Source organism: Corvus hawaiiensis, chromosome Z (genome assembly GCF_020740725.1).
Source record: "Corvus hawaiiensis isolate bCorHaw1 chromosome Z, bCorHaw1.pri.cur, whole genome shotgun sequence".
Taxonomy (NCBI): Eukaryota; Metazoa; Chordata; class Aves; order Passeriformes; family Corvidae; genus Corvus; species Corvus hawaiiensis.
The window spans coordinates 22,700,483-22,824,312 of NC_063255.1; the positions used below are offsets into that span (position 1 = coordinate 22,700,483).

At 44.3% G+C, this 123,830-nt stretch overlaps 4 protein-coding genes across 27 annotated transcripts; 1 reads left to right on the forward strand and 3 right to left on the reverse strand.

Annotated features, from left to right (window-relative positions):
- Nucleotides 1–15,811: 15,811 nt before the first annotated feature.
- On the reverse strand, nt 15,812–43,744 carry PIAS2 (protein inhibitor of activated STAT 2). 12 transcript variants are annotated; one of them, XR_007201165.1, is made up of 16 exons: nt 43,645–43,744; nt 34,315–34,789; nt 31,970–32,054; nt 31,324–31,374; nt 31,139–31,229; nt 27,694–27,828; nt 25,645–25,750; nt 25,004–25,077; nt 23,997–24,157; nt 23,261–23,394; nt 22,666–22,837; nt 20,345–20,484; nt 19,776–19,834; nt 18,839–19,000; nt 18,472–18,509; nt 17,733–17,786 (listed from the first exon to the last, which is right to left on the reverse strand). XR_007201165.1 is itself a non-coding variant. In XM_048292912.1 (14 exons), the coding sequence occupies exons 1-14, from the start codon at nt 43,666–43,668 to the stop codon at nt 17,680–17,682; spliced, it is 1,767 nt and encodes a 588-aa protein (XP_048148869.1). In that variant the 5' UTR covers nt 43,669–43,744; the 3' UTR covers nt 15,812–17,679. The 12 variants fall into 12 exon arrangements, 3 of the variants coding, with proteins under 3 accessions (XP_048148869.1, XP_048148868.1, XP_048148867.1); XR_007201164.1 differs by lacking the exon at nt 18,839–19,000 and having other exon boundaries at nt 17,732–17,786; XR_007201162.1 differs by lacking the exon at nt 19,776–19,834.
- A 5,796-nt stretch (nt 43,745–49,540) lies between these two features.
- Nucleotides 49,541–78,414, forward strand: KATNAL2 (katanin catalytic subunit A1 like 2). Of its 10 annotated transcripts, XM_048292914.1 has the most exons (17): nt 49,541–49,677; nt 56,011–56,156; nt 56,541–56,707; nt 58,736–58,778; nt 59,188–59,311; nt 59,595–59,642; nt 60,290–60,385; nt 60,896–60,994; nt 61,781–61,858; nt 65,040–65,138; nt 65,700–65,763; nt 66,991–67,109; nt 69,198–69,289; nt 70,809–70,919; nt 76,309–76,471; nt 77,555–77,657; nt 77,976–78,414. In XM_048292914.1, the coding sequence occupies exons 1-17, from the start codon at nt 49,627–49,629 to the stop codon at nt 78,113–78,115; spliced, it is 1,743 nt and encodes a 580-aa protein (XP_048148871.1). In that variant the 5' UTR covers nt 49,541–49,626; the 3' UTR covers nt 78,116–78,414. The 10 variants fall into 10 exon arrangements, with proteins under 10 accessions (XP_048148871.1, XP_048148870.1, XP_048148874.1 ...); XM_048292913.1 differs by lacking the exon at nt 59,595–59,642 and having other exon boundaries at nt 76,231–76,471; XM_048292917.1 differs by lacking the exon at nt 59,595–59,642.
- Nucleotides 78,415–79,761: 1,347 nt separating this feature from the next.
- Nucleotides 79,762–93,376, reverse strand: HDHD2 (haloacid dehalogenase like hydrolase domain containing 2). 4 transcript variants are annotated; one of them, XM_048292934.1, is made up of 8 exons: nt 93,292–93,376; nt 92,928–93,002; nt 91,022–91,128; nt 88,649–88,857; nt 86,294–86,378; nt 82,928–83,144; nt 82,118–82,181; nt 79,762–80,902 (listed from the first exon to the last, which is right to left on the reverse strand). In XM_048292934.1, exons 3-8 carry the CDS (start codon nt 91,120–91,122, stop codon nt 80,799–80,801), a joined length of 780 nt encoding a protein of 259 aa, XP_048148891.1. In that variant the 5' UTR covers nt 91,123–91,128; nt 92,928–93,002; nt 93,292–93,376; the 3' UTR covers nt 79,762–80,798. The 4 variants fall into 4 exon arrangements, with proteins under 4 accessions (XP_048148891.1, XP_048148888.1, XP_048148889.1 ...); XM_048292931.1 differs by having other exon boundaries at nt 92,928–93,000; nt 93,199–93,358; XM_048292932.1 differs by having other exon boundaries at nt 92,928–93,000; nt 93,337–93,355.
- An 11,213-nt stretch (nt 93,377–104,589) lies between these two features.
- IER3IP1 (immediate early response 3 interacting protein 1) lies at nt 104,590–108,812 on the reverse strand. Its single transcript, XM_048292936.1, has 3 exons — nt 108,618–108,812; nt 106,961–107,062; nt 104,590–106,091 (listed from the first exon to the last, which is right to left on the reverse strand). Exons 1-3 carry the CDS (start codon nt 108,706–108,708, stop codon nt 106,036–106,038), a joined length of 249 nt encoding a protein of 82 aa, XP_048148893.1. The 5' UTR covers nt 108,709–108,812; the 3' UTR covers nt 104,590–106,035.
- Between the last annotated feature and the right edge of the window lie 15,018 nt (nt 108,813–123,830).

Sequence of the window (123,830 nt, forward strand, 5' to 3'; positions counted from 1 at the left end):
CTTAAAAGTGCATAGAACAGTAACAAAACAACAGTGCAAAATATAATTGTAATCTATCGTCCCTACAACTCGACAGTACCTAGGATGCCTTTAAACTAGTTCCCCAGTCAAAACTCAGGGGTTTAGTCAGGACATCTATGGTATGGAGTATCAGGACAAAGATTTACAAAATACAGTGCAAAAACCTGAGTGCAAAACAGTGCAACTTAACTTAAGGGATTAACATAAAGATCTGCAGTAGGGGGTTTACATGAAGGTGCTAAATCAGGATTCTTTTTACGGCGTCTCTTCCAGGAGGCAGTTTTAACCTCCTTAACTTTTGAGGAAGTGACATAAGGTTTTACCCACTTCCCTGGGATCCATCTCAGTCCTTGAGGGGTAGATACACTGGCATACCCACGTCCCCAAGTCACAAGTTTGTACAGTCCTTGGATTTTTTGAGTCTCTGGGTCCCGGATCAGGACTTCTGGATTTTCCTGCAGTTTCTGTCTCCTGGTGTTCTGGAAATGACGATAGATGGGAGGGTTTGGATCCTCAAAGGTGCCATTCAGGAAGTTTATGGTAAACAGTGCTTTGCTGAGTCTGAGGACAGGTGAGTTGAGTTTGGTGGTCCCTGATTGTTGTAGCAGCATTCGCTTGAGGGTTTGCTGGGCACGTTCAACAATGCCTTGTCCAGTTGGGGAGTGAGGAATACCTGTAACATGTCGAAATCCCCACTGCTGACGAAAGTTTTTAAACTCCTGGGAGGTGTAGGCAGGTCCATTATCAGTTTTTATCTCCTCAGGTATACCGAGCACAGCAAAAGCTTGGACAAGATGTTTTTCAACATCCTTAGCCTTTTCACCTGCATGTGCAGAGGCATACATAGCACCAGAGAAGGTATCAATAGAAACATGAACGTATTTTAATCTCCCAAATTCAGGGAAATGTGTGACGTCCATTTGCCACACTTCACCGCTATTAATACCTCTGGGATTGACCCCCATGCCCAGTGATGGAAGCTGTAGCTTCTGGCAGTTGGGACATGTTGCCACTATTGCTTTTGCCTGTGTCTGCGACAGATGGAACATGCGGATAAGAGCAGGAATATTTTGATGATACATGGCATGGCTCAATTTTGCTTGTTCAAAAACTTGGGGGAGCTTTGGTGAGTCGGCTGATAAAACTATGTCTGCTGGCATAGCCAGAGCATCAGCTCTACGATTACCTTCCGCAATAAATCCTGGCAGGTTTGTATGTGACCTCACATGCATGACAAAATAGGGATGCTCTCTGTGGGAAACCAGATAAATTAATTTTGAGAGTAAATCATAAATTTTCTTGTTTGAGATTTCTTTTAGGAGAGCATGCTCAGCTCTAACAGTTACTCCAGCTACATATGCTGAGTCTGTGACCAAATTAAAGGGTTCTTTGAACCTCTCAAATGCTCTAACAACAGCTGCTAATTCAGCTACTTGTGGTGATCCCTGGATTACCTCGATGTCAGATTCCCACTTTTGCGTCTTTGGATTTTTCCATGTGACCACAGACTTTTTACTTTTTCCTGAGGCATCAGTAAAAACGGTAATCGCATCGAGGGGTTTTCTACTTTGAATCTCTCGAGGGATGAAAGAGAATGGCAGATTAAACATGTCATGTTTTGGGTAATGATTTGAGATTTGGCCTGAGTAACTATCTAATGCAAATTGTAAATTTATATTATTTTGGAGCAGGTGATCTAATGCGTCAGTTGTTACAGGTAAGTAGATGCATGCAAAGTCACATCCTGCCAGGGTGCGGAGCCTTGCTCTACCCTTCATGATAATTTTTGCCATTAGTTCTTGTGGCTGTGTGATGGTTTTAGGAGGTTGGAGTGGAAGGAATACCCATTCAATTATGATGAGGGGTTCCTTCTGCTCTTTGTCCCACTGAAATATGAGGCCATGAAAGCGTGGTACCTTCCCTAGAATGACAAGCTTAAAGGGTAGGGGGGGCTGATACCTGTGTGCTTGTCTGGTGGAAATGAGCTCTTGTATCTTTCTGAGAGACTGCCTTGCCTCTTCTGTCAGGGATCTAGGGGATGCTGGACCGCCTTCCCCTTTTACTAGGTTTGCAATAGGAGCTACATCCTCTGTGGTGAGTCCTAACCAGGACCTTAAATACTTCAGTGTCCCACAGATCTGTTGCACTTCCTCTAATGTTTTTGGGTTATTATTAATGGTGACAGGTGTTGGGGTGATAGAGGTTTCTGTGATTTTGAGTCCGAGGTATTTCCAAGGGCTTGTTCTCTGCATTTTTTCAGGTTGTAATTCAAAGCCCTTGGCCTCTAGGGCCTCAACCACCATGTTAAGTGTCTGCTCGAGATACTGATTATTGGGAGCACACACCAGCACATCATCCATGTAATGCAGGATGATGGCTTTCTCTGCTTTGGCACGGATGGGAGATAGAATTTTAGCAATATACTCTTGGCAGAGAGTTGGGGAATTTTTCATACCTTGGGGAAGCACAAGCCAATGATAACGTTCCATGGGAGTTTCATGATTAAGAGATGGTACAGAAAATGCAAATCGAGGGGCATCTGCAGGGTGGAGTGGAATATGAAAGAAGCAATCCTTGATGTCAAGAACAGCTAAATGCCAATGTTGTGGGAGCATTGAGGGTGATGGCATACCTGGTTGAAGGGGTCCCATGTCTTCAATAACCTTATTAACTTCTCTAAGATCTTGGAGTAGCCTATATTTGTTCTTTCCCGGTTTTTGTATTACAAACACGGGTGTGTTCCATGGGCTGTTAGTTGGAACTATATTTCCTTTAGCCAATTGTTCAGCCACTAATGTTTTGAGTGCCTCTAAGTTTTCTTTTTTTAACGACCACTGGTTAACCCACACGGGTTCATCTGTTTTCCAAGTTAATTTATGTGGATGGCACTCTGCTTCAGTGGCCTGCAAGGGAAAATTTTGATGTCTAGGCGTGATATCAATTTTTGTTCCCCACTGAGACATGGCATCCTTTCCCCACAGGGTGAATTTGGTGTCCAGGACATACGGACGAAGTGTCGCTATTTGTCCTTCAGGACCTTCAATTTGGATGGTGTGTTTGGACTGCTTTGCAATTTGGGTACCTCCAATCCCTTGTATGATGCCCTGAGATTGCAATTCCCATTGCGTAGGCCACTTATCAAATGGGATGACAGACACATCAGCACCTGTGTCTAACATTCCCATGATACTGATTTTATGTGATTTGTAACGGAGCTTACATTCTATTACAGGTTTGTCATTTCCCAAAACCTCAGTCCAACAGATGGCTGGGATATGACCATCTGTGGGCAGGTATTTGGGCAGTGGAAAGGCCTGCGCAATGACTTGACCCTTTGGCATAAAGTATGGTGGATATATACATTGTACCATTAGGTTAGAACACCCGTTCTGATCCATTTTCATGAGTGTGGGTGTAACCTCTATCCCAGCAGGTGTCCCCAATAACAAAAAGGGATGTAAGGTCTGGCATGTGGTCCACATTCTGGAATGAAATGGGTATCACAGTCTGTTTGTTGTTGTTGAAATGGTGTGCTTTATCACAGGTTACCTTAAACCTGAGTCCAGAAGTCCAAGTTGCTTTGTCTGCAGCCCTATTTATGTCTGAACGCGGAGCTGTTAGGACGCGTTGAGTCGCTAGTTTCCCTGCTGTTGACCTGGGGAAACAGTCTTTGGAGAGTTTTTATCAGCAGTTATAATTGCTCTGCAATTGCGAGCTACATGTCCCTTTTTCTGACAACGATAGCATACAAAGTTACCGCGCGATTGAGTTTCTCCTGTACCTGTAACATTCTCCACAACCTCCCCAACCATCCCCACTTTTTTCAAAAGGGGAGCAGCTGTGTTCAGCTGCACCTTCTTCGTACAGACTTCAAGGATGGATTCAACAGTAGGAGGAGGATACAGCGGGAGAGTGAGAATGACTTGTTTGCAAGCATCATTTGTATTAACTTGGAGAAGTTCGAGTAGGAGTGCTTGTTGGAGGTCAGGATTAGGGACCTGGGAAGAGACAGCTTCGTACAAACGGTTATAAAAGTGAATAATATTTTCATTTGGCGATTGCTTGATGGTGGTATAATGAGAATTAGGAGTTTGAGATGGTAATAATGTTAAGGCCTTTTCAGCAGCACGTGTGATTTCAGTAAGAACTGGACGAGGGATAAGCATTGCTTGTTTTTGAGGATTTGCCATATTATTGTCACCAGATAAAAGGTCTAATGTGATATAATTGTTTTCAAAATCCAGGTAATTATCTGGAGTTTGCAACAAAATTTTCAATAAATCAGATAAAATTATTTTCCATTGCTTTTTCCACACCATAAAATCACCAGGTGTGAGAAGAGTTTGCATTAATGTAAGTAAATCATGAGGTACAAGTAAGTGAGTTGCAAAAGTAGCACTTAAAAGGCTCTTAAAATAATTACTATGCATTCCAAACTCCTTAATTGCCTTGCACAAATCCTTAATATCAGAATAAGAAAGGGGTTTCCAGTCAGGGTTAGCTCCATTGCTAGTACAAGAGAGTGTAGTAGAAGCAGTTGGAGTTACTTCCTGGTAGCCATGGGTTCTCGGATTCAGAGGGGCAGTCACATGACTGTGGGGACCTGGGGCGGGACAATGGGAAGCAGGGGCGGGGAGTGGAGGGGCAGGGGCGGGGAGTGGAGGGGCAGGGGCGGGGAGTGGAGGCGGGGACACGGCCGGCGGAGGGGAGGGGTCGGGGGCGGGGTTGTGGGAGGCAGGGGCGGCACTTGAGCCATGGGCGGGAACAGAGGGAGGGGTGAAACACGACGCTGTGGGGACGGGGTTGGGGGCGGGGTCAGGGTGTGACGCAGGAGTGGGAGGGGATGGGGACAAGAAGGGATTTGTGGGATGGGGAGAAAGGGATTGTGGGAGGTGTAGTTTGGAGAGGAAGGACCATTGCGTCCGCCATTACTGGAGACAAACAAACTGGGAGAAAAGCGGTTGGGGAGAGGGGTTTTATCCCGGGCTGCGAGCACTTGGCAATGGCTGACCCTGGGAACAAAAAGATCAGGGGAGAAGGGGTTTTTACGCGCGCTTGAAACATGAGGGCTAGAAACTGGGGACAAAGGAGTGGAGAAAAGGGGTTGGGAAGGTCCTGGGATGGGCTCCGGATTCCCATCCAAGGCAGGGTGCTGAGGAAACACGGGTGAGCCAGGAGGACGATGGCCCTCCTGTGCTGAGAAGCAGTCTGCTCTAGCTGTGTTTTCCAGCGTAGGGGAAGAGGGGTCCGGGATACAGGGGTTGGAAGAGGGTATAAGGGAATTAACAGGGGGGTTTTGCAGTGGCTTTTCATGTACTGCCTTTTTCTCCGGCAAAGCATAACTTAGTAACAGGAGAGGAAAGAATTTTGAAACTGTTTCATCTCCTGCACGCCTCAGAGAGGAGAGTTTTCTCCCCACCTTATCCCAAAATTCAGCAGATCTTATGTCTTCGGAGGTCAGATTAGGAAAGTACTGAAAAAGCCATTGTACAAAAGATTGAACTAGATTTTTAGGGTATTTATGCCCAGTTAAAGAAAGGTAACTTTGAACTTGGTGGTATATTTCTCTATGGTGTGCAGAAACTTCAGATCCCATTATGAATGCACACGAAACCTCAACCCCTTACTCATGAAAAAGGAGGAAGAAAAAGAGAAAGTTTACACCGGCACCAGCTTAAGACAGGAGCCCCTAAACCAGCAGGGAAATACTCACCAGAATTCTGGATTTATCACAGGAAAGCAGGTCCGGAGAAAAAAAAAAACGCGAGAAGGGTCTTCTGCTTTCCAGCCGTTCCCTCGCCACGTGGCGTGGGGGAGAGTACAGGCTGAGGCTCTGGGCTCGATGTTACACAAAAAGTAACACCTCGCCACACAGAGCTGGCACAGCAGGACGTGCAGAGCTAACTCCAGCAGACACACAGCTGCCGGGACACCCTGAAAGTCTCTCAGAACCGGAGTTCAGAGATAGCACGCTGGGCGCCAAATGTGGAAGGTATCTTTTCAGCTTTATACCGGCTAGCGCTTGTATTTCAATGCCTTAGAAAGCCTCGAGCAGCCTTGAGAGGTAGCACGGGCGATCTAGCACTTTAGTAGCTCTAAAATCGGTACCTGAATCAGCTGCAGAGCAAATACCATCAGCAGAAGCAAAGAGGGAGAAATATAGCTCCCTGCTCGCTCAATTCCTGCAGTTAGAAGCCTTCAAATGAGACAGACGACCAGAGATGTTTACAGGAAGGTAGCTGAGCTGAGAGAGGGCGTTTGCCTCCCCTCGACCATCTTTTATTCGGAGAAGGGGAAAGGGGATGACTGGGGGCGGACCCGGGGTGAGCGGCCAATCAGACACTGCTGAAGAGTCTGAGTTACATTTGGTTTTGCCCGCGCTTGGAACAAAGGAACTCGGAGCACATGTCTTTGGGAGGGGGGAGGGGAAGCTCAGAACAGGCAGCAACATCTGCTGAAATAGTCTTAAATTTCAATGTGTATTTTGAGTTCTTATATCGTGCATGGTGTGCTGATGGCTCCCTGCTGGACGTGCCTTGCTTCAGATGACCACCATTCACCTATCTTACCCTGTACCAGCAAAAAAAATACCACTGTGCTCTCCTCTATGAGGGACAACCTGAGAATGAAGCTGTTTTGGGCAAAAAAAAAATATTCCCACAATACCAAGGGCTGTCAAAAATACAGCACTCCTAGTGCACACATGAGCAAAACTGCCTAAAATGCATTTAGATTTTCTGTGTTATAATTAATAATTTGGTACTGTTTAACAGGGTATTACAAAGAGAGAACAAGCAACAAAAAAGCCTTGGGCTACCACACATAAAATTTGTATTATGTCTTTATATGCTGGATGCTGATGTGTGGGACACTACACTGTATTTATTTTAGACTCAGGGAACGTGTGTGGTTGAGATCAACAGGGATATGATGGAGAAATGTTAGGATTAAATTCTAGCCCACTTAATTTTTTTGTAAAGAAGCAAGAGCTCTCCTCTAATCCCAGAGTGGTTTGGATTGAAAGGGACCTTAAAGCCCATCCAGTCCCACCCCCTGCCACGGGCAGGGACACCTTCCACTATCCCAGGGTTGCTCCAAGCCCTGTCCAGCCTGGCCTTGGACACTGCCAGGGATCCAGGGGCAGCCACAGCTGCTCTGGGCACCCTGTGCCAGGGCCTGCCCACCCTCACAGACAGCAATTCCTTCCCAATATCCCATCCAGCCCTGCCCTCTGGCACTGGGAAGCCATTCCCTGTGTCCTGTCCCTCCATGCCTTGGCCCCAGTCCCTCTGCAGCTCTCCTGGAGCCCCTTTAGGCCCTGCCAGGGGCTCTGAGCTCTCCCTGGAGCCTTCTCTTGTGCAGCTGAACACCCCCAGCTGTCCCAGGCTGGCTGCAGAGCAGAGGGGCTCCAGCCCTGGAGCATCTCGGTGGCCTCCTCTGGACCCATTCCAATAGGTCCAGGTCTTTCTTGGTTTGGGTGCCAGAGAGGTGAACATAGGACTCTCAGTGGGAATACTGAGTCTTTGCATTACTGATCTAAACAACATTAGAACAGAGCTATTGTGGTTTCCTGGAACTGAATGTGAAAACACACTTAGGTGATTGCCTGTTGCACCTCTGGTTTTGTCACAGTTAGTTTTATAGCTGGATTTGATGATCTTAAGGGTCTTTTCCACCTCAAATGATCCAATGATTGGGCAATTGCAAGCACAAGTACAGACTGGCTGGAGAAAGGGCTGGGACCAGCCCTGGGAGAAGGACCTGGGGGTGCTGTAGGGGAGAGCTGGACCTGCCCTGCCCCTGAACCCCCGTGCCCTGGGCTGATCCCCAGCGTGGGCAGCAGGACAGGGGGGATTCTGCCCCTCTGCCCCGCTCAGGGGAGACCCCACCTGCAGAGCTGCCCCAGCCCTGGGGAACAACAGCACAAGGACCTGGAGCTGCTGCAGCCAGTCCAGAGGAGGCCACCGAGATGCTCCAGGGCTGGAGCCCCTCTGCTCTGCAGCCAGCCTGGGACAGCTGGGGGTGTTCAGCTGCACAAGAGAAGGCTCCAGGGAGAGCTCAGAGCCCCTGGCAGGGCCTAAAGGGGCTCCAGGAGAGCTGCAGAGGGACTGGGGCCAAGGCATGGAGGGACAGGACACAGGGAATGGCTTCCCAGTGCCAGAGGGCAGGGCTGGATGGGATATTGGGAAGGAATTGCTGTCTGTGAGGGTGGGCAGGCCCTGGCACAGGGTGCCCAGAGCAGCTGTGGCTGCCCCTGGATCCCTGGCAGTGTCCAAGGCCAGGCTGGACAGGGCTGGACAGTGTCCAAGGCCAGGCTGGACAGCCTGGGATAGTGGAAGGTGTCCCTGCCCATGGCAGGGGTGGCACCGGATGAGCTTGAAGGTCCCTTCCAAGCCAAGAATTCTGTGATTCTAGGAGGCTTTTTATTCTAAAGTTATGAAAAGGTTGAATGGAAATAGCAAAATGTAAGTGGGTAGGTAAATTATATCATTCTTTATAAATTACCTTTCTTCTGGGAAAGTTATCATTTGGGGTTTTTTTTCTGCTCTCCTTTCCGTTGCTGTAAACCTTTGGGATAACAAGCAATGGGTATCCTAAATAACCAGAAAAAGCAGAAAGAATTGAGTTTTCTAAATAAACTCTTTTAGAACTGTTTAAACATTAACTTCTGGCCTTCGAATAACCGGATTTTCTTAGTAAATTAAAATTTTCCATGAAAAGCCTGGAAAATACATGCTATCCTAAAAGTATTTGTTTATCACTAAGCCCAGCTATTCACATACCAATTTGTCTTAACTATCTTAAAAGCAATCAGAAGATTTAAAGCCTACTTTAAAAATTAATTCCAGACCACAGTGCTGGGTGGTGGGCAGGAAATACACCAGCCCAGCTGCTTAGAAAATGTCTTGGCCATCAGGACTGAAGGATGTGAGCACAAGGACAAAAGAGCAAAATGGAGAATTTTTTCACCTCTGTGACTTGTGAGACCTATCCTGGCAAAGCAGGGGAGTTTTGCAGCTGTAGCCATGTTTCTAAGCCAAATTGATGGGTTTTTAGGTACGATACTTATCAGATTGCTTGTCAGCCTGTTGTCCTGCACATCTTCAGTTCAGAACATCTACAGTTCAGATAATTTACTCCTTTTTTCCTGGCAGCCAGCTCCTCTAGGCTTTGGTGCCAGCAGAGGGTGCCAGAAAGATGTGGCAGCTCCTGCACATTCAGACTTTTCCTTTTCAGGTTGGGTTTCTATCATTTAAAGTAAAGATTTTCCTTTGCAGCAAGACTGGGAGGAAGAATTGGTCACCAGCAGCAGCAGGGTAGAAAATTTAGTAGCAATTTGAAGCTTTAAAAGGACACAGTGCCAGGCCAAGGAGCTTCAGTGGCAGGACATCACCTTGTGAATCCTTAGGCTGCCTTTAAAATAATTAAATAATCCTTCTTATGCTGCCCCTGGAACTTCAGCTTTCCAGCATGGTACAGAGCCCTTCCTCGGGTACTGGGGTTTGTTTGTGTGTCCCATTTCACTCCTTCCTGTTTAAAAATGCACTTCAGGAGTATCCTGTGACATCGGGAGGCTTCACGGGGTACATTTGGAACTCCCCACATGGAAAAACTGCAGGAAATGTCATGTTTTATTTTGGAGGTGGCTCCTTTTGAAGCATCACTGCGGTACCTGCTCAAGTAATCAGTGATGAGATAAGAGATGCTCAACTTTTAAAGTCTGAACTGGCAATCTGACTTCTTAAAAGAATAATTTACATACTTGTGTGGCTGGGTTTGAGTATTTAGGGTTTTTTTTCCATGTTTAATTTTTAGCCCTCTGTATGTGTCCTACTGCACTGCTGCCTTTCCCACGCTGGAGGGCCCAGGGTGCCTGAGTGTGTTCAGGGCTTTGTTCTTGTTCCCCTTCTGGAACATTGTCTGTGGTAACTGCTTTGGTGATTGTTCCAGTTTGGCCAAATTTAGAAATACATCCTCTGAGAGAAGGCACAACCACGCCTCCTCCACCAGGTTTGGGAAAAATAAATTTTCCTCAAAGGAAAGTGAAAGAGATAAAAGCTATTTATTTAACAAACACATGGGAAAAGGAAAATAATGCTAAATAATAAAATGTCTTGCTGTGGAGAAAACACCTGGGAAAGTGTCAGAGTCCTCCCTTTGGTCTCCTCGGAGCTGGGGCTTGGCCCGGGGCCAGGCCCTCTGTGCCCGATGGAAAGTCCTCCCGATGTGCTCTGATGTTAAAGCAATCAAGCAGTCCAGTAGAAAAGGGAGAAAATCTGAAATTCCAGGGGAGGAAAAATTCAGCTCTCAGTCTCTCTCTGGAGAAAAAGCAGCTGAACCCCTGGCCAAAAAACTGTCCTCGGGAAAACAGCAAGCCAGGTACTTCCTCCCTCCCCTGCCACAGCTGGGAAAAACAAATTGCTTCTGCTTTGAAGAAGTTTTGCTCAGTTTTTCCTTCCCCCTCTCAGGCTCAGTTTAGAGGCATAGAAAGGCACAGGAATTAATTTCTGGGCATAGGCAGCGATAAGGGATACACATCATAAGGTCACCCCAAGACAGTGATAATAGAGCTACACTGCACAGGTTCATAATAAAGGACAGGCTGTCACTGTACATAATGTTTTGTGTCCTGTTCCTTTCCTAACAGGTGCAAGCACTCCATTTCTCACCTTGACTGCTTCTGAACATTGAATTAACACTTCTGAGTGCTTATAATAGCCCAAGGAGCTCAAGCTGACCAGGTCAGTTCCTGTGACATGTGAAACACCTTTTTCTCCGTGTCCTTTTCTGTCTATCTGAATTGAATTTTCCCTTTTTCATTGCCAATTAACTTGGTCACATGAGATCTTTCTGCAATTGGGAGTTGGCTTCACTTTTACCTGCTTTAAAGAATTAATTGGAAAGCAGCAGTTTCCTAGCTACCATTAAAGTGTTCAAGGGTTTTGTCTAGGCAGAAACTCACAATAAGCCAGTTCTATTTTTTCCTGTAGCTGGCTCATCCCTTTTTAATTTTTTTTTTTTTCCTTCCCACTAGGTTTTACTGACAGTTTGAGATCCAACACTGGCAGCCAGGTTTTTCCAATGCATCTTTGATCATTGCCAGATTTTGCCTGGAGATCCTTGGCAAGTTGTGTCTGCAACAGGTAAAGGCAAAGGCTTCAAGGAGTTTGTTCCACCTCTGGACAACTTCCTAGGTAAGTTGTAATCACTTCTGTTTTATGGTGTGTGATGCACTGCCCAGTTTTGTCCTAATAGTTCCCTCTCAAAGCCAGGAAGGAAATGGAAATTTTTTAGAGTGTCACACTGAATACACACAGAGTGTTAACAAAGGGTGGTGATGGCACGATCACCTAATTAAAAAAAATAAAAATTGCATCCTAATTTGCCTTACGTGGTTGTTGTTGCCTGTGTGTTTTCTGTGATCACTCCTGGCTGTGTCAAAAACATTGACACATTAAAAAAAAGCCACCTAGGGACTAATGGTGTTCTTCTATAGTTTGCCTAGACCACAATTGTTTCTAACCTAGAAAATGCCTCCCTTCACTGTTGCTCTTGCAAGAATTCTTGCTGAATGGCCAAGTTTTGTCCTCTCAGACAGAATATGTGTTCCTTGATTTCCTAACAGGAATCCTCTGTGCTCTGGGAGACAGATGGCAAAAGGCTGGCAGCTCAGAAACACAGAATCAATTAGGTCAGAAAAGACCTCTGAGGTCATCGAGCCCAACCTGTGACCCCAACACCACCTTATCAATCAGACTTTGGCACTGAGTGCCATGTCCAGTCTTTTCTTAAACACCTCCAGGGACAGTGACTGACCATGTCCCTGGGCAGCCCCTGCCAATGCCCAATCACTTTTTCTGTAAAGAATTTCTTCCTAGCCCTCCCCTTGTGCAGCTTAAGACTCTCTTCTTGTCTTGTCCCTTGTTCCCTGGGAGCAGAGCCCAACACCCTCCAGCTGCCCCCTCGTGTCAGGGAGTTGTGCAGAGCCACAAGGTCCCCCCTGAACCTCCTTTGCTCCAGCCTGAGCCCCTCTCCCAGCTCCCTCAGCCACTCTTCCCAGGGCTTGTATTCCACACCCTTCACTAGCCCTGTTGCCCTTCTCAGGACACGCTTCAGCCCCTCAATGTCCTTCCTAATGTGGGGGGCCCAGAACTGGACACAGCACTCAAGGTGTGGCCTCACCAGTGCTGAGGACCAGGGAAGAATGACCTCCCTGGTCCTGCTGGCCGCTCCATTCCTGATCCAGGCCAGGTGCCATTGGCCTTCTTGGCCATCTGAGCCCACTGCTGGCTCATGTCCAGTTGGCTGTGGACCAGCACCCCCAGGTGTCTTTCTGCCTGGGCACTTTCTCTCCAGCCACTCTGTCCCCAGCCTGTAGCACTGCAGGGCATTATTGTGGCCAAAGTGCAGGACCTGGCACTTGGATTTGTTAAAGCTCATATTTTTTGATTCAGCCCCTGGATCCAGCCTGTCCGGGTCCTTCTGCAGAGCCTTCCTGCCCTCCAGCAGATCCACACTCCCAGCTTGGTGTCATCTGCAAATTTGCTGATGGTAGACTCAATCCCCTCATCCAGATCATCAGTAAAGAGATTAAACAGGGCCCAACACTGATCCCTGGGGACACCATGGTGACTGGCTTCCAGCTGAATGTGGCACCATCCGCACCACTCTCTGGGCCTGGCCATGCAGTCAGTTCTTAATCCAGCAAAGAGGGCATCTGTCCAGGCCCTGGGCTGCAGCTTTCCCAGAAGAATGCTGTAGGAGATGGTGATGAAGGCTTTGCTGAAGTCCAGATAGACACATCCTCAGCCTTTCCCGCATCCACCAGGCAGGTCACCTGGTCATAGAAAGAGATCCGGTTGGTCAAGCACGACCTACTCCTCCTAAATCCACACTGGCTGGGTCTGATCCCCTGGCCATTCTGTAGATGCCATGTGATGGCACTCAGGATGATCTGTTCCATGACCTTGCCAGGCACTGAGGTCAGGCTGACAGGCCTGGAGTGTTCCGGATCCTCCTTCCAGCCCTTCTTGTGAATGGGCATCACTGTGGCACCTCCAGTCATCTGGGACCTCCCCTGTGAGCCAGGACTGATGGTAAACGATGGGGAATGGCTGGATGAGCTCCTTGCCCAGCTCCCTCATCCCTCTGGGATGGATCCCATCTGGTCCCATAGATTGATGAGCATCTAAGTGGCTCAGCAGGTCACCAACTGCTTCTTCCTGGATAACAGTGGTGCTGTTCTGCTCCCTGACTCCATCTACCAGTCCAGGAGGCCAACTGTCCCAAGGACAACCTGTCTTTCTGTTGAAAACTGAGGCAAAGAAGGTGTTAAGTACCTCACCCTTTTCTTCATCTTCAGTTACTATATTCCCTGCCCCCGCAACCAATAAAGAATGGAGGTTGTCCTTGCCCCTCCTTTTGCCATTAACATATTTATAAAAACATTTTTTATTAGCTTTCACAGAAGTGGACAGATTAAGTTCTAATTGGGCTTTCTCATCTCCAGTTCTCTTTCTGTATGACCTAGCAACATCCTTGAGCACTTCCTGAGTTGCCTGCCCCTCTTTCCAAAGGTGATACACCCTCTTTTTTTTCCCCCCGAGTTCCTTGCCTCCTACAACTTAAAGTCTCCTACAAGAGACTACCTAGACCTAGAAATTCCAGGCAAGCCTTCCAGCACCCACCCCACCACCTAGATTTAAAGCAGATACAGAAAATACCTGCTAACATTGGAATCACAGACTCTCTGAATCATTTAGACTGGAAAAGACCTCCAAGATCATCAAGTCCAGCTTGTGACCAATTCCCACCTCGTCAACAAGCCCAGAGCACTGAGTGGCACATCCAGTCATTCCCTGGACACCTCCATGGACAGGAACTCCCAACACCTCCCTGGGCAGCCCCTTCCAGTGCCCGACAGCCTTTCTGTGAAGAAATTTTCCCTATTTTCCAATCTAAACTTCCTCTGGCACAACTTGAGGCCATTTGCTCTTGCTTAGTAGTTTAGGAATGGTATTCACTACTAATCATTCTCTCCCCCTCACACCATCCCCACCACTGTGGTGGCTGGAGAGAACTGGAGGCACAAAAGGTAAAGATCAGGGGCTGAGATAAGAACAATTTACTGGAAACAGCAATGAGATAAGAAAATGAACAGTAACAGCAACAGTACTGATAAAGGTGTACAAAAGGGAGAGATTCACGTGAAAAGTGGTCACCACGGAGCACAGCGAACTGCAACCACTCCACCCCGACTGAGAGACTCACCTTCCTCCCTGGCAGTGTGAGGTGGTACAGAATAACCTCCAGGTCCTGGCCATGCCCCTGCCAGCCACTGCAAAAAACCCTGTCCTGGCTGGAACCAAGAGATTCCCTGGGAGCAGAGCCCGACCTCCCCGGCTGCCCCCTCCTGTCAGGGACTTGTGCAGAGCCACAAGGTCCCCCCTGAGCCTCCTTTGCTCCAGCCTGAGCCCCTTTCCCAGCTCCCTCAGCCGCTCCTGGGGCTCCAGCCCCTTCCCAGCTCCGTTCCCTTCCCTGGACACGCTCCAGCCCCTCCATGTCTCTCTTGTCCTGAGGGGCCCAGAGCTGTCCCCAGCACTGGAGGTGCCTCAGCAGTGCCAGCACAGGGGACGGGCCCTGCCCTGGGGCTGTGTCACACTATTTTCTGATTTAGGAAATGCCTCAGTTCCTGCTGCTGGACAGGTGCAGAATCTCCTGGGGCCGGTGTGGTGGTGTTAGGCAGCAAAGTCCTGCCTCCATAGCTCTGTGACAGCGGAGTATACAGAGTATGAAAACCAGAAGCCACCTCAGGCTGAGACCCTTGGGGAGGGAGGGTAGAAGCTGTCACTAGAATTTTAGCAGCTAGTTCACTTCCAGAAACAGCAGAAAAAAATCACAGCAAATGAATGGGTGAGGAAAAGAGGCCAGTTGGTGCAGCAAGGCTTTCACTGCATGCTACTACCTGTGCAGTAGGGAGGACTTTGTGTGTCAACCTCATCTGCTTTAGTTCCCTTCTGCAGCTGGCTCGAAGGTGTGCTTGATACAGCTCACTAAAGCAGCAACCATAAACTCCCACAGTGCAAACAAAGACGCAAGAAGTCATCTAACCTTTTCTCCAAGATTTTTCTCGTGTTAGAAGTTCTTGGATAGACATTCTGATGCGTTTTAGGATGTGTTGAAAGAAAAATAAACTAAAGCCACACCAAGCTACACTGGCTAGTTTTGCTTAGCAGGGCAGCAGTAGTGCAGGCCCCACCTCAGCTGCAGCCTCTGTCCCCCTCCCCACCCATCCCAACAAAGTCCTTGTTCTCTTGTGGAAGCAAGAGGACGGAAGGGGTACTGCACTGCTCAGACCCCTTGGTACGCCCTCACCCTCAGCAGAGTTAAAGGATTTAGGGGTTACACAAGCCTTATAATTACTGGCACTGCAGGAAAAGCACTCTTCTCAACACCTGCTTCACACTGGGGCCCGTGACAATCCAGGCTCACGTCTGCAGCTCGCACTGCTGCTGTCAGGGGTCTGGAAGGTTTGAAGCTAAATGCACACAACAGCTGAAGAACACAATCCTACCTCGGCCCCAATTACTGCCTACTACACAGGGCACAGTAATTTACAAAATTGCAGCCATACTTTATTATACCCTGAGTGGTTTAGAGCACATCCTAAGATGGACACCTGTCCTTGCTTCACTTTTCTAATGTACCTGGGAGATGTTCTCATCCCCTCAGCCCGTTCAGCCACACTTGAGTTTGACATTAAGAGCACAAACAGCATCTGCACCAGAGACCAGTTTTAAATCTTTTATTCAGAATTACTTTGGAACCTCTTTCCACACTCTACTTATAGGTCAAGTCGACGTGCAATGGTGATGCAGAAAGTACTGATCTGCTGCAGGCCATCAGGAAAAACTTCATGAAAAGCATGGTTTTATTGGAAATAAATCATGCTAGAAACTGATCCTTAACAGATACAAAATATTAAACAGATAAGAAAAAAGAAAAGAAAGATTGGATGCACTGTTAAGACCAACATGTGAACTCAAGACTGCTGTGAAAAATCATACAAAAAAGGCAATAACAAACAGTAATGCAGCATTAAAGGTAGGGGTACAGGGCAGACAAGAGTTACAAAACATCCTGTTTCAATATTTCTCATCCATGTACTTGGTTCAAATACTGTAACAGTACTGGAAGGCAAAAAGCACCAGACATCCAACTAAAGAGATAAGAAAAAAGGAACATAAAATTAGCAAAAAAAGTAAGATCTGGTCATTAGCGAAGGAATAATCTCAAATACAGTTACTTAACAGAAACACAACACTTGGAAAAGCTGTTATTTCAGCATACATAGACAATACCATTATTCCAGCTCTATGGAAATGACTTGGTTTTCCTAGTCTGTAACCTCTTCCACATACAGTACTGCTGAGGTTATCCCCAGAGGTGTGTGTGGGCAGACACTGCATACACACAAACAAAGCAGCACGGTCATCACAGGAGTAAAACAGGGGGAAGTTGTTCCCTTTGAAGTAGAAAAGCAACAATCAGGAGGCCAGGAAATATGGGGCAAAGCATCATTAAGCCCTAAACACACAATTCAAAATTAGGTGGGGACACTGCGCAGCTATGGCTTCTATCTCCTAAAAAGCCAAGCCTCCCTCACAGTCCACATGGAATACAGAAGCTACTGAAGAGACAGAAACCATAATCAAGAGATCCTAGAAAATACTCCTGCACTGGAGAATGCAATTCCTATTTTGTCTCCTTAGAGCTGCCACAGAAAGCAGCTGCACACTCAACTGTATACTGGGAGTTTTTGGTGGTGGCGAGGTGTCCCAATTATAACATGGGGGCACAGAGACTGTGTGATGCAGGGTTTGCATAGATAGTCTGTCCCCTTCCTAGCTCAAAGAACATAAAGAGGAAGAGGTCACAGCTTAGGCTCTAGTTGCATTTGTGAAAAACATGGAACTAGAAAAAAATAACAACCCCAAACAACTCCATTTATAGAGGCTTCCTGTACGTCCCCAGGTGAGGGGGAGGTGGGGAACAAGACATATAACACATGTCATGGCTATTTCAAAGCTTCATTCTCTTAATGAAGTTTATTACAGGCCCCAGTGAAAATCTTAAAAATTCACTAATTCTTACACTTCTGCACCTTTGTCCTAATTGCTGTCCTAGAGTGATTAAGTGCTTTCCTTTATTAAAAAAAAACTCAGTTTGTTTTTACATTATTGCTGTGTTTTACAACAAAATTAAAAATCACTTATGGAATCCACGCAGCAACAGAAAGTCAATATCCCCAGAACAAACCAAAAGCATGAACACGTGTTCTCAAAAGGGCCTTTTCTATACCAGCTATTCAATGAGGGGGGAGGGTGGGGGAGAAAAAACAACCAAAAATCATCCTATCGCTTCTCCTCCTAGCATCAACAAATTCACCCCACTTTCCCAGGAGGCAAATCCTTTCAATAAATATCAGCGTGAGCTCCGAGGTGCTGGAATTCCAGGGGGTAAGGAGGAGCAGCAGCAGCTGTGTGCAATGCCTGCAGGGTCCCGTGCTGCCCCGAGGGTCAGTCCAGGGAGATGATGTCGGGCGCACTGCCGCCGCCGCTGCTGGTGATGACGCCGGCCTTGGCCTGGCCCGAGGAGCTAACGTGCGTGCTGCTCTCGTGGTGGCTGGTGGAGGTGATGATGCTGCCAGGCGTGCTGCTTGTTAAGGTTGAGGTGAGACTATCCAAAAACATAGGAGGACAGTACTGCTTGAAACAAACAATGAAGAGTGAAGAGACTCACTGCATGAGGGAAATGTATGCTCTGAAGATACATCTTCCCCACACAACAAGCCCCGGACATGTTCCCAGTGGGACCTCGGTAAGGCACACAGAGCAAGAACCAGAGTTCTGCAAGTCAGTGACAGACCAAGAGGGGACAGCAGCCACAAGCCCTCCTCCCTCAATCCCCCCCTTTTTGTTCTCCAGAATGGTTTGGGTTGGAAGGGACCTTAAAGCTCAGCTCATCTCATCCTATCCCCTTGCCATGGGCAGGGACATCTTCCACTATCCCAGATTGCTCCAGGCCCCATCCAACCTGGACGCTTCCAGGGATGGGGCAGCGACAGCTTCACTGGGCAACCTGTGCCAGGGCCTCACCACCCTGGGGCTAATTCAAGTTAGGGGTGAGCATGTGTTTGCTTTAGAAGGCAAATTATCAGTAAAGAAAGTTTCCAGGCCTGGATTCATCATAGAAAGGCTAAACTGTATCCTCCTTAATGCATCTTCATTACCAGTTCTTGCTAGGAAAACAGGTTTTCCAAGTCTGTGGTTAGGTCTAAGCAAGTGAACTGCAAACACAGTTTGGATGACGGCATCCTGATAGTTACTGAAGCACAACACCACAAAAATCAGCCTCGAAAATTAACCCCACAAAAGATCAGAAACATACCTGTGAATCAACTGGGATTAGCGAAAGAAAATCCAGACCTAGGAAGAAGAGAAGGGTAATAAATTAACATGTCTCTCTTTTATGCATGCACAAAAAATTTAAGGATTTGTTTTGGTGGTTGTAGAACAGATTTTGCAATTCATACAGAGTTTCTAAATGGAATATACCACTGTGACACCACTCTCAACGACTACTTCAGGCAGCAGCAAAACGAGTTATCTAGTACAAGTGGCTCTTTTTAAGAATGAGGATGACATAATGATGTATTATTCACTGGATATTGCAGGGTGGTTCAATGTGGTTGCTTAGATGGAGGTTGCCATTTGGAGCTGTTGGTTCATAATGCAAGTTTCACTGCATATTGTACCTGACTTGGCCAAACTGGGACATGAAGAGTGTCATCACATTAAAGATGCTGGAATGAAGTAAAGTCACAACATGCACAAGTCCAAAAACAAGCAGCAGGTCTCTTCCTCCACCCACGGGCAGCCAATAAGGAAACATTTCTAATATCATCCCCGTTTTGTGTCTAGACAAATAAAAGGAACGAAGAAGAGGAAACTACAAGTAGTTCAAGGTATATCCTCTAAGAGCAGTGACAACTAGTGTCCATCTTAAACACCATTAGCATGTAAGCACTTAGGGCAAGATGTTTAGAATTATGAAACCAATGAAATTACCGCATTTTTTGGTTGTTTTTTTTTTTTTTTTCTAAATATTGGCCTTGTGTTTGCTATGTCAACAGAAAGAAATGGTATACTCCCTCCCTCTCCCCTCACCTCCAAATCTCTTCTGGCCTGTGACATCTCTCCTCCTCTTCTCCATTAGAGAAAAATTTTGAAGGAGATTTTAAAGTTCAGCTGCATTTACAGAACTTCTTTTGTCCGTGCAAGTTCTAGAACTTCAGTTGATAAGAGCTGGACAACAGTTCTAGACTTCTATTCTCTCAGCACATTCTCCTATCCAATTTGGGAAGACAACTGATTTCTTAACAAGGGAGAAGTGGAGGGAGGGAGCAGTAAGGGAGCCAAAATGGAGAGAGAAACAAGGGGAATGATATCCATCTCATTGCCAAACTGGTGCTGAAAGAAGAGGAAAAAACCCAGAGATGTTGCAGGGGAGGAATGGAGACAGGCAATGGAGCAGGGAAAGGGGAAGTACAGGAGGCCAAAGTGACACCTGTCACCACAAGTCACCACTTCCTGGGCTCTGGGTTTGTTACAGCCGGCCAAGAGAACCCCCAGAGTCCCTATATACAGTGTTCTTTTCAAGGAGCCAGGATAGAAAACAATCAGTATCCCCACCTTTTGTCTGATATTTAGCAGCAGTGTTGAAGAATACATCATAGGCATTTAGGGTATGTCTAGGTAAAGAAAGTCAATAGAGGTCAGCTCACAGATTGTAGCTCACCTTAACCTTTTTCATACAGTCTAGACAGAGCACCACTACAATCAGCTAGCAGAGTAACTACACTGAGGGCTGGGATGAGTCAGCACCCTCACACCTCTAGTAACTAAAACAAGCAACTACTCTCACTTGCATCTACAACACATAACCACCAGATGTTTACACAAAGTCTGGCTGAGCATGGCAAGAGCAGTTTCCGGCTGCCGTGCCCAAGTGCCAATTTGTACCCCAAAAGCAGTGTTTGTCACATCACTGTTGCAAAATGCAACCTGCAAATGGGCAGAAAGCCTGTACTAGGCTTGTCTAGACATCACATCAGTGCAATACTGCATATAGACTTGTTCCATTAAAAAAAAAAAACAAAAAACAAAAGCAACCAAAGAGTTAATCCATTCTTCCAATTTTTACCCACCCCATAAATTAATACTGCTGTCAGAACACCCATGAAAAACACTCAGCACCTTACCTGGCAAGTCTGATGAAATACTGGATATTGGTGGATGATGGAATGGTACTGGGTAGTCTGTTAATGAAGGAGGAATAGCAGCAGCATCGACCGTCGTCACACTGGGCACTCTGGCAGTAGATGGCTGATACATGAGAACCCTGTTTCAAACAGCATGGGAAATTACAAACAACCTGGCCGTTAGTTGCAGAAGGGAAACCATGCACTGCTGTGCACTCTCATTCACAAGTCACCGTGTGACAACACAACTATAGCGTGGCTACTCACTACCAGTACTCCACTCTAATTTCCTTTTTCATAACAGTCTTCATAATAACATGACCGTATCTTGGCTCTCAACAGCAGCTGTGACATAAGAGCAAGTTGGCATTAAAACAAAGTACAGTGCTGGAGTCATTGGCAACAGTCAAAGATAGAAATGGGTGTCTGTGAGCAACCACAGAGGGATGTGCAGGTGACCAGAGCCAGGAGGAGAGTGCTCCATTCAATTTCTCCACAGAACTGCTGCTCGGTGCCCACCTGTTACACCAAGGGCATGACTGACTGTTATCCTGCCCCACAGGATGACACAGATAACACATGTGGGAATTAAATATCAGCCTGTCTTTACTCACAGCCTCCAGTTCAGCTCTCTAGGAGCATGCCACACCCTCCTGGCAGCGTAGTTACAAACACCACCACAGGTGCTCAGGCACCAGCCACGTACATAAAACAGTTCATGAACTCCGTATCAGGTGGAAACAAGCAGAATTCTGCTCCCAGATGCTTCGCATCACTTCCTCCAGCCATCAGTGCTATACACTCATCTTCCTTCCCAGACTCCTACCTGTTAAGCTACTTTTGACATCAGAAGCTTGAATTTCAGACCCTCCCTTCTCAGGCGCCTCTCATACTTCAGCCTACACTGTTGCTGCCTCTAAGAAGACACCCCAGTTTTCCCAAAACTAGCATTCAGACAACACTGTTTAAAGCAGGTAAGATATACCCCAAAAGCCTGGCTTTGATTTGGATTTGAAGAACGAAAATATGCCATATCCATACCCAAAAAGCAAGGAAAATACATGGGTCACAGAGAGACAAGAAAAGTCAGTCCTCCTACAATTACAGTTGCAGGTAGCCATCTCAAACACAGGAGCACAGAAGTAGTCTTGGCGCCTTCTGAAACTTCATTAAGAGATGTATTTGTAGCTACATTTTCTTGTAAAAGTAAGGAAGAGTCTCTTGCAGAAGGACTCCTCCACAATCCTCACAAAAAAGCAACAGCATTTCAGTCTCACTGCTGAAAAAGGTTGAAGATGACCAACTATTTGCTCACCAAGGACCACACACACATTCCTGTGGACTAGAGACTCAGCACACCTGCTCATTACTTTTGAAACAGAAGGGGAACCTTCAAAACAGAAGGGGATTTGGTTTATTATTATTATTTTAGTACAAGACATAAGCCACTACACAGAGAGACACAGACACACACCTCATGCAGGCAGCAACACTAACTGATGAGCCATTGTTAAAAGCTGAGCTTGGAGCAGTGAGTGCTGGTGAGCCTGACCAGTGGCCCCCACTCCCTGCAGGTCTGGGCTGCCCCAGGGGCCAAGAGCAGGAACATTATAGAAGCTACAAGCAGCACCTGAGTCGAGGTGCACAGATCAGAACAGACAGAAGGTGGCACAGCAGGAGAGAAGCTGGTCAAGCCTGGTGCTAAAGTCAGGCCAGACTACAAAGATGGAGCAGTTGCCAGAGGACTTGGGAAGTCGTCAGTTATGCTAATCAAGGTGCAGGACTGACTGATGACCACAGCCAACAACAGCATCCAAGACGTTCCAGAATTTAACAGAGAGATGAAGGAAAAGCTTATCTTGACTCAAAACAGCAAAGTGGCTCCCTTCCAAGGCTGACAGGATGGATGAAACACAAAACACAGCCTCGTCCCCTGGGCACTGGAGCAAATTAGATAGAGAGTACAGCAGACAGCAAGAGAAAAGCCTTTAAGATGACACTAACTCAGCAAGAATGCATAAAGTTCCTCCACTTGGCATAATCTACTTTCTCAGAACACTGCCCATTAGCTTAGTCAGCTTCCTTTTCTATGCAGAAATGTCCCTGCAAACACAGCAACAGTCAGCGCAAGTCTTTTGTGAGGTGTAAAACTATTTAATAGTGTTTTGCCTGTACAAAGTTACTGTATCAATACAACCTTCTACAGGAGAGGCCTAGACATTCTCCTCTGCAAGTGTAGAGCTGGATTCCAAGTCCATTTCTCTACAGATCAGTTTAGCTGAGACATTACAGAATAACAACTAACTTTAAAATTGACAAACCCTTTGGTTGGGCTTCCGTGTATTTCAGACATAAATATGCACTTCCGTTTGGCTGGAGGATCTTCCTCTTCATCAGAAGAGCTTTCTATTGTCAAGTCGATAACATCAACTTTCTTCTTGTTTACCTCACTGGCCACTGTCACGGAACATGGTTTGCTAACAACACTGGAACCTGAAGAAGAAAATAAAAATCATTGTTCTCCAAAAGCTGGTGATGTCAGCAGTTTCTATTTGCAAGAGAACCAGGAACTCAGATCCTGTGTAATAGATCACCTTTGTGGCCATTACAAAGAATGTTATGCCCCAGTACCTGCTTTATGACTCTTCTGTATCAGACTATTAAAGAACAAACTTTTGTTTTCACTTATCATTTTAAGAATGTAAAACAAAAGGAACCTTTCATTTCCTTAACTGCTATTATAAAGAGCAAAGACAAAGACAAAAAATGCACTCTTAGAGACACAACCCTTTCTTTTCTAGTTTAAATTAGAAGAAGGTTAGAAGTAGTAAGCCCTACACAAAACAAACACCAACAGCCACACGCATTATCCAAGCACCTTGTGCTGGTTTGCAACCAGTACCCAGATGTACATACTTTCTATTTTGGTGCATTGTGGACTTGACACTTTCACAGCTTCCTTCTTTGGCCTCATGGGGCACCAGGAGCCATCTTCCTGGAATTTGATCTCATCCACATCTGAACATTCATTAAGGATTTCCATAAAGAGGCTGAAAAAATAAAGTTTCACTTTTGATTCTAAGTGACATTTTTATTCTAAGTGAAAAAGAGACACAGAGAAAAATCTAATTATGATCACCTTCTACCCACTGTGTCTACTCTCTCCCTAGTTCCTCTTACCCGAAAACCTGTAATTACAGCCATTGCAGATATCAGAAAATATTATCCCAACCTATCCATAGTTCACTCCAACACTATTGCAATGCACAGATTTACATACTGAAGCAGAAATCATCATCCCTTGAACCAAGTTAGACCACTGTTATCAGTTAGAAGTTACATTTTGAAGTTAACACCTTTCAGGGATGGAGACATGTTTAAAGGAAGATCTACCCCCAGGTGTCACATTTACATTTCTCCAGAGGAAATATCCTGAGACTCAAGAGTTTGATGGTGCAGTTAGGAGAAAAACTTATATAGTTCATTACATGGGAAGAGAAACTGTTTAACAGAGTTTAATGGTTCCTCCAGTCTGAAGTATTTTGACAAAAAGAAAGTATGAAGTGGCTAAAAGTCAAGTCACATAAGAAGCTACTGAGTACATAATGAAAAATTTTAAGTAACTGTGTAATCTACAAAGCCAGTCTCTTACCCATCTAGTATTAGGCTCTCGTAAGCTGCCTTTTTGTCACAGACAGGACAGATCCAGGTAGGCTTCTTTTCATTCATTTGAAGATAAAGAGCAGCATCAAAACATTGCAGGTGTGTGCAAGTCACAGCCCGGCATGGGATTGTCAGTCTCATTTTTCCCAGCTGCAGCAGATGCATTTCAAGGGTGTCAGAACAGAAGACAGACAAACAGGCCTGAATGGTTAAGAGTGAATCCAGAGGCATTTGGTGAAACAACTCTTCCTGCTCACTACAGAGGTGCCCAGGGCTAAGGGTGCTGCAAGCAAATCCACCCCATCACAGCACCCACAGTGCTCTTAAAAGAAAAATTAATCCCTGCCCCAAGGCTTCACCACGCTGAGAACAGTCAGGAACACTTTTAATGGACTTGAAACAATGTTATTTACAGGATTTCATTTTTATTAAACAACCTACTGAAGCACCCACTTCTACAATTTTCTTATAACCCAGTATTTCAGGTGTTTTCCTGAGCTCTGTGTACTTGTTACACTCAGAATGACCAATTTCTTCTTGGAGAAGAGAATCCCCAAGGCAGCATTACCTTATTGTAAGGTGATCAACTTTTTTTAGTTTGCTACTGTAGCTACAGTATAAGCAAAGCCACCAAGATGAGGAGATAAGAGGTTGTAATTGTCACTGTATCCTTTAATTACTCTGTCAGCCTGCCAGATTACCCTCAGCACCTCAATATAGGAGATTAATCCTTCTACAGGCCTCACTGTGCACAAGCAGCAACATGACTCAGTGCATCACAGCTGAGGCATTCACAGTCCTAAACCACAGCTGGGTGACTGCTGCTACAATCAGGTGCTTGTAGATGCACCCTTCTCCCCACTATTTTATCTTGACTTGTTAATATAAAATACAAAGCCAGTGAGGTTTCTACAGCAAAGCCTTTGAAAAGCAGCCCAATTCTGCACTACAGATGAAAATATGAATCTGTATCTGGAAGTTTCCAGCCATACTTACAGGACACATCAGAGAGACCCGCAGACTGGTTGTGGCAATCTCACTATCAGGATCTGCAGTTAGTTTTTCTTTAACTATTAAAATAAATAAAGAAGTTATACACAGAGATCATTATTTCAAATGCTAACCTTGATTCAGCAGTACATGCACTTTTCTTCCAGCTATCTAAAAAAATTAAGCATCTAGGAAACTAGTTCATAAACAACAAAAGTTTCACTGTTTATAAGCAACTGGCAAACTCCATCACAACATTATCTGATGTTGTTTGACTGCAGATGCAGTAACAGCCATACAGAGCAAACTCAACCCAACATGTGAAGAGATAAATAAAACAATCAGGACTGAGTGAGGTGCAAGTGAAGAGAACTCAGGACATCTAGCTGCACCTCACAGCCCAGCACAGTAAGAGGTGCTCATGGCATTCCCATAAGCACATTTCAGATGAGACCTCTGGGTATGCTCCCTAAAAACTCTCACTGAAAAAGAGTGTGATGCCTCACCAGCAGCCAAAGGAACCTGTGAAACCCTGGGCATGGACTTTCTTTAAAAAATACAGCAAGTCTCTTCTGTATTACCAATTCTAGTTTTAAAGAGCCACTGACCACCCTCTGAAAGTACAGACAGGCAAGTTTATTACTTACTTAGTGCTCTGGAATGATCAGGGTTTCTGATACCTTTCATTTTCAACCTCTGCAAAAGCATAGCTGAGGTGAGCTGGCGAACCAGATACACAGACATGGAGTAATTCTACAAAAAGAAGGATTAAAGATTAAATGCTGATTTCATACACTACTCCCCCTATGACAATAGCTCACTATTTACTCTAGTTGTAGCATACAGTAAAAACAAATGTTTCTTTTTGCTTAATCATTATTAAGAGCATTGACAGACAATTTGAATTCTGGGGAGGTCCAACATTCTGCCAGAATTCTCTGGCCAATCAGGTCTAATTATCCTGCTCCAGTTATAACTGAACTAAAAAGTAATTCCACAACTAAGAGACAATCTGGGCTCTTCTCCTGGAAAGATAATTTATATGTGACACATTTCATACATGTAGTCTTTTAAGAACTTCTCACATTGTGTCTCCTTAATCTTCCCCTTTTTTCCAGTGTCAGTGGGGAGCTCAAAGGATCACATGACAAAAGATAAACAGTCTTTATGGTATAAACAACACCTTCAGAAGGTACAGAGCTGCCCCAGTTTCTTTGTACCCTTTCTTTAGCTTGTTCTGTACTTCTAAGCCCAGCCTTGTTACACCATGTCCATTCCACTGAGCCTGGCCCCGTTTCCCAGCATTTTCTACTCCTCCCTAACTCACACCACTTGTCAGCTTCTTTTGTTCAGTGTTCACTCCCTCTTCTAGGTCACTAATGAAAAGTCTGCAAGCCCCAGTGCTGCAGGATAATAATAGTGGTTTCATCCATGTAACAAGAACAACCTGTGACCTCTTATTTCCACTCCCTGCCAGCCACCTTCCTATAGCTCCTACGCCGCCTGGATACTGCACAGGAACTTCAAACAACTCCTACAAGCCCTGCTCCTCCTTTACCACCTATAGGAAAATCAGCTCTTACCTAGAGAAGCAGATAAAGTGTTCTAATTGCACATGAAACCACTAAGAAACCCAGATTTTTGGGTTTTCCTTAACAAATGGCCACCTGTTGCCTACAGAGAAGATTCTATAGGCTCAAGTCTGCCCAGCTCTGAGGGGTTTACGACCCCTTGGCTCAGCAGCCCTCCTGTATCAGCCCAGTCCATGCCAACAAGCCCTTACATGACACCCTGTGCTGTTCCCCAGGGTCTCACTTTGAGGATGAAAAGCAGCAAATTCTGGCACCAGCATTAAACCACAGAACTTGCTTCACCTCTCAAGGCAAGGGGAGGATGTCCAAGCATTCCAAGTCATCTGCTTCCATCAGAGTATATTTTGGCAATACAGGGAGGAAAGCTAGCAGGCATCAGCACAAGAGGCCAAGACCACCCACAGGACTGCAGCCATTTTAAGATTCTGTGCTTTGACTGGGAAGCAATGGCTCAGATCTTTCTCTCCATCCCTGTTCTAGAAAATTGTCTTTTGATGTCAGCATTGCCCTTCACTAACTTTTTCAACATTAGCTTTCAATCCAATTTCTTTTTAAAATTTTAATATAAAAGCTTATACTGAAGTCTCTTTGAAACATGTGGTATCTCTAGTCCAGAGCATTTGATTTTGAAGAAAAACTCAAAGAGAAAACTACTCTGATAACTGAATCCAGATTTTACACACCTGCTCACAGATAAAGCAATCAATAGTTCTTGACTTGCCAACAGCTGGAAAGGTGCTGCAACAGTTATTTAAACCTATGATGAAGTCAGAAATTCCTTGCACTCTCTTCTTCTTTCCTTAATAAATCTACAGGGAGATTTACTATTCACACCACAAATAGTTTGTTATCTTTGATATGAAATTCAGGAAAACCTAAAAGCAGACCTTCTAATGTGAATCCTCTAAGAAAATCTTCCCATCTGTATGTGTATCTCACACACATGTTACTGGAAACTACCACAGTTACAGTTGTTTGCTGGCACTGATAGTAAGTTCAGCCACCTAACACAAAACACTTGCCAGCCACATCAGGCAGTAGGGGAGCACGAATGCTCAAACAGATTTAGATGACTTCCCACATCCTACAGAACATGCAGGTTACCTTTCCAATTTCAGAAGCCCAGGAAATGGAAATCTGATTTGGCACTGCTGACGACAGCCTAACTAGAGATGTGATGTTCAAGGGGCGCCCAGGTCGCTTCTGTTCAATTCCATTTTTTGGTGGTGGAGCATATCCCTGTGGAAAAAAAGGACAATTGATGTGTTACCCAGTCTTCCCACTGTACTCTGAAACTGCTGACACAGATTTGTTAAACAAATCTATGAGAAGCAGGTAAACTTCAGAGGCTCTCTACTCTGGAGAGCAATGCCAGCATTTATTCTGAGAAATATCAGACTTTCACAATGTAACACCGTAACTCAAACATAGTTATAAGGCATTTGTTGTTTTAACTGGGTTTTACAGAAGTACTGAAAAGGTGAAAGAGAACAGTTTGGGTCCAGCTAAGTTCACTGGAAGAGTAAAAGGTCACATGGATGTTTTGTCCCTTTCCTCCCCATGCCCTACTGGAACAGAGTGAAACATCACAAGGTCATAGCCTTAGTGACAGAGTAAGTAATGAAGACTTTACTCAGTGTTTCACACACTGAAAACACTTTACTGATTAAGAAACTATTACGTCTTGTTCCAAGAGCTCCACATCTCCTCAGTGACTGCTTTGCCTCGTATCAATTACACCTGGCTCCATTAGCAACAGGTGTCACCTGTCCTCTGCCAAGGCCCCTGAAGAAGGACTGTACATGGAGTACCAGCTGTATTTAAGAGATCATAGAATCAGAGTGGTTTGGGTTGGAAGTGATCTTAAAGATCATCCAGTTCCAATGCCCTCACCATGCAGTAAGCCTGCAGATTATTGCTCTCGCCCTGCATCTGTCACGATGAAAACAAGCCAGTCTGCCACAGCTACCCTGAGAATCCCTGCTCTGAGCTCACAGTCAGCCCGCAGTCACTAGTCTCAAACTCATCCTGCACCTGAAGGACGCCAACAAGATGCAGCTCTGCATCTTGCACAGACCTTACTGATGCATTTCATTTAGTTCAAGACAGTGTTGTTTTATACTAAAAACTCACCCAGAAAGGATATGCTGGGAAAAAAAATACGTGGTTTTTTAACCAGAGAAACACATACATTCACAACCTAGTGCTTGGGAAAGCAGGTACTTTGAAAGATGCTAAGTCTGGAAATAAAAACAAAAATAATTTTTAAAAAATTAAATATAAGCAGCCTCTTCCACTCACTAGCCCAGTGTGCCATGAGTGCTTTACCCCAGAACACACAGGCAGCAGACATATGGGAACTGCTGACAACTTCATATTTAAAAGACAGAATGATTTCAAAAGAGACTGAATGCAAGTTCTCTTACATTTCCAATTTTTTTCTTTTAGAGACAGACTCTGCAGTGCACATGCCTCGTTTCAGTGAAGCTTTCAGTGTTTTCTTCCACAGAGCCTGTTCCTGAGAACAGATTCACTCTCGTACTCCTACAATTTGGAACCTTCCCTTCCTATCCTTCTAGGAGCACTCTGCTTGCCTCCCAACCAGCATTGCCAGGCAATGTTTAGTCAGGCTGCCAACTCTAGTGGCAAAGCACTGCCAACATTACTTGGGCCTTCAAGTCTTCCATGGCTCATCAAAGAACCGCACCACTCAAGGCGGGTATCATCTGCTACAGCAAGGAAATTCATCAAGAGAAAGCATAACTGCTCATTTATTTGGCTTTTCTCAGTGACACAGATGCAGGAATACAAGGAAACATGGTGTTAACATGAGCAAGACCTGGAGGAGTACTGGCACATGGGCAGCATTTCTCTGAAGCTTCTGGTAAGGACTGCAGGCAAGGAGATGACCAAGAATAATTTACAGACATCTGCACAGGCATGAACTGCCCTACCAGGCAAAGACAGAAGTTCACTTATGAACTGTGCAAGGGGGCAATAGAAGCTGGCATCACTGGTTAATTACCTAACACTACTGCGATGGACAACAGTGGTCTTTGAGGCAATGAAGTTATCTTACATTTGCTGCAACAGAAAGGAAGTGCCAGATGATGCAGAGAGACCAAATCAACAAAAAAAGTCTGCAGAAGCCTTCAAATGACTATTTGTCATTCAGCTCATAGTGAAAGAGGAGGGGAAGGGAAGTTGTCAAGACAATAGTGATTTATTCACTTTCTCACCTAAAGTTTGGCTGAACAGATTAATGAATCATCTTACCATGTGCAGGAAGAACCTAGAGGATTTGGGTCTAAAGCAAAGTAATAATCCAAGATTAATATTAGTTTCTGCTACAACTGTGACATGTTACACACAAAATGGAGAGAACAGCAGGGTGTAAACTATATTAACAAGACTGAGAATCGGCTGACACTGATGTCCACAAGATAACATCAGACCAAATTCTTTTTGGTTGGTTGCTGAAAGACAATCTGCAGAAGAGAAAACCCACAGTTACCCCATAGAATGTAACTGGCATTCACAGAAAATACTGACAATAAAACACAAGAAAGAAACCCTCTTATAACCTAAAGACTGAAGTAGGAGGAAGAGAACCTAAGGAGTCTCATTTAAGCTGAGTAGAGGCAAAAATAAAAAGCAGTCACAGTTGCATATGGGAGGAGGGAAGGTACAGAACAATACAATGTGACACACCAAGGTGGTTACAAACATTCTGAGAAAGAGGTTTCACACATTCTCTCTCCACAGAGCATCTTTCCAAACCCCACTACTGAAAAACCCCTCTGTACTACGACTTTTTCCATCCTTTACAGCCTCAAGAACTATTTCTGAATGGGTTATGTAAGAGTTTCTCTGTTCTATTGAAATAAAAAAGAGAAACCCATTTGTGAGATATTTTGAGAATGAGAGAGCTTTTCCCTTTGTGTCTATTCCCAAGCCTTGAGATGACGCTGTGACTATGTACTAATTTTTGCAACATCAGACACCCCTGAAGTGTGACTGCCAACAGTGTTCTGTTCAGTACCAGCACATGCTAGGAACCCTAAAACATGTCTGTTCTTCATCCACACAACATATTGTGCTCTAACCAGACAGATGTAGAGCAGTGTACAAGTTGCACACAAGAGGCTGGTGTTGGTCCCTCAGAACAAGAAGGAACTCAAGCCTATCACAAATATAGGCTGCCCACACAGTGAGGGCTACCACCCTGAAATAAACTCAGCCTGAGGACCTGTGAGGAGGATTTCTCCATGCAGACACTGGGTTGTTTTTAACATATTTAGCTATGTTAACAGCAAAAGACAAGGTTTGCTATAGAGGGCTTAATCACATTTAGTCCATGCAGTGGCTGTAATATGGTTAACAGCAGTAATGGTTATCTCACATAGCAAACGGACAAACTCCATACCTAACAGAGAAATCTGAGTGATAACAAACAACTTGACTGTTTCTGCAAGCTAACATTACAGAAAAACACATACACACTTCACAAGTCACTAAGAAGCCACAAATATGTACACAACATACTTACCGGCAATGGGAACAGCTTCCCATTTACTTTAATGCACAAACTATTAGGATAATTATCCTCTTGAGGGCAGCTTGTCTCTGCTAGGCATAACCTGTATCCATAGAAAGAGAAATTATCATTTTCAAGTGTCCCCACAAACACCCATTAGCCAATTAAGTTTTCAGAGAACACTATACAAAATGTACCTTAGCTGAACTTGGACTGTGTAATCTCTCCTGCCTCCAGGCAAGAAGTCCCTGCGACAAAGAAAAAGAGAAGTACCGACTTAGCAGGACTCATATTGCAGCCATACACAGAAACAACTGACACACCTGCCCCAGCATCACTAAACTTTGCTCTTGTTTTTCTTTTATTGAGCTATGAACACCTTAAAAGTGACATTTCTGTTTAACTACTGCCAAGTTACATAGGACTTCAGGATCAGCATCCTCTATCAAAAGATCATAGCAACAATAAAGTAGGACGCTGCCAGGGATGAAAAAGCACCTATGAATTCTCATCGTTTACAACATCAACACTGGGAAAAAATAGCAAAGCAGGCTTCCATTCCTGCAGCCAGGAAAAACACAGGGAAGCTTCCCACCTCTCTAAACTGTGACAATTCTTTGTAACCGAGTAATTGTTAACTCTTTAATGGGGTAGGATTTACACAAAACGCACACAAATTCTGTGCACAGTTGGTCCTGAAGAAAACAGAACAGATATAAACTCAAGAGTAACTTCAGTGAAGATTAACACTCTGCATCTGCAGAGTAAGTGATGCATATAATGAACCAAAACCTCCTGAAATTTTGTAGTTTACCTACACTATACCACACACTTACTTCTTACCTGGAAATACAGATTTCTCTGACCTGTTGAGGTGTTAAAGCAAAGATAAAAAACTTCTCCTGGAACCTCTGAATACTGCTCTGTACTAGAAAAAGAAAGACACAAAAGAAGTTGAACCATGGTGATTATAACCGTTGATTAAAACAGGATCTGCAGTTGAGCTTTTCCTGGAACAAGGCATAAGTCACTGAATATTCTCGAATGGTGGCTGAACTGCGTGTAACTGTTAACAAAAAAAGCAATGGAACAAATCTTTCATTAAACTACATTCAGATGGTTTAGTATCACATTACACCTCAGTACTAAAGCAGCCTGGCTTTTTTGTTTTGTTATAAACCTTCCTCCCAAATGAGGAAGGTTCAAACAAACACACAACAAAATATTACATTCAATACCTCACAAAAGGAATACCACGGAGATGCTGGCAATTCCTGTAAGGTACTACAGGAAGAGCATGTGCACCAGAAGTTATTAATGGACAGCTGGAAAATTCAGAAACAGCTATAAGTAACTAAACCTTTGGGGAGGAAGGGAAGGAGCACAACCCTTCACGGCAAAGAAGCCAGATAGACTTCATGTCCGGAATTACCCTTCAGTGGCATATGACAAAAAAAGAAAAATATAATGTTCACATCAGAATCCAACTTGTCTGTCAGTGAGGGGAATTGGCAATATTTTAGTATTTAATGTCCATAGAACACACATGTCACTGTCCTACTTTCTTTAAACTTGAGAAGTTAAAAATCTTGACCTGAAATAAAAGTAAATTAGACATGTCCAAGTTAAAATAAGCAGCAGGGAGGACAAATACAAAAACAGCACAACTAAACCAGGCAAATTTTGAAGAGTTGGACTGCCTTGTGCACGGTGACATTTGGGGGAGATTGTTTCTATGCCCAGAAAAAAACACACGAAAAGGAGGCAAACATGAAATGGAACCCAGACGGAGCAAACACACACCAAGTTCCTCAAACAATTCCAAATAGCTACAGAGTGCATGTATGCACACACACACACAGAGCACATCTGGTATTTTAGAATAATACTTGAGCACATGTAAAAAAGACAGTGGAAGTATTTTGTTACTTAATTCAGTGTGGGTTAAAACCAAACCCCACACTTCCATTTGTGCTCTCATATTAGTGGAAAGGAATACCACACTCATTCTTTCTAAAGCATGAAGCAGTGAGGGGGACTCCTAGCTCTCTGACTTACCTGTTATTTCAATACAACTCCCAAATGCACAAAAAATGTGAGCATCACTATGCACAAAGAGAAGTGACAACAGGCACTGTAATTAATGTTTGTTAGTAAAGTTTTCTGCTCTAGGTACTGGAGGATGGCAGATGATCAGTACATGCCTCACTGACGTACAAGTCACAGCCTAAAAGGCTATATGATCAGTTAAGAAACTAAAATGTTTAAGAGGATGCAAACTATTTTATAAGCATACTACTAAATAGTTAGGGAACATTTTTTGCCAGTAAGGTAAGCCAGACTGAATTTCAAGACATAAGCTGTAGTTCCAAATAATTAAAAATGTTCACGACTGAGGCACTTGGGGAAGATAAACCCAGTTTAACGTTATCTGAGAGACAAATGTTCGCTCCATATTATAACATACAGTACTGCAACAACTTGCAGGCTGAGAAACTTCACTACTCTGAGCACAACACTGAACATCGCAGCACAAAGTATCTATTTCAGCGCCAGATCTCAGAGCCTGCAGAACTGTTGGGAGTGAGATAAGGGTAAAGTAACAAACCAATGAACTTTTTCTCTTTACCCTGTTGCAACTTGTAAATTACTGATCCTGAAATCCTTTTTGTGTTACTCCTGACAAAACTGCTCCTCATTTATACTAGACAGAAAATTCAGGTCCAAATCTTTCAGCCAAAAAGTGGAGGTTCAGACTAGGTACTAGGAAACATTTTGTTACCAAGAGAGTGGTCAAACGGGGTTCTTGGAAAAGCAGTTAATACTGTAAGCTGCCAGTGTTTAAAAGGGACTTGGACAATGCCATAACTATTACTCTCTAACTTTCGGTCAGGCAGTTGGATGATCACTGTAGGTACCTTTAAATTGAATTACCCTGCTCTATTATTCAATATTCAAAAGACAAAGGTCTTTAATCATATTACTTTTATAACAGAGAACACTATTTTCTTAAGTGTGGCTTTGCACTTTTGGGGAAAATGATAAAGAAAGGGAAAGGTAAAGATATAAAAGGAAAGGAGTTTCCACTTGTCCCAGCAGCAAAAACCCACTTAAGCCTGGGCTCAGTATTGTCAGAAGCAAAGCTTATTTAATGAATTAAGCAAGCTGCAGAGGTATTAAACACTTACCTAGACTCGTGGGTTTAATGAGCACATCAAGCACATCATAAAAAGGTAAGCTTTTCAGCTGAACATCAGGATGAACAGGCGGAATTGGAGGGGATGGCTGCTGCATCTCGAAGTGGGGCTTAGTGTCTTGGAGGAGCACGGAACTGACGGGCGAGGACGGAGACTGAGGCGTGACTGAAGTTGAAGGGAGTGGGTGAATGCCTGCAACAGCCAGGTCAGGCTCGACTGGAGAGGAACTGCTGTCCAAGTTGAAAACCGCAGGTTTTATAGCCGACAAATCCGACAGTCCTTCAATCGTCCTTGGGTACCGACGCCTATAGAGTTCTCGGATTTTGATCTGAACTGCTGGGCTGCAGCCGCTCTTCAGTAAGTGCAGTGCCCTCATCAGGAGGTCATGTTTGCGCCCACTTTTATTACGTCCAGCAAATCCCAGCAGCACTTGCAGTTCAGAAACACGAAAACTTGATACCATATTCTAGAAAGAAAGAAAAGCACAGGTGAGCCAATAGCAGCAAGGAGGCCTTTCCAAGCAGCATGGTGCGGCATCTTTCATCATCTAATCTGACAGCTTGTTACTTGGTTATGGCTACTGCCCACACCTTTACAGAACACAAGAGCACAGTTAGTTTAAAATGAAGAAACAGAGCGTCCAGGATGCAGGTTCAGTTTGCCCATGTTAATGAAAGATTTGTTTCCACGCTCAAACAATAGTAACAACAAAATCTTAAATTCACAGCACAAGCACAGGCTGTACCACAAAGAATCTGTCTCACTTTGTGGAACAAAATACAAAAAAAAAAAAAAAAAAAAAAATCAAGTGAATCAGTATTATCACCTGTTTTTCAACACATTTTAAGCACTTCCTCACTTTATTTCTTAATTTCTGTATAGTTTATTGTGAAACTCCCTTTATTTTGGACACTGTGTTAAAGGCATGCATAAAGCAAGATAGGCACATCAGGTTTAATTGCTGGAAGAAATGCACAGCAAAGCAGACAGTTCTTAAAAAGCTACTTTATCTATTGTATACTGTGGAATACAAACAACATAATTGATTCTTCAAATGTCTCCTTTTCAGATCACATTCTGGTATCAAGTGTCACAAAGACAGCTTCCAAACAAGTAATAATGTTTACTTGGTTATCTGCGTCAGTTTTGGAAGACTGAGGATTGAACTGCAAAGTTACAACATTAGAATCCTTCTGTTTATGAAAACAAAAATAAAAAAATTTAAAATCCCACTATGCTTTAAAAGGAAACAACCTTCTGCCCCGCTACTACTAACAATTAACTTTGCACAGGTGCTTCATCTCACATTTTTGTGAGCATTTATACCTCCATTTCAGAGGTATAAAGTTATCCAGAATACTTCTCACCAACTTCCTTCCTATTTCTGTGGGACTCTTCCACCATAGCAAGGAGATAAAGTTTTTAAAGGCGAAAGAACACTTGCCTTCAATCTGTGCTGCTGCATCATGACAACTCCAGACTCGAGGACTGGAGATGAAGGTGCTAACAGAAGGTATGAAACACCAGACATCTGGGATCATAACACATTTTTAAAAACAGTTCAGAAGTGCATTTGGACGTTTAATAAAGCTTTGGGCATTGATTTCAGAAGGGATACAACTCAAAACACAATGTTTTGACTTTACCTTCCAAGTCTTTACTACACAGAGTTAACATACATGTTTTAATACATCTGACCTCAGCTGAAATTTTAATGACTTTTGCCCAAACACTGAGTCAGTCACCAAAAAAGTCAAAACCGCCCCTGTGTCCCTGGCTTGTTCCCTGTTTTCTCTTTAATATTGTGAAAAATCTTTTGGCAGTAAGACCAGTGAATTGTGTCAGATGAAAACTGAAGTTAAAATCACAGAATCATTTAGGTTGGAAAAGACCTCCAAGATAGTCAAGCCCACCCATTCCTCCAGCACTGCCAAGGCCACCACTAACCCATGCCCCCAAGTGTCACATCCACATGGTTTTTGTATGCCTCCATCCACAGGGTTTAAATCCCTCCAACACTGCCCTGGGCAACTTTTGCCAGGACCGGACAACCTCCTTGGTCAAGAAATTTTTCCCAGTATCAAATCTAGACCTCCTCTGGAACAACTTGAGGCCATTTCATCTTGTCCTCTCCCTTGTTCCCTGAGACCTGAGCCCAACCCCCACTTGCCTCCCTCAGCCGCTCCTGGGGCTCCAGCCCCTTCCCAGCTCTGTTCCCTTCCCTGGACACGCTCCAGCCCCTCCATGTCTCTCTTGTCCTGAGGGGCCCAGAGCTGTCCCCAGCACTGGAGGTGCCTCAGCAGTGCCGGCACAGGGGACGGGCCCTGCCCTGGGGCTGTGGCCACACCATGGCTGGGACACCATGGGCACCTTGTCCACCTGAGCATGTGCTGACCCAAGTCCGGGTACATGCTGTCCCAAGTCCAACTCAATGGCTGTTTCGTGTGCCATTAGAACACAGCAGGAGTAAGTAGCCAGGATCTGCCTTTTCAAGGGCCACATTATTTATGCACATCAAAAAGACCACCTAAAACACTATGGCAGAAACCTCATCTGGCACACCCTTTCCTTATCACTGATGAGACAAGATTATCATATTTCAGACCCTGATTTTCGACATTTCCAGACAGCCCATTTGGATCCAGTGACACTTCTATCAAGAAGCTGTTCTGATCACAGCTAACACAGCAGCCTTCACACAGTTATTCCCCCAACACTCTGTCTAGAAATGCACCATGGACACAGCAGCCAGAAAAAACAGTCACAAGAAGCACTGAGTGGCTCACCCAAACTTCTGAAGAGGCCAACAGCAGATCTCACCTTAATTTCATCCCAGCAACTTCTTTCAACAATGAAACAATACAAGATGAAGAATGTTACTTTCCACCTGGCATTCCCCTTCTACTCTTCCTTACTCTCAAATAGAGTGAGGAAAACAAAGTGTTTCAACATTCATAAGAAACGGCTTGAAATACTGTAACAGCTTTATAGTTATGACATAAAAGAGAACCTGTGTTAAAAGATAATACTGGTATTCATGAATTTACAGAAAACTTCACGTTACATGCTTCTGTAGATAGCTGCATAAGCTTGATAGCAATGCCAGCTCCTTTATTTCAGATGCAGGCAGTAAGCATGATGCTGGATTCCATAATCACAATGCAAATGAGTAAAATAATCCTTTACACTGAGATTAAGGAAACAGCATGTATTGCAAAATACTATCTATTACCCTGCCTGCTGCCTTCTATGCATTCCTGCAAGTTAATCAAGGTGAAATGCGCAGTCCGTCATGCCTCGACACAGCTAACATTTTAGACAAAAATTCCACAAACTAGCACTTTGTTACTAGATGGATTTCATCTTACTACAAGACATAGCCTGGCTTCAATACCATAGTCATCAAAATTTTAAATTAACACCCACATTAAAAATGCTTGCAAGTATAAAAATATACATAGTTTTGCCCACCAATGCAAAAATCTTACACAGGCTTTATAAAAAAGACTTGCAAAGAGCGAGGTTTACAGAAGTATTTAAACAATACCTTTTACAGCATTTTCCCTCTAAAGCTGATTCTACTTTCCCTTTAAGGTAACAACAACCACGTGTATGAAAAAAAACCTTCCAGTGCCTAAAGGGGCTCCAGGAGAGCTGGAGAGGAACTTGGGACAATGGCCTGGAGGGACAGGACACAGGAAATGGCTTCCCAGTGCCAGAGGGCAGGGGCAGATGGGATACCGGGAAGGAGTTGTTCCCTGTGAGAATGGTGAGGCCTGGGCACAGGGTCCCCAGAGCAGCTGTGGCTGCCCCATCTCTGGAAGTGTCCAAGGCCAGGTTGGACGGGGGCTTGGAGCAACCTGGGATAGTGGAAGGTGTCCCTGCTCATAGGAGTGAAGCTTTAAGGTCCCTTCCAAACCAAACCTACGATTCTGTACTGATCTTCCTACTCAATTTACAAATATAAAGTGGACATTCATTATCATCAACAAACTTTTATGGAGACATACGTCTGAAAACACTTATAATCATGGTGCAAGGCATATACTGCTTCCAACAAACCCTTATCAAGTTATTTTCTTTTGGTTTTCCAGCACACTGCAGAAGACTGCAGCCTCGTTATTAATATGCTTTTCACATCACTCAATTAAGATTAGACATTCAAGTTGTGTCATGTAGATGCCATTTTCTCTTAAAAGAGGTTCTTTACAGCTGCACAGCCCAGTAAAAAAGCTTCAAAAAACCAAAGCCATTTTAGTTTTAACATTATTCCATGAACACAAAGAGTAGTCTGACAGAACTCTAAGGAAGGAAATCAGACTGGATAATTCAAGCACTTTTATATTCCAGAAATATTTTTTCTGCTGAAATTCGTACTTGAAGCTCCTAAGAAGTTTCATAGGTTATTTTGTTTCTTACAGTTGAACTTTAGCAACCATGATTCATCAGCAGAAACACTGTTTTAAAGCATTAAGCCGTAGGTGTATCTGGAATGGCATTAATTTCCCAGCAAGGATGACGTTAAGGAGCCCAGGAAATGCTGACATGCCGCTGAAACTAAGGGGCAGGCATGTTTCAAAGCAAAGTAAGGGATCAAACATCTCTCCAAACAAGAGCTGTGTCATTCCCCACACTCCCCTGCAATATTAACAGTCACTCTACATCTCTCTCTATCAATGCAAGGAAACTGAAAATGCCTGTTTAATTCTTGATATATGTCTACAATAAGCACCAACAACTGTGGCTTTCAGGTCAAGTACTGCTCAAGCAGCGAACCGGATACTTGCACTGCAGAAGCAATCCAGCCTACTCAGAAGTACTGGTCAGCTTGCCCCTAAGAGCTCTGCTTCAGCCCCACTGGCTTCCAGACAATTTCCGAAGTGTCTGAATGCTCTGTACAGAAGGAACACACCAAGGACAGGTTCCACAAATCCTCTCTCCTGACTTTAAGCCCTTTCATGGACATTCAGCAACAAAGTACATTTGTGACATCTTTTGCAGTAAATCTGCATCCATGCTGACTTACAGCAGGCTAGAAATGGGTAATGCTGGTAAAGAAAAACAACCAGTGTCCTGGGATGGTTGACGATCTCTCCGCTGAATGAAAATATGTTCTCAAACTGATATAACCATGGAAAAAGACATGCAAGGCACAGGGAAAAATGAAGATGCCGTTATTGAAACCTGTGTCAGTAGTACAGGACAGCAAAAGCAGCTCCAAAGAAAACCACAGTCAATGTAAATCATAACCACCAGATCCTAAGTATTATGGAGATTTTCCTTTGCACTGCCTCTAGCCTGGCTCCACAATTAGGAATTAGCTCCAAAGTTGCATGCACTTAATAACAGCAAAAATCTAAAGTCAAACAAACACAAATATTTAAGACATTCAAAACAAAGTATGGCCATTTCATTGCAGCCTCCTTTTTAGAGTACCCTAAACTCCATTATCTCCTTCCTCTCCCCATCACTATATCTCAGCACAATCAGTTAACTGTTAATGATTTTACATACAACAAACTTTTAAAGTGCCCCGATAAACCTCAGTGATCTAGAATAGTGACTATGAACCTATGGACAACACAGGAATTTTGTGCAGATACAAGGTAACAGCACATTATCACAGGTTATTAAGAGTATTTTATCTGCACTTATGTTATTTAATACACTCAATTTAACTGCAGCCTACGGATCATTACAGAACCAGCAGCAACTTGTCGATATGTATTCAGTCCACCATCTTAAGTTTAACCCAGGTCATCATGTGGAATTTCATTTCTACATCAAATACATAAACTGGTCAGCATATACAATACAATGATATTAACACAGATAAAATAAAACAGTGTTTGGCAGTGAGCTTGAGGAAGACACATGAAAACAGTTTTCAGCATTTTCTTGTTAGCAATTTAGCACTAAGCACTGCTTCACCTGGTAAATGTGAGGCAGTCATTTACGCTGTCATTCCAGACTGGAAAAATAAAGCAAGAGGAGTGGAAAGACACCAAGTCTGGCATGAACAAGAGATCCAATATATAAAAGAGTGAGAATTCTGTATTCTAATATGGTATCCAAACCACACTGTTCTTCCCAGTTTGAATCATGTGACTTCAATACCTAGGTGTGCAACAGCAAACAGTAAAAGTGGGACCTACTTCCAGCATTTATAAACCTGATTTTCCAGTAAATTTTGTGCAATCTCTCCTGCCAAAAAGGATATATTAGCACAATTCCATCTCTTCTCAATCAAACGAGTTTTTACACAATGGCTCTGAAACTAGTGTCACAAATTAGTTTTGGCACAGGCATAGCCACTTGCCTATAAAGAGCCCTCTTTTTTGCCCTACAAAGATGACACTAACAAATGACTTCAAAACCTGATTAAACACAAACTATGTGACTGATGCTTCACCTTCTAAACTACTGATCTGTTTCAAAGACTGCATGCACTCCACATTATTTGTTTCCAATTTAGACTCAGGACACCAGCAGAAACACAGAGGACCCAAAAATACTCTTTCAGTAATATGTAACTGATCCCCTTATCTGCAGTACTTTGTTGAGATTCAACAAGCTTCAAGCCAAGTCTTGGCTAGCTCAGAATCTGTTGGGAGCTGGAATCGTTTTCTCACAGATTGCTCTCAGAAGGAGCTGTAGTTCCCCACTTCTGGGCCAATTCTGTTCAAAAATGTCTTTACTCGTCATCTCTGGCCTCCACACCAGACTGATGATTCTGTTCCACATCCGCCTCTGCCTGTGTAATACCTTCAACATCTACTGGGCTGCTCTGGAGAGGGGATCATGGATAAAGGTATGAGTCAGGTTTAAAAACACATATGGGAACAGCAGCTCTGGAAATGGTATCTCAAAACTAACTGTATCTCACAACTAGACACAGGTGTGCTCTCCACAGCTTCTCAGCCACTTCCTAATACTCCAGAAAACAGTGATCTACAGAAATTAATAAACATTACTAGTTAATAAAAAAGCTTAATCATGATGGTCCGGAAGGGTAAAGCTTTGACCAGGCATTTTCAGCGATATCTTGAAAAGTAGCAACTGTGGTTAGTTGCATCCAAGTCCTTTGACAAAACTGAAGAATTGCAAAAGGTCTGATGTAACAAGGCTTCTTTCAGTCTGGTTTATTTCACTACAGCCTCTCAGTTATAATGCTTGGATCTCAGCTCCACAGAATTTTTACTGTGAACATCCAGAGGATGCCAGGGATAGTCCTAACAAATATTAAAATGCTCCTTTGCCCTGAGAAGAAAAAAAAAATGCTGTTCCTGCACGTTTCCCTCAAGAAACAGGGTTTAAGAAAGAACTCTGACCTCCTGCCTTTAGTCAGTCCTCAACAAATTACCAAAATGAATTCCACTCTCAAAATGAGCCCAAGTGGCCTTTCATAAAGCAGGTAGAGATGACATACTACAGGAAACTGCAGTCAACAAGAGAGCAGCAAACAATACTGCCATAAAAACATTCAGTATGTTAATCTATAAAACAGCCATTTCAGATCACACCTAAAGGTAAATTCACAAAATCCGCTGGGGGTGGGGAAACCTCTCTCATCTTTGGTCAAAAGCAGGAAGATTTGGTTGTCTGAAAAAAAATTTAAGCCTCAAAACCAAGTGCCTGGTATTCAAGCAGGCACATTCAAATGCATCTTCAAATGCAAAAAGAAGAAAAGAAAAATTCAGCCAGGGCCTTGCAGACATGAAGCAGACAATTACATTCTCTTCCAAAAAAATACATAGACCTTTCCCAAAACAGGTCACGAATTATTATCAGATGGATGCTGAACATTTAGAGAAGCTCCAGGCTAAGAGATTAATCTCACAGGCACTCCAGTTTACAATTAAGATGAATGGGAACATCAAAAGATATGCCTTCAGACTTTTTTCTTTAACTAGTGGCATCTCTTCTTTTGAGTGATGAAAGGGCAGCCCAGCAGTTGGCCTGAAACACAGTTCCCTTTTCCCTCCATATTTCCTGTATTACTTCTATCTATGCACCTCAGTTGCTTGTCAATTTCAAAGGTATTTATGTACCTTATTCCCTGGGGGAAACTATCAATACTTAGGGATATACAGATAAGCGATTACAGGGCTTTGGGAGAGACAGACCACAACTCCAGCTCAAGATTGTAGAGGAAGAGATAAAGAAAGAAGAGTCACCCCTGGCACAAAGTTTACACTGGGACTTTAGCCAAACCCTTTGAGACACCTTGGAATGAGGGTTACGAATGGGTGAGAACACCGAGCAAGGAAACGTGTAAACACAAACACATCTAAAAGGGAAAAAACCCCCAACAACACAAGCACAAAAAAATAAGCCAACAGTTCCTAAACCTGAGACAGAGCACTGCTGTCCTCAGACAAAGAAACTCAGTTCTTTCCACTATATTTTTATAAGTGAGCTCCTCAGCTGCACTACCAGTGCTAGTGGTGGAAGAAGCCTCAGCATAGGGAAATTCTCTGGCGATTGCAGCACACTTCCCACTGCAGGTCACACCAACACCAGCTCTTCCTCTCCACTGAAGGCCAGCTCACAGTGGTTCCTATTTAACCGGCTTTTATCCCTCCTGTAACAAAGTCTGGAGGGGGGGGCGGGGAGCGGCCTGCACGCGGAATTCCCACGAAGAATTCCACTTCTGCAGGTGTGGATGCTGCTGAAGGATAACCTCCTCCTTCTACACAAAGGTACCAGCAGATTGTTCAGGAAATAGGAGGAAAGGCACAAACTATTCAGTCAGCTCTTTGTGTACACACCTTAGCAAAATGAAAGGACACACGCAGCACACACCCACTCCGACAAATCTGCTAGAGAGAGTCCACCACCACAACATGAAAGATAATGAACCGAAGATAAAACACGTCTGAAAAGGAGCACTGGGTTTCACGCTGGGCAGGCATAGCTTTCCCGATTGGAAAGCGGTCCACGGATTTCCAGAGATTCCACAGCTATCAGCATTTTTAACAGCCCCGTGGTTATTCACCGCCCTCCCTTCAGCTGCACGGGGCGCGGGGCCCAGCAGGAGCCGTGCGAGCCCGGGGGCCGCTCGGCAGCGCCGAGACGGCTTTAAAATGTCCGAAGGAGCGGGAAGAACCCCCCCGGCGGCAGCAGCAGCACAACCCACACGGCTGTGTGGACAACCGGACACTGACAGGGAGGGTCTCCCTGGGAAGACCCCACCGACTCCCGGGAAGTCGGGGCGGCCCCGCTCCTTCCCTCCCTCCCCTCTCACCCCGGGGATGGCGCGGGCCCCCCAGCACCGACATCTTGCCCCCGCCGGGACCTCTCTCCCTCCTTCCTCCTCACCCGCAGCTCCTCGAAATCCGCCATTTTCTACCCGCCGCCGCCGGGCGCCGCCGCCACCATCATCGTGCACCCGGAGCGCGCTCCCGCCACGTGACGGGGAGGGCGGTCGGGCGGGAAGGACGGCAGGGAGGGGCGGGGGACCTGAGGGGAAACCCGTCCGGGGTGGCATAGACACACCGGGAACCCTCAGGGGAGACCGGCCAAGGGTGGCACGGACACAGCGGGAACCCTCAGGGGAGACCGGCCAAGGGTGGCACGGACACACCGGGAACCCTCAGGGGAGACCAGTCCATCTGCACACACGCACTCCTGTAGGTACCGCCGCAGTTCCACGGGGCTCCTGCAGCAGCTCCGGGCTGTGAAGAACTCAGGTGGTCCTGGAAATTATCCCGGAGGGATCACAAAATAAAGATGATCTCTCGAGATCACCCAGACCAAACTCCTGACAATGCAGGGTCACACAGGAACTCGTCCAGGTGGGTTTGGAATGTCTCACAGAGGGAGACTCCCCGACCTCCCTGGACCCCCTCTACCAGAGCTGTGCCATCTTCAACGTAAAGAAGTTCTTCCTCATGCTGAGGTGAAACTTCCTGTGTTTTAGTTGTGTCCATTGCTCCTCATTCGGTCGCTGGACACCACTGAAAAGAGTCCTGCGCCATTCTCTGGACACCTGCCTTTGAGACGTTTAGCTGCATTAATGAGATCCTATCTCAGTCTCCTCTAGGCTAAACATGCCCAAGTCTTGTAGTCACTCATCATAAGACATGCTCCAGACCCCTCATAATCCTTGTGCCCTCCACTGGACCTCTCCATTAGCTCCTTGTCTGTCCTTTACTGAGGAGCCCAGAACTGGACACACATGCCATGTTTCCTCCCCTCCAGGATTAACACTCTGCTTTTTAACTGAATTGTTCTATTAAAAAACAAACCAAACAAACAAAAATAAAACAGAAAAACCAACCAAACCAGCAAATCATAGGATAAATAAAACATAATCCAGTTTGCAATTGAAGTGGATTAAATAGAAAGCTTGCAGTTTTACAGCCGAGTTTATCCACCCAATCAAGAGCACTCATAATTTGTGTTATAATGATGATGCAACACATTTTATTAATAAAAAATGAAGGGAAAATGTCACCAGCAGTAAGCTTCAAAAACTGGATAATGAGTTTCCCGCTGCAAGGGAAATGTTGAGACATTTACAGAAAAATAAACATCGAGATGCAGCCGAGAATATTGTTTTCAAAAGCAGCCAGAGATCATTACCTAGTCACAATAATTACCTACTCACAATATTCAGTTTCATCGGCAACTTGGCTGTAAAACCAAACAACCGATTTATTGCAATAAAAAATAGCAAAGACTCAGCCAACAAACAGGCAAGCAGCCAACACAACCCTAACAAGAAGATGAAGAGACACTGGAGAAGAAAAGAGGCCTGAAATGCAAAACATATTTGCTCGTATTAACTGAAAGGCAGCTAGTTTTGCACGATCGACACATCCAGAGCAGCAACTAGAAGAGTAACTTATGGGCCAAGGGACACGCCACTTTGGCAGCAGGCTCTGCAAGGAGGGATGCTGGCAGGCAGTTTTGGGAACAAATAGCTGAGCTTTTCTAGAGGATACTGATCCCTGCCATACACACTAGCTATGGGCACTTAATACTGCTACAAGATCAAGGAACTCCACAATTAACATCATTAGCTGCAATTCTGCAACAGCTTTCTGAGACAGGCTTTCCTTTTTATTTACTGTTTCCTCCAAAATAAACCCTTTGTTGTGCCAAAGTTTTTCACTATAGGCACAGATACCTAGTCCTCGGCACAAACAGCTTCTTTGCTTGGTCTTAAGACACCCTGGAGATTTAAGCATAAGGACTTCATTAATTTCAAACCCCTTCTGTTAGTCAAAACCAGGAATCAACAGGCTAATAAAACATGCCATCTGCCACACCACTGCATGAGTTCAACTCCTAAGTCCATCAAATGCTCATTTTTCCCTCCAATGCAATACCAGGCTAAATGGGCAAGCTGCAGGTTAGACTCTCTTAGATCATTAAAGCATGACCAGACCAAAGCATTCTCTTTTGTTCTTTTAGCAAACCCTCAAGTGTTCCTTCCTTCAAACACACAGGGAAGGACATCAATGTTCAAGCTCACATCAGAGCCAGGCACGTCTTTTCTAGAGTACAATCACCTTTCACTTCATAACCACATCTTTCAACCTTTCCATTCTTCTCATCCTCAGTATCTGCGAGGATAAGGGCAAACATTATTTTTATACACCTCACATGCGTAGGATAACAAGAGTTTACATATTAGCTTTCCCTAATATTTTTACTGAAGTGTTCCTTCATCGTATGTTGTTTTTCTCCCTCCTTCCCTCACAGCCTTTCTATTACACATCTCTGGGGCCCTAGCCTCACAAAAAGAAAAAAAAAAAAAAAAGCCCTTTTTACTTTTGGTCCTCCTCATTTTTTTTCTTAGAGCACAGGCATTTCCTCTCCCATTCCATTATCTCCACAGAAAAATTTCTTTCAAATCTCCCTCTTCTGTTTTTCCAGTAACTAGAATTAATCCCCCCTTTTGCTCTAGTTCTTCAAAATCCTGCTGTTTCATGAAAACTTCTCACACACACACATCAACTCCAGGCTTACACTCCACGGCTACCAAGTCATCTTAGATAAATTTCAACATTTCCAATATTTCTCTTTCCACCATACTTTTAAGAAACCGACCTCAAATGTCAGAGATTCTTCTGGGATCTGAAACCTTTGCTTCTTCTTGCACCTCCATCTCCGATACCCCTTTCTTCTTCTTCTCCTCCTTCTTCTCTCTAAACCTGCTGCTGCATTTCCTAAATCATTTCCCAAGCTCTTCCTTTGAGTATTTTCCGAATTTTCAGTGAAAGCCTTAAAACTCGGCCCAGCATCAGCCATTGGAGGAGACCTTCCCCAAGACAGCCAGTGGATACTCCTATCTCCCAGGATATCACCAAAGCAGTACCTGGGGTTTTTGTCTTCCCCAATAGGCTCTAATTAGGGTGAGGAACGAGCCTATAGGTGCTAAGCAACCTGCCCCCTAAATTGAGGCTTGTTAGGGGAAAAAAAATAGTCTGGTTTCAACCTTTTCTAGTAATATTTCTAGTGCTATGCACCGTATGTCCATACAAGCACTGCCTGTTCCCACAGCTGCGTTAGCTACGGAAAGACATCTGAACATCCAAATAAACCCTCCCAGCCTTCCACAGACGCTGCAAAAAAAACCAAACCAAACCAAAACAAAAAACAAACCCCAAAACAACAAACAAAACAACCCTACAGCTGCTCACAGGATTGCAACAAGTGCTCTTATCAGCATTATACCTCATCAAACCCCTCCTGTGCTGCTTAACCAGCTGCTAATAGACAACAGAGTGTGAACTGCAAGCAGGGATGGGGCTGGGGTGACTGGGTGGAAAGTGGATTTGTTTTGTGTGTGCTGTGTTTAAAGGAAAGAATTTTATGAGGTCAGCCTTAGGCTCCTCCATCATCTCTGATATCCCACAGACATGTACTTTTTAAGGTAACATTATAAGGGAATGGCAAAAATATTTAAGTGGTAGTCAGTGCCTAAAACCTCTTAGTGCGAGGTCTAGAGCTGTGAAAGCACAGAGGCTTAAAGACACCCTTAATCGTGCTGCTGACATTACAAATGTGGGCTCTGGCTATAAGATAAGACACTGTTGAGCTGGGTACTCAGGTTGGACGGGGCTTGGAGTAACCTGGTCTAGTGGAAGATGTCTCTGTCCCAGGCAGGGCATTGGAACTGGATGTCTTTAAGGCCCCTTAACAACCCAAACTATCCTGTGATTCTCTGATTCTGCTTATTGGAAAGAAATCATTTATGTAGCTGCATTGTATCTGCACTTTCAATGCAGCTGTTTGGCGAAACAGAGTTTGGATGGGACATAATCTTCTGTCAAGGCATATGATGAATATAGTTATATGTAACTACATTGATGTCAGACTTAATAGACATACTAAAGTTTAGAAAAATCCAAATTATAAACCTAATGTGTTCTTTTATATATAGATATACACATTTATATATTCAGTTTTGATGAGGAAATATTAATTTTGCCTGGCCATCCTAACATACCAGGGTGATACACCTATATTTTGGTTATAAGCCCAAAAGCAAAATAGTTAAATTTTGCTATGAAGTTGCTTACTTGATCATTATTATTTTTATCAAATTATGCCTATTGACATAGGCCTAGATTTCACAGTCTTGAACACAGCCTCCTTTACTGTGGGTGAGCATTTGCTTCCATGGACAGTTTTTGTAAAAATTACCCTCAATTTTTGTTCAAAGGATTTGAAGTGTCTCTTTTTCCATCAAAACTATAGAAAGCCACATATGAGGGTACCACTAGCCCTTGAACAGTAATGATGGAAAACTCTCCAGTCAAGCACAGTCCTGAACCCAGGCTATTTTCCCAACAATGATGAACTTGGGATGGCTTGAATCCTAACTTCGATTACAGGAACTTCTCTTTCAGAGCCATAAAAAAAGATGCCCACAATCATGGAAAAAAAAGATGTGTTACCCACTGTACTGCTACATTAAGGCCAAAAAATTAAGCACAAGTTCTAGTAGGTGGGGACCTAAGTTAGTTAGAGGGACATCGATCCACTTGGAAAAAACTCCATGTTTTATGGAACAAATGTAATAAAAAAATATTTGTGTTAAACTACATCCTTGGCAGGATGAAAGTATGTTGCATTTGCAGCACAACTGCGTGAGCTGTGAGCACACACTCAAGCCTGTGTTGGCAGGTATCAGATTGGGAAAGTCTTAGAAAAGGGCTGGGGAAACATTCCAGAGTGGGAACAGAGTGACACCAAAAGGACAAGGCCGTATGGGGTACTGACGGTTATACTGAGGAATATGTTTGGAGGAAGATCTGGATATCTGAAAAAAACCAGGATATCTGTTTTTGAGGATGAGATGCTAAGCAAGTGTGGTATAGAATCCCAGAATGTTTTGGGTTGGAAGGGACCTTAAAACTCATCCAGTTCCATGCCCCCTTCCACTAGACCAGGTCGTGTTGCAGGGATGTGAGAACCTGCCCGAGACCTGAGCAGCTGTTGGATTTGGGAACAGGGCTGATAAAAGCCCTTCCCACCAAGCTGTTGGGTGCTGTGCATGTATCCACCAATCCCTCTTCCCATTGTGCAGGAAAAGCACAGGATTCCTCACAAAAGAGGAGTCTGGGGAGGGGTCCTGAGACTGAGTTTTAGGTTTCGTCTTGCAGGATCATAGATTCTCCTCCAGCTGGACTGAAGCTGGACCATGTCCAAAAGGCACAGTTCACCCCTCCAGTAATTCACACGCTGAACCCAGGAGGCTGCAGCAACCAGGCAGCTGAGTTGTACTCCAAAAAGAGCGCTTCTCACAGCCCTGTGTTCCCTCACAGTGGTGGTCTCCACTTTAATGCCCACTGGCACATCCTTGATGTGAGGGGTAGACTGCACTCTGTTGCTTCTCAGGCACAGCTTAGCTGTGTGGGAGAGCTGGGCTGTGCCGATTCGGGTTATTGTGGCTTGATTTGGCTTGCTTGGGGTGGGGTTGGGTTGGATTGGCATGGTTTGGGTTGGCTTGGCTTGTTTGGGGTTAGTTCGGGTCGTTCTGGATTGTTTCGGGGCCAGACCACTGAATCCCCTCAGCCCGAGCCCCCTACCCAACCGCCCCCCACTCCGCGCCACCCAGGCGAGCCCGGCGCCCATTGGCCAGCGCCGCCTTCCGCCCACCCTGCTCTACTCGTCATTGGGCAGATCGTCAGTCAATCTTTCACCTTCCGACGTTCCGATTGGCTGCGCCGGGGAGGCGAGGCGCGCCTGTCCCCCGCGGGGGTCGGCGGGGTGCGGGTCCGGGCGCTCGGTGTGTTATTCCGGGCGGCGTTCCCGGTAGCATTCCCGGTGGTATCCCCTGCCGCCATGGAGCTCTTCTGCCAGGCGCTGAGAACCACCCGCCAGGCGAGGGAAGCGGTGAGAACCGGCGGGGCGGGCGGCTCCGCGTCGCGGTTGCGCGTCGCGGTTGCCATGTCAACGGGGGGGCGGGGCGCTCTCATGCGCGTTGGGGTTGGGATTGTCATGGCGGCGGGGATGGGGCTGGGCATGATGGGGAGGGACGGGGGTGGATCCCGCACAGCCCCTTTCTGAATGGTTCTGGAGCAGCAGGCACGGCCAAAGGAGACAGTCCGTATTCCTTCCTCCCCTGGTTCTTGTTTCAAAAAGCCACAGCTATACTGCCCCATCCCTGGAAGTGTTCCAGTCAACGCTGGACGGGGCTTGGAGCAACCTGGGCTAGTGGAAGGTGTCCCCGCCCATGGCAGGGGCTTGGAACTGGATGGTCTTAAAGTCAATTCCAACCCAAACCATCGTGTGATTCGATGATTCTATGGTTCTTGTCCAGAAAGCCCAAAACCCGCAGGATTTTGAATTTCGTAACCTGTTCTTTTGCTTCCATCTGCTGGTTAAATTATACCGGAGTGAGAGAGGCTGCAGGGATGCTAAAAGCCTTTCCCGTAAGGCTGTGGGGGCTGTGCATGCATACGTACACCAATCCCTCTTCCCACTTGAGAATGAAAAGTACAGGATTCTCCACAAAAGGGGAGTTTTGGGAGGAGTCCTGAGACTGAGCTTTAGGTATTATATCAACCTCTTGTAGAATCGTAGAATGTGCTGGGCTGGAAGGTACCCACAAGGATCATCATGTCGTAACTCTTGGCCTTGCACAGCATAGCCTTGAAACTCATACCATGCTTTTGAGGGCATTGTCAAAACACTTCTTGAACTCTTGCAGCCTTGGGGCCATGCCCACTGCTCATTCCCTGGGGAGCCTGTTGAGTGCCTGACCACCCTCTGGGGGAAGAACCTTTTCTTGATGACCAGCCTAAACCTCCCCTGACCCAGTTCCATGAAGTTGCCTTAGGTCCTGTCACTGGTCACCAGAGAGAGAAGAGACTGGTGCCTGTCCCTGAGTTTTCTCTCCTCAGAAAGTGTTAGTAGGATAGCTATATTTACCTAGGAGCGGGATCCTCCAGCACAGTCTCTTTCTGAGCTCTAAAATGGATTCAGATCTCAGCCATTGAGAATGGAGCCTGAAGGCGTAGTATTGAAACATTATTAACATGCAGGAGGAGGAGAGGAGAAAAGGGGACCTGATTTTTAACCTCACCAGTGGGGATTTGCATGGCCCTCATCCCAAGGATGGTGCTGGCTACTAAATGCAAAAACATTTGTGGGATTGGGAACTAGAGGGCAAGAGCTCTTCCCTGTTAGCTGTGTCACAGGGTTTGGTTTGATGTGCTTTTGGTAAACTGGCTTCTCCATAGCCTTTTGGCAGGATGGATTTGAAGATAACAGTCTATATTTTGGGTATAGAGAAGAAGCAGTAATTTGTGTTTCACAGAGGAGCAGAAGTTTGGAGACTTTTCTTAAAACTAGTGACTTGAAGAACCACCTGAAGCTGCCAAGAGGGTTTTTGGATTCTTGTTCCCAGTCATAAGTTCTATGGTGAGCTTGCTGTATGTCTTTAATTATGAAAGCTCATTATAAGCATTGAAAAACTTTGGCAACTTTATTGTTTGTAGCAGCCTTGTATAATCTGGAAGAGAGAAGAGGGCAAAGCGCCCTTTCTTTGTCCTGGGAAATTCTATTCAATGCAGCCAAGTTATACATTGTTTAAAACTCACCAGTTCCATTCTCTGCTTGTGTTTCTCAAAAAGTACGGTCAGCAAGCCAGACAAGAACTGAACATTCAGCCTTCTGAAAAGCCTGTCAAGGCTGCAAATATCCAAAGGGCTATGGGGAAGTGAAAGCTGTGGGAATACAGGGTGGTGGAGGGAGGAGGAAAACTAGGTGAGCCCATCAAGCCTATCTGTCCTGGCACATGGTGCCAGCTTCATCTTGAGGAACCCCATACTGTCAGCATCCTGTGATCCCAGAGACAAAGAGGGAGAGGGTTCTGCATGTGTATTACAATCAGTGCTTTCCCTGTGTGATTTTACAGCTCTCTGGTTGCCTCTTGTCTGAATTCCTAATCTGAGATCCGTCTGAATGCATCCTGGCTGCCCCAGTTGGATGTACTTAGAGTGCCTACACTAAAGCAGAATAGCTCTTATTCCCAAGCTCCTCAGACCATGATTTACTCTTGAAACTCTATTTCTCATCCTAACAAACATATTCATGCAGAATATATAGGGTCAAATGATAATGAAATGTTACTGCGTTAAATTAATCTTTTATTAGGTCCATTAATTTCAGGAAATTACACAAGAGGCTTGGTTGATTTATAGTATAAATGCATTTTAGTAAAAGGTGTGGAAATGACTAAACAAACAATTGCACCTAAAGATGCAAACTCTATTAGAGCTTAATTTAAAATGACTCAAAGAAAAGGAATATGTGCCACTCTTTTGTTAGGCTAGAAATAAATAAAATAACACTATAAGTGTTGAAGCTAATTAGTTAAGCGCCCAACTGTTTCGTTTTTAAAACAAGATCACATTTAAGTGCCTTAAGGTTTTATTAATTTCATGGACACCAAAATCCCCTATAGTAATTGAAAATTTAATTACCTACATTTTTCTGTTCTTTTAAGAATGGAAGCTTATTAAACTTTAAACATTTAAACATCTATTGAAATACCAGTGGCTATAAACAACATGCAATTCTAAATACTAATTAAACAGGAAGGCTAAATCACTATAAAGCTAAACTGAATTTTAAGTAACTTTGCACTAGTAAGTACTCCTGGTTTTTTTCATGCTGTGTAAGATTTGCCATTTCGTCTATAAGCACAGCAGAAGCCCTGGGCAGTGTTAGTATCTGCCTGTACTGTGGCAGGCACAATTTTGTGGACATAAGTGCAGTGGGTCAGTCCCTAGAGGATAAACTGGAGTTCAGGACAGCAGACAAGGGTGGGCAGAGAGCTGTTTTAAGGGAACAGATAAAGCTGCTGGTGGCACTTGTACAGACAGAGGTTCATCTGCCTCATGGAAGGAGTATGTGCTAAAATCAGACTGGTGAAATGCAGGAAAGGGATTGGTGGGACTGGTCAGGCAATGATCCGTGTGCCGCTGGTTCACCAGATTCATACCTTGGTAAAAGTTGCATGTTAAAAGAGCCTTGATTTTTCTTTGTTTTATAGAAACCTCACAGAACTGGGCTACCAGAGATACCTTTGTTTTGTTTTTCAGGTCCAACCTAATGCAAGTCGTTGTCAGTGGGTCAACTGATTTACAGCTTTGTTAATTTTCTTTGGACACATGTCTGACTTTTCAAAATCAGCCATTGCTGTTTGCATTCTTATTAACATACATTAAAGACAGAATTAACCTCTCAGTCTAAATTCTCCTCATTTTTAGATGGGACTCTTTTGGGATGTAAAGGTTAATTTTTCCTTCTGCTTGGTCAGCACAACCAGAAGAATACTGGCATGTCAAGGTTGAAGTAGGTGGCTCACATGCAGACACAATGTTATCCTACATCCGAATCAAGTCTGTACTTAAATCATTTGAGATGCTGCCAATCACTGTATCACTATTTATACTAGAACTTAAAATGCTTTAGGGATAGCAGAAATAACCCAGGGGGATGAACAGCAGCAGATGACATGCCAGAACACAAATTCTTTTCAAGGAAAGTTCCAAGGATGGATCATGAACCCTGTCAGTCCATCAGGAAGAGGCAATTCCTCTCTTGTCAGAATATCCATGCTTATTACATGAAACACTTGGTGTGTTTGTCTTCTGGGGCAGCCACTGTGTTTGCATACTGTGTTTTAAATATTCAGTGGTAGCTGTAACCTTGCCCTTTGATATGTTAGCAAACACAACAGTTAATCTTCCTCAGCATAAACCTTAGGAGCAGTTGCATTTTGAAGGATGTACAGGTGGGATTCTCAGAAAGTGATGACTCCAGCTTCCTTCTTGCACGTCCAGATGTGTTTTGGAAGATTCAGGTCATCCAGGAGAAATGGTAAAAGGGCCACAATTCAAAATCTTTTTTTCAACCACCAGCACCTCAAAAAATTTAGAAGGAAAAGACCCTTTCATCTCAGGGTGTGTGTGTTCTCTCTTTGCTCATAGCAGTTCTCAGAATTGGTTCATTTCTTGTAGCACCTCCCAGGAACCAGTCTGCTTCATTCAGGAGTTACTGATCTATGAAACATTTAAACAGCACTCTTTTCTCCCCAAAATGGTTCAGAAAAACTGTCTTTGTACTGCCACTGAAATGGTACTGTAACTTCCTTTTGGAAGTACTCTCAAGAAGGTATCTAGGGTAGTAAAGGTAGAAAGGGGTTATGGTTTCTTCACTTTTCCCCAGCCAGGTTTAGCCTTCATTCTAGAAGGCCAGAATGAAGATTCTACGAATCTTTTTTGCAATATGTGAATTGCAAATACGCTTTGACTCTGCTGGAGACGTTAAGAGCAAATCCCAGCTCTTCCTTAGTCGTGACACTAGATGGCCCCACGACTGAAGCAAACGTCCCAGGAAATACCTGCTGTACTGCAATACCTTTTCTCTGATCTACACGGTACTTTTTACAGGCTGGCAGGTTTTATTTTAAAATAAAACAGTAGCTGATGGTCCTATAACAAGTGTTGAAATTAGCAGGGGAAATACCATGTGATACCCAGTGCTGTGGACAGAGCAGACACAGCAGATAGGTCTAACCTAGTGAAGGAATAGTTCATAAAGAGGTAAATTGGTTTTGCACCACCCAAAAAACACCTTTGATTTTTGGAATAAATGATTCTCTAGTATCAACAGTTTGCTGTAATGATTGCTCTCTCTTCCAAGTGACTGGAAAGAATAGAAAAATAGTCTTTCTGTGTGTATATTTCTTTTGCACATCTTTTGGGATTTAAAAACATCAGCCTTGGTCAGTAGTAGTTCCTTGGCATCTCCGTGTGCCAGGCACAGGCAGAGAGCAGCACAAGCCTTTGGATACAGATGGTGGGGCTCTGTTGGCAGTATGAAAAGGACAGAGATCCGTGTGTTTCTTACCTACAGGCAGCACTCTTGGGCTGGGCTTTTTCTTGGGGGTGGATGCAGGCTCTGCTCCACTGGGATGGAAGGGAGGGAAACTGGGGGAATCAAGAATGCATCAAGAAGTAGCAGCCTGTGTAGCTTTACTGTGCAGTGTGATCAGGGATATTTGTGTGTTGTGCAAGCAACAGAAATTGCTGCTCTTTCCCTGTTCATTGAGTAAGTGCCACTTTTTCATGTTCACACTGGGTCCTCATAAGTAATCACAGAATCATAGGAAAGACAGAATATCTCAAGCTGGAGAGGACCCATGAGGATCATCAAGTCCAACTCCCAATGCCTCCCAGCCTGAAAGAGAAGGGAAATCATTAATTTGCCTAAGTGTGTGTTTGGCCATACGTGCCTTTTCTGTGGTCACAATTTCGAGTCCCAGTGAGGCAGACCAAAGGCAACATGCTGATTTCCAGAGCTCTCATTGTAGCAACTTCTGTTATGACCCTAAAATCTCGGGAGTTTTCTGCAGACACTGAGCGTATATGGCATATTTCATCAGAGTAAGGCTTTATTCCAGCATCTTGCATGATTTCTGTTCCCACTGCCCCTGTTCCTCTGCTTGATATTGCATCTGATACTCTCTCAGATGAAGCTTCACTGAATGAAGACAAAAATGTTTTATGCTGCCTTGTTTTTATTGCTGAACCATTTGTGAATGAATTTGGCTTCTCCAGTCTGTGCCAAGAAGTCCATGGGACTGACTCCATATTGAAATTTCTATGTGTTGAGACCTGATTTTGGTCACTCCTGTGTTAAAATTGTGCAAGTTTCGTGTTATCCCAATCCACTAATATTTCCAGTGTCTGCGTTTTATTTGTTGTGTTTATATATCAAGGCCTTTGAAATGGGAGGTGTCAGCAAGTGTTACAGCTGGTCTTTGTAGTAGAGTCATGCAGATCCCAGACCTGTTCTCCAGCCCTCCTTCTCCAGGCACTCAGAGAACAGGTTTCTGGTTGCAAGGGAAGGACACAGCCAGGATGGAGCACGAGGTTTCCTTGTACAGCCCGTGAAGCATTGAGGTCTGCAAGAGTCCCACCCTGAAATTCACAGCAGCCTGAACATGTTGGGAGCCATAACCATAGCAAGGGAAGTAAGTTATTTGTTCAGCCTTAAAGTAATTTTCTCTTCTCTAGCAAAAGGTTTCTACCCATCCAGTAGCCCTGATAATGTGTAAGAAAAATTAGATTGAAAACCACTTTCCTTGTGTTTATTAACAGTGAGTTGTTTTACAGTTCTTACATGCTGTTGTCTTAATTTGTTTGTTTCCAGAGGCTACATTTAGATGCTGTTTACAGCAATAAAGAGAATATTACATTTGATCTAGAGTTCTGTCTTAATTCACAGGAGGAGATGCGAACAGAAGCTCGTCGGAAAAATCTCCTCATTCTAATTTTGCATTATTTAATTGAGGAAGGGTATGTTTTTTAAATAATAGTGCTTCACCCTTGTGGGATTGTGTGTATCTGACCTGCTGTACTGCATCTTTCTGTCCTCTGTTGGCTGAAAGGGACAGTGTGGGTCTTTGGGTTGATGTGAGAAAGTGGTAAACGACTATTACATATCCTCACAGTTTGCTTTGCTAAATTGTTTCAGTTTCTGGAACAAAAATGCCCTGTATAGTTTAAAAATACCTTAGATCAACCAGCAAAGTTTTTTTTAAAATAGAGTTTATACTTTTATAAAAATAGGATTGTGGACAGGTTAAAGATACCATAAACTTACTAGTGCCATTGTTTGCTTCTTCTGTCCGAAATCAGAGTTTTTTATCTTTGTTTGTTTTGGTTTTTTTTAATTACCAGATATGTTGATGCTGCAAATGCCCTGGAGCAAGAGACAAAATTGGGTTTACGTGGCTTTGAAGTTTGTGACAACATTGATCTTGAGACAATTTTGATGGAATATGAAAGCTACTATTTTGTAAAATTTCAAAAGTATCCTAAAATTACCAAAAAGGTCCTGGACACCGGTATGTGGCTCTGTTCCAAAAAGAAAGCTTTGGTTTCCGAAGTCTAAAGCATGTATTTCCCTGCTGTGCTTACAGCCCTTGTCATGTATATCAGCATTTAATGTTCCAGCTCTTACAATTACAGATCTGTAGTTCTAGCACATAAGGCACCAGAATTGAGAGATGTGGCTTTGAGACCTTCTGCTTTTCCTTCTTTCTTTATATAAAGGAAACTAGAAGGTGGCATTTTTCTGTCTTTTAAAAGCTACATTGGTATTGGAAAATGTCAGCTAAGCACGAAGCATTATGGCAAAGATATATTTATCCACTTTCCTCTCATGGGGAGAGAATAGTAAGTGAATGATACAGAATAAGGCAAATCAGAATATGAGCATACTGTTATGACCCTGAGAGCCTGAAGGGGTTTGCACTTGAGCACAAAATGTAACTTGGAGAAGCCATAAGAACAACTATGTGAGAATAACTGATTAAGAGCTTGAAGGATATAGGTTTGGATTAGACATTAGGAAAAATTTCTTCATGGAAAGGGTTGTCAAACCCTGGCACAGGCTGCCCAAGGAAGTGGTGGAGGAACATCCCTGAAAGTGTTCAAAAAATATTTGGATGTGGCACTCAGAGATGTGGGTCAGTGGTGGCCATTTCAGGCCTAGGGGAGTGATCGGACTCGATGGTCTTAGAGGTGTCTTCCAACTTACAGGGTTTAGTGATTATTTGCATGAAAAAGGGCATGTACATCTACAACATATGGATTGGTTTTAACACAAAGAGGAAGAACAGCCCTGCAGGACAAAACAAAAAGGACTTGTTATGAATCAAGAATGAAAATGTATTACAAAGAATTTTTTCACATCATAGTCAAACTGAGCAGTAGTCAAGACTGAATCCATGACCTGAGTGAAAAAAAAAACCCCAGAAGTCACTCTTGGACACTTGAAAGCTCTCATTATTCTTTTTTTTGGCAGTAAAGCTTCTCAGGCATGGAGTACTCTGCTATTACCTAAGCTCAGATTTGTGACCATGCTGACAGGGAGGCATCATCCTTTTTCCCTGAAGCATAAGCCTCTTCTCCTGCGTGAAGTTTTCCCTAAATTGTGTGCATGGCCAGACTCATATATCTAAACAAAATCCTTGGTGTGGTGCTCCTTCCTACTGAATTCTTTGCAACACTCTTGGCAAGTCCTACAGAAACAAGCTGGTCGTTTCCATGCTGAATTCCAGTTGGAAGCATTGTAGATACACCCACAATATTACAGGCTTCTCCATGAGCTCTGCTGCCCCTAAAGACAGCATGCTCCCAAGCTCCTTCAGGGAAAGAGCTGTTTGGGAAGGATTATTTTAGGCAAGTGTGTGAGAATCATGAGTGGAAGAGCATTTTACAGAGAACACTGAAAGGGGACGTGTTTTGGAACAACCAGGGGCATGCTGGTAGCATACAAACCCTTGGCTTTATGAGTTCACATCTGGGCTTTGAGAGTTTGACATTTTGTGAAAAAAAGCTATATTTTGACAGAAATTGTTTCAAATCGTATAAATGCAAAAGATAATGTAGTTTGACAACCAGCATTGCAATGTGGCATTTATTCTGTCTTGTTATGTTGAACATGATTCCTCTTCAGAGGAGCAAGGCAAATTCATATTTCCCAATTCAGCAATGAAAAAAATTATTAGCATTAAATAAGCATTCTGTGTGATATATTAAATTATTGTACTTAATCTAATTTTGGGTAGCGTCCATTTTACCATGAACATGATACTGGTTTTAAAATGTAAGCAGAGAAACCAAAGACTGAATGAGCTAAAATGTAACATGCTTAAAGCAAAACTACTCTCACCAACACCAGTTTGTTTTCAATAAGTTTTTTGCAAGCTTGCAGTGCTTTTACTCACACTGTTCCCGTTTATGTGTTATTATTTCCAAGGTCATTAATGTGTGCTTAAAAATATTTTTAAAGGGGGAAAAAAAAGGTTCAAATTGCCCTTTTTTTATATCCTTAATTATTTTCCATTTTAATATTAATTTTGCCACAGCAGAAAATAAACAACAGCTGAGAAGTGGGGGAAGAGCAAAAAGGTAAGAGAAATGTGTGGGCTATTTTTATGGGCAAAAAATTTTCCCAGTAAAAGCAATATGCACAATGGTTAAAATAATGTTGTAATACCAGGGGAGTAGCAAAGCCTAGAGCCATGCTTCTGACTGTGTGGAGCATTTCTTCTGTATGTGTTAGAGGAAACTAGAGACTCATTTCTCAAATGGAGAAGCAGACAATTTACAGAGCTTCTGCAGTGTGGATAAAGCGGTGGGGCGTGTTTGAAAAAAGCAAGCATTGAACTCTGCTGTGATTGAAATTAATGCCATAACTTCAGTGGAAGCAAAGTTAGCCCAGAATTGCTTTATTTGACAGCTCTGGTTTTTAATCTTTTGGTATTTTGAAGAAAAAGGAGAAATTTTGGAAGTCTTGCATTGTTTTTCTTAATTCTAGGACAGCAAGTTCTTCTCAGAATGTACCAAGGGTCAAACAACAGACAGTGCAACGAGCAGTGTCAAAAACTTCACCTGGGAGTACAACAGAACCTAAATCCTCCACCAAAGGGAGCCCCAGACAGGTTTAAACAAGTTTTATCTTGGCAGCAGTACAGCTGAAATTAATGTGATTTTATCTGGGGAGTCTATAGGCAGCAGGAGGATGGGAGTAACACGATTAATATTTGTGCAACTAATGGGTTTTACTGATTATGTCATTTAAGGGTGCAAGACTTCAAGAGAATTTCTGGCTGTGAGTTGGGGGGCAGTCACAGGCAAAAATTAGAGGGAAAGGAGGTATATAATTCAACGTACACTGAAAGCAATCAGGGTTTTTCCATTAATACCAATATATTCATCCTTTAGTGCCAGAAAGCCAAACAAAGAAGTAAAGAAGAAAGCCTGGTATCAGTTGTAAGCATCTTCACAGTGCATAAGTTGTTTGAGACTGGGGGAGTGATTTGGCTCTGTAATGCTCGTGTCTGAGAGTCTCATTTTGGTAAGATTGCTGTGAAATCTACTTTATTATCATCCCTTTACAGAGGGTGAAGCAGGAACAGCAGGTTGGTTGGTGGGCAAGCACTGGGTCTACTGCAGATTTTTTTTATGAGCTTGGCTATAATTCTGCACCAAGAGGAACTCATCTCTGACCTGTTGTTACCCCTAAAAATACCCCAAAACATTACCTTTTGGATTTTACAGCAGTAACTGCTGTGAAGTGAATACATAATCCTAAAATAGCTCCTCATTTCTGAGTTGACATGCTGTGCCTTGTACTTGGCCTGTCATTTCCACTGTTCATAAGTATTGCTTCTTATGTAAAATGCAGTTTTCTGCTCTGTACATGGAATAACTTCTCTGCTGAGCTCCAGAGCCGTGGCTTTCACTGCTGTCACCAGTCAGGTGAAGTCTAACTAAATGTACAGTGGTGTTTGAATGATCGGTATTACTCTTGGAACTTCATCTAGGCCTATATGAAGAGATGGGATGATACCTATCATGTAATATCTTCAATTCATCTACTTAGCAACACATCTGTTTTAAAATGCATTTTTCTTTAGAATAGTGATGGTGCAGATACTCTAGATCAATCTGACTTTGGTTTAAGCATCTCAGGAATCAGCAAAACTGGAGTGGACAGCTCTCACCCAAGAAAGGTTGGTGGAAACCTGGTGTGTGGTTTATCAGAGAAATATGAATGTAGGAAAAAACCCACAAAGGTTTTCAAAAATATCAAATGGTAGGGTTTTCTGTCTATTTTTATATAAAATGTTTCTGTATAGTCAGCTGAAGGGTCAGTTTTATAATTTGGGTAATAATTCTTTGCATATGAGGCACTTTTTGCATGAAATACTATTTAAAACATACTCAGGGAGGAATATTTCTTTTTTAAAAACCCAGTGGTAAATAACTATGGTTGAAGATAAATTTTGAATTCCTGAATGAGGTGATGAAAGGCTCTACAGTTAAATTGTTGAATTGACTGAGTTGTGTGTTCTGTCCCCATTGCTACCATGGGTTTTGTGTCAATTTTTGCCACAATTAGGACTGAATATGCAGTAAGGAATCCCACTGCTGTAATTGAAAGCAAAATTTAGTCCAGTGTATTTTTAAGAGTAGTGGTACCATTGTGGTAAAGTCTACTGTACCATTTTTTTCTCCTTTAGGGCCAAATAATTGACTTCCACAAGATGATTCAGGATGCTGTCAGAGTGTCACCAGATGGAATTCCCTTGAACAGCCTTAATTATGATCCAGACCCATCAGTAAGTTTTCTGTTCATATTTCCATCCAATCAGTATGAACTTGAGTTTTACATAGCCAGGAACAAAATAAAATACTACAACAATGTTGGTTTTGTTCCCAAGTGCTAAAAAAGGGCTTAGATTTCTGAGAGGTATATTTCCTCCTTGAAGGGACAGTCACACTTGATAGTGGTCTAATTTGATGACAGTTGTTTACTCTGATCGTGAAAGCAGGCAACAAATAAAAAGGATACCTTATGATGAAAAAAAAAATAAAAATAATTGCAGACACCTGCAGAACTTCTGGGGGTGAAATTCTGGTTCCTTTCAAATCAGTATGTCTCTAGCATTCGCCTCAGCTGAGACAACACCAGAGTTTAGATGGTTGAGATAAATTCTGTGTTAATGCTCCAGACACAAGCCAGAACTTCTCAGAGAGTGCATCCAGCGTACATGGTGCTCATCTGCCTGGCAGCTGCTACACTGGAAGAAACTATCCAAAAAGAAAATGTCACAAATCTGTGACCTACAGTTACATTTTTCCCTGCTCTTAATGTATGTCGGGCATATTTAGGACTATAAGTGCAATAAGAAAGCTGCTCATTTTAATGTTGATTCAAGTTAGATTCTGTCAGAGGAAAAGATGACTTACTGCAAATATTGTTTACTTCAAAATTTTTATTATTACCCATATTTCTGCAGCTTTAAAAGTTGATATTACTATGATGTATCAGTTTTTAAAAAAATATTTAATAGTTTTCTAAAAATCCTTGCAGTCTGACAAAAACTTATGTTTTTCTCTTTCAGGAACGATTATTGAAACCACTTAGTGCTTTTATTGGCATGACTGGTGAGATGAGGGAACTTGCAATGGTTGTAAGCAAAGTAAGAGCAGATCTCCACGTCATTTGTAAAGAGATGTTGATTATCTTTATCAACTGGGAATGCTATTTGTTTCTTTCTGCTGTCACTGATAGTGCTTATTCCTGAATATGCAAGTTATTTTTTTCTCCACGTAGCTCCCCAACAAGTAATTTCTTTACATGTAGTGATGTTTCTTTCTGATACACAATGGGAGGAAATAATTAAGGCCATTCCTTTCTAATGGGGAATAGGTAATTTAATCATGCTGGGGAGACTGTCATGGCTTTCCTCTTTGCTCTTAGTGCTACAAAAAATGTACAATACTTCACTGAAAAGAGAGATTTAAATATGTTAGCTAATACCAACTATTATCTAATGTTTTATCTAGCTGTGATCAGATGGTGGGAGAAACCTTGATTCCACCCTTTGGTTGAAGTTTCCATTCAAGGCCTAGGGCTGTAGTCAGTGTGGATGGTGTGCCAGTATCACAGCAGTATCTGGATTCTGAATGTATCTACTAGATGGCATCTACCAAAATTATTATTAAACCCTGATATTCCAGCTTGGTTTAGAATCAGAGAATCATTTAGGTTGGAAAAGCCACCTAAGGTCATCAGGTCAAACCATTCCCCCAGCACTGCCAAGGCCACCACTGACCCATGTCCCCAGGTGCCACATCCACACGGCTTTTAAACCCCTTCAGGGATGGGGACTCCAACACTGCCCTGGGCAGCTGGGACAGGGCTGGACAGCTCCTTGAGTGAAGAAATTTTCCTTAATATCCAACCTAAACTTCCCCTGGCCCAGCCTGAGGCCGTTCCCTCTCCTCCTGTCCCTGTTCCCTGCGAGCAGAGCCCGACCCCCCCGGCTGCCCCCTCCTGTCAGGGACTTGTGCAGAGCCACGAGGTCCCCCCTGAGCCTCCTTTGCTCCAGCCTGAGCCCCTTTCCCAGCTCCCTCAGCTGCTCCTGGGGCTCCAGCCCCTTCCCAGCTCCGTTCCCTTCCCTGGACACGCTCCAGCCCCTCCATGTCTCTCTTGTCCTGAGGGGCCCAGAGCTGTCCCCAGCACTGGAGGTGCCTCAGCAGTGCCAGCACAGGGGACGGGCCCTGCCCTGGGGCTGTGGCCACACCCTGGCTGGGACAGCCCAGGGGCCACTGGCCTAATACTTGTCCTGTGCCTTGCTTTGTGCTGCCTGCACGATTTGCACTCCCTGTGCATTCTCACGTGGTGCAGTTGAGAGATGCTGCAATTGTAGGCTCTGCAAGCAGTGCCCACATACCAGCACTGCTGGAGCAGCATCAATGATAGACCATATCCCAGGGCAGGCTTGGGGATTCTTCCAGGATGTACAGCTTGACCCCTGGAGGGAACCACAGCATTGTCAGCAGCATTTTGTTTCACTCCTGGGCTGAGGTGCAGTCTAACAAAGAGGGTCTGGGCTGCTGGGGATCTGTGGGTACAGCACAGGTAGATGCTTAGCATCCACCACCTGTGGATGAGTCACTCATCCCAAAGGATTCATGGCACCATGAATGTGTTGGTAATGTTGTGACTTTCTGCATATAAACATCACAAGTGGTATCAGCTTGGGTAAACCTGCTTCTAATCATCTTTCTAAAAAGCCTGGAAGATTTTCGCTTACAGATTTTTATAGCTGTGTATGGCCCAAATTCTTGGTCTGCAAGTCTTGCATTTGTTGTTTAGTAGAACTTAAGAAATGTCTTAGGAAATTTCCAGCCTTAAAGTAAGAAAATTCTCATCTGTTTCAGTTCCTGTCTGGTCTTTAATTTATGGTAGACCTTTAAAATAATGCTGTTCTTGCTGCTACACTAACAAAAAAAGCAATAAAAAATTGCTTTCCCTTTGTTATGGTATGTTTTTTGAATTGTGCTCCATTATGGTATGTTCCTAGTTGCTATGGTAATCAACACTGTATAAATCAATAAAAATAAATAGCATGTGATATCTATTTCATAACACAATCTAATTTAATTTGGAAACAACTATGGAAGTCTCTACTTAATAGCAGAAGTCTGGTTCATCTTAATTCACTGTTAATAGAAAGGGAACGTGTAATCTACTCTATATAAATAATTTTTTCTAATTGTATTAAATTATCTTTTCCCCTTGGATACAACCACGTAATTTTTCTTCCGTCTGTATGCACTATTTTTGTTGGAGAGCAGAATTTATCCCAATTATTTGTACTGAGGATATGATATGTTTTGCAGAACAATTAGCCCCTGGAACACAGAGCCACAAAATATTATGAAGGCAAATGGAAAGATTCATAGAAGATTTGGAAAGTTTGATGAATTAAATGAAATTAATTTATTGAGTGCTTCAGGGCATAGACTAATTACCGTCTATTGTTTGATAGATGCTTAGGGGAAAAATTTCTTCCTGTTGCAGTTTCTCACAGCTTTTCTTGCAGCATGTAAAATCTTGCTTAGTGTGCAGTAAATAGCAATTTTTCACTGTTACTTACAACACAAGTAATAATATAAGTAATAGGTAATAACATTATAATAGGTAATAAGTGGTAGGTGCAACCATAAAGTTACTGAGCATCAAGTTTAAAAAAAACCAAAGTATTTTCATGTTGCACATGAGTGAGCTGTGGAACTTGTGACTACAGAATAAACATGTTTAAAAAAGAGAAAAGAGAAATTCACTGAAGAGTGAATGTCAAAAGGTGTTTCAACTCAAAGACTAAGATGTAATTTGAATTATTGAAGTCCATGGATGGGTGTAAACTTGAACCAACACATCCCTATTATTCCTTTTACTTCTTTTTTTAAACATCCAGTACTTGCAGCAATAGATACAAAATATTAGGGTTGGCAAACCTTCGTATCACGATCGCTCTTGATATGTTTGTTGGTTACTAAATCGAACTCACAGGAAACAGATCTGAGGAAGATACACATTTATGTTATCATATATTTTTATATGCTGAGCTCAGCATGTACATTTGGCAGGAATACATCAGGGAAACTGGGGCCTGGAGGGGAAGTGGAGGGGAAGTGATTGCTGTGTATGCCTCCCTCCTGGGAGATCCCTGGTACCTAAGGTTAAATAATACAGCCTGTATCACTTAACAGCACTCTTATTTTATCACTGAGTCGATCCTTTTACTTTGCCAGAGGTCATTATCCTAGTGCAGAAGGAGTTTTGCTAACAAGATGTGATGTGTGTTGCAGGACATTTATCTCCATAAGCCGAACGTGAAGTGGGATGATATTATAGGATTGGATGCAGCTAAAAGGCTGGTCAAGGAAGCAGTTGTTTACCCCATAAAGGTAAGGTGCTAAACAGGTTTGAGAAACCCAGTGCTGGGCTTGCTAGCTTGTTTCCTTGTAATTAGAGTGGTGTTTTAGAGTTCTCACTATTTCTGTGCTTTTGTAGGCCATTCATGTTAGAACTGTTGGTGTTCCTGTTTCCTGTCAGAACTACTCCTGTTCCATCTAGAGCAGCACAGGCATTCTCCTATAGGAAAATTACCTTCCACTATTAAAATTGTAAGAGTTAGGTACAATTCTTTGGCACCTTTGGCATTGTAAGGAGTGCTGGATTTGGCCTACATTAATTCCATGAAAAATGACTTACAGAAGAGAATATCACATCAATTTCATTTGAAAAAAAAAAAAAAAGAAAAACCACTGGAAACAGATTTCAAATGTTAAATAGTGTTTTATCTCAGTACTCAGATTGTACATGTCACATTGTTTTGGTGCAGTTTTATGTCTCTCTTCAAATTTCTTATGTTTCTTGAATGTGGTAGGAGCAGTGAAGGTACAATCCTTGCAGTTTGTTTTAGATGATACATTTTTAATCCTTGAATTACTTTTCTGTTTCTACAGTATCCAGAGCTGTTTACTGGCATTCTGTCCCCTTGGAAAGGTTTATTGCTGTATGGACCACCAGGTATGGAGGGCTTTTTACCACATCTTTGTGTTTGTCACTGCTTCTTGTTTTGTCCCACGGATAAATCATTGCTGTTAATTAGATGAGATTGAAAAAAAAGGACGTGTTCTGTACATAAATTAAAAGGAGAGACTGTTGGATGGTTATGTCCATCTCTGACACTCAAACCTGGCCCTTGTCCTGAGCTTTGGCTATTTTTGTACTCAAATCTTCCAGACACAGTACTTCCACTAACAATTCAGGGGAGTGAAAACTCAGACCTTTGTTTTCACTCAGCTTGGACCATTTTAATCAAGTTTGGCATGAACCTAATCCTATGATACGTCAATAAATCTGCCATGGACTTATCTCCTTAGTGAAAAATGTCCTTCCTTTCTTCTGCTTTTAGGGGTTGTTTTGGGAATGGGATGGAAGCTTTGCCTTCTGCCAGCTGGGTGTTTTCCTTGTCAGTGCAGCTTCCCTGCTCCTTCTGCCCCACTTTGACACAGAGGTGTGGCTGGAAGGGGACAGAGGGCACAAGAACCACCCGAGTCAAGTTGCAAAGCCTGTCTCTGCAGTGTTCCTTTTGTTCCTTTGAATGTTTAGATGTTCCTGCCACAGAAGGCATCTGACCACTTCAGCATGCACTACTTCAGGATTTGGAGAATGCAATTTGCAGTTCTGTATTACCTGAGTTTCTCCAGACAATCCTGAAAGGGCCACAATATATTCTGAGGGCTGGAGTCCCTCTGCTCTGCAGCCAGGCTGGGGGTGTTCAGCTGCACAAGAGAAGGCTCCAGGGAGAGCTCAGAGCCCCTGGCAGGGCCTAAAGGGGCTCCAGGAGAGCTGCAGAGGGACTGGGGCCAAGGCATGGAGGGACAGGACACAGGGAATGGCTTCCCAGTGCCAGAGGGCAGGGCTGGATGGGATATTGGGAAGGAATTGCTGTCTGTGAGGGTAGGGAGGCCCTGGCACAGGGTGCCCAGAGAAGCTGTGGCTACCCCTGGATCTCTAGGAGTGTCCCAGGCCAGGTTGGACAGGGTTCTGAGCAATGTGGGATGGTGGAAGGTGTCCCTGCCCATGGCAGGGTATTGGACTCAATGCCATTTAAAGGTCCCTTTCAATCCAAACCATTCTATGTGGTTTTTACTGTTTTTTCCCAACTGGTAGCAGAATGAGGGGAATTTATTCAAATGTTTGCGTTGCATTCCTTTGGAGAGTGAATTTCTCAAACACTGTTGTTTGTAGGTACTGGAAAAACTCTGCTTGCTAAGGCTGTTGCCACAGAATGCAATACAACCTTTTTCAACATATCGGCATCCACCATTGTCAGCAAATGGAGGGGTGACTCAGAAAAACTTGTCCGGGTAAGAATTATTCTCTTGTTCATTATATTTTAACATCATGTTCCCACTTAAAGAACTGGGGCTCAGCACAGAACTGGAAACAAGTGTTCGTCTGATACTCATAATCTTTCCTGATTTAGACAGAACATGACTTTTTTTATACTAGTTCTGAAAGCAGGAATAACATCACTTCTGCAGAAGTCTCATAATGGATTCTTGCTGTGGGACTTCAGTTCTGTAATGTAAGATGGAGTAGATGTTCTGAAGGCAGCAGAGATCTTTGAGTGCCTGATTAGGAGTCAGACAGTCAGAGTTCCAAATCTGTGTGCTTAGTGACCCATTCAGAGCACTTCACATCCATTTTGCAGGGGTTGGCTCGTAGGCGCCCTGCAAAATATTATTTAGATTCCCAAATTCTCTATTGTTCTTCATGGCACTAAATGGGCAAAGAACTCCCAGTCACAGAGATCTTCCAGTCAAATACAGATGTAATGTTGTTTCAAGGAAGGTAGTTTGGTGGTAAATGGGTAAATCCATTTTTGTATATACCCTAGTGAGAAGTGTGCATGGCTCAGCTGTGGTACAAAAATATTCAGGGGTTCAGGTGTAGCATCCTTACCCATCTGAATCTCTCTATAATATCTACCAGCTCAGTGGAAATCCACAAGCCCTTAGCCTGCCTTACCCTCATCTCTTGAGCTGCACTTTAAGTAAATGCAGAGCTCTTGGAAACAACCACAGCAAACTGTTCTCTGCAAATGGCATTCCAGGCATTATTATTCTCTCTTGAAATGTAGGCAATGGCTACAGCACACTCACTAGTCCTGCCTCCTTTGTCCTTTAAAATAGCGTATTTTTCTTCTGACATTGCCTCCCTCTTTTACTGATCCTCTTGACATCTGTCCTGACTAGCTTCCTGGAATTTTCTTTTCTGGCAGGAGTATGTGGGGACAGTCTGGTTTCTGCCACCATCATCCAAATGGTTTTTGAACATGCCACAGCATTTACGTTGATATTGAATTTGTGGCATTTTACCCTTAATTAAACTAATGGCAGAATCAAAAAATGAAGTAAGATTGTGGATTGGGAGAGCTCTGAGAAAAGTATTGTGTGAATTTATATCCTAAAATCACATGAGGCTGGCAATGGAGTTTTCTGAAGTTGGGGGAAGGATATATGGGGTTTGTGGTCATTTGGGGGCATATCCACTCATCCTGTTTTCCTCAGTTCTACACTGTATTTGTGTGATTTTATATATTTTATATATTATATGTTATATATTATATTTTTAGTAAAATTGTATACTGGTCATGGTCTACTTGTTACTCTGGGCACATAATTTAAACCCTGTGTTTCATGCTTACAGTGAAGAAAATAATACGTATCTTTTAATATTTTATTTTTTTAAGTATTCAGATTTAAAAGTGCTGGACTAATATATATTGTTAGTGATACTTACCTAAAAAGCCAAAAAAGCATTTTACTGAAGAAGAACTGACAGTGTGTTCTTACTCCTAACACAGGCCTCCCATGTCTACAGAAAATTAGACGAAACTTTGTTCTCCAAAGAGCAGATCCACATTTTTTGTTTCAGCTTAATAAGTCCATTTTTTAAAATCTTGATTGTTCAAGCAATTTATATTTGTTTTGTTCAGGAAAAAAAATGAGCGTTTGATTCTTATCAAAAGAATCAGTCCTTTTTCTTTCATTGTGCTTCAGCTGACCTGCAATTTTTTTTCCTCAAATCCTTATTTTAAAAAAACGTACAAATGGAGCAACAACAAAAGGCACATGTTTAGTCTCAATAACAATTTAGGAGTTCCCTGAATCCTCTGTTGGATCATTTTCTTCTATCCCATTATTTTCAGAGGACTCTGATAGGATTTAGACAGAAAGATTTACACATAAAGACAGGATTACAAGGCTGTGTTCTTTATATCTCCTTTACAAACCTCTCAGAATCTGAGAGGACTCAGGGACCCTCAGCCTACTCAGAGCCTTTTGCCAGCAGATATCCTTTGGGATGTGGGTGCTGTTAATTTATCTTCCATGCCTTTGGTGTCTTCTTGTGTTAGTTTCTCTTTCACATTTACTCTTCTCTCCGAACAGGTGTTGTTTGAGCTCGCCCGGTACCATGCTCCTTCCACAATTTTCTTGGATGAGCTGGAGTCAGTTATGAGTCAAAGAGGCACTGCTCCTGGGTAACTGGTGGGACCACTTTGGGGATTAAAAGAGAGAGGTGTAGTGGTTGTGTCAGTCACAGCAGCCAGACAGGTTGTGTGAGGATTAGCAAGGGGCAACAAGAAGGAGGGAGGGGCAGGAGTTTACAACCAGTTGTGCTGTGCTTTAAAGGGATTTGAAATGGAAATAAAGGCAGTGGTGGTGGGGAAACAACAGGTGAACTGTTAGAGGTAAGTTAGAAGCAGCTTATTTTGTGACACTTTGAACATAGGCATAGCAGAGTAATAGGGAGTGTACACAGTGGACTGGCATTTTCGTTGGTGACAGATTTTGGTGGCATTGTCAGGACTTCCCATTGCAGGAGTGGGAGGATGTTGTTACTTTCATCCAAGATGTAGACAGTTTTTAGTTAAAAACACATTTAGAAGATTTGGAATGGGAAAGAAGCAGGAGAAATATAAAAATACTGTTATAACCATTAGGAACCCATTACAGTGGATTTTACATGCAGTGAATTACATGATCACTTTATTTATATTGTATTGTATGTTTATATTACATGCCTGCTGCTTATAAATAGAATATGCCCTATTGTAAAGATACTACTTGTAGTCATTCTCACTCAATAGATGCAAATAATGTGCCAAATTTCTCCTTCATATGTACTTTTAAAAGCTCTCATTAACATCACTGGGTTATATATTCTAATAAGGGTTTTTATCCTAGATGTTGTACTTATTTTTACATGTACTTATTAAATACTGACTTGGCATTGATGTTTGAATGCCTTTGCAGAAATAAGTCATTAAACCTGAAATTCAGCCCTTACCATCTAAGGTCCTGATGTTTTTCCTGGGTTTGATCCAGGACTTTCCAAGAGCTTCACATCTGGAACCAAGAGTTCCAGCTGGTTTTCTGCAAAACAGATTACCTGTATCAGGGCCAGAATTCTTAGCACTTTGCTTAAGTTCTCCTTTCTTGAAGAAGGATCCTTTCTGTGTCGTTTCTGCTCCATTTCTAAACTCGTATCAGTATGGCATATTTTTCTGTTTTCTTTTGATAGAACATTTTGCAAAATGTTGAATTCAGTAGTAGGTTTTTCTTCTTGTGGTCACTTCACATTCACTCACAGAAAAATGCTACCCTGAAGAGGTAGGTGTACAAGTTATTTGATGGCAACTATCACATTTTAAGAATTCCCTACTATAGATCAATCAATCAATCAATTGGAGCCTTAGCTCTTTTCCAGTAAATATTGGTCTTGCATGGAGATTAACATGAAGAAAAAAATAAAAATAAATATTTTCTTTGGATCCAGTGATAATGAATTCTCCTCACTTTAATGCACTGAAAAGAGTCAATTTAAGTAATCATTAGAAAGCTTGATTTTAATGCCTAGATGTTAGCTAATGGAGCTTAATCATGCTTTGAACTGGGGCAAAACTGTGACAAGGGCTCAGTTGCTGTGAATGACGCTGTATAAATAAAGATGATTACTTTAATGCACTGAGCAAATAATATTTCTCTGAATCTTGGTAGTGGTGAACATGAAGGAAGTCGGCGGATGAAAACAGAATTACTGGTGCAGATGGATGGCTTGGCCCAATCTGATGATCTTGTATTTGTTTTAGCAGCTTCCAATCTGCCATGGTAAGAGATCCAGAGAGTACATTTTGAATACATTTTCATGAGCTTCTAAGCACAGATAAAGATTTTATTTAGACTTCTGCAGAAAAAGCCTTGATATTTGGTTAAAGCATTTAAAGATTAATTTGGAGCTTTTACTTTAAACTCTTCAATTCTTGCTATTTGTGTCACATGAGAATAATCCATAATAAAGTCAACATATGCTGGTTGTACCAGCTGCTAATATTTAAAATGGAGTATTTGACTTTATAGGCAAGTTATTTACTATGTTTAAGCTAAGAAGGGTTTTCAGCCTGGAACTATAAGGTGCTTAAAACATCTGGTGCTTTGAAAGATACTCCATAAATAGGAATGTTGGATTTTACTGGTATCAAATGTGACTCTGAAAAGTTGAGGGACGAAATTCTTCAGGTTTTTTAGCACAATTTAGTATAGAAGGAAAAACAATTTAAAATTGCAACCGGGGAATTTAATCATGTTGGTTCTCAAACTGGGCAGGACATGTATTGGGAACAAGGCAAGCTGGAGAGCATGAGGAAGGGAAGTAACATTTGTAGTGTAACAGCTGTGGATGCTCAGGAGAGGAGTTGCTGATCCTCATAGCACTGAGATCTTTCTGGATACCCCTGTTCCTAAAGGCACATGGACCTAAGTGTGTCTGTTCCCTTCTCGCATGTAGAGGAGCACAAGTCTGGAGTCAGAAAAGCAGAAGACAGCAGTCCTGTTTCCAGGGAACTTCAAGCCATGGTCTGGGAGTCGTTTGCTGGAGCCCAGTGGGAGGTGTTCCCAGGAGTGACCTTGTGTGAGCAGCATTTCAGCTGCATTTCAAGTGGCAAAACTTGAAATTTGACTTGAAGGTGCTTCGTTTAGTGAGGTGACACTTGCCCAGCCCTGCAGTGTGACAGCCACAGAGCAGGGCACCCAAAACCAGCTGGGAGTCAGAGAGGGCTCTGTACCCACAGAACCGCAGGCTTCATTCGTGGATTGCTTTTCAAGATTAGTGATTTTTGGCTGAATCTTACAAAGTTGCCATGGGGTCAAATGTTGGAAAAGCCTCTCTGTGTGACCGGAGGGCCCTGGGTTGTGATCAGCAGGCTGTTGGGAGTGTCTGAGTCTGAATGCCACTGGGTGTGTAACCACAGCTGCTTGCTTTTAAGTACTTATAAAAAAGTCCTAAGTCCTAGAGCATATGTTATTTTGAACATACAAATGCACATTTGTGCATATCACCAAATGTTCTCTCACAAAGTCTGTGGTAATGTTTATTCCTCTTGTCAGCTGATCCTCTCCTTGGCAGGCCTGGCTAAAAAGGTCCAGGGAGCAGGCAGATAGAATTAAACAAGAGGGGTGGAGTTTTTGCCTGAGAACTGAGGCTCAAAGGTAGTATTTTCAATCAGTCCCATGTGGCAGGTAAGCCCAGCTTGTCTTGTCCAGGGCTTCCAAGCTTTTTAACTGAGAGAATGGCTGTGTGAACACCTAGAATTTGTGTAGAAGTTAGCTGTACAAATTAGGCTGGTCCCTGCCCTGGGCCAAAAGTGTGAGTACAGAGCCACCACAGCCTTTTTTTTATAACCATAATAGCAAAGTTTCTGTGTTGGTTTGGGGGAATTTATGTCTTGGACAAGCTCATGAATTTAAATCAGTGCAAAATCCACCCCATTTTGGTACAGTATCTATATAAAAGGAACTGCACTGGATTAAATTTAATTATGTTCCAATTGTGTAAGAAAATGCTGAAAAAAATAACTGCTCTCTGTGTGGACAGTTAAGTTTGAAAGAGAATTAATACAGTATTAATACATTTTTCTCTGTTAGTAATACACTGCAAATGTTTATGTCATTGCAACATCATTGCCCTTTGAGAAGAAGAAGAAGCTCTGTGCAGTGCATTGCACCTTTCTGTGGTCTCTTAAATTGTTCTGTGAGATAATTATCCATGCAGAGAGATTTCTGCATGTGTTTTGTTATCCCGTGTCTGCCTTACACAATCAGTAAGCTTTCTGGGAAGTTGTGTAAAATATACAGAATTCAGTTTTGAATATTTTACATATTTGATTTTTGACCATTTTGTAATAGTGAAGTTCTAATTTCTGCAAAATTGCTTCTTTGAAACATCAAAAATGACAGCCTTTTTTTTAAGGTTGATGCACCATGACAAGGCTTCTGTTTTGAGGGACCTGCCCTGAAACAAAGCTGTGTTGGGACCAGGGTGGCAGCTGAGCTGTTCACTTCTGAGTTTTGTATCTGAGACTTTAGAACCTCCTTTTGGACTTTCCTTCTTGTGGGCAGGTTGGATTTTGCTCTTTCTTAAGCAAACCTAACCCATGAGTGTACTGACTAGAGTGTCCGGCAGAAATGTGCCTACCACAGAGAAAATGCACTAAGAAGTGGCTGAGCAAATGTTTAGAAAGATGTTTGAGGGAAAAGCCTGAGCTTTCACGTCATTGAGGTTCTCCAGCCTCGAGGAGTTTGGGATTATCTGCCTCCAGAGAGGTCAGCAGGTTTTGAACCTTTTTTAGGATCCCAACTATACATTTACAGATTATTTTTATGAGCATTAGGTGACATTTAGCCCCACTGTCAGACCCAGACTTCATCTCCACAGGAATATTTCATAACAAAATTTCAAAATACCTACTGCTATCTAAGTTGTGGCTTCACAGCACAGCCCTGTGCTCTTGCAAACATTTGTTATTAAGCTGGATTTCAAGAGATTTGTTTAACATGGATATTTATTGATCAGGGGAAAAAAAATAGTACCAAGCTGCTTTTAGAAGAAGGAAAAGAAGCCTAAACAAAGCTCTTTACACTGTCCTAAGCTCCACTGCAGCTATTGATCTTCCTCTTCAGCCTGTGCTTGTTGCCCAGCCCTGCTTCCTGCTGCTCATCTGCAAGATGTTTCTAGACAAATTACTTGTTGAAATGATTGAATGTAATTAAATAAAATAAAGGCCTCGTTAGTGAAGGAATAAAGAGATCCTTAATCATGTAGTGAATGTTTCTTAATGTATCAGGACATTTAATTCAGTTTTCATTGTAGTGCTGTTTTCTTCTCATCCTTACCCTCAGGGTGGGTGAAGTTTTGGTGCAGGCCAATAGATCCAACCCAAACCATTCTGTGATTCTGTGGTGCCTCCTAACGTTAATTACAAAAATTCATCCATCTTATGGATCTGTCGAGCTTTGTTTATCTTTTCATGAGCATCTCTCAGTACTCCCATTGGCTATTGTTTCAGAGAATATTTAGGTTGGCTCAGGGCTTTGTATTCTGCTCTGGTTAATGTCACTTAACCTTGCATTTGATCACTGACAAAAAACAATTCAGCAAACAACCTAAACACTTCAGATAACAAAAACATTGTTTCTGTATTTCCCTCTTCAGCCAGCAGGTCACTGTAACCTTCTGGATAAACAGAATCATAGAACCACAGAATCACAGAATGGTTTGGGTTGGCAGGGACTTTAGAGCACATCTAGTTCCACTCTCCTGCCACGGGCAGGGACACCTTTCACTAGACCAGGTTGTTCAAGCAACCTGTTCTTGAATACTTCAGGTATGGAGCAGCCATGGAGCAACTGTGGCAGGGCTTCTCTGGGCAGAGCAGAGAGACTTCTTTGGAGACTTACTTACAGAACATGGCTAAGGAGGCTTATGAAACTGTGACCTTGGGGGGACCTGAAGCAGAAGGAGTGATGGAAAATGTCATCATTTGGAGGATTTCCAGGCTATTTGCAAAGACTGGCTGTGATTGTCCTTCTGCAAAGGTTTTTTAGAGTACCTGTGTGGGCACCTCTAAAACCCTGAGAACTTCTGCCCTCTTTACACAGATGATGTTAATATGGGTATTAATAACAGCAAAGTGTTGTCAGCCAGAGTAATTCTTTCCAGCCAAGCAAGGTGATTTTAAGAACTTGAGCTGAAAAATACATTTGGAAGGTGAAAGGAGACTGGTGTGGTTCTTTGTCTGTTCTGGGTGGGACCCTGTGCAGGAGGTGTTGCACTTAACACTGGACAGCACCTGAAACAGCCTAAAAATATCAATAATAATAATAATAATAATAATATCACTATAGCGACAGCTGTTGCTTAACAAATTCTGGTATTTACTTCTGAGGCCTTGCTAAGAAGCACAAGGATTGATCTGAGTGCATTCCTGTTGTCCTCTGGATTCCTGGTTTTCTGATTTTTGTGTTCATTGCTTGGATTAGTGCATGTGGAACAAGGTTTCCCAAGCCAAGATATTGTTTCTGGGGAGAAGGACACTTCTGTTCCTGCTGAGCTGACAGCCAGGCATGCTGAGGTCTGGCAGGCACCTGTATGAGGGTTTGGGAGCCCATTTTTGGGGGTTTTTTTATCATGTGCTATGCCATAGAAAGCATTTGGTATTAAAAAAAGTAAGGACAAGTCACCAAAGTTCAGCTCTAGTGTTGTGCTACAAATCCATCTTGAGCTGGCTTTGAGCTCTCTGTAAACTAAAAGGGGTTTCATACGAGCACTCTATTTGTTGCTTTAATGTTGACTTTTCTGGGAAAAATATTTCACCCAGGGAATTGGGAAAGATAGGGGCAGGTTTATCTAAGTGTCTCTGCAGTCCCAGGTTGCTGATAGAACCCTCCAGCAGCTGATTCCTTGTACTCAGCCAGCACAGGTAGAAGTAGTGCTTAGGGCTTCTGTTCTTCTGCCTGCACAAGAAACTTTGAAGTGGGTTTCCCCTAGGTGAGAGTTTCTTGCCAGGTATGAGGACTAAATAATATTTTAAACTGGAATAAGGAGTCTGTGACTGAGTGGGGCCAGTAAAGAAAGATTGGTACAGGACCCTTTTCTTATCATTTTTTAGACAAAAGATCATAACCAGCGTTGACATTGACAGAATCAAGGTTTTTGTTCACTGACACGTTTATCCAGCCTGTTCACCTTTCACATGATCCTTTTTATAAGGATAATGTCTTTTGTGGCTGTATTATTTATAATTTGTATTGCAGGTGCAGTCTCAGTTCAGCGTCCTGTTCTGCCATAATACATGGCCTCACATCCAAGACCTTCAGTCTGGATTTTACACCTACTGAACATCCCTTATTAAGTAGCAATTAATTAGTCCTTAGAGTGCCCCAGATAGGCAATTTGTAGTGACTCCTTAATAGCACAGGGGGAAAGGGAGAGGTTGTTGCTGATGAGACATGCTGCAGATGAGTACCAGGGTGAGGGATGGAAACTGCAACTTCTGGTTGTTTTTGTTAGCCTCGGTGTCACAAGCCAGCATATCACTGAACAGGAATACATTGGATATTTAACCCTTTTTGTTTTTTGGCACAGCTACAGGCAAGGATCTTGCTGTCAAAGCCACGTCTCCACTCCGAGATGCGCTGAGACACTCTCCTCCTCTGCTTGCAGGGAGCTAGACTCTGCCATGCTGCGGCGGCTGGAGAAGAGGATTCTGGTTGACCTGCCCAGTGAAGAGGCACGGCGAGTGATGATCCAGCACTGGCTGCCCCCTCTGAGCAACAGCGGCGGGGTGAAGCTGAGGACGGATCTGGACTACAGCCTGCTGAGCCAGGTGGGCGGCACCGTGGCAGGGACAGCGGTGCTGCAGCTGTTCCTGGGCCACAGCACTGACCGAGGGCTGGGACAGCACCTCGGGCTGCAGCCACTGCCACACACACAGCTGGGAAAGCGCCTCAGCTCACCTGGCTCCAGCCAGAGGGACACTGGTGGGACACGGGGCTGAGCATGGCACAGGCACGGGGAAATCGCCGGCTTCACTCAGCTCTGCCTGCAAAATGGTGTGTCCTGGTTCTCTCTGCTGGGCAAGCTTTTCAGCCTTAAATACAGGGAGACTTCCAGCAACAGCAGATTTTATCACTGTTCTCACCAAGCTGGGAGCACTCCAATTCTTGAGGGTAATGAACAGTTAATTGTGTAGGGAAGGTTTGCCACAGCTCCGCTGCTGCAGCAGAGAAGAACATTTGACAGTGAAGAGATTCACTAGATACCCAGGCTTCCTTCATTTAGCCCTTTGTCACATCCTGAATTCTTTGGAAACAGAATCCTTTAATGGTTTGGGTTGCAAGTGACTTCAAAAATCATCTTGTTCCAACCTCCAGCTGTAAGCAGGAGCACCTTCAATTAGCCCAGGTTGCTCAAGGCCTCAGCCCCTAAATATTTTAGTTTACCCAGCTGAGATTTTTTACATCTGTTTACAGAGACAATACTGCTCATTTCTGGGTTCATAAGTGTTAATAAGGAAATACAGTTATTTCATTAACAAGGAAGTTGAGGATGGACTCAGAAAGTCTGATTTGACCTACAGAAAGTCTTTATTTGACCTACAGAAAACTGACATTTAGAAAGAAAATGTCCAGTATTTTCCTTGGTCCTACAATGTATTGTAGACATTCAAAAGAATATTGAGGTACATCATTTTGAGGGGAGGATACACATAAAAATAGATTCATGTGTGTGTGTCTGTGTGTATATAAATGTGTATTTCAGACAACAACAGACCTCACAAGTATATATAAAAATACATATACAATATATATACAATATACCTGTAAATTCCATTTCGGTCTGATTGATTTGTGAGTTGTAATTCATGTATGTGAGTTGTAATTCATGTATCATTCTGATTCTGTCACAGGAAACGAATGGATACTCTGGCTCAGACATAAAACTCGTGTGCAAGGAGGCAGCCATGAGACCAGTGAGGAAAATCTTCGATGCTCTTGAAAATCATCAGCCAGGTACCTCAGCTCTGAGCAGAGAATCCGGCCTGGGAAATGCTGTAACTCTGGGAACGATCATTTTAACTCCAGCAGGTGGAGCTCTGATATCTGCCTGGAAAAGTTTTAAACTCTACAGTTTCTAACCCACTAAATTTCTAAAAATCGGGGCTTCTTTTAAAGCTGTCATTATCTGTGCTCCCAGCATAAATGCAATTTTTAATTTATCTCACTACATTTATTCTGTTGTTTTCCTATATTAAGTGTTGGATTAGGCAGGGACATAAAAGAGTGTATTTTGGTAATAGTAACAGTATTTATTAATTCTCTTCTCTTTAGGTAACAGTAACTTGCCCATGATCCAACTGGATACAATCACAACAGCCGATTTCCTGGATGTGATCACCCACACCAAGCCATCAGCAAAGAATCTAAGCCAGAAGTACACGGCTTGGCAGAGAGAATTTGAGTCAGTCTGACAGAAAAAAACAAACCAACCCCAAAATCGAAAACCTCCCAAGCCTTTTGCTATCCAAAGTGGCCTCCAAAGGATCAAATGGCGATGGGGAAGGAAGTGATGTTGTTTCAAGGAACACAAAACGCAGTGACAAGTGTCAGAGGGAAATCTTTACTTTCAAAATGCAAGGGTGGGTGAAGGGGTGGTGGTTATTCTTTATTAATGACCATTCAAAAAGTGTTCTTGGAATTCATGTGATGGCAGCTCCTATGCATCAAAGCCTCTAGCCTTAATTTTATGTATAAAGACTTAAAAGATTGATTGGTTCTCAGTCTTTATTCATGACAGATTTTGAGTAGAACTGGAGCAAAGTTTAAAAGCAGATAGGAAATTATTGCAGTTCTTCATTTCTGACACTCACTAGAGCATCACAGTCAGCATAGCTTTACCAGCAGAGACCTGCACCCTTCTTAATGAAATACAAAACAGGAGTTTTCAGTGAAATTCAGGACCTTAGCAGGGACATGTAAATTTGGCTGGTTTGTCACTGATTTCAGTTGAGTTCAAAGCCTTGAAGTGTGTTATTTTCCTGTTAGTTTGCTGTATTTCCAAGGTGGGGAAAAAAAGGAATTAGAGGAAAACTGCAGAAAATCAGCAGATTTAGGGTAATTAACTAGAAACTTACTGGTTTGCAACTAGAAACCCACTGGTTTGCAGCCAGCCATAAAACAGAATGCCAGAATGGGTCAGGCTGGAATGGACCACAGGGGATCACATCTGGTGTCACCTCCCTGCTCCAGCAGGGCCATCCCAGAGCAGAGGGCACAGGATTGTGTCCAGAGGGCTCTGGAATATCCCCAGGGAGGAGTCTCCACATCCTCTCTGTCTCTGTTCAGGGCTCAGGCCCTGCCCAGGGCAGCAGTTCTGCCTCCTCTGCAGGGGAATTGCTGGGCTCAGGCCCTGCCCGTTCCTCTGGTGCCACTGCCAGGCCCCGGAGCAGAGCCTGGGCCCTGAAGGTCCCTTTTAGTTCCAGCATCAGTCACACATTATTGGAAGTCTCCAAGGGAAGTACCTTCACAGGATTTTGCTGATATGTCACCCACCTCCTGCACCTGACTGACCCCAGGCCACTGACCTCCCTTACATCCTTCCAGCAGGTTCAGAACTGCTGGCACAAAAACCAGGTGTGTGAATTTATGCAGAACTGAAGCTGACAGTAGAAGGGCACAGAGACACTATGTAAAGATGGCTTCTGTTCCTCAGAGGTCTCTTCTCCAGGGCAGAAAGTGACATGATGAGAGGAAACAACCTCAAGTTGCACCAGAGGAGGTTCAGCTTAAGATATTTGGAATTATTTCTTCCTGGAAAAGGTTGTCCATCCCTGTCCCAGCTGCCCAGGGCAGTGGTGGTGTCCCCATCCCTGAAGGGGTTTAGAAGCCGTGTGGATGTGGCACCTGGGGACATGGGGCAGTGGTGGCCTGGGCAGTGCTGGGGGAATGGTAGGACTCCATGATCTTAGACAACTTTTCCAGCCTAAATGATTCTGTGATTCTGTGATTTATTCTTGTGTTTCTACTGCAAAATCTCCTCCATCCGCCCATTGTGTTCCTGACAGAGACTGAATCTGAACGTCACAACCACCCACCAAGTGAGGCTGCAGAGACACTGTCACATGCAAGGAATTCATTCATCACCATGGTTTTGTTTAACAGGAACGAGCATGGCTCATTAACACAAAACTGTATTTTCAATAAGGTTAATACTCCAGTAATGCATAATTACAACCTAATAATTTAACACACAGGAGCACTGTAAAACAACTGTAAAGGACTTTGATTATTACAGTTTGCAAATGGACCAGAAAAGCCATTTACCATCATTACAAAGTTGGTTCATATTGGGGGATGTAGTGCATAGGGAAAGCATTGCACACTACAGAATTAAATTTCCTTTTACAGCTCTGCTAACCAACTGTAAAAACTGGAATCTGTCCCCATGGCTTGTGAAGGATTTTTTCCATAACATTAAAAAGAAACAAAAAAATCCCCAACAACAGTGGAATTTTGCAACTGTAGCATTAATAGGACCCTGCTGAAGCCTAATTTTAAAAAGTCACAGTCTCTAAGGCATTTAATACCAGAGTTTTGTTTCTGTATCATTCTTTTTAATAACAGCATCTAATTAAAACATCTGTAAAATGCTGACAGTTTTTAATTTTATGTAAAATTTGAAAAGCAAATAACAGGATCTGCTCTAGTGAAAGACAGCCACAGTAGTTATTATTAAGCAATGGTGATATTTCCATTTAAGAGTCACTTCTAAAAGTGGATAATCTCTACCTTTAAGGTAGAGCAGAGCAGAGACACTCTGAAATCACTACAGGCCCACTGAGGCTCTCTTGGTGTTTGAGTTTTATTTACTTGAATGTTTTCAGTGCATGTTTTCAGTTCAACTGATTCTGCAGAAGGTGACACTTTCCAGACGGGGCTTTTCATCAGGTATTCTTTGAAAAGTGAAAATAAGAAAAACACTGCCACACCGTGTGTGTGACTGTGCCAGGCCCATACAGATCCCCTGCCCCTGACAGCCTGGGCAGGTTTCTGATGGATGCCACGCATGCATTGATCTTGGGACCTTAATTTTTGAAGCAAGAATGAGGAAAATGGTGTGAAACAGATGTTTCTTCAAGCTGGCTGTTCCCTTTCTCACAGCATCTGCTTCAGGATATGTTCCACTGCCTCTGGGAAATTCTCACAGGTTAAGTAGGGAGCTGGGTTGATTTTGTCTTCATCTGCTGGCCGATATTTACCTGTAACAGATTAACACAAAGATCCCTTTACCAAACTCCTCTGAGTAGCCTTCTTTTTTCTCCCTAAAAATTACAGCCTTGTTACAGCAGTACCAACCAGGAAAATGCCCATCTGGGCTTCTCCTGCAACAAACATCCCACAAGGCTTCCCTAACAAACCCTGAGCCCTACTGGAGATTCCTTCAGGGGCAGCTCTGGATCAAAACTAGTGTTACTTGCACTGGTTTACTCTGCAGTACTGGCAAATGTCCACATTGTAGGTTCTTAAAATGTCATTTTCACTTATACCTGGAATCACAGAATCCCAGAATGGTTTGGTTTGGAAGAGACCCTAAAGCTCATCCAGTTCCACCCCCTGCCATGGGCAGGAACACCTTCCACTATCCCAGGTTGCTTCAAGCCCTGTCCAGCCTAGCCTTGGACACTGCCAGGGATCCAGGGGCAGACACAGCTGCTCTGGGCACCCTGTGCCAGGGCCTCCCCACCCTCACAGAAAGAATTTCTTCCTGAAATCTCTAACCCGAATTTCCCATCTTTGATTTTGAACCAAATACTCCCTGTTCTATCACTACAGTTCCTGATGAAGAGTGCATCTCCAAAGACTATTCTGAGGAGGAGAAGGATTACTTCCCTCAATTTTCAGCATATCACGGCTGCATGAGCATGAGCAGCTGCCACCTCAAAGAGACCTTACCCAGTCCACGGGGCCATCAGCAACACTGAAAATACCTGCCAATCCCTCCAGGTTCCACTTTTATGCAAATCAAAACTAGATTTATAACAACCAGTGTAATTACTGAGGAATGTCACCAAACTCCTGTACAATCAGAGGTTACATTGCTGTGACTGATTTTGGCAATCTGAAGTGTGACAGTAACAGTTCTCTCTGCTCTGTGATTACTGCTCAGGATTTTTTGAGTCAGAGCAAAAATTCACACCTACAAGAGCAGCTGTCCCCAGCTACAACTTTGGTCACCCTGCCATCATCTGGGGGTCTGTGCTGTGCTCTAGCCCTGTTGTGACAATGTCCTGCTTGACAGGCTGCCTCTGCATCACCCCAGCAGGGATGTGGAAGGAGTGTCACACAGCACCAGGGCTGTCACACAGCACCAGGGATGGCCCCAGGGCTCAGAGTGTACCTTGACTTTTGGGCACAGGGTGAGATCACTGAAGGCACCACTGTCTCCTGAAACGACCGATCCATCGCATACTTACCCGTCCTTACCAAAATCCCACGCATGCCTGCCTGCTGGGCACCACCAACATCATCCCTGCAGTCCTGGGACACAGCAGGAGAGCAGTGGGTTAGCAGGCACAGACACTTCCATAACCTTTTCTGTTTTCCACATCACTTAAAAGCAGCAACACAGAGTCAGATCTTCCAGCTACTCGTTGGTCACACTGTCACAGGAGTGGTTTTCTATGTGCTCTCTGCCTGATCAAATAGCGACTGAAGAGAGGTAACCCCATAGATCACACACTAAATCCTGTGAACTTTCATGGAATCATTTAGGCTGGAAAGCCTATCTAAGATCATGGGAGTCCAACCATTCCCCCAGCACTGCCCAGGCCACTACTAGCCCATATCACCAGGGACCACATCCACACAGCTTTTAAACCCCTGCAGGCATGGGGACTCCAACACTGCCCTGGGCAGCCTGTGCCAGTGCTCAAACTCCTATTAAGAATTTTTCTCTAATATCCTATCTAAACCTCCCCTGGCACAGCTTGAGGCCGTTTCCTCTCCTCCTGTCCCTGTTCCCTGAGGGCAGAGCCCGACCCCCCCGGCTGCCCCCTCCTGTCAGGGACTTGTGCAGAGCCACAAGGTCCCCCCTGAGCCTCCTTTGCTCCAGCCTGAGCCCCTCAGCCCCCTCCTGGCGCTCCAGACCCTTCCCCAGCTCTGTTTTCTCTCTAGAAATGACAGTCCCATCCTTTGGAACCCTGCTGTGCAGGCCATGCACACCATGCAGGGCAGCACTGCACTGCCAGGCAGGTGAGGGCAGGGGGGTTTTTGTGCCCACATACATCTCCGATCATGACGGCCTCCTCGGGGGCACAGTCCGTGCCCCGCAGAGCCTCCAGGAAGAAGGTCTTCTCTGGCTTCCCCACCACGGTGGCTTTGGTGTCCGTCGCGTACTCCAGCCCTGTCACAAAAGGTCCAGGTCCCAGACACAGCCCCTCCTTCTTCTTGAAATACCTGGCTTTATGGATCGCTATGAGAGGTGCCCCGTCCAAAATCAACCTATAGAATGAATGAAGAAGAGAGTACAAAAATTATGTTAAAGAAATTATATTTACAGCTGAAGGCCTCACAGAATCCCAGAATGGTTTGGTTTGGAAGAGACCCTAAAGCTCATCCAGTTCCACCCCCTGCCATGGGCAGGGACACCTTCCACTGTCCCAGGTTGCTCCAAGCCCCGTCCAGCCTGGCCTTGGACACATCCAAGGGCAGCCACAGCTGCTCTGGGAAACCTGTGCCAGGGGCTCCCCACCCTCACAGGGAACAATTTTTTACAGGTAGAGGATGAATCATTTGGCCTTAACTTTGTATTTTAGCACTGAAGGAATTACAGTAACAGGTAACATAAAAAACCCCACAAAGCTATTTGATGCATTCCGGTCCCTCTGAATTCCCCAGTTGACCGTGGGAGTTTGAGCGGGCTCGCTTCCACAGAACCTGCACCTCATCTCGGATTCTCATATTTCTGTTATGTGCCCTGCAGATTTTCCTTACAGCAGACACAGCATCCCCCTGTCCTGCAGCAAAGGGAAGCTGTGTAGGTGCTGCACTAGAGGAACGCTCCTGGTCCACCAAGCACAGCAATATTATTGCTGTCCTCCCCTCCCAACAAGAGCCCTCCAGACAGCATCTGGGCTGCCAAAGCTTTTCCCTCTGATTTTACACTTTCTCCAGGTAATGCAGGTCATTCCAATCTTTATCACAACAGTGTAAAACACTGGCTGTTATTCTCAGAGCAGAAAGGAGGATTCATTTCCCCCTTAACCCCTGGTTAACAAAACCAAACCAAACCAAACCAAAGCCTTTAAGAAAAGAAACAAAGTCTTGCTTTGCCCCTGTTGTAAGAGGCTGGCTGAGGTGAGCTGGATTCTCCCTGGAGGATGTCTGCAGAGCAGCCTGGAAGCTCTGAGCAGGACATAAATGATATTTCATTTCACTTAATTATCACAAAACACTCCTATTGAATCAATGCATTCCAAAGCAAGCTGAACAAGAAGAGAGCTGGGTTGTGCTTCTGTGAGCAGCCAGACACGTTCATGATGGGAGGATGCCTCTAGGACACAGAAAAAATTAATCTGACAGCATCACCACAACCACTATGTTCAGCAGTTTGCAGGAGAGATCTCACCTGAGAGAATTCTTTTAAATGTGGCATCAAAATCCCACATATACAGAAAGAGAAATTTAGTCTCAGTCATCTCAAGTGGTGCCTGGAGAACGGCCAGACTCTGTGTATCTCATTTTGGGACTCGTGTTGGGTTAGATTTACCCAAGTTAATGTTGGGTGTCAATGGAATACTTGCCTACGAGGTAATTAGTCAGCCTGGGCTCCTCACAGTCAGTGCAGAGGAAAAGGCACTCCTAGGGCACAGTTCAACTGTCCTATTTTAAGCACTATTGGGTAAAAAATGCTGTAAAGTGCCTCCCTTATCCCTCCAGAGCCCAGATCACCAGCACAGACACAGGAATCTGCACTGCAGATACCTGCATTTAATCAGATTCACCTCAAAGTTCTGCAATCCCGATGCAACTCCATTTTCAAGGCAAATCCCAAGTGACTTAATTATCTGAGTAATAAAGGAGAAGGAATAGGGTGAGGCTTGACAAGAAGAGAATGTGCCAGTGGTCAGTATTTCCATCGGGCCTAACAGAACCGATGCCAGCAAAAGTTTATCCCCTACAGAGGCCTGGGGGAAACACCCAGAACAAATCAGTGAGGTGTTACAGATCAGACAGAGCTCATCCTGGGTTTTTTTAAGTGTCCTGGTCTTCAGCCTGAAGCAAACAATGGGTATTATTCACCAACTAATATATTCAGGACAGAAATACCAGTCAATAAATGATGCAAGCACTGGGATACTCAATAGGTTAAGCACATGCAGTTGTGAAATTAAGAATCCCCTCATGATCCAAATCAAAACTCCAAAATCAATGCCTTTGGCATGGTGCACTAACAAGGCGGACAGGCTCAGTTTGGGTCAACACCTGTTGCTATAACACAGAACTGGCAGCAGATGAGGACTGCATCGGCCTCCTACTCCAAGAAACCCCCCCAAGACACTGGTGGGCAGTAATTGATACTCCCTCTTCCAATGTTATGGGTATAAAGACAGACTAAGGTGTTTGAAATCAGGGTTTTCATCAGATTTCAAGGTGCAAAACTGTGTGGTAGCCACACCCTGTGAGCCAAGAGGAGGAAGGGCTAATCACACACATCACCAGGGCTACACTTAGCAAAAGGCTCACAGCCAGTGTCTTCAAACTGAAGGCTTTTCAAGTTAAAATCAAGAGTGTGGAGTCAAGCCAGAACCAGAGAGAAGGACACATGGCTCTGCACACACTGCTGCAGCCTGGCTCATGGATGGTCACAGATGGAATTTATCTGATCTACCCCTTAGTGTAGAGACAAAAAAAGCTTTAGAAATAAAACAGTAGAGATCAGCTCCATAGTCCACCTGGTCCAACAGGTTGTGCTGGCCACTCCTGAACAAAAGATGCTTCAGAAGATATTGCTGGACATCCTGCATTAGGTAGGTAAGGAAAAATCCACCCTAAATACTGGATTTCCTTCCCTATAGCACTCAGGCTCTGAAGGCTGGGTTTTGAACACAGAATCTGCCTCTCCTCTTGGAGAAGAGGAAATGACCTCAAGCTGTGCCAGGGCAGGTTCAGGTTCAACATGAGGAGGAATTTCTCCATGGAAAGGGTGGTCAGGCATTGAAAGGAGTTTCCCAGGGAAGTGTTGGAGTCTCCATCCCTGGAGGTGTCCAAGGAAGGCCTGGATGTGCTCTGGAGTGGTGACAAGGTAGGGATCAGGTCTTGGAGGGCTTTTCCAACCCAAATAATTCTGTGATTTTGAGAATGCATCCCCACATCCCTGTTTTTGTGTATTTCCCCTGGATGCACTGCTAAATTTTCCCCCTCAGTGACAGCTGCGACTGTACTTCTGCAGTTTACTTAGACTGAAAGCTGTAAAAATGAGGTCTGGACTGCCTGAAGTTCATAGTGAAGAACCCAAATCCAATCAAGATTAGTGGCTGCCTCATACACTGCGTAATGTGTGACATTCCTACCACCCTTTCCTTCCCAGAAAGAGGAGAGAGCCCAGCACAAGCCAGCCCCCACTCAACCCCTGCCAGGGGCTGCCTTACCGAAAGGCTCTGTTCATCATCTCGTAGTGGAAGTGCTCAGGAGCCAGTCCCACCACCACTGCATTGGGGTTATCCGTGCCAATCCCTGGGAAAACAGAACAAGACTCTGAGCAAACAGGATTTAATTCACACTGAGCAGCACACAGTCAGCAAAGTGTATTTAGTCAGTTTCAGTCAAAAACGAGCATTTTCCAACACAGACATGTCACAGAGACTGCTTTTGTGTCTTTTATAGATTAAGAAAGCATCTGTGGAGAAGCTTCTGGTCTATCCAGACTGTTCCATCCTCCAGTGTGAACAGGACTCTGGAGCTGGACAGTCTTAACAGCAGCTGTGGGATGATTCTGTCACTGCTCCCACTGAAATGCAGCAGGATACAAAAATCCCTCTTTTCGTTGAATGACTGCTTCCCAACTGAGAATCCTTCTCCACATATATTTATGTGCTTTGTAAGACAGTAAAGCAGGAATTCAAGTGAATCCCATGCAGCTTTTCTATTCCCTCTAACCACAGGAAACTCTGTTGTTCCACGCATCAGTCTGATTCCGACAACAAAGATGATATTGCAGCATGGCCCAGAAGCTGTTACCCTAGATTAATCTGGGCTTTTCTGGAAGGTCTTTTTACAGTGAGGATTAGTGCCCTTGGGAACAGCTCCACTGCAGTCCCACCCTGGGACAGAACCAGGAGTGGAAGCAGAGTAGCACCAACAGGAGGGTTTTATTAATGACACGTTATCAGCTGCAGCCTGCACTCACTGGGGATTTTGTTCCACGTTCAAACACACCCTCTCCACCTTCCCCAGGACAACCAGAGCTCCTGGCTGGCTCTGCTGGCTGAGGTCTCCTGCTGCACATCCCTCAGCTGGCTCAGCCAGCAAAGCATCCACCCAAAGATGCCACAGTGTATTTGTGTCACCACCTAGAAGCATCCGAGTCCTTTAACCAGGAAAGGATTCCATTCATCCATCCCTGACCAACTTTAATAGAGAGATTAGCCAAGAACAGCTCAATAGCAGCCATTAACAGGAATTTAAAGCACTCTCCACTGTACTTAAATGTTCCAAGAGCAGCACTGAGGAAATGTGAGCCAAGCCCCTTGTAGCAAAAACAAAACAAACAACCCACTCCAGACCCAAGCAATACAGATAATGCACAGATGTGCCATCTCTTACAAAATTAGCAGCAGCTCCTGCAAAACTGATGAAAAGATCCCAAAACCATAGAGATTAAGCTGACTTAAATGTTCTCAGCAAATGAGCTGCTGCCTCTGCTGTTTCTCACCCAGGAAAGCCTTCCTGGGAGCACAAATACAGAATGTGGCTGGGGGCGCATTTCACTGGATACGATGTTAGGCAGAACAGATTATCAGGTTCCACTGCTCTCACAGAGGCTTTTTTCCTGAACACTGACCTCCCTGAAGACTTCTGACCAGACTATGGCACCAAAATTTAACAGGAAATTCCTGGATCCTGGCAAGATTAGAACCTTCTTAAATTACGCAGCCAGAATATTTCAGTTTGTAAGGCAAGGGGCAGGGACGAGTGGCAGGTCACCCATACTGCTGCTGCCTTGACTTTCAATAAAAAATTTTGAGTATATGATACACAGTTTTCAACTCTGAGTATGTTAAAAACGTGGGTATCTTTGCTATTCTTAATGTCCAAGTGAGAACACATCATTTTCTACTCCCCTTGTTGCTGAGGGAGGGAAATGGGAGCATCTGAAAGCAAAGCAGGTTTTAACCAGGCCTTTAGGGATGACAATTTAGAGGAGCCAGGGTGATGATGAACCTTCTGTCACCAGTGAAAGTATCCAAGTTCGTGGGGTGAAACGTAAACGTTCAATATAAGATAAGCAACAATAACAGCCTGGAGATTTTGCATTTAATAATAATCTATTAAGAGAGAAACAGCCTGCTGTGTGTGCCTATACACTGTTTTTTCAGCTCTTTATGAGTAAAATTTCTGTCTGAAGTCAGGAATTGCACAAATTGACACATCTTTACTATAAAAAAAAAAAAAATCAGCACTGGTAGGTCCAGTAAAGCTCCAGTGACCTGGTGATAACTATTACTTCCTTTTTCACACTGGAAATTAGTGGCAAGTATTGAGTTTTACATGAATTCCTGACTATTTGAAGGCCTTGGCTGCCATTTCCACTGCTCCTCAAGAAGATGTAATTTCAAGCTGTTGGATCTTTGATTTAAAATGAAGGAAGGACCTTTATGACCCTGCAGAATTCCACATTTCAGGCTCCACCATGGCTAGCGGTCTGTCTGTGACCGAGAGCACAACGTTTCCTCAGCTGTTCATTAGCTGTTGTTCGCTAATTAGTTGTCTCCTGAGCAGCTCACCTGTGAAATCAGGCAGGGCCTTATCGTCCACCAGGAGCAGGGGCCGCACCTGGTGCTGCTCCAGGAGGTTCCTGGCTGCTGTCAGGGAGGTGAAGATCTCGTGTTCCGCAATGTCGAACCCCAGCCCCGTCAGCCTCTCCAGCAGGTCCCTCTTGCTCTCCTTGGTGGTGTTGGTCACAAACCGGACGGTCACCGGGGCACTGCGCAGCCTGGCGTGGACAGAGGGGGAAACTGGACACAGGCTCCTCCTGTTCTCACATCTGTGCTTCTCTCTGGGACTAAAAACTGACCTAAAGGCTGCAGGTGACCACACAGAACACTGGCACCACACAAAAATTTCTGTGATGTGGAACAGACAGCAAGAATTACACCTGCCAGACCAAGGCAAGTCATCCTTCCCTCCTCTCCCCCATCTACCACAAAGATTCCTGAGGAAAACATGATTCCCACTCCCTCTTCACAGCAGCAGCAAGCACATCTATGATAACTAATTTGAAAAGTGTTTTTATTCAAAATGCACAATAAATAAGGCCAGTCCCGCCTTCTGGATCAACATAAGCAAACAAAAGAAGCTTGTTGCTGAATTAATATACTGAACTCCACTGCTGGGTAAGTTTCCCAGCAGCTGTGGTTCGTTCAGGATGCTCCAGGAGCCTGTGTTACCTTGGTGGTGGTTTTATATCAGCTTCTGCAGCCATTTCCCCCTTTCCTGAGGAGCACCAGTATCACATAAAACCACGTTATTGCCCTGTGCTGACAGAAAATGCTATCAAACAATCAAATAATTTTAAGTGACAGTTTCAACAGCATTCCCTTTAATTATTCCCCCACCATCACTTTCTCTGTTGCTATAGAAACAAACACTGGCATCAGGACTGTGTGGAGAACATCAGAATAAAGTTGGAGACTTGCTTGCACCTGCCACTTCCTTCTCCTGTTTATCTCTTGTTTTACACTGACCCTCCACAGGTATGAGCTGGTAAAAAAGCCCCCTGGTTGATAATAAAATAAAAATTAATATGCTTTTTCCCTATGGGCCTCAATAGGGATCTATGAATGCAGTAACCCTAAAATAGGCATCACTCCATTTGTTCCCTAAGTAAGCTGCATGCCAACCATTCCAGCTTCTTTTCAGGAAGGACAGGGACATGGATTGGCAGTAAAAGCACAGGATAATAATTTTTTTCAAACCTCTGAGCTAAAAGACCTGGCTGCTCTCTGACACCTGCCCTCCATACCTGTGACAACACACAGATATTATATGGATTTTCAAGAGCGTTGACTCTCACCTGGCACAAGCTGTCCCTGCAGCAGGAAACACAGTGCAGTGAGTGGAAGGGCAATGAGTGAGAACCCAATGTTTCAGCAGTTTTTACTTCCTTGCAATTTTACATCTTTAGGATATAATCATTTCCACAGCATTACCTGTGCAAAATGCAGCTTCCTAATCCCTCTGTGAGCTTTTCCTTTGAGCAACAGTCCAGCTGTATGAAACCCCTTAGCAGCCCACACAGCTCCAGTAGAGAGTTCAGTTCTGCTCCTATATCCTGATTAATCTTTAGTGTCCCAGAATCTCAAGGTGTCCTCCTTCATTCACACCACGATAATATGATCTATCACTTTGGGATTTTTCTTTGTCCATTGCAAGGTATCTTCTCAGGAAAACACTACAAATATTCCTGGGGTTGTGTGTCCTATTTCACCACTGACTTGGTTGGAATAAATCACTTTGCTGTGCCTTGGTCTCTTTAGGCACCCTTTCACCACAAGAGAAAGCGTTAACTGCCCTGTTTATTAATGTGCCAAAGTTCCTACAAAAGATGGGCTGTATTACCAAATGCTTCTCAAACTAAAAAAAAAATAAGGTTTACCTAGCAGAAAGAAACTTTGAAAACAGTAATAACAAAGAAAAGCTTTGTCTGAAGGAAACGAGAACTCTGCAGAGGTTGCCTTGCCCACTAGACCAAGCTTTTCTGTTATCCCGTTTTTATCTCAGCACAGATCTAAAAGCCCTGACAGACGATCAGGCTCCTGTAGTTAAACAAAGACCCAAGGACCAGCTCAGCTGAACTGATTTTGAGGTAATTCACCCGAACTCAACTTCGGCTGTCTCACATGTGAACCAGTGAAGACACTTTGAATATTGGTGGTTTTATGTCTAGAAAAGGCTTAGAAAACACAGAAAGAGGCACTGAGGAAAGCAGCAGAACTCAGGTGACACCAATAGCTGCACTCTTCGCTGCGTTCTCCTGGCATAAACACAGGTTAAAGGATTTGGCAGCGTGTTTGCTCCAGGCCTGCTCACCCAACCCCTTTGTGCAAACAGCACCGACACAATCTCCCAGAGGAAACCTAAAAAAGAGGGAAACTTGCCTTTTGAGGGCCTCCTGCGCACCCGGCACGGCCGAGTCCTCGACGTGGAGGGTGCCACTGAGATCCACCAGCACGGCCTTCAGTGCGCGCCGCGCTGACATCGCGCCCTGGGACAAGCAAAGGGGACTCAGGGACAACACCCAGGGGCTCCCAAAGCACCTTGCAGGTGCCAAGCACCACTCACAGTATGAAATGGGCCCCTCTAGATGGGGGGATAATAGGCAGCATTTAAAAAAAAGAAAAATACGTAATTAATGGGGTGGTGTTTTTTCCCCTAAAGACTCTGTCTGTGGAAATCAGGTGCTGTTTGTTCTTTAAGTGCATCAAAACAAACAAATAAAAAATTCTCTGAGTGACTCAAGGGTGTTGGGGAGAGGGTCATTAGGTCTGGGATTGCTGGCTCAAGGGCTCAGCAAGAATATTTCAGCAAGTGCCATCAACACCAACAGTGAAAATAAAGACACTGTGGTCTGGTGTAAAGCTCAAAATGCTCTGCCAAAGTGGGTATTGTTGATTTTATTTTTGTAAGCAAGACCTGGGGTGATCCAGCCCCCACCAAAGCCACTCTGAGGCTACTCAGTGGTGACACTGAGGAAATTGAAGATTTTTAGCCTGGAAGCTCTCAGGGCTCACAGATATCCAGCACCTCGAAGGGGACAGCCTGGCAGTTCTTCTGGGTCCACAAGACTCAACCCAAAATAAAAGCCAGCATTTGAAAGGTGAAGGCACCAGGGAAGGAACAGAGAGGTGATGTTTGAGTCACCTGGCTGAAGATCTGTCTCCAGAAACAAACACTTCCCCTCACATGTGCCACAAGTGCTGCATTTTGCTCCACGAGCAAGTCTGAGGAGCTGTTTCTCAGAAAATGTCCAATACAGCTTCAATACAGCAAGATTTTCTCCTGTTCATTGGACACCAATCATCTGAAAAGGCTGAGAGAATTTGGATTGTTCAGCCTGGAAAAGATTTGGGGTGACCTAACTGTGGCCTGCCAGTACCTGAAGGAGCTGTTAGGAGCGATGGAGAGGGACTTGGAACAAGGCATGGAGGGACAGGACAAGGAGGAATGGCTTCCCAGTGCCAGAGGGCAGGGAAGGAATTGCTGTCTGTGAGGGTAGGCAGGCCCTGGCACAGGGTGCCCAGAGCAGCTGTGGCTGCCCCTGGATCCCTGGCAGTGTCCAAGGCCAGACTGCATGAGGCTTGGAGCAGCCTGGGATAGTGGAAGGTGTTGCTGCCCATGGTAGGGGGTGGAACGGGATGGGCTTTAAGGTCCCTTTCAATCCAAACCATTCCAGGATCTGCCAACCCTACAAGTGACCACAATTTTGTGTTCAGCTGGTTTGGTTACAGGCAACACGTAGCACGCTTGTACTTTTAAAAAGCAAACAGAGGAGTCAACAGCACGACTAGAATCTGCCCTAATAAATTTATGTCAGTTTTATAAATGGTCACATGAGCTTGATGTCTCAGGTACGTGACACACACACACAAAAGGAAACTCTGAGATTCCACTACCATTATTCCTGCTGGTTCTCTGCAATAAGAAAATAAATTAAAATGCTTATTTTACCATATGTCTGTTGATGCAAAAGCCAAAGTTAAATGTTAATGATACACAGCTGAAAACAGAACTCCTAAATGAGCTTCATCAATTCCAATAGAAATTATTATTATTATTATTATTATTACTACTACTACTACTAGTGTTACTGTTATTTTATTTTTACCCTACATTTCCATCGGTTCTCCTGTTCACAATGCCTTTATCTGGGAAATACTGAAGTCATCTGCAGAGCCAGTTTTCAGCACAGCCTAATTTTAATTTTAAGGATAAAGCTCTGCCAAGGAAGTCCTAAAAACCCCCTAGAACCTCAGGTTTCATAATCACATCCCAACGAAAATTCACCTCGTCAGGAAAACGGGACCCCCCCAACTCCGGTCTCTGGGACAAGGACACGAGGAACACAACAAGACACAACCTAAGGGAAAGAGGGATATATTCTATAACAATATATATAGTTACATATGTCCCTCGATGGAAGGATGCTGATGGCACAGGTGCGTTATCGCCGTGCCGTCCCGTTCCAGAAAAACCCCGTCCGCACCCCCGCCCGCGGGGATGGTACCGCCTCTTCCCCCCAGCTCACAACGGGCGCGCGGGCTGGCCCATTCCCTACCGGGGGAGTCCCGAGCGCGGCGAGCTCCCCTTTCCCTGACGCGGATGGTTCCGCCCGCCCGTTCGCGGCCGAAGGCGGCGGACGGGCCCACGCGGACGAGAGGGGGGAGCAGCAAGCGCGGCTCCGCCGGGCCCTGACCTGCTCCCGCCGCCGCCACCGCCCCTGCGCTCTGCCCGCCGCCCGCGGGGTCCTGGCGGGGCGCGGCCGCCCAGCCCCGCGCAGGGCCGCCCGCCGCCGGCACGGCAAATAAAAAATACAACGTAATGAGCGTTGTCATAAATAAACACCGACCTCAGCCCTCAGCCGTCCTGGCGCCGGTCGGCGTCCGGCAGTCGCGACAGGCAGCGCGGGGAGGCAGCCCCTGGGGCCCTGAGGGCACGGGGCGGATCGTAACATGGGTGTGGTTATAAATCGTATAAATTACACCCGTTCTATCCTTTATGTGCCCGTTATTATACCTGGTTTAGCCTCTTTATCCTATATACCCGGTTTATAATCACGTGCTATGTGGATATGATCATCAACCATATAAATTATATCCCTTATATCCTACATGGACATGTTTATGTCCATAGCCATACATTATGGATCTCCGTAAGTCATATATCATTAATGTATCAATAATCTGTATACTATGGATATATTGCATCCTCTACTGATATTGTATTTAATAATGTATCCATATATCGATATTATGATTTTAGATGTATTTATACATTTTATATATATATATATAAATTATATAGAAAATACGTTATCATATCCATATATAGATATACCCATAAGACACCTATAATAACTAGTATCTATTTATATATATAAAAAACATACCTAGGATATCGGGAAGAAATTCTTCCTATTACATGTCTACTATTAAATTACACCCATAATACATCCATAGCGACTAATCCACTTATTATCTCCATATATATGGATATAGTGATATTTATAATTCTACACTTATGCGTTTATATATTTATACATTTTTGTAATATGAATTTTAATCTATGAATGTATGACTTTTATATATAATTTTATAAATTATTACTAATGTGTGTGTGTGTATATATACATAGAGTAACTTTATTTTGCATGTTCCCTGTTTTTGCAGAACCCAGCCAATTTTAGCCGCAGAGTTGTTCCAGAACGGCTGGAAGCCACGTGAGGGGACAGCAGCAGCGTGGTTATTCCCCGGAGTGTCTCTGCACTCCCCTTGCCCTCTCCCTGCTCATTACCTGTGAATCAGGGGGATGGGAAGCAGGAGACTTAGTTTGTCAGGAACAATGCATCCAGCTCGGTCAGCATACCAGGGCAGGAAGAAAAGATAAGAGAACTCTGATAAAACCAGGGGGGTCTCAGACAGACGTCCTGCAAACTAGCTCAAACCAGTCTCAAAGGCCAGGGATACAAAAGAGCATGCGCGGGGAAGAAAGGTTAAAAGTTCAGGACGAGGAAGAGCGTCAGCCTTCCTCCAAAAGACCCCCGGAGACCCCTACCAAGAAAACACCAGACCACACTGCGCAAGCGCAACGCGGATGTAAATGACTTTTGGGTTCATTATAATACGAAGCGAGGCTGGGCGGGGCTAGGTGATGAATATGTATAGTCATGTTGCGAAACTTAATGAATATGGAACTTGTAACCCGGTAAATACCGAGCTCAATGCAGCTGTCGGCACGCATGGCTTTGGAGGAGCGATCCCCCGTGCGTCCCAGCTGGAAATAAACGTACCTACTTTACTACTTCTTTAGTAGTGGAGTTCTGTCCGCTCTTCATTTGGCGAGCAGCCAGGAGAAACTCTGTCCGGCTGCAGGATCGGCTGAGGAGCGGACATCCTAGGCGCGCCCCAGGGCTTTCCTGGAGGATCTCCGCCCCTCGGCTCGCTCACTGCGGCGGACAGACAACGACCTGGAACTGCGGATAAACGGTGTGTTTTGCATTTAGGGTGCCTGTAAGTCGTACGCGTGGCCAGGGCTGCTGGTAAGCCGCGAGGAGACGTCCCGCGTTCAGCGCAGTCCCTGTGAGGGTAAAGGTGGGGCTTGCAAGCAATTGGCTACCGCAGCTGGCAAGGGGGAATCGCCGACCGATAGGGCGGCCGCTAGCGATCCTGAGAGCGGATCGGGTGATTCCAAGGGGGGGGTCCCACCGGAACTTGTTACTGTGTCGGAAAATACAAGAGGGACCCTGAAACTGTTACAAGCGAGTGTTGCGAACATTTTTGCTACTAGTAGCTAGTTTGAATGTTGTGTTGCTTATATGTCTATGTGGATATTGGTTGTTGTCGGACTGCTTTTATGTGTGTAGATGTGTATTAGGTCGCCTATTCGTTTGTAAAACGGGAGCGTGCGTGTTGCCGTGTGTCGTTTGAGAGTGTGATACTGAGACATTTGTTTGGGGGAGTGCTTGCTTGTTGAATTTAGAATCGTGGCTGGGAGAACCTCTGCAGAAGGATTAGTGGCAGAGAATTTAGAGTTTGAAAGAGTACGTGGAATAACTTGTTTTTGTGGATGTGTCAGAACCTTTTATTCAACGGGAGGATGGCAGGTTGCATGGGTATTAATACAGTGTAAAGTTTGTACGAGGAGATGATACTGTTCTTCTGCCAGACGGCAGAGCCTGTGTTCTCAGTGCTATTAAGCTGATTTTGAGCCTGAGATTTTAAAGGTTGTGTGTGGGAAGTCGCATTTGGTACCTGAGATTTAGGAATTTCGGGAAGAAATTGGGAAAGAACTGAGAGAGAGTGTGGAAAGAGGGGATTTCAAGCAGCAGCAAAGCAGGCTTGGCAGAAGGCACAAGAGAATTTATAAAGAGTGACTTATACACTACACAGGTGACCCGAAGGGGGTGGCACAGTATGGGAACCAGACAAAGTAAGGAAATCCCCAGAGCAAGCCCGCTGGGCTGTATTCTGGTACATTGGAAGGAGATAGTAGGAGCTGGAGGCACAGAAAATAAAAGAACCCTTATAAAATATTGTACCCAGTGGTGGCCACTGTATAAATTAGAAAATGAAGCCAAGCGGCCATCTAATGGAACTTTAGATTTTAATACCTTGCTTCAATTAATGCTGTTTCTGAGGTGGGAAGGTAAATGGGAAGAAGTTTCCTACGCTGACGCATTTTTTTCTCTCTGAAAACACCCTGAATGGCAGAGAGATTGTGGAATCAAACCCCCCAGTGATCCTATGGTGTTAGCTCTGGAAAAAGAAAATAATAAGGGCCGAAGAAGAATCAAACGATGCTGCTCGTCATGCAGCATAGGCCAGAGATGCACAAGGTCAGACAAAGTCTATCAAGCAGCAGCTCAGGGACAAGATGATGATGAATTAACCGATTTGCTTAAGCCTCCCCTTAGGAGACAGGAAGAGGATGCGGACTCGTAAGGAACACCAACGCCAACCTCCTCTCCCCCGGGCAGTCCTGTCTCATCCCGAACCAGGAAACAGGTACTGATGGCACCTCTGAGAGAGGCAGTGGCACCTGATGGGGATACAATGTTAATTAGAGTACCTTTCTCTACTGCTGACCTAGATGCATGGTATAACGTTGCCAAAAATTACCGAAGTGATCCAGTAGGTACTGCTGAGCGCTTGCAACTTATAATTAAACAGCATAATCCAGATTGGGCTGATATACAATTACTATTGGGTGGACTAACAGACAGAAAGACAGCCACTTTTGAAAACAGCTCAAGACTTGGCAGAGGACTATTACAAAACACAACAGTTAGATGTAAAAGATTACTTCCCACTCCAGGAACCACACTGGAACCCGAATAGAACAGCTGAATTAAAGAAATTAAAAGGTCATCAAGAATGGATAGCAAAAGGGGTGGAAAGGGCTATTCCCAAGACCCTAAACTGGTCAGCTTTGTACGCAATAAGACAGGGTCCTTCCGAGTCACCATCCAAATTCCTGGATCGTCTGAGGGATGCAATGCGCCGTAACACATCGCTGGATCCTGAGACCGAGGTAGGGGTACAACAGCTGGTATCTTTGTTTCTAGGACAATCCACAGGAGATATCAGACGTAAATTGCAGAAACTTCAGGGGCCAGAAGGGAGGAACCTGGAAACTCTATTGGATGCAGCTTGGAGGGTATTCAGTAATCGAGAAGAAGGTTACAAGCAAGGGATGAGGAAATTAGTGGCAGTAGTAAAAGAAGGGAATAGAGAAAAGCTTAGACAAGGACCCCCCAGACGAGGACCTCCCAGACAAGGCCCACCCCAGCTAGGTAGAGACCAATGCGCGATTTGTGGGAGGTTTGGTCATTGGAAAAACGAGTGCCCAGAAAGAAGACAAGAAGACCACCAGAACAAGGGAAACCGAGGAAGGGAGAGGGTGGTTGCACATGTGAAAGAAGATTGAAGAGGACCGGGGGATTCCACCCTAGCAGATCCACTGGTTATAATGAAGCTAGGGGACAAGGAAAAAGAAATAGAATTTTTGGTGGATTCAGGGGCAACATATTCAGTTTTAAATAAAGCTTTAATGCCTGTGGGGGATGACTACATTGTGGTACATGGAGCAACTGGCCAATCTGAAAAAGCTTATTTTTTTAAACCATTGAAATATAAAATTGGGAAACAATGGGGTATTCACAAGTTTTTATATTTACCCAATTCTCCAAAGGCTCTCTTGGGAAGAGATTTATTAGAACAATTACAAGCAACCATTATTTTTAGGAATGGGGAAGTTATTCTGGAGGTAAATGACCAACGGTATGTAGAAATACTGAGCCTAATATTAACAACCAAAGACCCTCCAAAGAGGAAATCAGGGAAGAGATAATGGAGCAAGTGTTCCCAGGAGTCTGGGCCACAGATGTACCTGGAAGAGCCAAAAATGCAACCCCAATACAGATCAAACTCAAAGAAGGGAGACAACCAGTTAGAATTAAACAGCACCCCCTTAAAAGGGAAGACAGGGAAGGAATTGGCCCAATAATTGAAAAATTCTTGCAGTTGGGATTACTAAAAGAGTGCCAGTCTGATTTCAATACTCCTATCCTGCCTGTCCGCAAACCTGATGGGTCTTACCGGGTGGTACAGGACTTACAGGCTGTTAACAAGATAACTGAGGACCTCTATCCTGTGGTGGCAAACCCTTACACTCTGCTAACATGTTTAACACCAGAGCTAACTTGGTTTACCGTTTTAGATCTAAAGGATGCCTTCTTTTGCCTCCCTCTCCATGAAGCCAGCCAGAAAATTTTTGCATTCGAATGGGAAAGCCCTAAGAGTGGGCGCAAAACCCAGCTCACATGGACGATGTTGCCTCAGGGATTTAAGAACAGCCCCACCCTGTTTGGAGAACAGCTCGCAAAAGACATAGAGTCCTAGGAAGCCCCACCAGGAGAAGGGAAGCTATTGCAGTACGTGGATGATCTCCTAATAGCTACCCGAACAGAGGAAGCTTGCACAGCCTGGACGGTAAGCCTCTTAAACTTCCTGGGACTCCAAGGGTACAGGGTATCCAAGAAAAAGGCTCAGGTGGTGAAACAAAAAGTGATCTATCTGGGCTATGAAGTCAGTGCTGGGCAACGAACTTTGGGGCAAGATCGCAAAGAAGCGATATGCCAAACCTCGAAACCCCAGACAGTGAAAGAGTTACGGACTTTTCTGGGGATGACAGGATGGTGCAGACTGTGGATTTACAATTATGGGCTGCTCGTGAAACCACTATGTGAACTCATTACAAAAGAAAGCAGAGATCTCCAGTGGGCAAAGGAGGCCACACGGGCCTTCAGCCAGCTAAAGAATGCCCTCATGTCAGCTCCAGCTCTAGGACTTCCAGACGTGAGTAAGCCATTCTTTCTATTTTCCCATGAGAAGCAAGGGATCGCCCTGGGAATACTAGCACAGGACCTGGGCCCATACCGACGGGCAGCTGCCTATTTCTCTAAGCAGCTAGATGCAGCAGCCAAAGGATGGCCTGGGTGCCTCAGAGCTGTTGCAGCAGTCGTGCTAAACATCCAGGAAGCACGCAAATTCACCTTGGGCCAGAGAACGACTGTGCTGGTGTCCCACACGGTGTCCACAGTGCTGGAAGTGAAAGGTGGGCACTGGCTCTCCCCACAACAGTTCCTGAAATATCAAGCTATCATGGTAGAACAAGATGATGTAGAAATAGTGGTAACTAACATTGTCAACCCAGCTTCCTTTCTCAGTGGAAATCAAGGGGAACCGGTACGCCATGATTGCCTGGAGACTATCGAAGCTACCTACTCCAGCCGCCCGGATCTAAAGGATACCCCTTTAGACAACACAGAGACCTGGTTTACTGATGGAAGCAGCTACATCATCAGTGGAAAGCGGCATGCTGGGTATGCAGTTACCACCTGCCGCGAGGTGATAGAATCTGGAGCCCTGCCAACAAACACCTCTGCGCAGAAGGCTGAAATAATCGCCCTAACCCGTGCCTTAGAGATGGCAAAAGGAAAGAAAATAAACATCTATACCGACTCAAGGTATGCCTTTGGAGTTGTACACGCACACGGGGCCATTTGGAAAGAAAGAGGACTGTTAAATTCACATGGAAAGAACATCAAACATGCACAAGAAATAATGCAGCTGTTAGAAGCAGTCCAGCTACCTGAGAAGGTAGCAATCATGCACATAAGGGCGCATCAAAAGGTGAGCTCAGAATTGGAAGAAGGAAATGAACTGGCGGACAGAGAGGCAAAAGAGGCAGCAAAAGGTGAGGTAACAATAACTGGAGCCTTGTTCCCAGATGGACAACTTTCCCTAGAGGGTAAGCCAACATATAATAAAAAAGACAGGAAATTGATTAAAGGTGAAAGGGGAACATTTAACCAAGAGGGATGGGCTATCAATGAAGAAGGAAAAGTAGTTATTCCCTCTCATTTGCTATGGGCCGTAGTTAGAGAGGAACACCAGAAAACACTGGGGAACAAATGCCTTATATAACTACTTAATTGGGAAAATTATCGCTAGAAACTTATACGAAACTGTTGTGCAAGTAACTCGACAGTGCAACCTTTGCCTCCAGACTAACCCCAGAAACACCCCCAAACCAAAAATGGGCCAGATTGGGAGAGGCCATGGGCCTGGACAGCAGTGGCAAATTGATTTCACAGAACTTCCAAGAAAAGGGGGGTACCGATATTTATTAGTGCTAACAGATACTTTTTCAGGATGGCCAGAAGCTTTTCCTACCAGGACCGCTAAGGCTCGAGAAGTAACCAAGGTGTTACTACAAGAAATAATACCGCGCTTCGGAGTTCCAGCCACAATGTCCTCAGATAGGGGACCACATTTTATTTCAAGGGTGGTACAACAAACCAGCCAACATTTAGGCATAGACTGGGAACTCCACACTCCATACCATCCCCAGTCAAGTGGCCAAGTAGAGAAAATGAATCATTTGATTAAACAGCAAATTGTGAGATTAGGGCAAGAAGCTAACCTACCCTGGCCCCAATCTCTTCCACTTGCGTTGTTACGAATTCGGACCAAGCCCAGAATTAAGGAAAAGTTAAGTCCCTTTGAAATACTCTATGGGAGACCATATGGGGTACAGAAAGGCATATCTACCCAAATAGGGGAAGAGACACTAACCACCTACATGATTGCCTTAGATAAACAGCTTAGAGAAATTGGAAAACATGTGGCTGGAACTCGAAGTCGAGGTTTGGACGGTCCTGTACATGACATTCAGCCTGGAGATTATGTATATGTTAAGTCTCTTACAGAAAAGACTCTGGAACCACAGTGGGAAGGACCATTCCAGGTGCTTCTCACCACTTACACCGCGATTAAGATCAGAGAACAGAGTGCCTGGATTCACCACACCTGAGTAAAGAAGGCTCCAGAGACCCCTTGGAAAGTGACCCCTGGGGATGATGAACTGAAATTGAAGTTCACCCGAACAAAATGAAAATGTCAGGGTGGCACGCAAGTATAACCCAGAAAATTGTTTTTCTCACAGTTACAATTGTAACCTCCAGTTGGGAAGTTATTCATAAGAGAGAGGACATATGGTCCCAAGCCTTTATGCGGGTTACTGGACTCATGGGGAGATATTCTGATATAAAAGATTTAAACCTGTTGACTGTAGTCATGCACGGAAACCAAATGTATACAAAGCAAGAATGGAAAAAACAAAGAACTTGGCAGCTCCAAGGGACTGTAGGAGAAAAAATCAAGATAGGATGCCAAAAGGTTAGCGGGACTACTCATAGAAAAGCAACCCAAATCAGTGTCTCAACTACTCCTACAGACAAACACCGTGAGATCTGTAGTTATTCAAGTGAAGCAGATTGTTGGTATAATTTTACACTAGTACAGACTGTGGAAGTGGTTTGTCTTTGGGGCCAAGACAGCAATGGACTCTCATTCAAATTCCAGATAAATGCCATGGCTAGGCCTACTACCCACTCTGACGATCAGATCCAAACCCAGGTCACATTACTTAAGTCTGAGCCAAAAGTTTATGAGATTGGCCCTTATGTAGTGAGGAACACAGGCCAGCAATTACTGCTGTTTAATCCAGAATGGTCTCTTAAGCGTGTAGAACTACTAATGCAAATTAACATTTCTGAAATCCAACCAGCCTGCTCCCCTTTAATTCAAACATCCCTTGAAGAATGGACAGCCTGGCTGCAGAAGCAAACACCCCTCAGAGGCAGAATGCGGAGAGACCTGACTGGCATGCTAGGAACAGGACTGGGAGTCATAAATGGGATTGATTCAGAGATACTGATGAACAAACTGGCCACAGCGACCAGTGATCTGACCAAATTAAAACAGCCCCTACAATCCTCCCTCTTAGCATTAGGAAACAGCCAGTGGCAAGTCTCAAAAATACTCCCAGACCTAGCAAAACTCAGCAACCTGGACCACGAACTGATATTAAACACACTTGGCACAGCTCAAGACAACGTCTCATTAGCCCTTAGCTGCATACAAGCTCAATTATGGATGCAGTCCACAGCTTCCTTAATCATAAGAGAAGGTAATGAAGGTGTATTTCCTATTGAAATCCGAGAGGCTGTTTGGAACAATGCTACTAAATTAGAAAGAAAGCTCCAATCCTGGTGGACCTTGGTAAATGTCACTTATGACCCAATGACTAACATAGCTACTGCCTTCATGCTTACGATACGGAATGCCACAGTTGATGTAATTCATCCTATTGTCGCATTGGGACTAAACCATAAAGGGACAGTTTTTTACCCCTCTGAACATAGAGTATGGGCTCGGATAGTAGGAGAAAAATGGCAAACAGTGAATTTAGAATCTTGCATCACACGGGAACAACAAGGATTTATCTGTGAAAGTAATACACTTGATGCCAGAGACATATGTCTTGATGCAGAACAAGGCATTTGTCACTTTGAGATCCACCCAGACACTTCACCAAAAACTGTACTTGTATATATTGGTCAAAGCTGTGTATGCTTAAGAACTATCTGCACTTCTATGATAATAGATGACAATGTTATTAATGTAACTGCCATGAATCACTCTAATTTTTGTATTTGTAATTTTGCCAAAATTGTTGGGTGTGACTTCGTATTTAGCACCAGTTGTGTCTCATCAATTAATAAGGTCCAACTACACCATTTACCAAAAATTGCTACCCACACCTATTGGGATGGACCTAACATTAGTAAAGCAATTAGTGAAACATCAGGACCTAATGGAGATTTTGAGAGAAATCCAAAGAAATGGGGAAAAGACCTTAATCACCGTCGATTATGACACACAAGAAATCAGCAGAATCTTGCAAAGAGTAAAACAAGACACAAGCCATAACTGGTGGGACTCACTTTTCGGGTGGTCACCTACCGCAACAGGCATCCTAAATACATTATGTCACCCCATCATTGTCTTACTAACCTTGGTTAGTGTCTGCCTCATGCTGTCTATCACGTTACTTATTTGGAACTATAGAGTACTCAAAAGGTTATCAGTTCTAACTACTTTGACAAACGCACACAGAAAAACATTAAGAGATGCCCACCAAAAAAATTCATTAGAAAAGGAATTTAAGTATTAGTAAAAGAATTTACTAACTCTTTAGAAAAGGGGGGACGGAATCAGGGGGATGGGAAGCAGGAGACTTAGTTTGTCAGGAACAATGCATCCAGCTCGGTCAGCATACCAGGGCAGGAAGAAAAGATAAGAGAACTCTGATAAAACCAGGGGGGTCTCAGACAGACGTCCTGCAAACTAGCTCAAACCAGTCTCAAAGGCCAGGGATACAAAAGAGCATGCGCGGGGAAGAAAGGTTAAAAGTTCAGGACGAGGAAGAGCGTCAGCCTTCCTCCAAAAGACCCCCGGAGACCCCTACCAAGAAAACACCAGACCACACTGCGCAAGCGCAACGCGGATGTAAATGACTTTTGGGTTCATTATAATACGAAGCGAGGCTGGGCGGGGCTAGGTGATGAATATGTATAGTCATGTTGCGAAACTTAATGAATATGGAACTTGTAACCCGGTAAATACCGAGCTCAATGCAGCTGTCGGCACGCATGGCTTTGGAGGAGCGATCCCCCGTGCGTCCCAGCTGGAAATAAACGTACCTACTTTACTACTTCTTTAGTAGTGGAGTTCTGTCCGCTCTTCACCTGCAGACCTGATCCTCGGCTGCTGCCCCACTTGGAATTGCTATTTTTCATCTGTCAGGTGAACCTCGTCCCAGTTTTGCCTCCAGCGTGGGGTTCCTGCTGCTCCTTCTCCCTGCACTGCCCCTGTGTTGAGCCACGCTGGGCCCGCAGCCCCTCTGAAAGCACAGCAAGAGGGGGGAAATCACTCTTCACCCGTTTTATTTTAAAGCTGCTGCTTGCAATCTTTAGTACTGGCTTTTATTTCAGTGAGAAGGAATTGTTTTGACAGTCAAGAGAAGCGAAAATGGAATTAACAGACACGCCATGCTTCAACTCGTTCGGTACTCCCAGCGCCACAGCCACAGAAACATCAACCACTGCTTTTCCTTCCAAAAAAATTTCACGGGAATACAGAATGTTCCACACACGCACTGCCTGGTTTCCATGAAAGACAGATCTGTGAAAACAACTGAGCCAGGCTGTACACTCATCACCTCTGATTTACACGAAGATCATAATAAAAAAATTACTTCTAACAGATCCACACGTTTTAAAACTTAAAGATCCTGTTCTGCCTCAGGACAGCGTTACCACGTCTCATTGGGTTTGCTACATAAACCAAAACACAGCTCCACAGCAGAGAGATGATACCAAAACACAGCTCCACTGCAGATGAGACTTGCGAGTGCCACAGGGATGACGAAAAAAATACATATTTCATGTAAGGGCAGCTACTCTGGTATCTGGAATGGGATGAAGCTGAGTTTTGAGATATCCCCACTGTACACAGAGAGAGAGAGTTAGGAAAGAGAGTGCTAAACTTGGAAATTCAGGATTTATTTGCAAAAATCACTAAGAAAAAAGGAAACAACATAAAACTCTCTCCTGGATACACTTTACTCTGTGAAAAAATGTGATTGAAGATCATTAAATGCATTTACTTGTTTTACAGATTCTTATTCATATCCAACAGCGTATGCTTTAGTCATCAAGACATCAGGAGAAGAGATGATCAACTAAGCTGCTTTAAATTAATGAAACTGCCAGCTTTCCCTTGGCCTCCCCCCTTTAAAATTAGGGTAGAACACTCTAGCAGAGGAACAGACAAAGAATTCTAACTTTTCTAAAAAGATACATGAGAATCACCTTTTCCAATTCAGACCTAGCTCAGCAGTCTTAATTGAGACGAGACGGCTACCAAAGCCATTAGGAACATTCTTTGCAGCAGAACTGCAAAGTTTCAGCAGAACAGACAGTTTCACTTTCAAAGTTGTTAATTTAACAAGTGATGAGGAGGAGGAGGGCAGGGGAAGGAGCAGTGACAGAAAGAGGCTGCAAATCCACGGGTTTTTTACAAAGAAGTGCATTTGAAAAGCGCATGGTATTCACCTCCCATGGTATTCCCCTCCCACGTTTCCCGGGAAGCTCAGAATACAAATGGATCCCCACTTCGACCACAGTAATCACCACGCAGAAGTTTAATACATATTTTAAAAAGTGTAATAACAATCCTTGACAGAAGAGTAACAAATGCTAGTCACTAATATCCCCAAAGTTAACACAGAGTTGCCCAGCTTCTGGTACAGCTTTTTTTTTTAAATTCGTTTTTTTTAAATTTTGCACTGCAATTGCACCCATTTTCAACTGACTTTGCCATCAGTATGAAATACTGATTTGAAGACAAAAATCCCCAATCAAAGCAGGAAAATTCAGCTTTCAATGCTAACCTGAATCAGGACTTTACCCAGCTGGTTTTATCTCCCTTGATATCACAGCTGGACTTCAATCCTTTATAACAAGTATTCTTTATAACAGGTTTTCAGAGCCTAATTCATATTCTCTTAAACAGTTCTGAAATGAAAACAAACACATTGTTGTTTCCTCAATTTAAAAACAAATTGGAGAGTGTACTGAAGGAAATTCATCCCTGAGTAACGAGACATTTAAAAGCTGCATCCCATTGCCAGTCACTGCAACATCCTATGACATTTACTCTAATAATTAATCAACACTATGAACAGGCAGCAACAGAACTGGTCACAGTCCAATGTGTTTGCAGCATTGTTGCATTGATCCTGTGATCCTGCTTAATGAAACTGCAAGGGAACATTAGGAAATGGGATAAATAGAAACAGTGTCTTTTATTATTTTAAGTTGAATGTCAGATTGACAGCTAAACTGTGCTGGATCCCAGGAAACTCAGAGCAGTGGTGGTCAGGAACTGGCTTCTTTGGATGTCCAAAGGATTTTTACCGGGTGTCTTCAACCAAACAACAGGAGGAGAATGATTGTGATGGAGTTCAGGGCTATTAATGGCACTGCAGAGGGGAAAAAATAGAAATTAATAGTGAAAATCTTCCTTTCTACATCACAAAATGACAGAGCTTTATATAATCTTGGGAGAACACCTTGGGAGAAGGAGAAAAAACGGTCAAAATTTTAGAAATACACTTAATTTTTCTATGCAAAGTTGGGACCAGTGGAAGGAGTCAGGCTCTAATCCTAGGATACCAGACATTAGTAGGAAACAACAGCAGAAATATTTTTCCACAGCCTGTTTTAACTTTAACCCAGAGCCTTTAGTTCAGTTTTAACTGTAACACAAATAACTCTTTCTCCAAATGAAACTAAACCATCTAAAAGTCAGTTTTATCCTTGGCTTTACGGTGCTTTATAAGAGATGTTTTAGTTTTTACTCAGTGGTGGGCAAGACAAAGTTTAAGATTTATTACTTCCTCTCTATCATCATCTACAAAATGAATTTTTGGTGTGCTTCATAATGAGGAACTACCAGCAACTTAACAATTAAGTATATTTTTCTCCCCATCTTTTGAGGCACATAAGCCTGGCTTGCCTTTCAGAAACTCCAGAATTACATTTCCCTCACCAGGTAGTTCCCATAAAACTGGATTTAGACAAGGTGATGCTAATTGCCCACTTTGGTTGATCACCAAGTTTCCTCCCAGCTGCCGAACTCCAAGGAAAGGCAAAGGCTCATCAGGAGAAACACAAGCCAGAGTCAGGGAATGTTTTTACGCTCTTAGCAAAATTAAGGGCACTCTAGGTGAGGCCTGCACCCTCCTGCAGAGAGTCCAGGCGCAAAGGCAGTATAGTACAGATTAGCGCAAAAACAAGACATTACAGATTGTAATAGTAATAATAATAATGGAAAATATCGTGCCCTTACCTCTCATAACAGTTCGTATCGATCGAATAAGGTTTGTCAGCTGTGCTTTAATTCCTGGTTCCTCTCCAAATCCTCCGATCCCTTGATCGCTTCCCCAGCCAACTGTGTCACATAAAAGCAGGCACACATATTAGGAAAAAACCCCCAAAACGACACAGCAAATGCTGTAATATTAACGAGCAATCTATGCTGAATGTAGCTTATACTAACATAGACAGACAGCCCAATTCGCCTTTTTTCACGAGCAGATTTTAATGCAGCAGGCTGAAAACTGTTAAACCTCATGTGATGTGATTACAAATCCATGTTTCCATATGGAAAACCCTCACCTTTTTAATAACCACCATTCCCTCCATGCCCAGAGTAACATGTGAGTTCATCTGGGCTTAAAAAAAAATAGCTGTCAAAATAAACCCTAAACCAACTGCAATCTATTCACAGTCCTGAAAATAAAGTAGCAAATAATTGCTGGGTGTGAAGTGATGATGCTTCAGCACCGAGAAGGGGGCCACACGACAGAAAAACAGCCAGCACAAATTCCAAAATCAGAGTGACGATTTTTGCAACTGCTGTAAAAAAAATTAAAACTTTTGAGGAAAAAATTGGGAACTTTTCTGAGCATGACAGAAGTCCTTAAGTGTTATGAAGGCCTTCAAGGAAGAAACCCTTCCCACCTACTGCAGGGACACAGCGTGCTGGGACCAGGGATGTGTCCAGGGATTTCTAAGACCTGCTGGTCACAGCCCTTATCATTTAGGGGATGAGCAGAGCAAGGATCAGCTCTCAGTACCCCAAGCTCCACTGCCCAACCTGTGCATTTCTTTCTCCAGAGACCACTTCTGAGTGATTTTTGTTTTCCCTTTCTTCTCTCCCTGGCTCAGCTGGCACCAAGCTGAAGGTGGTAGGCAAGTCCTCTCCCTCACCAGCCTTGCCAGCTGGTGCTCCCCACTGGGATGAGCCTGGAGCTGTTCCCAAATCTCAAGAGGCTGACAAGTGGCTTCACCCATCCCACTAGTCCCCACATCTCCCTTTTTCAATTCCAGCTGCTCGTCAAGAAAGCAAAAGAAAACCCCAAACTGAGCAGACGTCTTTGAAGCAAATCCAAGTTCTGGGGAGCGGGAGAAAGGGATCCTCTTCTGCACTCCTGGCAAAAATCCTGGCTCAGCCTGACGTGGAGAAGTCAGGATTCTCCACACCAATGAACTGGGAAACCGTGGATCACTGGCCATTTTTTTCCCCCACGGCTTTGCAGATCTTTGTGTTGGTGGATTTTCTCTGTTTTGCAGGGCTTTGGCTTCTTTTGAAGGACAAGGATGCCCAGCCCTGGGAATCTCACGGACCGAGACGCCATCTCATCAAGAACCAGGCACGACAAGAGACAGGAAACCTTTGGACGACACCAAACACTCCGACGCGCGGCACGAATGGGGCGGGAAATAGTTAAAAATGGACAGGAAAAAAGGACAATTATGGGGGAAAAAAAAAGAGAGAAAGACAAAGGTACGACGGAAGCGGCCGCGAATTCATCCCCAAAGCCCAAACCCACCCCCCAATCCCAAAGCCCTCCCCCGCGCGCTGATGCTCCCACCGGCAGGGAGCGGCGGCGGCCGCGGCCACCGCGTTCCCCAGCCCAGGCCGGGCGGCCCTCCCGGCTCACCGTGGCGGAGGAAGCGCTCCTCGTGCAGCACGGCCACGGCGTTGACGATGAGGAGCGAGGCCTGCAGCAGCGAGTAGAGCGTGAACGCCATGGCCCGGCGGGGCGGAGCGGGGCGGGACCAGGAGCGGCACCGGGAGCAGAACGGGGAGCGGCGCCAGGGAGAGACGTGGCGGGGCGGGGCCGCGGGCTGCCCTCACGGGCCGGCAGGGGGCGGGGCCTGCCGGGGGCGCGGCCTCCGCGCTGCCGCCCGGTGGGCGCGCGCCGGGGGGGCGGGGCCTTGCGGGGCGGGGATAGCGGGGGCGGGGGCTGTGACGTCAGGCCGCAGGGCGTGGCTTGTGGAGCCGCGGCCGCCCAGGGGGCGGGGCCAGAGGGGGCGGGGCCTCCCGGCCGCGGCAGCCGCGTCTGGGTCCGGGTTCGCTCGCGGATCCCTCGAGACCCCGAATCCCTCGGAGCCCCTCGGGTCCGCCGGAACCCTGTGGATCCCTCGAGTCCGTGGATCTCGCAGAGCCCCGTGGACCCCTCGGTGCCTCTGGGATTCCTTGGAGCCTCTTGGGTCCATTGGATCTATGGATCCCTCTGGTCAATGGATCACTTGGATGCCTGTGGATCCCTCGACTCCGTGGATCTCCCGGAACCCCGTGGGGCCCGTGGAGCCCCTTGGGTCCACTGGATCCGTGGATCCCTCACTCCCATGGATCCTTTGGAGCCCCGTGGAGCCGTCGAGTCCATGGATCCCTCAGAACCCCGTGGGTCCCTCAGAGCTCCTTGGGTCCATGGGGTCCGTGGATGCGTCGGGTTTGTGGATCCCTCAGAGCTCCGTGGCTCCATCAGAGCCCCTTGGGTCCATCGGGTCCGTGAATCCCCTCGGTCCATGGATCCCTTGGAACCCCGTGGACCCTTTGGGTCCGTTGGTCGTTCAGAGACCTCTGGATCCCTTGGGTCCGTTGATCTGTCAGAGCCTCTTGGGTTCTTTGGGTCCGTGGATCCCTCGTGTCCATGGAGCCCTTGGAGCCCTGTGGATCCCTCGGGCCCATGGATCCCTCGGAGCCCCGTGGGTTCCTAGGAGCCCCTTGGGTCCATCGGGTCCATGGAACCCTCAGGTCCATGGATCCCTCGGAGCCCCGTGGTTTTCTCAGGTCCGTGGGTCCTTCGGAGCCCCGTGGATTTCTCAGGTCCGTGGATCTCTCGGAGCCCCATGGACCTCACAGCGTAGGCTGTGACATGGGAAGCTCCGCTCGCCGTGTAGCAAGTGGCCTTTGGATTCGGAGCAGGAGTAAGGCTCATCCTCATCCTCCTCTGTCGATATCGTGGTAACGTGGCGTCTCCCGGTGGTGGGAGCCGGCAGGGAGACGTCGCCCGGCGTGGGGCAGCCCTCGTGGCCATCCGTCATCAGCAACCTAATACTAGTAGAATTAATAAAAAACCATAAACACTGCATATGCAAAAAATACATGAGTTTATACTTCTATTTAGTCTTAAGGACAGCGGGCTTTTTTCCATGTGTTTTCTCAATACACTGGTTTTTCTTATATCCTGACTAAGGGTTCAAGCAGGAAGTCAGCCCAGATCCCAAATGCTGTTTGCCCAACACATAATGCTGCAGAATCCAAAGCAGAATCCTAAGGAAAGAAAACAATTACCTTTTTTACTGGATTGATCAGGGTTTCTGGGCGGTTCTGCAGTCAAATAACGAAATAATAACACCTGGAGCTCAGGGATACTGTATCTCCCTGTTATAGTTATTGTAGTTGTATAGTTATCCCTGTTACTGTTATCCTGTATTGTAGTTACAGAGTTATCCCGGTGTAGTTATTGATGCACAAATAGACAGTTGTTCCCCTTGCCTCTTTCAGCCCGATTGGCTGAAGGGGGAAAATCCCTCTGATTTTATTTCTCAGTAATCATACAATACACAAACCTCTTAACTCCGGATGGTTGGTAGATTTTATTACTCAATCAGGGCACAATGATTTGCATAATCACTGTGTTGTGATGGCTATTAGGCCCGTCCACTGCGATAGAAATGAAAACTTTGTGCTCAGTGTGGTGGACTGGGGAGACCCCATCTCGATTCTCTGCCCTGCCACAGACTTCTGACACCATCTGGGCAAATTATTCACAGTTTATCAATATTGTGTCTCCATGCTCTGTGTGAACATCCACTCACCAGCAAGCGATGACCTGATACTTCAGCAATTAATTGTCAGTAATATATAATCGAGAGATGCTCAGACACCGTGTGAATCAGCTGTGAAGAAACCACACCTCAGCCTCTTCTTGTGTTCGTCTTTCCCTTCCAAAACACCCGCTTTGGTACAGTCAGTGTCACAATATTATGCATCTTAATGATCATTACTATTAAATAACGTTACATTCTAATACTGGAATAAAGATAAAACACCTCACCATCAGAACCACAGTGTATTTTCGTAATAATTTACTCCCAAAATTACTGCTATTATACAAGAGAGATAAAGAATCAAGCATATTCATCAGTTTGGTCAAAAGCATTTGTTGTTTCAGCCTCAAAAAGGAATACAGTCTCAATTCAGGGTAGTGACTAAAACATTTATTGCAGTTCCAGTGAGCTCAATATTTTTGAAGCCTATACTGAAGTGTTTACTGACATGAAAACTCTTTTTTTTCCCCTAGATGCTGGCTTTGATTCTGAAAACTCTTATGTGCGTGATCACCTTCACTTTGTAAGTCAGCAGTTAGTGGGAACACTTGAGTGGAGTGGCACATGTGAACACACAATTGCAGCCTAAGGAGTCCCAACACAGCTTCTTTATTTCTCATCTAGATTTTTAAATTTGGTTTAACTGCAAAACTCCTAAAAACCACCATTTTAACATATTAAAATGGAGCCATTTCTAGCTGCCCAGAGCCCCCCAAAATTTGGGTGGTAGGGTGGGTATAATTCAAATAATCTTTTTCCATCTGTAAATAATAATAATTCAAAAAAAGGCTTGTCTTGAATTTGCCAAACTCCATACAGGCTGAGAAAGTCAATATTGGGCTGAAAAAATTTCATCCCAAAGGTCACTGCTAATTTTTAAGAAGTTCTGAGTGGTGGCGTGTGCTGATCTCACAAACAGAGATGTCTTTTGTCCTCAGCATAACTTCGGGCAGTAATTCTATAATTAAATACAGATGGATATGGGGGTCACTAACATAGATATCTAACAACCACCATTATCAAGTAGCATTTCCTGGGCTACCTCCTTATGGTATCCAACCTATAAATAAATGCTAACCTCAGTGAAGAGCTAATGCTTAGAGTTGCGGCCCTGAAAAAAACCGAGGTTTTTGCAGTAAGTATACAAGTTATGGCTTAGTATTTTTACCCATAATTAAGATGTATTTCCAAAGAGCAGCTGCCATCAAGCTGACATAAACTTGACATGATTTTCCCCTTAGTAAAATCCATCATGGCAACTTAGCAACCGCATCTTATCTCTGAATCATCACGTTACGTGGTTGAAGGGAAAACCAGATAAAGTTGCTTGCATTAGAAGGAAAGGGGCTTTTTTTTTTTTTCTTCATTAAGGTGTTGTGTTTCAGTACAGTAAATTCCTGTGGTGTCGTCTGCAGGGTGCAGTCAATCACCGTAAAGGAGTTTTAAACCACCTTACAGATGCCAAAGGATTAAACTTCAGGCTGGTGAAGTATTGTGAAGGCACTGGTCTTTTTTACTCTCAGTTTGTCATTCAGTAATTTCAGACAGAACATATCTCTCTGGGTCTCACTGTCCCCTACACTTAATGAGAGTCAAGCGTGTTGCATGGGAGTTTTTGGGGTTAACTGAGTTTAATCCTGGTGACAAAATACCAGGACAAAGGAAGACTTGTTATGACTTCAGCCCCTATACCCTTCACCTCCCTTGCCACCATCATCTTCTGACTTTATTTTCTGAACTAGCTTTAAACATTTCCTTCTTTAGACATTTTACATACTCAGATATGCACATATCAGTAACAAAATTTTGGGGACACAGAAGAGTCTGGAAACTGGGCCCAACGATCCCAAGCTGAAAGCGAAGAAATGCATTTTGTTGGTGGCAATTTTTTTACCAGCTCCTACCGCAAATAACTTCATTAACTGAAAAACTTTGTGTTAGTGAAAAAAATTAGCTGTGGCTCAGCTAGGTGCTATAAATAAATCCAATAGCTGAATTTCACAGTTAGACTAAAGCCTTTGTCATCCCTTACTCATCACACCTATAGCACTGTCAAAGAGCTGTAAAGGTTAATGGTGCATCCGACTGACGTAACACATCCCTGGTAAGCACAAATTGAGTGACTGGTTTAATGTGCAGAAGGGGGTTTTTTTTTAAAACACCAAAGCTGGGAACAAAATAAGATTTTGTACATTTGGGAGAATGCGTGTCTGGTCCTCACCTGTCAGCAGCTGTGTGCAGAAAAGATCCTTGCCTTATCCATAAGTCATGGGTCACCTCTGCCCTTGCATAATTGAGAAGTGAACTGCCATCCCTTCAAAAACACAGCCTGACAGCCTTCCTGAGATTAGAGAGGACATTAACAGGCATCCATACACAAAAGGACTGCCTGGGGATTGAGGAACAAAATGTAAAACACTACACAATCTTGGATTTACACCTAAATTTATCGATGCTGTTTTCCTAAGTTACTTGATTCCGTAACCATAACAGCCTTTAAATGTCATTTGTTGCCTAGTTCTCTCTCTCACACGGGCACAGAAAACAGACACACACATGCTGTTGTTCATCTTGCTGTCACCAAGAGTACAGAATTGTCATAGAATCAGGGAATGGTTTGAGCTGGGGGGGGAGCTTGAAGATCATCTCTGTTACATGACATCGTTCTATTATCATTGGCACTGTTTGTGTTGCATCTGCACTGGAATACACCAGTCCAGAACCAAATCCTGTCATGCTCAGTGCCATGCAAATATTTTTCAGAGGTAGGCATAGGGATTTTCCAATCCATGTCTCAGCTGGAAGACAGTGGAAGCAAAAAGCAGGCCAACATGGGGAGCAGGGCAGCAAGGAAACTAATGGATTTTTTCAGGGAATTACAAGTCTCTGCTTAGCCCTGCCTCACTGCTGACAGACGGGCAGGATTTTCAGGCATGGAGGTAGCAGAGAATCTTAGGGAGGGATTTAGAGGATGGGAAAGCAGCTCCATGAATTTTGAAAGGTGGGGGATTTAGTCTCTGTGCAGTGAGCAGCATGAAGAAAAAGCAGGGGTATTAAGGAGTGCAAAGAGAAGGGTGTCTGAGTCTGGTGCTGCAGCAGAGGACAGGCAGGAGCAATTCACTAAATACAGGTGTGGAAAGTGGGAGGGAGACCCAAGGACCATAAACTCTTTCAGGCATGGAGTTGGTGTTTGCCACCATGGACTTGCACGATGTGTTTTCGTCGGACCATGGAAAATGGTGCCAGTAGAAATATTTTGAGTGGGAATACAGCTGCCACCAAAGCACCAGGGATGGCTGACACGTGCCCACAGCTTCGGAATCAGGTCTGGCTTCCACTTCTGCTAACAGAAAAGGCACTCAAAGAGCCCTTTGGGGACAAACACAAGGAGCTGCAGTGGTGACCAAAGTCCGTTTTTCCCTCAGGTCTCTGAAATGTGGATCTGTGTGGGGCAGCCTATGCCTGCCCCAAGTCTCTCTTTTGATAGGTTTCATATAGATGAGGTGACATGAGTGTTTTGGTGTCCCAGTTGGGGCCAGGCCTTCCATCAGCAGCTTGCCCAGGGCACAGTGGCCCCATCTAAGCCTGGAGAAGGAGGAAATTCACAGGCTGTAGCCTAGGGGTCCCTGGGAGCAGTTAGCAAAGGGCATGAAGCTGGAACAGGCTGGCCAGATCCAGGGATCACACTGATCCTCTTGGAGCCAGATCCCAGCCCAGCCTGATCCCTGGAACCCCCACCTGAATGAGAAGGACAGCCAGGAGAGCTGGTGTCATGCCAGAGGTCATCAGTGCCCGGAAAGTCACAGCACTCGGTTTAAAGATTAATAGATGGTCTCTTTCTCCAGGCTGTAAAAGTGGGTGGGTAAAAACCAAATCACAGACCTGGTGGCTCTGGAGGCTGCAGCCTGTGCAATAATGTTAGCATTAGCAAGCTGGAGTCATGCAGATAATAGGAAACCATGTGCAGGTCTCAGCATAAGGTCTGGGATTCTCAGTGAGTCAGAGGGATTGGGAAACATTTGTAAAAATAACCAGAATTCCCCCTCCTGTATTTTTTCCTATGACTCACCCCACAGAAAAGAGACAATATGAAAAAGACATAAATCTCTGCAGTAAATTTTTAACACGACACGTCACAGAGAAAAGGTACATGAATCTATGCTTTTTCTCTACTTCCATTAAGAAACTCAATTTTCCTGCATTTTCTAATACTTTTGTGGTATGAGTTCACAGTCCAGCAGTATGGTGGAGAAAATGAAGTGCAACATATCAGTCCATCCACCCACTAGCACATATCCCGAGTCCTTTATCCCCTTTTCTCTCCAGGAGAAAGCTGCAGATGGAAGAAGCTGTGGCCTGTCATTACTCTGGTGCTGAACTGGGGGGTGTTGTCGAAGGAGAAGCATCAGAAATGGAAATTGTGCCTTCAGAGATGGCAAACTCTGGCTGGGCACACATTTTGTTTGTAAGAAATGTAATTTATGCACATTGGGCCAGTCAAATCTGCCGTCGAAATCCTGTCAGAGCTCCAGTTTGTCACTGTAACTTTTTCCACCACCACAGGTGTTTTGAGATCTTTGGAGGAATAATTTGATGTGCAACGCCTGGCACAACAGAAATGGAGAAAAATGAATAACTGGGTGTCTGGTATCATCATGAAGAGCTGTTGGTATCTTGAAGCCGAGTCAATTAATAACAGAGTGTAACTTATGGCAATACAAAACTGATCGCTGGGATAGAGCTGATTTAATTAATTATGGAGGTGACACATTCCTCCCCCCTTAATTTTCTGTCCTTTAAAAAAACACATCCTATGACCCCATCACTAAGGGAAGCTCGATGAATTCATACTAGAACTGAACAAGTTTTTTGCTTGAAGAGACTTCTCAAAACATATAATTTCCCCTCTCTTTATAGAAATAAACACCACAAGGAAAGTCCCTCTTCTTGTGACTTCAGGTTGTTGAAAGCAATGAAAACGTCGGCATTAGTGAGGAATGGGGGACTTGGGTGTTTTAATTTTCCTCTATAAAATTTAAATACATATCTATATCTATATGTCTATGTATCTATCTATATCTGTATCTCTGTATATCTGTATCTATATACAGATACATGTATAGGTATAGATATATTAAAAATCTGGAGGTGGGGAGAAGAATTTGGAGCAGTTAAAACAAAACCAGGTGTCATTGCCCTAAATTGCTATTACCCAAGCCCCCACCCTAGTGGTTCTCCAGCCACTGTTATCCCATTCAGCTGTAGGCTGATAAGGGAGCCTGGGAATACCCCAAGAAGCCCCACTAGGGCTTGGCAGGCTGTTCCTGTGTGCTGCCTGACCACTCTTGGCTCAAGCAGGAATTCATCCCTGCACACATTCCCATGGCAACCCCGGTTTCTCTCTTCTCCCTGAACACTCACCTCCGGAGAACACTTATTGCCATGCTGATGGCAACCAGCAGCAGGAGGCTTCCACTGAGAGACACCATGACAATGGCATAGGTGGAGGGTGGTGAACCTTGAGGAGAAATCACAGGTGAGTTTTGCCAACAAACAGCTTCAGGAAACACAGCCTTTTGTGAAATTACAGGTTGTTACAGGCTGAAAACACTGACAGTCCTGCTGCAAACCATGGGTGGAGGGGGGTGGCCAGCTCTGTGTTAGAAGGGTGTTCCTGGAACTATTTTTTCTTCAAAAATCTCATAGCTCAATCAAGCAACCTGCGTGTCTTTATCTACCAAAGAGCAAAGCAAAACTCCTTTTCAGTTTGCAGAAGTGCAGCCGTGTGGATCTCGGGGTGGGAAAGTCTGCCCTGCACTGTTAGACCACAAAGTTATTTCCCATATTGTCCCCCTATTTATTGTAAAGCAGTAGCAGGATCCTGAATCTTACTGCCTGTCTAGCCAGCACTGTCCATCCACTTCCACCCTTTCCAATCTGTTTCCATCCTTTTTTTTCTTGGATATAATTCCAAACTTAAAGGAATGAAGACTGGCTTACGTCCCAAATCTACCCCTGCCTCCAAAGCTCCCACTGCTCTCTTGTGCTGCAACCCCTCCTTTTAGTTCCACCATTCTTTCCACCCTAAAACCCCAACCGAAGCATGTCTACCCTGGCTGATTCATCCACTGCTTGTGAGCCCACTCAACACCCTGTATCTGCTAACCTGACAGACTTGCTAACACTCTCAGCAGTGTCCCCACACAAATAAGCACTGAAAAAATGATTTAAAAACAGGAGAGTAAAACACCTTCTTCCTGGAAAATCACCGTGTTGTACAAATCTTCACCACCAGCATGGGCCATCCTGAAAAGTTAAGAAAAGACATTCAGATCCCAGCACATTTTAAAAAAACAGCACACAGTTCAAAACCAGCACATTTAGTTCAGATTCCTTTATGACACCTGAGTATTTCACCATCTCTAATGTGAATTACCTTTACAACTGGAGATCAAAGCAAGATGTGTTAAGGGACAGATCCCAAAGACAGAAGTTAATCCGACACAAAAAACCTGAATGTTTCTGCTAAGGCAGTGAGCTTCCACTGTCTTGAGTTTGACTTCATGTTTATCCATGGCATCTAATCTTTGCAGAATCACAGGATTCTAGAATGTTTTGTGTTGGAAAGGACCTTAGAGCCCACCCAGTTCCAACCCTGCCATGGGCAGGGACACCTTCCACTATCCCAAGTTACTCCAAGCCCCATCCAACCTGGCCTTAAACATGTCTACGGATGGAATTTTGGCATGGACAACAACACCGGCATCACACTCTGACACATACAGCAGACACTTCTATCTAATCCTGGCCAATTTGCCCCAGGACACAGAGCCTTTTCTTCTACTACCTCCAGAAGTGGTAGCTAAGTAGACTGTCCAGGCTTTGCTCTTATCCATAAATGCATGTGAATAAACTGAAATGTCAGCCCAGAATCTGCTCCAGGATGTCATGTGAAATTTCCCCTGGAGATATTCTCCCTCTCCCCAAGGAGAGCTGGGCTGAGTGTTACTGAGAATGGAAAATCAACTTGCTTACTAGAGAGTCCTCCAGCTCCCCAAGACACCAACTCGTTTTGTCCCATCAGTAAGATGTCCTGAGGAGAGCCTCAGTGTCACCCTTATTCTTAAAAAGAAGTCAAGAAAACACACCATGGAAATTAAAATATCGAGCAGAATTAGATTACAAATTTATGGATTACCTTGTGACTGCTGAAGATCCTTGTGTCAGCATCATGCTGCTTAGCCCTTGCCTGAAAGTAAAGCTGGTCTGAAGGGTTTGAGACTAATTGCTCACTTCATTTGCCTCTGTTGATTGCTTCCTTCTCTCCCTGGTTTTTATAGGGCAAGGTAATCTCTTCCGTGGGTAGACAATCAATAAAGTGTGGAGGTGGATCAAACAGAGGCTTTACTCACCATCCTTTGGATAAGCAATTGTTTTCACAGTCTTTCTGGTGGAGCAGGAGGCACAGCTGGACTCCACCCAGGAGCCTGACAGGGCTCCCACAGGGCATGAGATCCCTCTGATGTGCATGAACTCCTCATGAACTCCACGTGCCCAGGACTTACTGCAGAAACATGCTGTGTCCCAGGAGGGGTGCCTTTGGGTCTTTTCCAGAAGCCTGGGTGGAGAGGGCAGGTTTGGGTACTCTCCAGGCAAGGGAAGCCCACCAGCTGCGACTGCCGGACTATGGCAAGTGAGCCCCGTCCTTGCTGTCTGGGGTTGAACAGTCTGACCTGGCTCTCTGCACTGAAAGGAACCAGGTAGGAGTTTAAGGAGCTGTTGTTGAGCTGTCAAATGGAGATAGCCAGTTTAGGGCTTCAAAAGTGCTTCATTTTGGTGTTTCTTACAGCCTGGCTTCACTGCACCACAGGCAGGAGGACAACATCAATCTATCTCTGAAGTACCTACCCCTTCCCATGCCTTTGTTGGGGAAGCCACATCTGCACAGCTCTGAACCTTGTTCTGCTCTGCAGGAGCCCCCATTCCCTCTGCCAGACTGGGGCTGAGCTGGCAGCTTCACCGAGTTATCTCATGAAAGGCTGCGGTTGCCTGTGCTCTGTGGTCACAGAAGGAGTGGTGCTCCAGGGTGGAGAACTTTTCTTCGTTAATGCAGGCACAAAGAAAACATTAATAAAGTCCAGATTGGCAGGTATTTCCAAAGAATAGAGATTGACAGGTTTTTCTGCTGTGCCTAGACAAATAGGTGCACAACAATTTCACCTCCTCCAACGTCACAGCAACAAACAGGACCCAAGCACCTCTCTGAGTCCCCTGGAGATTGTTTGGAAGGGTTTCAGGTGACCACAGTTTAGAGAATGACCACAACTGTGAATTTTCCTCTATGGTTTAAGAAAAGAACAAATTAACTACGTTAAATAGATTTTACACAGAGATGAACAACAGAGACCAGGCCTTCAGACACATACAGGTATTTTTTTTTTTTGTTTAAGCCACACATCAACTCTTCATTTTGTGTCACCTGCAGATGAGGACACTTAGTCTGTATGAACCTCCTCTCTCCTGCAGGGCATCACTGGAGTTGTGTTTGGCTTTAAGCATGAACAAGCCCACTGTTAAAATAGTTCCCGTGCTGTACATGCCACAAAAGAGTTCCTGAGCAGGGAGGACTTTGTATTCAGGCAGGTGCCGGTGTTTTCCTTCTTTATCAAACAAAGGGAAAGCTCAAATCAAAGCTGAGATTGCTTTGTGGAACCCATTAGTGATTTTTGAGTCTGATCCAAAGGTCACCAAAGTAATGTGAATCTCTGCTGATTTCTCTGGTATCCAGGCTGTGCTTCTAGAGGAAAAGTTGCTAAATACACAGCAGACCTCACTCTTGAAAGCCACTGGACATCTACATGGTGGATCTACACCCCTTGTGCATGCCCAGTGTGAAGATGTGGTGGAAGCAACTGGGACGTGTTCTTGTCTTGTGAATAGAAATTCACTTTTATTGAACTTTCAAAGACAATAAGGAAAAAAAGCAATGGATGCTCTCAATATTCCTGAATGTGAATAGTCTTATTTTTTAAAAATTTAATATGTGAATATGTATTCTTTTTTTCTTTTTCATTCTGGTGTCACCTCACCCCAAACTCAGTTTTGTGGAGAAGCTTGCAATCACAGTGTGGGGAGCTGTGGTGGAGGAGGAGGCAGCTCTTTCCTGCAGAAACACCTTATTTCACGTGGATTGGATGCAGTTCCACCTCTGAAAACTGCCAGCACAGATAACAACAATCCCAGTGAGACCAGGGCAGGCAGCCAAGTGTGCATAAGGCCACAGAGGCCCACACCACAGGTCGCAAGGGTGTGAGATGTGTGCAAGGCCAGAGCTTCTCAGTACCACTGTAGATTTTTTAGCTGCTCTGGGACTTATTGGTGAATACTTGGCTAGTGGTTTGGAGATCAAAAATTTTGTATGTGAGGGTATCTATCAAGGATAATATTACTATAATGGAAAAAAAAGCCCTCTCAAAATTGCACTGAATAATCCAAGGCAGCTGGGTAAAACAGTGTCAAAATAAATTTAGAATCATAGAACCACAGAGTCATATGGGTTGGAAGGGACCTTAAAGACCATCTTGTTCCATCCCCCTGCCATGCTTGTCTGGGCATAAACTCCATGGAAAAACCTCCTGGAGGAAAGAGAAGCTACTGGAGATGATAGGAAAGCAGGGTATGTCCTACAGGAGCTCCTTCAGCAGCTTTTCTTAGCAGAGTGATTCCGCTTTAAACGCCAGCAGGGTGAACATGTTTACCAAAGAGGGTCAGAGAAGACATTTCACTTTGGTTTTGTTAATTCCTCAGTGATACAGCCTCAATAACACAGGTTTCCTGCAGAGGAGCTATTTTTTGGACATAAATTTTTGCAAAACTTATAGTAAACCTTTGTCACAGCTACCTCAAGGTTTTACACTACATAAAAATTATGGAAAAGGAAAAAGAACCTGAGGAAATCTGAACTCTAAAAGGCACAGGAATTGACTTCATCAGTAATACAAAACAAAAGGTGCAGTGATTTTTTTTTTTTGCTGTTAACAAGCAGGGCCTCATCCTGCTTGCCATACCCAGGTCAGACAAAACTTCTCAATCTGTACTGCAACACCTCGAAGAAACTTTTTCTGGCAGAGATACCATTTTCATAATCATCAAGGTTTTATATTCATCAACGTTATCAATCTCAGAAGCAGTAAATGCTTGGATATGCTGTCTGCTTCAAATAACTCGTTCATGACTCACAAGGCCAGGTTGGATGGGGCTTGGAGCAACCTGATCTGATGGAAAATGTTCCTGCCTATGGCAGGGGGTGGAACTGGATGAGCTTTAACATCCCTTCCAAACCAAACTGTTCCAGAGTTGTGTGGATTGCACTTTCCGTTTTAGAGCAAGGTCAGCAAAAGGTAGAAAGGCTCTTTGAGGGAGATGGCTTGAAGGCACGTAAAATTACGGTCCTGAGAGAAGGTCTGTTCCCATGTCCTGGAATAAGGGAAAGCACATATCTTCATGTTTTTGCTTGGCACACTTTTTCACCAACATAAATAGCTGTGCTGAAGGATCTCAGAAGCAAACACTGCAAGCCCTAGGTCCTGGAGAAGCACCACCACATCTCGAGGACAGAGCCCACCTCTGGGCAGTTCTGTGGGGTAAAACACAGCTCTGTGGGGTAAAAAAATTACTGTCAGTCCATTTGGAAAGTCAAATCACAGCCCAGTGTGTAGCCTGTGCTGTGAGTTGTGCCATTCTCAGGGGGTTTTGGTTTCCAGAACGCTAAAACTAAGATCTGTGAGACTGCTAACACCCTTTGCCTCTCTTGAGATAACAGCTGTTGAGGTGATATTTGGTCACTTACGCAGGTTTCTTCATGGTGTTGACAAGCTGCACGTCATATGTTAGAAAAGCTGAGTGTTTATTTTCCACACCAACACGTCATTTATTTTGTGTTAAGGGCAGCAACAGCGTGTGTTGTTCTGTGTGAGCAAATTAACCGTGCCTGGGACCATTCCCACGTGGCACTGGAGAGCTGCAGCCTCACCACAGCACTCTCACCTTCCAGCTCAGGGTGGCCACATCCAAACTGCCATCAGGAGAGGCTGAAGGTCTGGGTCACTCTCCATCCATGCTGGGAAGTGTTCCCTAATGGGCTCAAACACAGCCCTGCCAAGGCCATTGCAATGAGTTAGCCAAGTTAAGCCAATTTGTGTAGACACAGGATACGTGTGCTGCGGATACAGCCATATCACCTACTGGGAAAACCTTCCAGTATCCTTTTTTTTCCATGTCTTTGTGATGCCAGCTGGTGGAAGGGTTGAGTTGATGAAACACAAGTGTTTAATGGGATTGTTGTCACTTTAATGTGTACAAGCTTTGGCACAAGAGGAAAGCAAACAAAAAGCGACTGTTGATAACAAGCTTCCCTAGATATTTATCCAAGTGATTTGTTTAGGTGGTGGCCTCTCTTTGTTGGTTTTCAAGAATCACGTTCTTGACCTTTATCAGCATGAGGAATTATTTTTTAATTCAAAACACCTCATTCATGCTTAGTTCTGAGATATATGCTCCATCACAGCCTTTGCCGTTGTGGTCTGTGAATCAGCTACAAACCAGGCAAACGGTGCTTGCATTTCCTGAGTGGGCATAAATAACCAAGTGGAAATTGGACATTTCGAGTGTGAGTGCTCAATTTGAAGCGTATTTGTTGCTTATTCAATCTGTCATTTGTGTGAGCTGTGCATTTAGTGCACAGCTCCACAACTCCAGCAGCACACTCGCTATGCTCTGGAAAGTCCCTGGGGAACACAGGACGGTCTGAACACCGCTGAGCTGGGAGCAGAAAACAAATAAATCTGCTTTAGGTGCTTTGTGTCTGCTTCGGGGCCTGAACGGGCTGGTTCTCAAATGGTGAGGGACAATGAGTTGCTCTACACGCCTGACCACATGCAGGAGCTCTGGCACTCAGAAGCCATTAGGGCGGTAATTTCTTATTGAGCAATGGGATTACTTTATGTCTGGCAAAATTTTTGATCTATAGTGGTAAGAGACTTTACCACCACGCTGCAGTCGGGTTCATTCATCACGGAAAGCAGCACAGTGTCACTCTGTGCAATAATCTATAGAGTATCTTGTATCCTGAATATTCTGTGCAGCTAGTTCCCCATCTCATAAAGCTGATTGGGAAAAGGTACATAAAGACCACAGAGCTATGGGGCTGCTCATGTTGGAGGGATGGCTACAACTTAATCTGGAAAAATGAAAACCAAAAAGACTTGATAAGATGCCTATGAAATAAGGCCAGACATGGAGAAAGTGGACAGCAATGGCCAGTAGTCAACCGGCAGTTTGTCTCATCCAGTGCAAGAAGCCCAGGACATAAAATGAGGCTAAATTTGGCAGCTCCAATCATCAAAAGCTGGTTTCATTTTTTTTCCCCACAAGCTGTATTTAAGCTGTGGAGTTTATTGCCACAAGATGCTTTAAGCTGCTAAAAGTGCGCCTAGGTTTTAAAAAGTCACTGCTTGCGTTCATGGAAGAAAAAATCCATTGAGGGTTATTAAAAACAAGACATCATGTCTAGGTCAGAAAACCCATGAGCAGTAAATCATTAGTAGCTGAAACAACATTCTGGGAACATATCTGTAACTGCTGGAGTGCTTTCACAAAGTATCTGATTTCCTCTGTTACTGGGAACAGGGTACTGCTACAGGTGAGCTTTAGGTCTGACCTGGCCCAGCTTTTCTGATGGTTTTGCTGCTTTTTTTTCCCACGCCACAAAAGCCATAATTCTGCTGGTTCCGTGAGTCTTGTCAGCTCACCTAATACCTGAGCAAACTGTGAAGGGTAGGGCATGAAAACAGACCGTGCCCTTCCTCCCCTGCCTCCCAGATCTGCCAGCTGCACCAAGGAACTGTACAGCCAGGTGATTTAACCTCACGGGGATTTGCTGGGAATGAGGCGAATATTGAGAGAGCAACTCTGCTGGGCATGGCTAAAACCACTTTTGGATGCTGGTGGTGCTGTACTGGTGTGGGAGATCCTTT

Bases quoted from the DNA above. Each gene is read 5' to 3' on its own strand.
- PIAS2 (XM_048292910.1), bottom strand. From the start codon at position 43,668: ATGGCGGATTTCGAGGAGCTGCGG. The intron at 34,790-43,644 runs GTGAGGAGGAAG...CTTTCTTTCTAG, and splicing joins CGGATTTCGAGGAGCTGCGG to AATATGGTATCAAGTTTTCG. The intron at 32,055-34,314 runs GTAAGTGTTTAA...TTCTTTTTCTAG, and splicing joins CATTAAACCCACGAGTCTAG to TACAGAGCAGTATTCAGAGG.
- KATNAL2 (XM_048292913.1), top strand. From the start codon at position 49,627: ATGGAGCTCTTCTGCCAGGCGCTGAGAACCACCCGCCAGGCGAGGGAA. The intron at 59,312-60,289 runs GTTTAAACAAGT...ATTTTTCTTTAG, and splicing joins CCAAAGGGAGCCCCAGACAG to AATAGTGATGGTGCAGATAC. The intron at 70,920-76,230 runs GTAAGAGATCCA...TTTTTGGCACAG, and splicing joins GCAGCTTCCAATCTGCCATG to CTACAGGCAAGGATCTTGCT.
- HDHD2 (XM_048292934.1), bottom strand. From the start codon at position 91,122: ATGTCAGCGCGGCGCGCACTGAAGGCCGTGCTGGTGGATCTCAGTGGC. The intron at 86,379-88,648 runs GTGAGCTGCTCA...CTGTTTTCCCAG, and splicing joins GGCCCTGCCTGATTTCACAG to GGATTGGCACGGATAACCCC. The intron at 80,903-82,117 runs GTAAGTATGCGA...AATCTGTTACAG, and splicing joins TGGGATTTTGGTAAGGACGG to GTAAATATCGGCCAGCAGAT.
- IER3IP1 (XM_048292936.1), bottom strand. From the start codon at position 108,708: ATGGCGTTCACGCTCTACTCGCTGCTGCAGGCCTCGCTCCTCATCGTC. The intron at 107,063-108,617 runs GTGAGCCGGGAG...TATGTGACACAG, and splicing joins GGAGCGCTTCCTCCGCCACG to TTGGCTGGGGAAGCGATCAA. The intron at 106,092-106,960 runs GTAAGGGCACGA...TCCCCTCTGCAG, and splicing joins GATACGAACTGTTATGAGAG to TGCCATTAATAGCCCTGAAC.